Raw genomic sequence first — 127,560 nt, 5'->3', positions numbered from 1 at the left:
CTGGCAAAGGATAGAAATCAAGTGAAGGGGGGGGGGGGGAGGGGGGGGAAGAGATGGAGGGGAGAAGAAGAACAAAAGCAAAGGTCTGTGAAGGTGGGAGAGATTAAATGACAAAATTGTCATGGAACACAAGGCAAAGTGAATGCTAATAGTTGCAGGAAAAGACAGAGCATTTGTCCAGAGAGTGTTGACGACAGAATAATGAACAGCTCTGTCCAAAAGCACAAACATGAAAAACAAGTTTAAGACCAGCACGATTTAAAAAAAAAATCAAAATGCGGTTCATGGTTTGCAATTGTTGAACTCAGTGTTGAGTCCGGAAGGCTGTAGCGTGCCTAAAGAAAAGGGAACCTTCCCAACTAAAGCAGAATGTTATCAGTGTCTATGAGACACTCTGAACCTTGAAGTGCCTAATAGATGCAGAAGATAACAAGTGTGCTCCCTCTCCAGGGGCACCCAGGCACAGACAAGACCACGGAAGAGACACAAGAGTGACATCCCCAACCCCAATGTGGTCGCTGCACATCCTGGACCTACATATCGCTGTGATAACCAGGCCCAAGAGCAGGTTCAGAAGCAGATCCTCTGACTTGCCCAAACCCCTCCACACCGGGCGACCAAAGATTAGGAGAGTGAAGCTCTACTGTGACTAAAAGCTGAGCAGTAGCCCGTTCAGGGATTGTAACCTCTCACACTGAATATTTACTTGGCCCTTGGACTCCTCCAAGCTGTTAAACATCATACGGCGTGTGGGAGTGGGTGAAGCTGCTTCAAATCCCGTTGTTCAGCATACTCCATCTCCCGGGAACCATGACCTAGTTGGGAACAGAGATTCTGAAGCCCCGCCCACCCTGTGCCCTCACCAAGATGGCGGCCAGCGCCCCCGCTCCCGTCACCGCGATGTAAACACGGGGCCTGTGGCCTCTGATTCGGGGCCTCAGGCCGACCCCGGGTGTTTATGAAGCTTCCCAGCCCACCCACGGCTCCAATTCCTCCCCTGCGCCCACAATCTCCTCCCGAGCCGCCTGTTTCCGCCTCAGTCGGTCAGTGTTTCTGGTTTTTTATTCCTGGTCTCCCTTCAGTCGGGGAACTTAGTCCCTCCTTTTAATTTATTATTAGGTTCAAACAGGGCCTGTCACCGGGAGAAGCCCCGCAGCTGCCGCCCGGCTCGGTGCAAACGCGAGACCTGGAGTTTCTTATTGGGGGCTTGCGGCCTGCACCGGGGCGTTTCTGAAGCCTCCTCGCCCAGCCGCCAGCTCCATTCCTCCCCTGCGCGCCGCCGGCTCTCACCCGCTGCAAAAGCGTCTCCAGCACTCGCACTACTCTGCTCACACTAACACTGCGCATGCTCCAGATACAGGCTATCACCGCGCCTGCGCGCTGGGCTCCAATCCGCTGTTGGGAAGCTGAAACCCCGCCCACACTGCTCGGGGTGGGGGGGGGGTTGGTTGGGTGGGGGGGGGGTTGGTTGGGTGGGGGCCGGCCAGGTTAAGGCGCACGCGCCCTGCTGCACATTGCCCCCTTTAAAGATGGCGGCCGTTAGCGCAGACCAGTCACCGGCAGAAGCCCTGCAGCCGCCACGCCGCACACATGACCCCAAAATGGACCAATCGTTTTCTCCTCTGGGCAGTTGGGAACAGGGACCTGAAGCCCCGCCCACTCGGTGATCCTGCTCCAAGGTGGCGGCCGGTTACCTGGGCCTGTGACCGGGAGAAGCCTCGCTCGGTGCAAACCCGGGAGCTGCAGCTTATTCATCGGCGTTTAGGAAGCCTCCCCTCCCCTCCCTCCCTCCGCCGCTTACCGGCTGCAGCTGCGACTCACAGGAATATATTAATGACAATAATAATGATTTGTAACAGTTTAGTTTATAAATTAAATCCTGTTTCTCTCATTGTTTTTCCCAGCTCAGATTCACGGCCTCATTTGTTTTCTTCCTCTGAGACCCTGAACTCCCTCTGGACAGGGTCATGTTACCCAGAGCTGAGTGATTGTCCTGGGAAACAACAGGAGGAAGCTCCGAGGCCGGAGGACCGAGGCAGCAGCGGCTTCTGGAAGCAATCGCAGGGTTTGAGGGCTGCAACCTGAGGCTGCCCAGTCAGTGTGAACCCCTGGTAAACTAGTTCTCCTTTTACAGTGAAATCAATGTATCTTTTATCAACAAAACACTTGAACATCTGTCGGTATTTTGTTTTCCTGGAATTCCACTTCTGACTTTCAGACATTTCAGTGTCAGGTGGACCAGGTGCTGGAGAATCATAGAAAGTTTAAGGCACAGAAAGAGGCCACTTGGCCCATCGTGTTTACGTTGGCCAGAAAACGATCCACTTATTCTAATCCCACCTTCCAGCATTTGGTCCGTAGCCCTGCAGGTTATGGGCACTTGAGGTGCATATTCAGACTTCTTTTGAATGAGTTGATGGTTTCTGCCTCTGCTACCTTGTCAGGCAGTGAGTTCCAGACCCCCGCCACCACACCCCCCCCCCCCCCCCCCCCCAGCCCCCCGCCTCTGGGTGAAAACATTTTTCCTCATCTCCCCTCTAATTTTTCTACCAGTCACTTTAAATATTTGCCCCTTAGTCAGAGACCACTCTACTAAGGTAAATAGGCCCTTCATATCCACTCTATCTTGACCCCTCACAATTTTGTACATTCCAATCAAATCTCCCCTCAGCCTTCTCTGTTCCAAGGAGTACAACCACAGCCTATCCAATCATTCCTCATCGCTGCATTTTTCCAGTCCCGGTAACATCCTTGTAAATCTCTTCTGTACCTTCTCTAGTGCAGTTAGATCATTTCTGTAATCTTAGGGGTCTGGACAGAGTTGGTAGAGAAAAACTGTTCCCAGTTGCGAAAGAATTGAGAAGAAGAGGGTATAGATTTAAAGTATTTGGTAAGAGAATCAAAAGTGAAATGAAAAAATTTTTCATGCAGCAAGTGGTTAAAGTTTGGAATACGCTACCTGAGAACGTGGTGGAGTCAGGTTCAATTGAAGCATTCAAAAGGGAATTAGACAGTTATATGAAAAGGATGAATGTGTAGGGTTATGGGGAGAAGGCAGGAGACTGGAACTGAGGGAGTTGATCTTTCAAAGAGCCAGTGTGGACACAATTGGCTGAATGGCCTCCTTCTGCACTGTAATGATTCTATAATGAGGTGACCAGAACTGCACACAGTACTCCAGTTGTAGCCTAACTAATGATTTATACAGTTAAGCCTAACCTCCCTGCTCTTGTATTCTATACCTCAGCTAATAAAGAAAAGCATTCCATATGCCTTCCTAACCACCTTATCGACCTGTCCTGCTACTTCAGGAATCAGTGGACATTCACTCCAAGATCCCTCACTTCCTCTACACCTCTGTGTTATCCCATTAATCATGTATTCCTTTGCCTTGTTTGACCTCCCCAAATGCATCACCTGACACTTCCCTGGGTTGAATTCCATTTGCCACTTTTCTGCTCACCTGGCCAGTCCATCAATATCTTCGTGCAGTCTACAGCTATCCTCCTCGCTATCTACCACACGGCCACATCTTTGTGTCATCTGCAAACTCCTTGATCATGCACCCTACATTTACATCCAAATTGTTAATATATACCACAAAAAGCAGGGGACCCTGTATTGAGCCCTGTGGAATGCCACTGGAAACAGCCCTCCAATCGCAAAAACACCCATCAACAATTTTTTTGTTTCCTACCACTGAACCAAGTTTGTATCCAGCATACTACATTTTCCTGGATCCCATGGGATTTCATATTTTTTAACCAGTCTGTCATGTGGAACCTTGTTAAAAGTCTTGCTTAAGTCCATGTAGACCACATCAACTGCAGTACCCTCATCAATCCTCCTTTTTACTTCTTCAAAACATTCAATCAAATTACTTGGACAAGATCTTCCCTGAACAAATCCATGCTGACTATCCTTGATTAATCTGTGCCTTTCTAAGTAACAGTTTATCCTGTCTCGCGGAATTGATTCCAATAATCTGAGGTTAGACTGACTGGCCTGTAACTATTTGGTCTATCCCTCGCTCCCTTTTTAAATAGAGATACAACATTAGCAGTTCTCCAATCCTCTGGCACCACACCTGTATCCACTGAGGACTGGAAATTGATGGACAGATCTTCCGCTATTTCCTCTCTTGCTTCTTTTAACAGCCTGGGTATATTTCATCTGACCCTGGTGATTTATCAACTTTCAAGGATGCTAATCCCAGTAATACTTCCTCTCTCCCTAATTTTATCACATCCAATACTTCACACTCCTCTTCCTTAATTACAGTATCTGCATCGTCCCCCTCTTTTGTGAAGACAAACACAAAGTATTCATTAAGAACAATACCAACAACTTCCGCCCATACCTTTTTGGTCTTTTATGGACTCTACTCTCTCCTTAGTTATCCTCTTACTCTTAATGTATTGATAAAACATCTTTGGGTTCACCTTGATTTTGCTTGCCAATATTCTTTCATGTTTATTTTTTTATTTATTTATTTAGAGATACAGCACTGAAACAGGCCCTTCGGCCCAACGAGTCTGTGCCGACCAACAACCACCCAATTTATACTAACCCTACAGTAATCCCATATTCCCTACCACCTACCTACACTAGGGGCAATTTACAATGGCCAATTTACCTACCACCTGCAAGTCCTTTGGAGGTGGGAGGAAACCGGAGCACCAGGCGGAAACCCACGCAGACATAGGGAGAACTTGCAAACTCCGCACAGGCAGTACCCACAATCGAACCCGGGTCCCTGGAGCTGTGAGGCTGCAGTGCTAGCCACTGTGCCGCCCATGTCCTCTGTTTGCTTTCCTAATTTCCTTTTTGGTTTCACCCCTCCTTTCTATCCTCCTCTTGGCTTTCTGCAGTACTGAGTTCTGGTTTCCTTTTCTGCTTTATCTTGCCCTGTAAACTCCTTGACATCAGAAATGAAAACGGAAGGCAGAAAATTAATGGATGAGTCTGGAAGACAGAGGAAACAGAGGTTGGAAAATTTAAAATAAAAAGAGAGTTTGGCAGTGCTCATGGGGCTCTAGGTTTGGCCGTCTTGCCCTTTTTCTTTGTGGGAACATTTACTCTGAATCCCTTGAATCTCCCCTTTGAATGCTTCGCACTGTTCTGACACTGATTTACCTTCAAGTAGCTGTTTCCAGTCCACTTTCGCTAAATCACTCCTTGGTTTAGTAAAATTGGATTTGCCCCAATTGAGAACTCCAACTCCTGTTCTATCTCTGTCCTTTTCCACAACTATCTTAAAACTGACTGAAATTATGATCACTACCACCAAAATGCTCTCCCACTGCCACTCCTTCCACCTGCCCATCTTCATTTCCTAAAACTAAGTCTAAAACTACGCCCTCTCTTGTTGGACTTGCTACATTCTGGGCAAAGAATTTCTCCTGATTGTACCTCAAGAATTCTCTCCCTCAATTCCTTTCACACTAAAACTATCCCAGTTAATATTGGGGTGGTTAAAATCCCTTACTATTACTGCCCGATTGTCCTTGCACTTCTCAGATTTGCCTAAATATCTGCTCTTCTATCTCCCTCTGACTGTTTGGGTGTCTAGCAGTGTGATTGTCCCTTTTTTGTTCCTTAGCTCAATCCATATGACCTCATTCGATGAACCTTCCAGCATATCATCCCTCCTCACAGCAGTAATAGTTTCTTTGACTATCTGCTTTGTTTGCTATACTCCTTGCATTGAAATAGATACCCTTGAGCACTGCCACTCTTTAATTTTCTAACCTTTGTTTCCGCTATCTTCCAGACTCATCCATTAATTTTCTGCCTTCCATTTTCCTTTCTGATTTTGTCCCAGCTGAGTCTACCCTCAGGTCCCCATCCCCTTGCCAAACCAGTTTAAACCTTCGCCAACAGCACCAGCAAAACATCCCGCAAGGAACTCAGTCCCTGCTCTGTTCAGGTGCAACCCGTCCGGCCTGTACGACCCCCATCTTCCCCCAGAGCCAGTCCCAATGTCCCAGGGATCTAAAACCCTCCTTCCTGCACCATCTTTCCAGCCGTGCATTCATCTGTCTTATCCATCTATCTTTGTACTCACTTGTGTGTGGCACTGGGAGTAATCTGGAGATTACTACTTTTGTGGTGTTCAAAATGATGAGGGATTTTCACTGAGCAGAGAGGCAGACACTGTTTCCACTGGCAGGAGGGACAGTAACCAGAGGACAGAGATTTAAAATAATTGGCCAATAAAGCCAGCAGGAGGAGGTGAGGAGAAATGTTTTAGACAGCAAGTTGTTCTGATCTGGGATGCACTGCCTGAAAGGCTGGAGGACACAGACTCAATAATAACATTCAAAGGGGAATTGGAGAAAATGTCGAAGGGAAATTTTCCAAGGCTCTGGGGAAATTTTAAGGGAGTGGGATTAATTGGATAGTTCTTTCAGAGAGCCAACACAGACATGTTTGGACTTAAATGTGGGAGGCATGATTGGGAAATTTGCTGATGACACAAAAATTGGCCACCAAGTTGATAGTGAAGAGGATAGCTGTATACCTCAGAATGATATCAATGATTTGGTTGAGTGGGCAGAAAAGTGGCAAATGGAATTCAATCCAGAGAAGTGTGAGGTAATGCATTTGGGGAGGGCAAATAAAGCGAGGGAATACAAAATAAACGGGAGGATATTGAGAGGGGTAGAAGAAGTGAGAGACCTTGGAGTGCATGTCCACAGGTCCCTGAAGGAGGCAGGACAGGTAGATAGAGTGGTGAAGAAGGCATATGGAATGCTTTGCTTTATTGGCTGAGGTATAGAATACAAAAGCAGGGATGTAATGCTGGAACTGTATAAAATGCAGGTTAGGCCACAGCTGGAGTATTGCGTACAGTTCTGGTCACCACATTACAGGAAGGACGTAATTGCTTTGAAGAGAATACAGAGTAGATTTACAAGCATGATGCCAGGGCTTCAGAGTTGCAGCTATGAGGAAAGATTGGATCGGATAGGGTTGTTTTCCTCAGAACAGGGAAGGCTGAGGGGTGACTTATTTGAGGTGTACAAAATTGTGAGGGGCCTAGATTGAATAGCAGGAAGGACCTGTTTCCCCTAGCGGAGAGGTCAGTTAGCAGGGGGCACAGATTTAAGGTGATTGGTAGAAGGATTAGAGGGGACATGAGGAAAAACTTTTTCACCCAGAGGGTGGTGGGTGTCTGGAATTCACTGCCTAGATCGATGGTGGAGGCAGAAACCCTCAATTCATTTAAAAAGGGACCTAGACATGCACCTGAAGTGCTGTAACCTGCAAGGCTATGGACCAAGTGCTGGAAGGTGGGATTAGATTGGGTGGCTAGTTTTTTTGGCCAGCACAGACAAGATGGGCTGAATGGCCTCCTTCTGTGCTGTAACTTTTTCTATGCTTCTCTCCAAGCCTTTAATTCTTTTCCAAAGTCTGGTGCCCAGAACTGGACACAGTACTCTAGCTGAGATCTTCGTGGTGATTTAAAAAAAGATTTAGCAGAACTTCCTTGCCTCTGTACTCTAGGCTTCTATTTATAAAGCAAGAATCTGGTCTACTTTTAAAGCGGCTTTATTGATTTGTACTATCACCTTCAAAGATTTGTGTACATGCACCCCCGTGTCTCTCAGATCCTACGCTCGTTTTAAAATTGTACTATTTTGTTTATATTGCCTGTCCTCATTCTTCCTTCCAAAATGCATTTCTTTATACTTTTGTGTATCAAATTTTGTCTGCCATGTATCTGCCCATTGCACCAGCCTGTCAATATCTTCCAGAGATCTGGTACTATTCTTCTCGCTTACACTGTGCTTTCTGGCCAAGTTGAACCTGGGGGGTTTATTAACCCCCCTCCCTCCACACCTCTTACCTGGCAGCTCACAATGCCCGGGTGATTGACGGCACCTCCGGACCAATAAGAAGAGTGGGGCAGGGCTGGAGGACTGAGCTGGAAATTGGTCCTCCAACCAGTCAAATGTTTGAGGGGCAGGGTCTGTGGCACTGAGTGGGCGGGGCTGAGCCCCAGTTTCCCTCATTGGCTGAAACTCTTATCATTTTGAAGCCTGATTTCACTCAAACTCCAGGAGCAAACTGTCCCTGTTCTGTTGTGGCTTTAAACAGATGAAACCCTGTGGATGTGGAGCAAACATTTCAACATTTGTTAGTGAAGTGGATTCATTCAGGACAGACAGCAGGGATTATTTCAGGAGATAACACAGTGCAGTGATTGTTTCTCTTGGAGAACAGTGTGAATTAGTGGAAGGATTCACAGGCTGTTTAACACTCCTTCCATGACTGGAACCATTTGATTCCTGCTGATCTGTTGGTCAGTCTTTAACCAGGAGAGTTTGATGAGCTCCCACAGCTCACACAATGGGGGTGGACAGTCACACTCACCAGACATGGCTATGAACTCCCCGTAAATCCAACCCTCTGATTTCTGTGTTGTAACCATCTTTCCATCCATTCTGCTGCCTGGTCCTTCACTCCACACAGCCTGATCTTGGTCTCCTTGCAGATTGTACAAACTGTTATGGATAGCGAGCTGGTTACAAAACAGAAAACAGAGAGTAGGGGTTAAAAGTAGCTACTCAGACTGGTGGGAGGTGGGAAGTGGTGTTCCACAGGGATCGGTGCTGGGATCACTGTTATTCACCATTCACATAAAACGATTTAGACTCTGGAATCGGAAGTACAATTTCAAAATTTGTGGATGACACCAAATTGGGAGATGGAGTTACTCCTGAGGAAAACTGACAAACTGCATAAAACATTAAAATCTAGAATTAAAAGCTAGTCTAATGATGGCCATGAAACCATTGTCGATTGTTGTAAAAACCCATCTTTAGGTAAGGAAATCTGCTGTCCTTACCTGGTCTGGCCTACATGTGATTCCGGACCCACAGCAAAGTGGTTAACTCTTACATGCCCTCTGAAATGACATAGCCACTCACTTGTATCTAACCGTTACGAAGTCAATAAGAAAGAATGAAACTGGATGGATCATCCGGCATCAACCTAGGCACTGGAAACGACAACGGCAAACCCAGCCCTGTCGACCCTGCAAAGTCCTCCTTACTAACATCTGGGGGCTTGAGCCAAAGTTGGGAGAGCTGTCCCACAGACTAGTCAAGCCTGACATAGTCATACTTACGGAATCAGACCTGACAGACAATGTCCCAGACACTTCCATCACCATCCCCGGGTATGTCCTGTCCCACCGGCAGGACAGACCCAGCAAAGGTGGTGGCACAGTGGTATACAGTCAGGAGGGAGTTGCCCTGGGAGTCCTCAACATCGACTCTGGACCCCATGAAGTCTCATGGCATCAGGTCAATCATGGGCAAGGAAACCTCCTGCTGATTACCACCTACCGCCTTCCCTCAGCTGATGAGTCAGTACTCCTCCATGTTGAACACTACTTGGAGGAAGCACTGAGGGTGGCAAGGGCGCAGAAAGTACTCTGGGTGGGGGACTTCACTGTCCATCACGAAAAGTGGCTCAGTAGCACCACTACTGACCGAGCTGGCTGGGCCCTAAAGGATATAGTTGCGAGACTGGGTATGCAGCAGGTGGTGAGGGAACCAACAAGAGGGAAAAACATACTTGACCCCATCCTCACCAATCTGCCTGCCGCAGATGCGTCTGTCCATGACAGTATTGGTAGGAGTGACCACTGCACAATCCTTGTGGTGTCAAAGTCCCGTCTTCACATTGAGGATACCGTCCATCGTGTTTTGTGGCACTATCACCGTGCTAAATGGGATAGATTTTGAACAGATCTAGCAATGCAAAACTGGGCATCCATGAGGCACTGTGGGCCATCAGCAGCAGCAGAATTGTACTCAACCACAATCTGTAACCTCATGGCCCGGCATATTCCCCACTCTACCATTACCATCAAGCCAGGAGACCAACCCTGGTTCAATGAAGAGTGCAGGAGGGCATGCCAGGAGCAGCACCAGGCATTCCTCAAAGTAAGGTGTCAACCTGATGAAGCTACAACACAGGACAATCTGCGTGCCAAACTGTATAAGCAGCATGTGATAGACAGAGCTAAGCGATCCCATAACCAATGGATCAGATCTAAGCTCTGCAGTCCTGCCACATCCAGTCGTAAATGGTGATGACAATTAAACAACTAACTGGAGGAGGGGGCTCCACAAATATCCCCATCCTCAATGATGGTGGAGCCCAGCACATCAGTGCGAAAGTTAAGGCTGAAGAATTTTCAACAATCTTCAGCCAGAGGTGCCGAGTTGATGATCCATCTCTGCTACCTCCTGAAGTCCCCAGCATCACAGATGCCAGACTTCAGCCAATTCGATTCACTCCGCGTGATATCAAGAAACGACTGAAGGCACTGGATACTGCAAAAGCTATGGGCCCTGACAATATTCCGGCAATAGTACTGAAGACCTGTGCTCCAGAACATGCCGCGCCCCTAGCCAAGCTGTTCCAGTACAGCTACAACACTGGCATCTACCCTGCAATGTGGAAAATTGCCCAGGTATGTCCTGTACGCAAAAAGCAGGACAAGTCCAACCCGGCCAATTACCGCCCCATCAGCCTACTCTCAATCATCAGTAAAGTGATGGAAGGTGTCATCGACAGTGCCATCAAGTGGCACTTGCTTAGCAATAACCTGCTCAGTGACGCTCCGTTTGGGTTCCGCCATGGGCCACGCAGCTGCTGACCTCATTACAGCCTTGGTTCAAACATGGACAAAAGAGCTGAACTCAAGAGGTGAGGTGAGAGTGACTGCCCTTGACATCAAGACAGCATTTGACCGAGTATGGCATCAAGGAGCCCTCGCAAAACTGAGGTCAATGGGAATTGGGGGAAACTCTCCGCTGGTTGGAGTCGTCCCTAGTGCAAAGGAAGATGGTTGTGGTTGTTGAAGGTCAATCATCTGAGCTCCAGGACATCACTGCAGGAGTTCCTCAGGGTAGTGTCTGAGGCCCAACCATCTTCAGCTGCTTCATCAATGACCTTCCTTCAATCATAAGGTCAAAAGTGGGGATGTTCACTGCACAATATTCAGCACCATTCGCGACTCCTTGGATACTGAAGCTGTCCGTATGGAAATGCAGCAAGACCTGGACAATATCCAGGCTTGGGCTGATAAGTGGCAAGTAACAATCGCGCCACACAAGTGCCAGGCAATGACCATCTCCAACAAGAGAGAATCTAACCATCTCCCCTTGACATTCAATGGCATTACCATCGCTGAATTGTCCACTGTCAACATCCTAGGGGCTACCATTGACCAGAAACTGAACTGGAGTAGCCATATAAATACCGTGGCTACAAGAGCTGGTCAGAGACTAGGAATCCTGCGGTGAGTAACTCACCTCCTGACTCCCCAGAGCCTGTCCACCATCTACAAGGCACGAGTCAGGAGTGTGATGGAATACTCTCCACTTGCCTGGATGGGTGCAGCTCCAACAATACTCAAGAAGCTCGACATCATCCAGGACAAAGCAGCCCGCTTGATTAGCACCCAATCTACAAACATTCACTCCCTTCACCACCGATGCACAGTGGCAGCAGTGTGTACCATCTACAAGATGCACTGCAGCAGTGCACCAAGGCTCCTTAGACAGCACCTTCCAAACCTGTGACCTTTGTCAACTAGAAGGACAAAGGTGGCAAATGCATGGGAACACCACCACCTGCGAGTTCCCCTTCAAGTCACACACCATCCTGACTTGGAACTATATCGCCGTTCCTTCACTGTCGCTGGGTCCAAATCCTGGAACTTCCTTTGTAACAGCACTGGAGGTGTACCTACCCCACATGGACTGCAGCGGTTTGAGAAGGCAGCTCACCACCACCTTCTCGAGGGCAATTCTGGATGGGCAATAAATGCCGTCTCAGCCAGTGATGCCCACCTCTTATGAATGAATTAAAAGGTGCACATCCTGTGCCATGTGGAAGGACCAGGATACATCCTGTGTCCTGGATAACCATTTGTGCAGGACGTTTCGTCAATTGCAGCAGCTCAAACTCTGGGTTTTGGAGCATGAGCAGCAGCTGACGTCACTACGGCACATCAGTGAGTTTGAGACTATCGTGGATAGCACGTTTTTAGATGTGGTCACCCCACAGATTAAGTGTGTGCAGGGAGAGAGGGAATGGGTGGCCAACAGAAAGTCAAGAAGAAACAGTGCAGGAGACACCCGAGTACATCTCACTCTCCAACCAGTACTTAGTTCTGGAGCTTTCAATGGCAGATTAATTACCCAGGAATCCCCATGGGTTAGGAAGTCCCCTATCAATGACTACAGGAGCCCAGTGCATCGGTGCAGGATCAGACTGTGTTCTGAGCATCCACGGTGCAGGATCAGACTGTGTTCTGAGCATCCACAGTGCAGGTGGTGGAGACAGACAGAGGCGGAACAGGTGGCTCGGGAGGCGGGGGGACGTTGTGGGCGCAGGGGAGGAATTGAAGCCGTGGGTGGGTTGGGAAGCTTCATAAACACCTGGGGTCAGCCTGAGGCCCCGTGTTTACCCTGCGGTGATAGGCCCCGGGGTGCGGGGGCACTGGCCACCATCTTGGACAAGGCAGGGTACATGCATGCATGGCCATCTTGGTAAGGGCACAGGGAGTGGGTGGGGCTTCAGGGTCTCTGTTGCCAACCAATTCCTAGTGCCCAGGAGATGGAGCAACCTGGACAACAGGGTTTTAAGCAGCTTCACCCACTCCCAGGTTGCATGTGATGTTTGCAGCCTAGAGGAGTACATGGGCTATGTAGATAAAAGCAAAATACTGCAGATGCTGGAAATCTGAAATAAAAACAAGAAATGCTGGAAATACTCAGCAGGTCTGGCAGCATTTGCGGAGAGAGAAGCAGAGTTAACGTCTCGGGTCAGTGCCCCTTTTTATATGGGCTATGTCGATATTCAGTGTGAGGTTACAATCGCTGAAGGGGCTGCTCCTCAACTTAGAATCATAGAAATTTACAACACAGAAGGAGGCCATTCGGCCATCGTGTCCGTGCCGGTTGTTAAGGATCCATCCAGCCGAATCCCACTTTCCAGCTCTTGGTCCGTAGCCTTGTAGGTTTGGGCACTTCAAATGCATATCCAAGTACTTTTTTAATGTTATGAGGGTTTCTGCCTCTACCATTCTCCCAGGCAGTGAGTTTCAGATCCTCACCATCCTCTGGATGAAAACATTCCCCTCGAATCCCCGCTCAACCTCCTACTTCGTACCCTAAATCTACGCTCCCTGCTTATAAACCCCTCAACCAAGGGGAATAGGTCCTTCCTATCCACTCTATCTAGACCCCTAATAATTTTATACGCTTCAATCCGGTCTCCCCTCAGCCTCCTCTGTTCCGAAGAAAACAACCTTCACCCATCCAATCGTTCCTCATAACTAAAATTCTCCAGTCCAGGCACCATCCTCGTAAATCTCCTCTGTACCCTCTCAAATGCAATCACATCTTTCCTATAGTGCGGTGACCAGAACTGCATGCAGTGCTCCAGCTGTGGCCTAACCAGTGTTTTATACAGTTCCAGCATAACCTCCCAGCTCTTATATTCTCTGTCTTCGCTAATGAAGGCAAGTAGTCACCTTATCTACCTGCCCAGCCACCTTCAGGGATCTGTGGACATGCACACTAAGCTCCTTCTATTCCTCTATACTTCTCAGTATCCTACCATCTATTGTATATTCCCTTGCCTTGTTAGCTCTCCCCAAATGTATTACCTCATTTCTCCAGATTGAATTCCATTTGCCGCTATTCTGCCCACCTGACTAGTCCATTGATATCTTCCTGCAGTCTACCCCTTTCTTCTTTGTCAACTACACGGTCAATTTTTGTATCATCTGCAAACTTCTTAATCATATCTCCTACATTCAAGTCCAAATCATTGATTATATACCACAAAAAGCAAGGGACCAAGTATTGAGCCCTGTGGAACCCCACTGAAAACATCCTCCAGTCACACAAACGCCCATCAACCATTACCCTTTGCTTCCTGCCTCTGAGCCAATTTTGGCTCCAACTTACCACTTTGCCTTGGATCCCCTGGGCTTTTACATTTGTGACCAGTCTGCCATGTGGGACCTTATCAATAGCCTTGGTTACACTTTAGCCCCACATTCCTAATCTTTGGTAACTCAGTGTGGAGGGGGTGGGTAAGTTGGTGGATCTTCTCCTGAGCCTGCTCTTGGGCCTGGTTAACACAGCAATGTGTAGGTCCAGGGTGTGTAGGGACTGGGTTGGGGGGGGGGTGCGGGTCACTCTTGATGGCCGGCTTCTCTTCCGTGTTCTTGCCCATGCCCGGGTGGCCCTGGAGAGGGAGTACACTTGATACCTTGTGTTACTGTTGGGCATGTCAGGGCACAGTGTGTCTCACAGACGTTCTGATAAACATCCTGGTTTACTTGGGAAGGTTCCCTTTGCTTTTGTTGTGACTTTGTTGCTTATTTTGGCTTCTTTTAGTTTGAATGGGCCACATGTGTGGGGAACAAGGGAGGAAAGAATGTTCCATAGGGACTAGAATTGTCTGTTCTGAATTTCTATCCTGTACTGAAAGTGATGACTTTTGTAAACTCCTTTTACAGCATATTAGAAGGGGAGGATTTACAGACTCAGACCAAACATCACGTCAGGATCTGACAGTCACTCGATTCATCAGGACCTGAATATCATCGGCCTTTGAATGTGGAAGGAGAAATGTTTGTCTGTTCCGTCTGTGGGAAAAGATTTCAAACATCAGTGTGACTGGAAAAACACTGAGACACACACACACACCCGAGTGAGAGTGTTCCAGTGCACTGACTGTGGAAAGAGCTTTAACCAGTTACACAGCCTGAAAAACATCGCACCATTCACAGCGGGGAGAAACAATACACGTGTGTACGGACGAGGCTTCAACTGATCGTCCAACCTGGAGAGACACAAGGACACCCTCACCACGGAGAAGCCGCGTAAATGTGATGACTGTGGGAAGGGATTCAATTACCCATCCCTGCTGGAAATTCATCGACACATTCACACTGGGGAGAGGCCGTTCATCTGTTCCGAGTGTGGAAAGGGATTCAATTACCCTTCAGAATTGGATACTCATCGACACAGGCACACTGGGAAGAGACCATTCACCTGTATCGTGTGTGGGAAGGGATTCACTTGGTCATCACTCCTGCTGGCACACCAACGCACCCACAGCGGAGAGAGGCCGTTCACCTGCTCCGAGTGTGGGAAGGGATTCACTCAGTCGTCCCATCTCCTGAGACACCGACTTGTTCACTCTGATGAGAGATGTTTTGCATGTTCTGAATGTGAGAAGAGCTTCAAAAGCAAAAATGATCTGCTGACACACCAACACACTCACACTGGGGAGAGGTCATTCACCTGCTCTGTGTGTGGGAAGGGATTCCTTCAGTCATCCCACCTGTTGGTACACCAGCGAGTTCACACCGAGGAGAGGCCATCCACGTGCTCAGTGTGTGGGAAGGGATTCACTCAGTTATCCACCCTACTGATGCACCAGCGAGTTCACTCTGAGAAGAGACCTTTTAAGTGTTCTGACTGTGAAAAGAGCTTTAAAAGCAGAAATGATCTGATGAAACACGAACACACTCACTCTGGGGAGAGGCCATTCACCTGCTCCGAGTGTGGGAAGGGATTCACTCGATCGTGCAATCTACTAACTCACCAGCAGGTTCACACTGGGGAGAGGCCATTCACCTGCTCTGTGTGTGGGAAGGGATTCACTCAGTCTTGCAACCTGCTGAGACACCAGCAAGTTCATAAATGACCGCAGAAATGGATTCTGCTGTTATTGCTGCTGTTAATCACATCCAGGACTGAACTCTGTTCATCCTGACAGCTGGGGTTTATTTCAGTTGATGTGAAACTCCAGCCCAGTTATAGGGATTATTAATATTCCAGATATCTGTCAAATAAATCAGCTTTGCATCAAACAGTGTTCGAGTCCTTGCTTTCTCTAAAATAAGAGAAGCCTGATGTCCTGTTACTGTCTCTTCCATTTTTGGGTCTTTTCTCCATTGTTAATGAAGACTTGTATTTGTATAGCACCTTTCACAACTTCAGGATATCCCACAGTGTTTTACAGATAATGAAGTTCTTTTGATGTTTACTCAGTGCTGTTGGCAGCTGTGACTCAGTGGGTAACACTCTCACCTCTGAGTCCGAAGGTTGTAGGTTCAAGTTTTCTCCAGGACCTGAGCACAAAAATCAAGGCTGACACTCCAGTGCAGTACTGAGGGAGTGCTGCCTGGTCGGAGGTGCTGTCTTTCAGCTGAAACATTAAACCGACGCCCTGTCTTCCCCCTCGGGTGGTTGTAAAAGATCCTGTGGCACTATTTCAAAGAGCAGGGGAGTTATCCCCAGTGTCCTGGTCCATGTTTATCCCTTCATCAACATCGGTAAAACAGATGATCAGGTCGCTATGACATTGCTGTTTGTGGGATCTTGCTGTGTACAAATTGGCTGCTGCGTTTCCTACATTCCGATAGTGATGGCAGTTCAAAAGAACTTCATTGGCTGTAAAATGCTTTAGAACATACTGAGGTCACGAAAGGCGCTATATAAATTTAAGTCAGTCTTTTAATGTTGGAAAGACGGCAGGAGAATTGCACACAGCAAAGTCCCACAAACAGAAAGGAGGCTATAACCACATAATCTATTTTTAATGATGTTGGTTGAGGGATAAATATTGGTAGCACTGGGGAGAACATCCCTGCTCTTCAAAATAACTTTATGGGATCATTAGCATCCATCGGAGAGGACAGATGGGGTCTGGGTTGAGGGTGTCATGTGAAAGACAGGACCTCTGACAGTGCAGTATTCCCTCAGTGCTCAAGTCTCTGGATGTGGATTTAAACCCACAACCTACCGATACAGAGATGAGAATGGAAACGCTGAGCCACGACTAACACTTCATCATTACTGTAGATTATTTCAGTTCTCGGACCTTCGGATATTCTCATGGACAGGTCCCAGCTCACCATTTATTCAAGAGTGCCCCTCCTAGCCTCGGTATCCAGGGAACATATCAGTAACGCACCCGTGTAGGGGTAACGCACCTGGGGTAGGCGGTGGCATAGTGGTATTATCACTGGATTACTAACCCAAAGACCGAGGGTATTTCTCTGGGTACATGGGTTCGAATCCCACCACAGCAGAAGGTGGAATTTGAATTTAATTAATAAATCTGGAGTTAAAAGCTAGTCTAATGATGGCCATGAAACCACTGTCGATTGTTGTAAAAACCCATCTGGTTCACTAATGTCCTTTAGGGAAGGAAATCTGCTGTCCTTACCTGGTCTGGCCTACATGTGACTCCAGACCCACAGCAATGTGGTTAACTCTTACATATCTGCTGAATTGGCCTTGCAAGCCACTCAGTTGTACCTAACCGCTACGAAGTCAATAAAAAGGAATGAAATTGGATGGACCACCCAGCATTGACCTAGGCACCGGAAATGACAATGGCAAACCCAGCCCTGTCGACCCTGCAAAGTCTTCCTTACTAACATCTGGGAGCTTGTGCCAAAGTTGGGAGAGCTGTCCCACAGACTAGTCAAGCAACAGCCTGACATAGTCATACTCACGGAATCATACCTCACAGACAATGTCCCAGACACTGCCATCACCATCCCCGGGTATGTCCTGTCCCACGGGCAGGACAGACCCACCAGAGGTGGTGGCACAGTGGCATACAGTAGGGCGGGAGTTGCCCTGGGAGTCCTCAACATCGACTCCGGTCCCCATGAAGTCTCATGGCATCAGGTCAAACATGGGCAAGGTAACCTCCTACTGATTACCACCTACCGCCCTCCCTCAGCTGATGAGTCAGTACTCCTCCATGTTGAACACCACTTGGAGGAAGCACTGAGGGTGGCAAGGGCACAAAATATACTCTGGGTGGGGGACTTCAATGTCCATCACCAAGAGTGGCTTGGTCGCACCACTACTGACCGAGCTGCCTGAGTCCTAAAGGACATATCTGCTAGACTGGGTCTGCAGCAGGTGGTGAGGGAACCAACAAGAGCGAAAAACATATTTGACCTCGTCCTCACCAATCTGCCTGCCGCAGATGCGTCTGTCCATGATAGTATTGGTAGGAGTGACCACTGCACAATCCTTGTGGTGTCAAAGTCCCGCCTTCACATTGAGGGTACCGTCCGTCGTGTTGTGTGGCACTATCACCGTGCTAAATGGGATAGATTTTGAACAGATCTAGCAATGCAAAACTGGGCATCCGTGAGGTGCTGTGGGCCATCAGCAGCAGCAGAATTGTACTCAACCACAATCTGTAACCTCATGGCCCGGCAAATCCCCCACTCGACCATTACCATCAAGCCAGGAGACCAACCCTGGTTCAATGAAGAGTGCAGGAGGGCATGCCAGGAGCAGCACCAGACATACCTCAAAATGAGGTGTCAACCTGGTGAAGCTACAACACAGGACTATCTGCGTGCCAAACTGCGTAAGCAGCATGCGATAGACAGAGCTAAGCGATCCCATAACCAATGGATCAGATCTAAGCTCTGCAGTCCTGCCACATCCAGCTGTGAGTTGTGGTGGACAATTAAACAACTAACTGGAGGAGGTGGCTCCACAAATATCCCCATCCTCAATGATGGGGGAGCCCAGCACATCAGTACGAAAGATAAGGCTGAAGCATTTGCAACAAGCTTCAGCCAGAAGTGCCGAGTTGATGATCCATCTCAGCCTCCTCCTGAAGTCCCCAGCATCACAGATGCCAGACTTCAGCCAATTCAATTCACTCCGCATCATATCAAGAAACGACTGAAGGCACTGGATACTGCAAAAGCTATGGGCCCTGACAATATTCCGGCAATAGTACTGAAGACCTGTGCTCCAGAACTTGCCGCACCCCTTGCCAAGCTGTTCCAGTACAGCTACAACACTGGCATCTACCTGGCAATGTGGAAAATTGCCCAGGGATGTCCTGTACACAAAAAGCAGGAGAAGTCCAACCCACCCAATTACCGCCCCATCAGTTTACTCTCAATCATCAATAAAATGATGGAAGATGTCATCAACAGTGCCATCAAGCGGCACTTGCTTAGCAATAACCTGCTCAGTGATGCACAGTTTGGGTTCCGCCAGGGCCACTCAGCTCCTGACCTCATTACAGCCTTAGTTCAGACATGGACAAAAGAGCTGAACTCAAGAGGTGAGGTGAGAGTGACTGCCCTTGACATCAAGGCAGCATTTGCCCGAGTATGGCATCAAGGAGCCCTGGCAAAACTGAAGTCAATGGGAATCGGGGAAAACCCTCCACTGGCTGGAGTTATACCTAGCGCAAAGGAAGATGGTTGTGGTTGTTGGAGGTCAATCATCTGAGCTCCAGGACATCACTGCAGGAGTTCCTCAGGGTAGTGTCCTAGGCCCAACCATCTTCAGCTGCTTCATCAATGGCCTTCCTTCAATCATCAGGTCTGAAGTGGGGATGTTCGCTGATGATTGCACAATGTTCAGCATCATTCGTGACTCCTCAGACACTGAAGCAGTCCGTGTAGAAATGCAGCAAGACCTGGACAATATCCAGGCTTGGGCTGATAAGTGGCAAGTAACATTCGTGCCACACAAGTGCCAGGCAATGACCATCTCCAGCAAGAGAGAATCTAACCATCTCCCCTTGACATTCAATGGCATTACCATCGCTGAATCCCCCACAATCAACATCCTAGGGGCTACCATTGACCAGAAACTGAACTGGAGTAGCCACATAAATACCGTGGCTACAAGAGCTGGTCAGAGACTAGGAATCCTGAGGTGAGTAACTCACCTCCTGACTCCCTTAAAGCCTGTCCACCATCTACAAGGCACAAGTCAGGAGTGTGATGGAATACTCTCCACTTGCCTGGATGGGTGCAGCTCCAACAACACTCAAGAAGTTCGACACCATCCAGGACAAGGCAGCCCGCTTGATTGGCACCCCATCTACAAACATTCACTCCCTCCACCACCAAAGCACAGTGGCAGCAGTGTGTACCATCTACAAGATGCACTGCAGCAACGCACCAAGGCTCCTCAGACAGCACCTTCCAAGCCCGCGAACTCTACCAACTAGAAGGACAAGGGCAGCAAATACATGGGAACACCACCACCTGCAAGTTCCCCTCCAAGTCACACACCATCCTGACTTGGAACTATATCGCCGTTCCTTCACTGTCGCTGGGTCAAAATCCTGGAATTCCCTTCCTCACAGCACTGTGGGCGTACCTACCCCAAATGGACTGTAGCGGTTCAAGAAGGCCTTCTCCAACACCTTCTCAAGGGCAATTCGGAATGGGCAATAAATGCTGGCCTGGCCAGTGATGCCCACATCCCATGAATGAATAAAAAAAAATGTATCATGCTTGGGAGTATTTGATGGGACAGTGTAGAGGGAGCTTTACTCTGCATCTAACTTGTGCTGCATCTGACTGGAGTATGTTTCAAGCAGATACTTGATTCTCACAATGTCCCATTCCCCAGTACTGACTACCGATGAAAACAACATTGAAACCAGAGATAAGAAAAACCTATCAGTTTCTCTCCCAGATACATACAGAAGGACAGTGAGTGTCCCAGACATTTTTGGACTGTCTGCTCGATAATTCATTCCTGTTTGAGGCTTTTGCCTTGATCTGAATTTGATGTCCTCTTGTTACTGACTCACTGACTTACAAAAATAGTTTTTCCTCATTTACCTGATGAAATTGTGAAGCCGTCCCTCAGATCTCCAATGACCCTTTGTTCTAATGAAAAGAGCCCCAGTTTCTCTAATCTCTCCTGATAACTAAAGCCTCTCTTCCCTGGTATCATCTCAGTGAATCTCTTCTGCACCCTCTCCATGGCCTTGACATCCTTCCTGGTGTAAGATCCCAAAACTTGACCCAATATTTGAACTGCAGCCTAACCAATGATTTGTCCAGGTTTACATGACCTCTGACCTTTTGTACTCGACACCCCAAATTATAAAACCGAGGATCCCATATGCATTTTAACCACTTTATCAATTTGTCTGCCCACTTTTAAAGGTTTGTATCACAACCCCTTGTAGGTTTTAGAGATATTAACATAACCTGGCTAAAATATATTGAAATCAAATGTCTGATATAATGTGTATTATGGGATGGAGACGTTTAGTCTGAGTTAGAAACTCAAACGGGCACTTCACTGCAGACAGACAGATCACCATGACAACACTGACGCATTCTATTCCACAGAATCAGCTCATTGGAAACTCTAATCTGATCAGGGGAAAGGACAGGGTTTGTCTGTTATTAACTACAATATAAACTGAAACCAGACTAAGTAACAGAACAGATTAGATTATAATGTGTGATGTTTATGTCTATAATTGTGAAACTATAAGAAATAACAGGATTAACAGTAGTCAGGGTAGTTTAGGGATGAGAAAATTACTGAAGAAAAGTAACTGCTGGGAACCAGGGAATGTGTCCTTGTAAATCACAGATTAGAGAAGTTCCAGCTGTCTTTTCCTCACTTCCTGACAAAACCCAGCAGAGAAGACAAAGAAGAGTCAGGTACCAGAGCTGGATCACTACAGGGTATAAAAGTGAGGGGATCCTGATGTAAGGGAGCAGTCGGGACTGGAGATACCGGAGATCAAGCTCAGGGTGCCCGAGGTTCCATCCAGCGGGCTGACCTCGTGTAACTGAGTGGACACGTGGGACTTGCATGTTTACTGTGATGGATCAATATAAGGTGGAGTAGAAGACAGAGAATCAACTCAGCTTATATTTCTTAGTAAGTATTAAAGATGCTGACACGAGACTTCCAGACCCATTAATTATGTCCATCCCTAATTGCCTTTGAGATGGTGGTGCTGAGCTGCCTTGTTAATCCATTGCAGTAAACCCACAATGCTGTTCAGAAGGGATTTCCAGGATATTGACCCAGCGATGGTGATAGAATAGCAATGTGGGGCTCCAAGTCAGGATGGTGTGTGGTTTGGAGGGGAACTCGCAGGCGGTGGTGTTCCCATACACCTGCTGCCATTGTCATTCTCGCTGAAAGGTGGTGGGTTTGGAAGGTGCTGTCAAAGGAGCCTTGGCAAGTTGCGACAGTGCTTCTGTAGATGGCTCACACTGCTGCCACTATTTGCTGGTGGTAGAGGGAGTGAATGTTTAAGGTGGTGGATGAGGTGCTTTGTCCTGGATGGTGTTGGAGCTGCACTCATCCAGACGAGTGCTGAATAAACACTCCTTTACCAGTGAGTTCACAACTGACTACTCGGGTTGTAATCTGCTGTTATTGCTGCTAATAATCACATCCAGGACGAAACCATGTTCATTCTGATAGTTGGATTTTAATTGTTGTGCTGATAACAACACTATATCTGGGCTGGAGTGTAATATTCTGATATCTGTCAAATGAATTAATGAAAAATGCACTTTATCAGGTCTTTAATTTCCTCAGAAGAGACTGACTGATGTCCCGTTACCAACTGTTCCATTTTTGTGTACTTTCTCCTTTTGAACTCTAGATTATTTCAGTTCTTATACCTTCAGTTACTCTCGTGGACAAGTCCCAGCTCCCCATCCCTTTCAGAGAGCCTCTCCTAGTCTCGCTATCCAGACAAGGTATCAGTAACATGCCCGGGATCACTAAACATAAAACCTAGTCTGTTCATCACTTTCGGCAACTGGACTTGGTGTGTTTCCCACAGCGTCTCTCTCACCTTCCATGTATGAATAGAAGATCACGCCTGCAAACCTGGTTTTAAATGTCAATCCACTCAGGAAATGTATTTAACAGGAGCCTTTAGGTCGATGAGACTCTCTGAAGGTGCCAACATTATAAACCCACAGCTACACCTGTAGAAATTAGTTCCAAGCATTTCTTTCACATTTAAATTTAAATTGAGATTTATGTTGTGGCAAATTTGTACATTTCTGGATAAATCAGCCTTTCTGCTGCACTCAAGTCAGCCTTTTCCTAATACAGTAAGCAGACGGTGATATCAGACCAATGGAAGATCAGTGGGTCTTTAAGTCAGCAGCTGATTCACACCAGGATGAGTCCGATTTCCTTCCACTCTGGTTAATGTTGTTCTTATCCACTGTCAGCTTCACGGACCCTGATTGGAAATGACTGGGAACATCGGTCCAATTGTGTTCTGTATGAGGTCACAGTCCTGGGTTCATCTTGGAGTGGCAGCTACTCTGTGTCTGAGGTGGAGAATCAATGTCAGTGGAATAGAAAATGAGACCGAGCGAGATAGACAGAGGGACAGAAAGAGGGTGAGAGATAGAAAGAGAGAGAGAGACTAACAAGAGTGAGAGTTAGTGTGTGTGAGACAGAGAAAGAGGGTGAGCGATAGACACTGATTGACAGAGAGTGAGTGACTGACAGTGACAGACAGATAGAGTGAATGTTAAAGCTTGAAATTAATTTATTTTTATTGGGTAAGGTTATTCAGGGATATGGAACCAAACAGGGTAAATGTAGCTGAGATACAATCAGTCATGATGTAATTTAATGGCAGAACAGTCTCGAGGGGCTGAATGGCCTCCTCCCACTCATATGCTCCTCTATTTTACAGGATCACTGAGACTGATACCCTGAGGCTCCTCTCACAATCCCGGGACCTTCTATTCCTGACAGTTATGGAGCAAGGGTATTCAGGGTGGTCTAGACAGGACAACAACCTCCCCTTCATAGACACATGATCCTGATTGTGAAGTGATGGTGCGTCTGGGAGAACGATGGGTGGACACAGTGTGTGTCGGTATTTTAACGATAATGTTCACCTCAGGAGAAAAACCGCCCCGCTCCCCTCAATGCCTACGAGTGAAACGAGGCCCTTCAATTAGACATGAAATTTAATTTGGAGCAAATCAGATCTGGGATTGTCTTTCTCACACATGGATGTCGAGATGGCCCATGTTATCGGGGCTGGTGGAACTGGACAGGGCCTGACCCAGCAGTGACAGGACAGGACAGGCCCACTGGGAGGTGAGAGAAAGCTGAATTAAACTCAAATGTAACATTTTCATTATTTAATTAATTTTACAATGAGATTCAGTGGATATTTCCTGTCGGGTTACCTTTCAGCTGAAGGGAGGATAAAAGTTTTCACATCACCAATCACATCAATGTTCACTATATCGAACAGCCCTGGTAAACTTTCCTGCAAGTCCCTTTAACAGGACACTGAAGAACTTTACAAGGAACTTGTAAACAGAAATGTACATTTACAAGGAACTTATAGTATAATTTATGTGGGGTGGGGTCTGTGATTCCTAGTCTGTTTGAAAAGAGGATCAACCAAAAAACTTTGAGAACCACTGCTGTCGATTCGATGTGACTCTATGTACTCACTGTAATTCTGTGTAACTCTATGTTACTATATCTCTGACTCCAAATGTAGCTGGAAAAGATTCCACTATTATCAATACAATGGTGCACCATCTTCTTTTTCAAAGATCTCTCAGCTTCTCTAATGGCTGCTTTTGTCTCTCTCAATGGTGGGTGATATTTGTCACGATTGTCCCAGAAACTGAATCCGTCTTTTTCCAAACTGGGTTCAATGTAAGACAGTTCGGGGAGTCAGGCATCATTCACCCCTAGACCTACACTGGCAGGTAAAACCCCAGACAGTTCCTTAGTAAGGATTCCTCTGGTTCCTCACCATGTATCTGTCAGGATACTGAAACCCAGCTTTCTTACAGTCCACTGCTGCGGACCCCACTCCCTGAGCCTACAACCTTCAGCAGGCTCAGTCATGGAGTTCCACAGCAGGAATGATCCCAGAGTAACTGTCAGGATCACACTCCCGTGGATGTTTGGATTACAGGAGGGTATGTCAGGAGCAGCACCAGGCATACCTCAAAATGAGGTGTCAACCTGGTGAAGGTACAACCCAGGACTACTTGCATGTATTGGGGTACGACCACTCAGGACAAAGCCCCCAGTCAAAATATACGATACTGATTGCAGTGGGAGCAACGCACTGTCAATTCAGTCCCGCTGCTCCACAGGTCGCATCATACATATCTTAAAGCTTTCCCAATCGGAGAAAGCAGTGGCCAAATTGCAACAATCCAGTAGCCTTCAAATGAGGCGAACCAATCCAGGTATCTTTAGATATCATCAAATTCACAGTTTATTAACAAAAAACTAAAATCTTAAACACTACTAAGATAAACCAATATCTAAAGACCTTACAACTTATTTTCAAAGAATCTAACTCCTACATTCGCATACACATACCCAAACTAACGGTAGTTTGGTGTTTAATTAGCTGCCCAAAAAAACAGAAATAACAATGAAGCCATTGCAGATTACGCTTCCTGACCAACGGTCCTCGGATACAACACAGTCAAAGTCCACTTACAGTCTTCCAAGGTCCGATGATCGGAATTCGGCAGTTCAATTCAGCAATTCAGTTCAGTTCAATAATGTTATTTTTTTTAAAGGAATTAATCTGGCTTGAAGCTTTGCGAACTTTGACAGGGAATAATAAATCAACTTCTCTTCCTTCAGTTTAAATTGTCCCTCGGACAGCTTTCAACCCTTCACATGCTGGCACAGCTGAGGCTATCTGTTTGTGTCTCTACCAGCCAGTTTCAAAGTCAAACGGCAACATTGCATTTTGTCTCTTCTCGATTTGTATGGCTGTAGCTAAGCAACCAGAATGCACTTTCGCTCAGTCTCTGGAGCTTTCTGCCTTCAAGATGTACTGATCTTTCCAAGGAGGGGAAAAAAACAGGACCGTGACACCTCCGCCCCTGATGAAATGAATTGCCATTCCCAAAATGCGTTTAATTACAACGTAAAAAACACTAGCTTTTTTCCCCCCAGATACATATACAATTTTTCTAAAATATTACAGCAACAAGTTCCATCAAAATATTTTTGGCTTTAAATTTTGCAAAGGTTGTCCCAATTAGCCCATTTCAATCTTCCAAACTTAGTCTCCCAGTTGTTTCGTGTTTTCCTTCCAAGCGTCCCGATTGTCCATCACCTCAGCCAGGTGAACTGCACAGCGAGGAACACTGGCCACGACTGGGTTCATTATTCTCTGAGAAGCTTCTCGAGTACCCATTAACCTGCGTGACATCCACTTGATACTGGAAAACCCTGTGCGGTGTAACAGAAGCTGACTTTTCCTTGTCTTGGGCTGTCAAAGGAACTTGACAGTATCCCTCCAACATATTTGTCTCTTTAAGACACATGGTGTTGCCCACTCTGTCCATACGGTCTTCTAAATGAGAATTTGGGTAGGAGTCTGCCTTTGTTTCCGCAGTGACATTTCTATAGTCTATTCAAGTTTGAGCCGTCCCACCAGGTTTAGGTATCAAGACCACCTGCGAATTCCAGCTGTCCTGACGAGGTTCGATCAAATTGTTTTCTAGCATGTACTGGATCTCTGCTTTCACTTGGGCCTGTTTATCTGGACTCAAAGCAGCAAGGATGTTGTTTTAAAGGAACGATTCCCCCTATATCCACATCATGGCTAAGGTTGTACATCCCGGCTTAACCCTACAAACCCCTTTAAATGTTGTGAAAAGCCTGGTTAGGTCTTCACGTTGTTCTGCCTCGAAGTGCAAAAGGATGTGGTCTAACTTTCCTTGCCATTCTGTATTCGCTAATCTGATATTTGGAGGTTCAATCTGAGAATTTCCTCGGCCTGCTTCTGCCTCATCCTCACTATCCTTTTCCTTCTCAACAGTCCCGATTACCTGACATACCTGCACTGGCTTATCCTCCTCCCTGCAATGATATTGCTTTAACATATTGACGTGACACGATCAGTTGCTCTTCTGGCGATCAGGGGTGTCAATCAAGTAATCTACCTTACCCGCTATTTTGATCACTCGAGATGGACCACTGAACCGTGCTTTTAATGGTTCTCCCTGTAATGGTAACAACACTAATACTTCACCACCCCCACCCCTCCCCCCGCCCCCCTCCCCCCCACCCCGGTTGAAAATAGTGGGCTTTTACATTCTTGTCTGCCCATTTTTTCATATTGGCTTGGGATGCTTTAAGGTGTTCCTGAGCTGTATCGCAAGCTTTAGTGAGCTTTTCCCAGAACAGATACATAAACCAGTATCGAAAATTCATTCTTTTGTTCCAGAAATCACTCTCTTATAAGTTTTAGAGGACCTCTTCATATCCGTAAACCAATTCGAAAGGGCTGAATCCTGTAGACTCATTCACAGAATCATTGCAGTGCAAAAGGAGGCCATTCGTCTCAACGTATCCGCGCTGGCTCTCTGAAAGAGCAACTCCCTCAGTTCCATTCCCCTGCCTTCTCCCCATAACCCTGCACATGCTTCCTTTTCATATAACTGTCTATTTCCCTTCTGAATGCTTCAATTGAACCTGCCCCCACCACGTTCTCAGGCAGCAGATTCCAGACCTTAGCCACTCGCTGCGTGAAAAGGTTTTCCCTCATGTCACTTTTGCTTCTCTTACCAATCGATCCTTTCATGAGTGGGAACAGTTTCTCTCTATCTGCTCTGTCCAGACACCTCATGATTCTGAATACCTCTATCAAATCATTCAGTGAGTCTCCGGTGGCATATAAAAGAAAGTCTAGTCCTTTATCCCAGTCATGTGGATATACGTGACAGTATGTTCTAATCATTGTTTTGAGAGTCTGGTGAAATCTCTCTAAAGCTCCGTGTGACTGCGGGTGATATGCTGAAGATTTCAACTGTCTAATCCCCAAATTGCCTATGACTTCTTGAAATATCCTGGACATGAAATTAGAACCTTGATCTGATGAAGTTCAAGTGGTAATCCAAATCTCGTAAAGAATTGGGTTAGCTTTTCTACCCCTATTCTAACAGTAATTGTCCTCAAAGGAATGGCCTCTGGAAATCGAGTAGCCATATCCATGGTAGTAAGTATGTATTGATGCCCTGCTTTTATTTTTGGCAAGAGTCCTACACAGTCTACTAATACCCGGCTAAATGGTTCCTCAATCACGGGTATGGGAATTAGTGGTGCCGGTTTTATGGTAGTTTTCCCATCATTTGACAGGTATGTCATGTCCTACAAAATTGTCTCACATCCTTTGTAAGACCTGGCCAGTAATAATGTTGGCTTGTGTGTGATTTGCTCTCCCGAATTCCCCTATATCCTACAAAAGGAATGTCATGTGCTAACCTTAATAATCCTTGGCAATATTTAGGTGGTACCACTATCTGTTCAACAGCTGTCCAGTCTTCATCTGCAGGTCTACGAGACAGTCTCCATTTCCACCTCAAAACCCCATTTGCCATATAAAAGCCTTCTGGAACTCCTTTCGCCCCGGAACTCCTTCGCCTCAGCTTCTGTCAGAGTCGTCGGTGCTATTCGGTGCATCTCTGGATCAGCTTGCTGTGCTGCAATGATAGACAATCTGTTAAACATCTCATTTGGATTATCTAAATCCCCAAATAAGGTTTCAGATGCTTGGCTATCTATTTGTGGTGCCCCTTTTACCTCCAACAATGGATCCTGTTTAGCCATTGCTCAGGTAACTACACACACAGGAAATATTCTCGGAACTTGTTCTCTCTCTCTCTGCCCCACTATCTCTCTCTCTCTCTCTCTCTGCCCCACTATCTCTCACTCTCTCTCTCTCTGCCCCACTATCTCTCTCTCTCTGCCCCACTATCTCTCTCTCTCTCTCTCTGCCCCACTATCTCTCTCTCTCTGCCCCACTATCTCTCTCTCTCTCTCTCTCTGCCCCACTATCTCTCTCTGCCCCACTATCTCTCTCTCTCTCTCTCTCTGCCCCACTATCTCTCTCTCTCTCTCTCTCTGCCCCACTATCTCTCTCTCTCTCTCTGCCCCACTATCTTTCTCTCTCTCTCTCTCTCTGCCCCACTATCTCTCTCTCTCTCTGCCCCACTATCTCTCTCTCTCTCTCTCTGCCCCACTATCTCTCTCTCTCTCTCTGTCCCACTATCTCTCTTTCTCTCTCTCTGCCCCACTATCTCTCTCTCTCTCTCTGCCCCACTATCTCTCTCTCTCTGCCCCACTATCTCTCTCTCTCTGCCCCACTATCTCTCTCTCTGCCCCACTATCTCTCTTTCTCTCTCTCTGCCCCACTCTCTCTCTCTCTCTGCCCCACTATCTCTCTCTCTCTCTGCCCCACTATCTCTCTCTCTCTCTCTGCCCCACTATCTCTCTCTCTCTCTGCCTCACTATCTCTCTCTCTCTCTCTCTGCCCCACTATCTCTCTCTCTCTGCCCCACACTCTCTCTCTCTCTCTGCCCCACTATCTCTCTCTCTCTCTCTGCCCCACTATCTCTCTCTCTCTCTCTGCCCCACTATCTCTCTTTCTCTCTGCCCCACTATCTCTCTTTCTCTCTCTCTGCCCCACTATCTCTCTCTCTCTGCCCCACTATCTCTCTCTCGCTCTCTGCCCCACTATCTCTCTTTCTCTCTCTCTGCCCCACTATCTCTCTCTCTCTCTGCCCCACTATCTCTCTCTCTCTGCCCCACTATCTCTCTCTCTCTCTGCCCCACTATCTCTCTCTCTCTCTCTGCCCCACTATCTCTCTCTCTCTCTCTGCCTCACTATCTCTCTCTCTCTCTGCCCCACTATCTCTCTCTCTCTGCCCCACTCTCTCTCTCTCTCTCTCTCTCTCTGCCCAACTATCTCTCTCTCTCTCTCTCTCTCTCTCTCTATGCCTCACTATCTCTCTCTCTCTCTCTCTCTCTGCCCCACTATCTCTCTCTCTCTCTCTGCCCCACTATCTCTCTCTCTCTCTCTGCCCCACTATCTCTCTTTCTCTCTCTCTGCCCCTTGGTAGTGTGGAGGAACAGAGGGATCTTGGGGTCCATGTCCATAGATCGCTCAAAGTTGCCACCCAAGTTGATAGGGTTGTTAAGAAGGCGTATGGTGTGTTGGCTTTCATTAACAGGGGGATTGAGTTTAAGAGCCGCGAGGTTATGCTGCAGCTCTATAAGGCCCTGGTTCGACCACACTTGGAATATTGTGTTCAGTTCTGGTCGCCTCATTATAGGAAGGATGTGGAAGCTTTAGAGAGGGTGCAGAGGAGATTTACCAGGATGCTGCCTGGACTGGAGGGCATATCTTACGAAGAAAGGTTAAGGGTGCTAGGGCTTTTCTCATTGGAGCGAAGAAGGATGAGAGGTGACTTGATAGAGGGGTACAAGATGATGAGAGGCATAGATAGAGTGGATAGCCAGAGACTTTTTCCCAGGGCGGAAAGGGCTATCACCAGGGGGCATAATTTTAAGGTGATTGGAGGAAGGTTTCAGGGAGATGTCAGAGGTAGGTTCTTTACACAGAGAGTGGTGGGTTCGTGGAATGCACTGCCAGCGGTGGTAGTAGAAGCAGATACATTAGGGACATTTAAGCGACTCTTGGATAGGTACATGGATGATAGTAGAATGAAGGGTGTGTAGGTAGTTTGATCTTAGAGTAGGTTAAAGGTTCGGCACAACATCGTGGGCCGAAGGGCCTGTACTGTGCTGTACTGTTCTATGTTCTATGTTCTTAAATGTCCTGCTATTTCTCAATAATGGACTCTAGCATTTTCCGAATGACATTTTAAGCTAACTGGTCTATAGTTTCCTGCTTTCTGTCTCCCTTCTTTCTTGAATAGGGGTGTAACATTAGCGGTTTTCCAATCCGCTGGTACCCTACCAGAATCCAGTGAGTTTTGGTATATTATGACTAATGCCTCCATGATCTCTGCAGGCACTTCTTTTAAAACCCTTGGATGTCGGCCCTCAGGTCCTGGCGACTTGTCTGCCTTTAGTCCCATCAGTTTGTCCCGCACCTTTTCCCTCGTGATAGAGATTGTTACAAGTTCCTCCCTCCCATTTACACCCTGTTCATCTGTTATTGTCAGGATGTTTATTGTGTCCTCCACCATGAAGACCGATGCAAAATATTGGTTTAAATTATCTGCCATTTCCCTGTTCCCTGTTATTAATTCCCCAGTCTCATCCTCTAAGGGCCCCACACTTACTTTAGCTACTCTCTTCCTTTTTTATATACCTGTAGAAGCTCTTACTGTTTGTTTTTATATTTCTTGCCAATTTATTTTCATCATCAATTTTCAAGGTAGTAGATGAGTTGGTGTTCATTACCTTGTCCTCAGTACCTTGCTCTATGGCAGCGAGGCCTGGACAACGTATGCCAGCCAAGAGCGACGTCTCAATTCATTCCATCTTCGCTGCCTTCGGAGAATACTTGGCATCAGGTGGCAGGACTATATCTCCAACACAGAAGTCCTTGAAGCGGCCAACACCCCCAACTTATACACACTACTGAGTCAGCGGCGCTTGAGATGGCTTGGCCATGTGAGCCGCATGGAAGATGGCAGGATCCCCAAAGACACATTGTACAGCGAGCTCGCCACTGGTATCAGACCCACCAGCTGTCCATGTCTCCGCTATAAAGACGTCTGCAAACGCGACATGAAATCGTGTGACATTGATCACAAGTCGTGGGAGTCAGTTGCCAGCATTCGCCAGAGCTGGCGGGCAGCCATAAAGACAGGGCTAAATTGTGGTGAGTCGAAGAGACTTAGTAGTTGGCAGGAAAAAAGACAGAGGCGCAAGGGGAGAGCCAACTGTGCAACAGCCCCATCAAACAAATTTCCCTGCAGCACCTGTGGAAGAGCCTGTCACTCCAGAATTGGCCTTTATAGCCACTCCAGGCGCTGCTTCACAAACCACTGACCACCTCCAGGCGCGTATCCATTGTCTCTCGAGATAAGGAGGCCCAAAGAAAGAAGAAAGAAAGATGAGTTGGTGTTCATTTTACAAAACTTGCTAGACTCTGAAAATGTAGGCATGCTACAGCCTACCGGACTGAACATTGAGTTCAATAATGTCAGAGCATGACAGGTCCCCCCCCCCCCCCCCCACCCCCTTTGTTTTAGTTTTACTTTGTATTGTTTATTTTTATTTCTTTTTATTTCATTTCATTTTACTTTTCTTCATCATTACTCTTTTTTTTACCATGTGCCTGCCCACTGTTTATTTCATGTTTTTGCTTTTGGCTAGGGCTTTCATTATTCTGTCATTTAACACACTCTCTGCACTAATGTTTATCTTTCACCACACCATTAACACACTCTTTGTCTTTGCCTTTGCCCCATGACCTCCTTGTCAGTTATTCTCTGTGACCCTCTGTCCTATCAACACCTTCCCATTTGTTCTCTTTTGCCGCATCCCCATATATTTGCTTAAAACCTATTACATTTCTAGCCTTTGCCAGTTCTGATGAAAGGTTACTGACCTGAAACGTTAACTTTGCTTCTCCCTCCACAGATGCTGTCAGACCTGTTGAGTATTTCCAGCACCTTTTTGTTTTAGTTGTGAAAGGGAAATCGTGTTTAACTAATTTATTGGAGTTCTTTGAAGAGGTAACATGCGCTGCCGATAAAGGGGAGCCCATTGATGTACTGTACATGGATTTTCAGAGGCATTTGACAAGGTGCCACAAAAAACATTATTGCACAAAGTAGGAGCTCACGTTGTCCGGGGTAATATATTAGTATGGATACAAGATTGGCTGGCTGGCAGAGAACAGAGAGTACGCATAAATGGGTCCTTTTCTGATTGGCAGGATGTGATGAGTAGAATCCCACAGGGGTTTGTGCCGCGGCCTCAACACTTTACAATTTATATCAACGACTTAGATGAGGGGAGCAATGGCATGGGAGCTAAATTTTCAGATGACACAAAGATAAGTAGGAAGGTATGTTGTGAAGGGGACATAGGGAGGTTGGAAACCAATATAGATAGGTTGAGTGAATGGGCAAAAATCTGGTAAATAGAGTATAATTGGGAAAATGTGAAGTTGTTCACTTTGGCAGGAAGAATAAAAAAGCAGAGTATTACTTCAACAGAGAACGACTGCAGAATTCTGAGGTACAGAGGATCTTGGTGGTCTAGTGCATGACACACAAAAGGATATTATGTAGGTACAGCAAGTAATAAAGAAGGCTAATGGAATGCTATTCTTTATTGTGAGAGGAACTGAAAATAAAAGTAAGGATGTTATGCTTCAGTTATACAGGGCATAGGTGAGACCACATCTCGAATACTGTGGGCAGTTTTTGTCTCATTTAAGGAAGGATGTAAATGCGTTGGAGGCGGTTCAGAGCAGGTTTACTAGATTGATACCTGGAATGAGTGGCTTGTCTTATGAAAAAAGGTTGGACAGACTGGGCTTGTTTTCACTGGAGTTTAGAAGAGTGAGGGGAGTATTAATTGAAGTATTTAAGATCCTGAATGGTCTTGACAAAGTGGGTGTGGAACGGATATTTCCTCTTGTGGGTGAATCCAGAACTAGAGGGCACTGTTTTAAAATTAGGAGTCATCCTTTTAGGACAGAGATGAGGAGAATGTGTTTCTCTCAGAGGGTTGTGCGACTTTGGAACTTTCTGCCTCAGACGGTGGTGGGGGCGCGGTCATTGAATATTTTAAGGCAGAGGTAGATAGATTCTTGTTAGGCAAGGGAATCAAAGGTTATCGGGAGGTAAAAGCAAAATACTGCGGATGCTGGAAATCTGAAATAAAAACAAGAAACGCTGGAAATATTCAGCAGGTCTGGCAGCATCTGTGAAAAGAGGAGCAGAGTTAACGTTTCAGGTCAGTGACGCTTCATCAGAAGAAGGTTCCCTTTGCTTTATCATCAGAAGAAGGGTGACTGACCTGAAATGTTAACTCTGCTTCTCTCTCCACAGATGCTGCCAGACCTGCTGAGTATTTCCAGCATTTCTTGTTATTATCAGGAGGTAGATGGGAGTGTGGAATTTGAAACATAATCTGATCAGCCATGATCTTCTTGAATAACCTACTTCTCCTAATTCGTATATACATTTCTACCTTTGCCAGTTCTGATGAAAGGTCACCGACCTGAAATGTTAACTCTGCTTATGTCTCAATAGATGCTGCCAGACCTGCTGAGTATTACAGCACTTTCCACTTAAGAATTTTATATGTTTCAATAGATCACCTCAAATTCATCAAGCATGAGGGAATAAAGGCCTCTTCTACTTAATTTGTCCTCATAGGACAATCATGGAATCAGTCTGGAGAACCTTTGTTGTACTCTCTCTCGGGCAAGTATATCCAAAGTGATATTAATCAAATCCAGGCTCAACCTTTGCAGAGAATCCATGCATTTGGGTTTCTGTATCAGTTATGAAATAATTTGATCACAATCTGACCACAGAGTGTCCCTTTTCGTCACTAATTAGGGCTGTCAATAGCGGGTCTATTACCCAGCATCCGCCGCGGCAATGAATGTGCCCTATTGATTCGGCAGCAGCCCAGCGCGCAGACGCAGTGCGGGCCTGTATGTGGAGCATGCGCAGTGTCACTGTGCTCAGAGCGGTGCGAGTGCTGGAGACGCTTTTGCAGCGGGTGAGAGTCGGCGGGTGGGCTTCAGAAACACCCGGTGTAGGCCGCAAGCCCCCAATAAGAAGCTCCAGGTCCCGCGTTTGCACCGAGCGGGGCGACAGCTGCGGGGCTTCTCCCGGTGACAGGCCCTGTTTGAACCTAATAATAAATTAAAAGGAGGGACTAAGTTCCCCGACTGAAGGGAGACCAGGAATAAAAAACCAGAAACACTGACCGACTGAGACGGAAACAGGCGAGGCGGGAGGAGATTGGTAGCGCAGGGCAGGAATTGGAGCCGTGGGTGGGCTGGGAAGCTTCATAAACACCTGGGGTTCGGCCTGAGGCTCCGAGTCAGGCCACAGGCCCCGTGTTTACCCCGCGGTGACAGGCCCAGGGGAGCGGGGCCACTGGCCGCCATCTTGGACAGGGCGCCTGTGCGGCCATCTTGGTGAGGGCACAGTGAGTGGGCGGGGCTTCACCTCTGTTCACTATTGTGCCCTGGGCAACAGGGTTTTAAATTGCTTCACCCACTCGCAGGCTGCAAGTGATGTTTGCAGCATAGAGGAGTCCATGGGCCGTGTAGATATTCAGTGTGAGAGGTTACAGTCCCTGTATAGTTACCCGCACTTTTAATAACACTTTACCCCAAGCTCCTAATCTTTAGACGCTGGTATGGAGTGGGTGGGTAAAACGGAGGATCTTATTCTGGACCTAATCTTGGGCCTGGTTAAAACAGCAATGGGTGGGTCCAGGATATGCAGGGCCTATGTTCAGTGTGGGGGTATCACTGTGGCTGACGGCCTATCCTATGGTCTTGTCGGCACCTCAGGGTACAGAGTGTCTCACAGGCACTGGTAACAACATTCTGGTTTTGGGAAAGTTCCCTTTGCTTTCGCCACTTTACCTCAACCTGGGCTCAACACTGAGTTCAACAATTTCAGACCATGAACCCTAATTTGATTGTTTTATTTTACCATGTGCTGGTCATAAACTTGCGTTTCCATGTTTTTGCTTTTGGACAGAGATGTTCATTATTCTGTCATTAACACTCTCTTTGGACAAATGCTTTGTCTTTTACTGCAACGATTAGCACCTCCCTTGCCTTTTGTTCCATGACATATTTGTCATTTAACCTCTCCCACCCTCTGCCCTGTCACAGACTATTTCAACTTGCTCAACTTTTCTCACCCTTGTCAGTTCTGATGAAAGGTCATCGACCTGAAACATTAACTCTGTTTCTCTCTCCACAGGTACTGCCAGACCTGCTCAGTATCTCCAGCACTTTCTCTTTTTATGCCAGATTTCCAGCATCTGCAGTATTTTCCTTGTATTCTCTTTGCTTATTTTGGCTTCTTTTAGTTTGATTGGACCACACGTTTGGGGCAATAATGAGAGGAAAGAATGTTCCATAGAAACTCGAATTATCTGTTCTGAATTTCTATCCTGTACTTACGGTGAATAGTTTTGTAAATTCATTTCATAGGGTATTAGAAGGGGAGGGTTTGCAGATGCGAAGCTCAAACCAAACATCTGTCTCAATTTATCAGGATCTGAATCTCATCGGCCTTTGAATGTGGATGGAGAAATGTTTTTCTCTTCTGTCTGTGCAAAAAGATTTCAAACATCAGTATGACTGGAAAATCAATGATTGGCACACACACGAGTGAGAGTGTTCCAGTGCACTGACTGGAAAGAGCTTTAACCAGTTACACAGCCTCAAAAAACATCACGCCATTCACAGCGTGAAGAAACCAGACACGTGTTCTGTGTGTGGACGAGGCTTCCACTGATAGTCCAACCTGGAGAAACACAAGGACATCCGCACCATGGAGAAACCATGGAAATGAGGGGACTGTGGGAAGGGATTCAATTACCCCATCTGACCTGGACATTCATCGACGCACTCACACTGGGGAGAGGCCATTCACCTGCTCAGTGTGTGGGAAAGGATTTGCTCAAAAATCCACCCTGCAGACACACCAGCGAGCTCACACTGGAGAGAGGCCATTCACCTGTTCTGTGTGTGGGAAGGGATTCACTCAGTCATCCATCCTGCTGAAACACAAGAATATTCACAGTGCTATGAAATCTTTTAAATGTTCTGAATGTGAAAAGACCTTTAAAAGCAGACATGCAATGGTGAGACACCAATGTGCTCACACTGGGGAGAGGCCGTTCACCTGCTCTGAGTGTGGGAAGGGATTCACCTGTTCATCCACCTTGCTGAAACACCAGCGAGTTCACACTGATGAGAGACCTTTCAACTGCTCTGACTGCGGGACTGGGTTCAAGCAATCATCTGACCTCACTGTACACCAGCGTATTCACACTGGGGAGAGGCCGTTCACCTGCTCTGTGTGCAGGAAGGGATTCACCTGTTCATCCAACCTCACTATACACCAGCGTATTCACACTGGGGAGAGGCCGTTCACCTGCTCTGTGTGTAGGAAGGGATTCACCTGTTCATCCAACCTCACTATACACCAGCGCGTTCACACAGGGGAGAAACCGTTTTCCTGCTCCGTGTGAGGGAAGGGATTCATTTGTTCATCCAACCTGCTGAAACATCAGCGTGTACACACTGGCGGGAGACCTTTCAAAAGCTCTCACTGTGGGACTGGGTTCAGGCGATAATTTCAACTCACTGTACACCAGCGAGTTCACACTGGGGAGAGGCCGTTCACCTGCTCCCAGTGTAGGAGGAGATTTGCTCAGTCATCCACCCTGCTGAAACACCAGTGAGTTCACACTGGGGAGCGGCCATTCACCTGCCCAGTGTGTGGGAAGAGCTTTGCTCAGTCATCCACCCTGCAGAAACACCAGCGAGTTCACAAGTAACTGCAGGGGTTGGATTCTGCTGTTATTGCTGCTATTAATCCCATCCAGGACTGAACCATGTTCATTCTGACAGTTAAAGAAAGATCTGGATGTCTCCAGGACCTTCCACTACCTCAGGCCATGTCAAAGTGCTTTACAGCCAATGAAGTACGATTGAAGTGTAGTCACTGTTGTAATGTAGGAAACACAGCAGACAATTACACACAGTAAACTCTCTGGAGTGGGACTTGAACCCACAACCCTCTGACTCACAGGTGACAATGATAACAACTGAGTCACAGTCACAGTTCATTTCTATTGATGTGAACTGGTGTTAGGATCACTGGACCTTGTAACATGATTATATCTTATAGATAGTGATTTTATTTAAATTCAAGATGGAATCCAGGAGGTCAGCTGACCTCAGCTCCACTCTGTAAAAAGGTTACCATGGCAACAGAGGGAACAGATCAAAGACTGTTTTCTGAAGAACAGAGACTCCAGCACTAACACCTGAAGAACAATGGGTTTCACCCTCCCAGACTTTTGGATTGTAAAACAAGGAGTCAGTCATTGAGAACATGTAAATGAACCGGCAGGTGGTAACACCTGGGGGCAATGGAAAGGCCGAGTAGCTTTGTGAAACTAGACTTCTGGTCTTTGTATTTTGGAGAAGAACAACCAACTATTGAATTCCAGGACCAGATAAATTTAACAGACTTTCTGGAGAATAACAGGCTGTAAGGAATGAACCATCATGTTGCGGCCTCAAGCAGGCTGTAAGAAGAGAACCCATCGGGGTGAGGCCTCAAGGGAAGCTGTAAGAGAAGGCACCCAGCAGGGACAGCTGGAGAGAGAGAGAGAGAGGCAGAGAGTAAACGCCTGCTCTCTGAAGGTATACAGTGAAAGGCTGTGGAAATTTGAACCTGTTTTTTTTTGAGAGTTGAAGTTTGTGGAGGAGTAAAGGGCCCACAGGATCACGGGAAATCACATTATCCACCGATGTCCAGGTCAGAAGTGTTTGGAAAAGTGAGCAAAGGAAAATATTGTTTATTTGAAAAGTCTGGGAGATGCAGCCCATTGAACTGGGAGGAATTTGGGTCTTTTAACTGTAAAGGATTTTGTCATCGAAAAGGACCATATAACGTATCAGTGTGGTGTAAGATATTCAAGTATTGAATAAGTAAAGAAACTACTTTTGATTGTAATTTTGGGTATCAGCTATTTACAAAGTGCGATTTAGTTAATTGGGGATTTCTTTTAGTTGTAATAAAAGAGATAAAAGGTGAAATCTTGTGTAATTTGTTAAATTGGTCTGGGGGTTCATATCTCGTATTTTTCATGTTGACAATCTCTCTGAGGTCTGAACAATTTGAAATTGGGATTAAACTGGATACCTATTTTTCAGCTAGCACAGACACAATGGGCTGAATGACCTCCTCCTCTGCTGTAAATTTGCTATGTTCCTATTCTGACAGTTGGGGTTTGTTTCTGCCGATATTAATAACCTTTTAAAGTTTGCTGGAGTTTAATATTCTGGATAAATGTCAAATAAATCAGCTTTGTTTTAAACACACATGTAGATTTCTGTCTTTCCCACCTGAGTGTTTAGCATCACCAGGCTGGAGCTCAGAAAGGACAATCTGGGGGGAGGATCGTACGGCAGGAACAGAACTTCAGCCTGAACACAGTCCTTCAGGATCACACTGAGAGGGACAAACGGCACTTTGGTCTTTCTCGTCACTCTTCACTCTTCACTGACAACAAAGTCCCCATGTGGGTTAATCCTGAGGCCTGTAAGAAATGTGTCCCAGCCACACTCTTCCATGGTTCAGAGCTCCTGGGCTCTGAACAGAAGGCTCCTTTACAACTGTGTTTAGAGTCAGGAAGAACAACGGTGAATGCTGGAAACGTGCTGTCAAATCAGAGATTGGTGTAAACCTGTGATCTGTTCCTGACTGAAACTGAAACGGTAATTAGTTTCCAGTCCGAAAATGACTATGGTAATTATTTTAGAAAAGTTTAATTTGTTTGTGTGATAGTCCTGTGTTGACCATTTTAAGGCAGGCATTAACTCATTTAAAATTGACCCGTTGAAAATAAATTGGTTAAGTTCTGCCTGGTAGCTGCTGGTACAATTATACAACAGTCACTTAATTTCCAGATAAAGAAGGATCTGCAGTGTGTTTCCAGGAATTCCTTATTGATGTGTTAGCATTGCACAGCAGGATACATGATTCGGAACATCCACAGGGGTGCGATTCCCGATAGTTACTCTGGGATCACTCCTGCTGTGAAACTCTAACACTGACCCTGCTGAAGGTTGCAGACGCAGGGAGTTTTTTTTTCATGGGATGCAGGTGTCGTTGTCAAAGCCAGCATTTGTTGCCCACCCCCAATTGCCCTTGAGAAGGTGTTGGTAAGCCACTGCCTTGAACCGCTGCAGTCCATGTGATGTAGATGCACCCACAGTGCTGTTGGGATGGGAGTTGCAGGTTTTTGACCCAGTGACAGTGAAGGAAGGGCAATATAGTTCCAAGTCAGGATGACGTATAGCTTAGAGGGAAACTTGCAGCTGGTAGTATTCCCATGTGTCTGTTGTTTGTCATGATCCTGTCTTTCTTTTCTCTCCGGGAAATATGTGGTATATCTTTAAGACAGCAAAGGATCAGTACTGCTTTAAGAACAAGCAGGCCTCAGGAGTTACCGAGAAGGTGCATTCTCGTTGCCTTGGATACAGCCATTCGGTGACTGCGATTCAAAGGGTGCTTTCTCGTTGCCTTGGATACAGTCACTTGGACTGAGCATAGAGAGATACATTTGTTCCAGTTTAATTTTTAACTGGCTTACAGTGCAAACAGCCTGTTCTAACAGAGGACACAGACAGATAGCTGTGTGTTAGCACCTGAGGCATTTACCTGGAGACTGGAGCGGCGGCAGGTGGACTGGGAGGAGGCTAATCTGGAGCGGGACCTGAAAAGGAAAGAGCAGGGCTCGAGGCACTTACTTACCTGAAAACCGGAGTGGAGGCAGGCTCTATTTGTGTCTCCACACGCTGAGGTTCAAATGAGGAAACAAAAACTTAGTGACATCATGGGAAATCTGTAAGCTGATCGGTTGGGTAAGTAACAGCTGTTAGTGCACTTAAATAGCTTAAAAAAAGGGGACATTCTTTTGTGGAAAAAACTTCAAACCCTACCATATAAGTGATAAGGTGAGTGCAACTAAAGTGTGTTCTTTTAAATTAGTGTAATTTATTAAGGAATTTAGATTGTAGTGGGTAGTGTTTGGAGTAGAACAAGTCCCTTACTGTAATTAGTATTTTTTATAGGGAGTAACTAAGTAATTTAATTTAAAGTCATAGCAGGAGAGCTCAGCCCCGTGATATGCTCCTCCTGTGCTCTGTGGGAAATCAGGGACACTGGAAGTGTCCCTGACGACCATGTGTGCAGGAAGTGTATCCATCTGTAGCTACTGACTACCCGCATTACGGAGCTGGAGCTGCGGTGGATTCACTGGAGCATCCGCGATGCTGAGGACGTCGTGGATAGCATGTTTAGTGAGGTGGTCACACCGCAGGTAATGGCTGCACAGGCAGAAAGGAACTGGGTGACCACCAGGTGGAGTAGTAGGCGCAGGCAGGTAATACAGCAGTCCCCTGTGGCCAACCCCCTCTCAAACAGATATATCACTTTGGATACTGTTGGGGGGTGGGGGGGGGGGGGGGGGTGGGGATGACATCCCAGGGGAAAGCAGCAACATCCAAGTTCGTGGCAGCACGGATGGCTCTGCTGCACAGCAGGTGTGGGGGGGGGGGGGGGTGGGGGGGGGGTGGGAAAGACTGGGAGAGCCATAGTGATAGGAGATTCAATTGTAAGAGGAACAGACAGGCGTTTCTGTGGCCACAAATGAGACTCTAGGATGGTATGTTGCCTCCCTGGTGCTAGGGTTAAGGTTGTCGTGGAGAGGCTGCAGGACATTCTGAAGGGGGAGGGTGAACAGCCAGTGGTCATGGTACATGACCAAACGACATAGGTAGTAAAAGGGATGAGGTCCTGCAAGATGAATTTAAGGAGTTAGGAGCTAAATTAAAAAGCAGGACCTCAAAGGTAGTAATCTCAGAATTACTTCCTGTGCCATGTGTTCGTGAGTGTAGGAACAGGAGAATAGACCAGATGAATGCGTGGCTGGAGAAATGGTACAGGAGGGAGGGATTTAGATTCCTGGGACATCGGGACCGGTTCTGGGGAAGGTGGGACCTGTACAAGCGGGACGGGTTACAACCAGGCAGGACTGGAACTGATGTCCTTGCAGGGGCATTTGCTAGTGCTGTTGGGGAGGATTTAAACTAGAATGGCAGGGGGATGGGAACCTGAGTGGGGAGACTGAGGAGGAGGAAACAAGAATAGAAACAAAAAACAGGAAACAAAAAGGCAAAAGTGGAAGGCATAGAAATCAAGGGCAAGAAACAAATAGGGCCATAGTGTGAAATAATGCTAAGATGACTAAAAATGTTGAAAAGACAAGCCTAAAGGCATTGTGTCTCAATGCACGGAGTATTCGCAATAAGGTAGGTGAATTAACTGCGCAGATTTAGATTTTAGATTTAGAGATACAGCACTGAAACAGGCCCTTCGGCCCACCGAGTCTGTGCCGACCATTAACACCCATTTATACTAATCCTACACTAATCCCATATCCCTATCACATCCTCATCTGTCCCTATATTTCCCTACCACCTACCTATACTAGTGACAATTTATAATGGCCAATTTACCTATCAACCTGCAAGTCTTTTGGCTGTGGGAGGAAACCGGAGCACCCGGAGGAAAACCCACGCAGACACAGGGAGAACTTGCAAACTCCACACAGGCAGTACCCAGAATTGAACCTGGGTCACTGGAGCTGTGAGGCTGCGGTGCTAACCACTGCGCCACTGTGCCGCCCAGATAGATGCAATTGGATACAAAAGAGTTGCAATTACAGAGACATGGCTGCAGGGTGACCAAGGATGGGAACTGAACATCCAGGGGTATTCAATATTTAGGAAGGACAGGCAAAAAGGGAAAGGATGTGGAGCAGTGTTGTTAGTAAAAGAGGAAATCAATACAAGTGAGGAAGGATATTAGCTCAGAGAATCCTAATGTGGAATCTGTATAGATGGAACAAGAAACACCAAGAAAACATTGGTGGGGGTTGTATTTCGACCCCCAAACAGCAGTGATGATGTAGAGGATGGCATTAAACAGGAAATTAGAGACGCATGCAATCAAGGTGAAACTGGAATTATGGGTGACTTTAATCCATATATAGATTGGGCAAACCAAATTCGCAATAATACTGTAGAGGAGGAATTCCTGGAGTGCGTACGTGATGGTCTTTTGGACCAATACATTGAGGAACCAACTAGAGAACAGGCCATCCTAGACTGGGGATTGTATAATGAGAAAGGATTAGTTAATAATCTTGTTGTGCGAGGTCCCTTGGGGAAGAGCGACCATAACATGATAGAATTCTTCATTTAAGATGGAGAGTGAGAGAGTTGATTCCGAGACTAGGGTCCTGAATCTAAATAAAGGAAACTATGAAAGTATGAGGCACGAGTTGGCTACGATAAATTGGGGAACGTCACTTATAGGGTTGATAGTGGATGGACAATGGCTAGCATTCAAAGAGTGCATGGATGAATTACAACAAATGTTCATTCCTGTCTGGTGCAAAAATAAAACAGGAAGGGTGGCTCAACCGTGGCTTAGGAAAGAAATTAGGGATAGTATTAGATCCAAGGAGGAGAAATATAAAATGGCCAGAACAAGCAGCAAACCTGAAGATTGGGAGCAGTTTAGAATTCAGCAAAGGAGGACAAAGGAATTGATTAAGAAGGGAAAATAGATTGAGAGTAAGCTTGTAGAGAACATAAAAACTGACTGTAAAAGCTTCTATACATACGTGAAGAGAAAAAGATGAGTGAAGACAACCCCCTTAGAGTCAGAAACAGGGGAATTTATAATGGGGAACAAAGAAATGGAAGACCAATTAAATACATACTTTGGTTCTGTCTTCACAAAGGAGGACGCAAATTACCTCCCAGAAATGTTGGGGAACATAGGGTCTAGTGAGAAGGAGAAACTGTATGAAATCAGTATTAGTAGGAAAATGGTGTTGGGGCAATTGATGGGATTGAAGGCCAATAAATCCTCAGGGCCTGATAATCTACATCCCAGTGTACTTAAGGAAGTGGCTTTAGAAATAGTGGATGCATTGCTGGTCATTTTTCAAAATTCTATAGACTCTGGAACTGTTCCAATGGATTGGAGGGTAGCTAATGTAACCCCACTATTTAAAAAAGGAGGTAGAGAGAAAACAGGGAATTATAGACTAGTTAGTCTGGCATCAGTAGTGGGGAAAATGCTAGAGCCCATTATAAAAGATGTAATAACAGAGAACTTGGAAAACAATGACAGGATTGGACAAAGTAAACATGGATTTACGAAAGGGAAAATGCTTGACAAATCTACTGGATTTTTTTGAGGATGTAACCAGTAAAATAGATAAGTAAGAACCAGTGGATGTGGTGTATTTGGACTTTCAGAAGGCTTTCGATAAGGTCCCACATAAGAGATTAGCGTGCAAAATTAAAGCACATGGGATTGGGGGTAAGGTACTGACACGGATAGAGAACTGGTTGGTGGACAGGAAACACAGAGTAGGAATAAACGGGTCTTTTTCCGAGTGGCAGGCAGTGACTAGTGGGGTACTGCAGGGATCAGTGCTAGGACCCCAGCTTTTCACAATATATATTAATGATATAGATGAGGGAATTAAATGTAATATATCCAAGTTTGCAGATGACACAAAGCTGGATGGGAGTGTGAGCTGTGAAGAGTTTGCAGAGAAGCTCCAGTGTGATTGGATAGGTTGATTGAGTGGGCAAATACATGGCAAATGCAGTATAATGTGGGTAAATGTGAGGTTATCCACCTTGGTGGCAAAAACAGAAAGGCAGATTATTATCTGAATGGTGGTAAATTGGGAAAGGGGGAGGTGCAGCAAGACCTGGGTGTCCTTGTGCACCAGTCGCTGAAAGTAAGCAAGCAGGTGCAGCAGGCAGTTAAGAAGGAAAATGGTATGTTGGTCTTCATAGCGTGACGATTTGAGTACAGGAGCAAGGATGTCTTGCTGCAATTATACAAGGCCTTGGTGAGACCACATCTGGAGTATTGTGTGCAGTTTTGGTCTCCTTATCTGAGTAAGGATGTTCTTGCTATGGAGGGAGTGCAGCGAAGGTTCACCAGACTGATTCCTGCAATGGTAGGACTGATGTATGAAGAGAGATTGGGTCGATTAGACTTGTATTCGCACGGGTTTAGAAGAATGAGAGGGGATCTCATAGAAAGCTACAAAATTCTAACAGGACTGGACAGACTAGATGCAGGAGGGATGTTCCCGATGGTGGGGAGTCCAGGACAATGGGTCACAGTCTATAAGATAGGGGGTAAGCCATATAGGACTGAGATGAGGAGGGGTTTCTTCACCCGGAGAGTGGTGAACCTGTGGAAATCTCTACCATAGAAAGCAGTTGAGGCCAAATCATTAAATATATTCAAGAGTTAGATATAGTTCTTCGGGCTAAAGGGATCAAGAGATACAGGGAGAAAGCGGGAACAGGGTGCTGAGTTTGGATGATCAGCCATGATCGTCTTGAATGGTGGTGCAGGCTCAAAGGGCCGAATGGCCTACTCCTCCTATTTTTCTAAGTTTCTATGTATTGGTGCCCTCTCTCATTCCCGCATTTACTGGTGCCTTCCCTCAAATCCCTCATTTACGGGTATCCTCCCCAATTCCTTATTCACTGGTCCCCTCCTCCAATCCCCCATTTACTGCTGCTGTTCCCAAATTGTCCTTTTACTGGTATCCTCGATCAACCCCCACCCCCAAATTTCCTGGCAGCACAGTGGCGCAGTGGTTAGCACCGCAGCCTCACAGCTCCAGCGACCCGGGTTCAGTTCTGGGTACTGCCTGTGTGGAGTTTGCAAGTTCTCCCTGTGACCGCGTGAGTTTCCGTCGGGTGCTCCGGTTTCCTCCCACAGCCAAAGACTTGCAGGTTGATAGGTAAATTGGCCATTGTAAATTGCCCCGAGTGTAGGTAGGTGGTCGGAGAAAGGTAGGGATGTGGTAGAGAATATGGGATTAATGTAGGATTAGTATAAATGGGTGGCACAGACTCGGTGGGCCAAAGGGCCTGTTTCAGTGCTGTATCTCTAAATAAATAAATAAATTCCCTACTTCCTCGTGCCCTTCATCAATTCCCCCGTTTACTGCTTCCCTCTCCCAATCCCCAATTTGCTGATGCCTTGCCGCAATTCCCCCATTTACCAGTTCCCTTTCCCAAATCCACATTTACTGGTGCCACTCACATGCCCCATTTACTGGTTCCCACCACTAGTTCCCCATTTACTAGTGACCTCCCTCAATCCCCGATTTACTGGTGCCTTCCCGCAGTTCCCCTATTTATTGGCCCCTTCCTCCAATCCCCCATTTAAAGGTGCCCTCCCTCAATCGCCTACTTCCTGGTGCCTTCCCTCCTTTCCTGGTGCCCTTTCACAATATCCGTATTTCCTTGTGCCTCACCCAATTCCCTACTTTCTGGTGCCCTCCCCCAATTCCCCCATTTACTGATTCCATTTCCCAACTCCCCATTTACTGGATCCCTAACCCACTTCCCCATTTACTGGTGCCTTTTTTTTTTCCAATACCCCATTTACTGCTGCCCTCCCCCAAAATGCCCTTTTCCTGGTGCCCTCTCCAAGTGCTCAATTCCTGGGCTTTTTAAATAGGGACATACAGTACAAAAGCTATGATAAACCGATATGAAACACAGGTTCGGCCTCAACTGGAGTATAATGTCCAATTCTGGGCACCATGCTTTAGAAAGGATGTGAAGGCTTTAGAGAGGGTGTAGAAAAGATTTACGGGGAGTGGTTTCCGTTACGTGAATAGATTGGAGAAGCTGGGCTGCTCTCTTTACAGATGAGAAGATTAAGAGGAGATTTGATAGAATCGTGAGAGGTTTGGACAGAGTAGATAGGGAGAAACTGCTCCCATTAGTAGAAGGTTCAAGGGCCAGAAGACACCGATCTAAGGTGATTGGCAAAGAACCCGAGACAACATGAGGAAAAACTTTTTTATGCAGTGCATGGTTAGGATCTGGAATACACTGCCGGAGAGTGTGGTGGAGACAGATTTGATTGTGGCTTTCCAAAGGGAAGTGAATAATTATCTGAAGAGAAAAAACATGACAGAACTCTGGGGAAACGGCAGGGTTTTGGGATGAGCTGAGTTACTGTTACAGATAGCTGGCATGGAAATGACAAGCTGAATGGCCTCCTTTTATGCTGTAACCATTCTATCATTCTATGAATTAATCTGTAACAGAGCAATTCACCTGCTCTGCTATGCAAATGAATGTGAATTACCAGCTGTTTGAACCACTGTGAGCTTGGGATGTGCACAGTAAAATTGTCAATCTTGTCAGTTGACCTTGTGCAGAAGGGATGGTGTGAATAGGACCTGGTCTGCAAGGTACAGTCTGTCTGAGTGTGATGCTGGATCATTCATAGTTCAGTGAGATCCGTTCACTTACTGAGTGAGTGAGACTGTATCGATGTAACTCAGATAGACACAGCTTGTGTCGTAGTTCAGTGAGATCTGATCACTCACTGAGTGAGTGAGTCTGTATCAATGTAACTCAGATAGACACAGTTTGTTGGGACAGACCTGGTCAGAAGGAAGCTCTGAACAAGCTGCTGGACTTTCTGTTGTCCACAATTGGGAAAAGGTGACTCTTTCTGTACATTCAAAACTACTAATAAAGTCATTAAAGATGAGTTATTGTGAGCTGAAGTATTTGATAGAAGTAGAGTCAATGCCTAGGATTTTATGGCCTCCCTGCTACCCCAAGGTGGGATTGGAGACTAGCTGGGGCACGGATTTTTGCAGTGGGTGGCGGGGAGGTGGGGGAGGGCAGAGGGCCCGTCGCCTGTCACCCAGGGATCTTCACGGGACGGGATAGGCCCACGATGGCCTTTCTGCCCAGAGGCAGATTGAGACCCTTAAGTGCCATATTAAGGGCAAATTAAGGGCCTCTTCCTGCTTCCACTGGGACCTTACTTGCGACAGAGGGTGGGGAGGCTTCTGCTGCATGGGGAAGACACCTTATAAAATGAGGCGCCCTCCCTGCAGGCTTTGGGGGGGGGGGGGGGTGCCTCCTTCATGGGCAATTTGTGGTCCACAGAGGGCCCCCATCAGGAACCAATTCATCGCCCGCCCCCCACCCCCCCAATCCCCCTGGACCACAGGACCACCCCAACAAACGTCCCTTAATGGAGCCTTCCGGACTGGCCCTAGTGACCCCACCTCACCTACCTTCTCCAGGGTTCCAGTGCTGGGCCTGGGTCTGAGATCTCTCCAGTACTGGCAGAGGCCACCGCTGCAGATTGCGCTGCTGACCGATTATGGAAGAATAAATATTTCCTTGGTCTGTCCGTGGGAAAAGATTTTAAACATCAATGTGACTGCAGAGCTTGGATTCTGCTGTTATTAAACGCATTCAAAACAACTTGCCTTCAATATAGCGTCCTTAATACAGTCAACCCTCCCAAGGTGAGTTATCGAACAAAATTTGACACCAAGCCACATAAGGATAAATAAGGGAAGATCACCAAAAGCTTGGTCTCAATGGTAAATTCGGAGGAGTATCTTAAAAGAGGACAGAGAAGTAAAGAGGTGGAGAGGTTTAGGGAGGGAATTCCAGAACTTCGGGACCAGGCAACTGAAAGCATGGCTGCCAATGATGGAGCAAACAAAATATGGAATGTGCAAGAGGCAAGATCTGGAAGAGGGCAGATATCCCAGAGGGTTGTAGGGCTGGAGGAGACATAGGGAGTGGTGTGCACATTCAGGAGTTGAAAACAAGGATGAGAATTTTATAATCGAGGCCTTGCTTCACCAGGAGCCAATGTAGGTCAGTGAGCACGGGGTGGGTGATAGGTGAACAGGATTTGATGTAAATTAGGACACGGGCAGCAGAGCTTTGGATGACCTCGAGTCAACAGAGAGTAGAATACGGGAGAGGAGCCAGGAGCACATTGGAGTAATCAAATCTCGAAGTAACAAAGGTATGGGTGAGAGTTTCAACAGCAGACGAACTGAGGCAGGGACAGAGATGGGAAATGTTACAAGGGTGAAAATAGGCGGGGTGATGGGGTGGATATGCAGTCAGAAACTCACCTTGGGGACAAATATGACACCAAGATTGGGAAAAGTCTGGTTTAGTCTCAGACAGTTGCCAGAGTGAGGGATGGAGTTGGTAGCTGGGGAACAAATAAAAATAGCTTCAGTCTACCCAATATTTGATCGGATGAAATTTCTGCTCATCCAGTACGGGAAGTCAAAGAAGCAGTCTGACAATGTACCAAAAGTGCAGGGGTCAAGCAAGATGGTGGTGAGGTAGAGATGGGTGTCGTCCGTACACATGTGAAAACTGACGCTGTGATTTCAGACAATGTTGGTGAGGGGCAGCAGGTAGATGACAAATAGGATAGGAGGGAGCCAAGCATAGATCCTGGGAGGATACCAGAGGTAACTCTGCAGGAATGGGAAGAGAAGCCATTGTAGGTGATACTCTGGCTATGATTAGATAGATAAGAATGGAACCAGGAGGGTGCAATCCCACCCAACTGGACAACAGTGGAGAGGTGTTGGAGAAGGATGGTGTGGTCAGCCATGTCAGAGACTGCAGACAGGTCGATGAGGAGGGATAGTTTACCTTTGTCACAGTCACATAGGATGTCATTTGTGACTTCTATAAGAGCTGTTTTGATAGTGACAGGGGTGGAAACCTGATTGGAAGGATTCAAACACAGATTTGGGAGGCGACAAAACGTTCAAGGATTTTTGAGAGAAATGGGAGGTTGGGGATGGGGCGGTAGTTTGTCAGGATGGTGGGGTCAGGCACAAAAACAAGAAATGCGTTGTTTTTCTTGAGGAGGGGGTGATGACGGCAGATTTAAAGGAGAGCGGGACAATACCTGAAGAGGCACAACCATATCAGCTAAGATGGGGAAGATGGCTGGTCAGCAGCTTAGCGGGAATAGGGTCAAGGGAACAGGAGGTGGGTCCCATGGACAAGATGAGCTCGGAGAGGGCATGAAGGAGATAGGAACTAGGGAAAGATGTCGGTTCAGGACTTGGGCAGGGGGTAACTTTGGAGGCAGTTTTACCTGGTGAGCAAGTGGAAGGGAGGGAAGGAGCAGAGGCAGCTGATCGGATGAGCTCAATCTTAATGACAAAGACCAGGAGATCCTTGCACTTGTTGGAAGCAAGGATGGTGTAGACAGGGGAGGGGGAGAGCACTTCAAAAGGAACTAAATTCTGCATTTTTTTTATTCGTTAGGAGTGGTGGGCATCGCGGGCAAGGTCAGAATTTATTGCCCATCCCTAATTGCCCTTGAGAAGGTGGTGGCAAGCTGCCTTCTTGAATCGCTGCGGTCCTTGGGATATAGGTTCACAAACAGTGTTAGAGATATTAAAAAGACTCAACACATTCTGTGTTTAACACAACGCGGATTTATTTGACTGTTACCCAGAATATTAACCCCTATAACTGGGCTGGAGTTTATCAGCAAAGACAGACCCCAATGAACATAGTGCAGTCCTGGAGGTGATTAATGGCAAAATCCAAAATTACTTGTGAACTCGCTGGTGTCTCAGCAGGTGGGATGACTGAGTGAATCCCTTCCCACACACTGAGCAGGTAAATGGCCTCTCCCCAGTGTGAATTCCCTGATGTGTCAGAAGGTGGGATGAACAAGCAAATCTCTTTCCACACACAGTGCAGATGAACGGCCTCTCCCCGGTGTGAACTCGCTGATGTGTCAGGAGGTTGGATGACTGAGCGAATCCCTTCCCACACACGGTGCAGATGAAGGGCCTCTCCCCGGTGTGAACTCGCTGGTGTTTCAGTAGGTGGGATGAACGAGCAAATCCCTTCCCACACTCGGAGCAGGTGAATGGCCTCTCCCCAGTGTGAATTCGCTGGTGTGTCAACAGGGTGGATGACTGAGTGAATTTCGTCCCACACACAGAGCAGGTGAACGGCCTCTCCCCAGTGTGAATGCGCTGGTGCACAGAGAGTTCAGATGATCGTCTGAACCCAGTCCCGCAGTGAGAGCATCTGAACGGTCTCTCGTCAGTGTGAACACGTTGATGGGACATCAGTTCGTCGGAACCTTTATAGCATTTCCCACAGTCCGGACATTTAAAAGGTCTCTCCCCAGTGTGAACTCGCTGGTGTGTCAGCAGGGTGGATGGCTGAGTGAAACCCTTACCACATACAGAGCAAATGAACGGTCTCTCCCCAGTGTGACAGCGCCAATGCGTTTCCAGCTGGGATGGGTAACTGAATTCCTTCCCACAGTCCCCACATTTGCACTGTTTCTTCCCAGTATGACTGCACTTGTGATTCGACAGGCCAGATGATTGGCTGAAGCCTCGCCCACACACAGAACATGTGTACAGTTTCTCCCCACTGTGATCGGTACTTTTTCCTTCCATGTTCAAAATCCCATGATATTCAGATTACAATAAATTAGGAAACTCCATCAAATCCTGCTGTGATGTTTGTTTGCATTTCCCGGCTGCAAATCCCGCAGATCTAATACCCTGTAATATAGATTTAAAACAGAAAAGAGAGTGTGAGGGAACCCACTAAAACACAAAGGCAGGTTGTGAAATGGAGCTGAATGGCCCTCTGTGGGTTATGAGAGAGAGGGGGAGAGGTGGAGAGGTGGAGAAAAGCATGCGGCAAAGGAGGGATTTTATGTTTCTTCTACTGGACGAGAATTTTGACAAAACTTCCCAAACCCTCAACTTCCAATACCTAGAAGGACCAGGGGAAGCGGGTGTATGTGAACACCATCACCTCCAAGTCACACACCATCCTGATGTGTCTGACATCCAGTACCGGATGAACAGAAATTTCCCCCATTTAAATATTGGGAAGACTGAAGCTATTGTCTTCAGTCCCCACTACAAACTCCACTGCCTCGCCACTGACTCCATCCCTCTCCCTGGCAAGTCCCTGAAGCTAAACCAGACTGTTCATAACTTTGGTCTCATATTTAACCCCAAGATAAGCTTCCAACTGTAAATCTGCGCCATCACCAAGACTCCTTATTTCCACCTGCCTGACTTCGCCACTGGCTCAGTTCATCTGCTTCTGAAACTCTCATTCACGCCTTTGTTACTTCGAACCTTGATTATTCTAACAAATTCCTGGCTGTCTTTCTACATTCTACCCTCCGTAAACTTGAGATCATCCAAATCCCAGCTGGCTGTGTCCTTACTCGCACCAAGTCCTCTTCACCCATCACCACTATGCTCACTGACACAGGCTCCCAGTTAAGCAGCAGCTCAATCTGAAAATATTTATCTTTGTTTTCAAATCCCTCCATTTCCTCGCCCCTCTCTATCATCTCCACCAGTCCTACAACCCTTTGAGATATCTGGGCTCATCTAATAAAGCCGATGAGCCGAGGGCACAGATAGACACATGGCAACACGATATCATTGCTATAACGAAAACTTGGCTTAAGAGGGACAAGAATGGCACCTCCACATCCCTGGATATAGAGTTTTCAGACGGGATAGAGAGGGGGATAAAAAAAGGAGTGGGGGGGGGGTGTAGCATTATTGGTTAAGGAATCAATAACAGCTGAGAGAAGGGATGATATGCTAAATGAATCAGCAAATGAGGCCATATGGGTTAAGCTCAGAAATAAAAAAGGAGCAGCCACACTACTAGGAGCGTATTATAGACTGCCAAATAGTGGGAGGCAGAACAAATATGCAGGCAAATTTCTGAGTGCAAAAACTACAGGGTAAGAATAGTTGGGGATTTCAACTACCCTAATATCAACTGGGATACAAACTGTGTGAAGCGCACAGAGGGCACAAAATTCTTGAACTGCATTCAAGGGAACATTTTTTTAAACCAGCTTGTAACAAGCCCAACGAGAGGGGGCGCAATTGTAGATTTAGTCTGCGGCAATGAAGCTGGGCAAATGGATGAAGTAGCAGTGGGTGACCATTTTGGAGATAGTTACCATAATACAGTTAATTTTAGCATAATCACAGAAAAGCACAAAGATAAAACAGGAGTAAAAGTTCTAAATTGGGGGAAAGGCAAATTTTATGAAACTGAGAGGTGATCTGGCGAAAGTGGACTGGACACAGCTACTTGAAGGAAAATCAGCGGGAGGCACTCAAAAACAAGATTCTACAGGCACAGTGTAGGCATGTCCCCACAAAGATAAAGGGTGGAACAGCCAAATCTAGTGTCCCCTGGTTATCTAGAAACATACAGGGTAAGATAAGGCAGGAAAAATTTCATACTTTAGAAAGCCTAGAAGACTACAGAAAGTGCAGGGGTGAAGTAAAAAATGAAATTACGAAAGCAAAGAGAGGAGATGAAAAATTATTGGCAGGTCAAATCAAGGAAAACCCTAAGATGTTTTATTAGTACATTAAGAGTGAGAGGATAACTAAGGAAAGGGTAGGACCGATCAGAGATGCACAGGGGAAATTGTGCGTGGATGCAGAAGATGTGGGCAGGGTTCTTCATGAGTTTTCTTCCTCTGTCTTCAGAGAGAGGGATGATTCAGACATTGTAGTTTAAGAGGAGGAGTGTGTAATATCAGATACGATAAGCATAAGCAGGGGTCTGACATCCCTGAAAGTGGATAAACCGCTTAGGCCTGATGGATTGTATCCCAGGTTGTTAAAGAAAGCCAGGGAGGAAATAGCAGATGCTCTGAGAATCATCTTCAAATCCTCACTAGATACAGGCGAGGTACTAGAGGATTGGAGGTCTGCGAGTTAAAAAGGGTGCAAGAAATGGCCAAATAATTACAGGCCAGTCAGCCTGACCTCGGTGGTGAGTAAATTATTAGAATCAATTCTAACAGGATAAGCTGCCACTTAGAAAGGCACAGATTAATTAGGGATAGTCAGCATGGATTTTTTAAAGGAAGGTAGTGTCGTACTAACTTGATTGAATTTTTTTGAGGAAGTAACAAGGAGGATTGATAAGGGTAGTGTGGTGGATGTGGTCTACATGGATTATAGTAAGGCATTTGACAAGGTCCCACATGGCAGACTGGTCAGAAAAATGAAAGCCAATGGGGAAAGTAGTAAGTTGGATCCAAAATTGACTCAGTGACGGGGAACAAAGGGTAGTGGTTGACGGATGTTTTTGTGAATGGAAAGCGGTTTCCAGTGGAGTTCCACAGGGCTCAGTGTTGGGTCACTTGCTGTTTGTGGTATATATTAATGATTTGGACTTAAATATGGGAGGATGATTGAGAAATTTGCAGATGACACAAAAAATGGACACATAGTTGATAGTGAAGATGATAGCTGTAGACTCCAGAATGATATCCATGGTTTGGTGGAATGGGCAAAAAAGTGACAATTGGAATTCAATCCAGAGAAAAGTGTGAGGTAATGAGGGGAGGGAAAACAAAGCAAGGGAATACACAATAAAATGGAGGATATTGAGAGGGGTAGGAAAAGTGAAAGATCTTGGAGTGCATATCCACTGGTCCCTGAAGGTGGCAGGACAGGTAGATCAACTAGTGAAAAAGGCATTTGGAATGCTTTCCTTTATTGACTGAGGTATAGAATACAAAAGCAGGGATGTAATACTGGAACTGTATAAAATGCTGATTAGGCCACAACTGGAGTATTGTGTACAGTTCCGGTCACCACATTACAGGAAAGACATAATTGCGCTGGAAAGAGTACAGAGGAGACTTACAAGAATGTTTCCAGGGCTTGAAAGTTGCAGCTATGAGGAAAGATTGGATCGGTTAGGGCTGTTTTCCTTCGAACACAGGAAGCTGAGGGGTGACTTAATTGAGGTGTACAAAATTATGAGGCCTAGATAGAGTAGACAGGAAGGACCTGTTTCCCCTAGCAGAGAGGTCAATTACCAGAGGGCACAGAATTAAGGTGATGGGTAGAAGGATTAGAGGGGACGAGGAAAATCTTTTTCACCCAGAGGGTGGTGGGTGTCTGGAATTCATTGCCCAGATCAGTGGTGAAGGCAGAAACCCTCAATTATTTTCTAAGGTACCTGGACATGCACCTGAAGTGCTGTAACCTGCAAGGCTACAGACCAGGTGCTGGAAGCTGGGATTAGATTGGGCAGCTAGTTTTTTCAGCCAGCACTGACACGATGGGCTGAATGGCCTCCTTCTGTGCCATAACTTTTCTATGACTTTATGAATACTAGCTTCTTGAGCATCCCTGATTATAATCGCTCCACTACTGGTGGCCGTGCCATCAGCTGCCAAGGCCCGAAGCTCTGGAATACCCTTCCTAAACCTCTCTACCTCACTTTGCTCATTTCAGACACTCCTTAAAACTTGCCTCTTACCAAGCTTTTAGTCATCTGCCCCAATATCTCATGTGGCTCAGTGTCAAATGTTGCTTTATAACACTCCTGTGAAATGCCTTGGAAATGTTATTAGAATAAAGAAGCTATATAAATACAAGTTGTTGTTAACTTGGACATATATCACCGTTACTACATCATCACTGGGTGAAAATCCTGTAACAGCTTCCCTAACTGCAGGAGTGCAAGAAGGCAGCCCACCATCACCTTCTCAATGGACAATTGGGGATTGGCAATATCTGCTGGTCTGGCTGGTGACGCCCATATCCCAAGAATAAAGTAAAAAAATCTGTACATGAAAAATGGATTAAAAGCCTCGAGAGAAATAATTCTTTCACACTGAACGGTTGGTGTCCATGAGCAACCTCATCTCCCCTGGAATCAATTTCCTCGACAGTCTCACATTGGAAATCATTGGGCCTGACTTAGCTCAAACGTACCCAAGATTAACCCAGCAGCGTCGTCTCCATCTCCACTCCAGCTCAAACTGATGCAACAATGAAGACCTACACAGGTCAGAGAGACTTCCACATCCAACACTCGCTCCGATCCAAACCAGCTCTTAATTGCTCTGTCTGTGTTTCTTGACTCAGTTCCATCAGCAACGCCTGTAATAAATCAAAAGCCAAAATACTGTGGATGCTGGAAATCTGAAATAAAAGATGTTGGAAATGCTCAGCAGGTCAGGCAGCATGTGTGCAGAGAGAGAAACAGAGTTAACGTTTCAGGTGCATCGAGCCGCTGGAGCCTGGAACTCAGAGTGGGAGTAGGCGGAAGAATGAGGAGAGGCAACACAGTCCAACACTCACAGCAACCTCCAATCCACCGACATTACCGGGATAGGGAGACAGAGTTTAGAAACACTCAGCAACACGACTCCAGTAAAAGATCCCAGGAGGAAAAGGGGGAGCAGTGTGTGTACCTGCCCTGATATCCCCCTCCCCAGGCCTGTCAGTCAAACCCCCCACTCCTCCCAGTCCACAGCTCAGCCTATCAGCTTGCAGCTTCCTGCACCTTGAGCCAGCCCTGCCCAGGTGTGGCCCAGTCCAAGGGGTGTCTTTGTGGAACCAGGGAGGGGGGACCTCCTGCCCTGTGCTGTGTCCCAAATGGTTCCTCCCTCCCCTCCCCCAGGCCCCTTTATAACTGAGCTCAGTTTCCTTTAAAGTTTTCTCCTTTGATGTTACACTTTATTAATCTTTAATTCCTCCAAAAGAGCTGGAAATCTGGTGGCCGTTAACCCCGGGCCTGTCACCGGGAGAAGCCCCGCAGCTGCCGCCCCGCTCGGTGCAAACGCGGGTCCGGGAGGCTTCTTCTTGGGGATGTTGAGGCCTACACCGGGTGTTTCTGAAGCCCACCCGCCGGCTCCGTCACTCTCGCCGCCACTTACTGACTCCAGGTGCGACTCAGCCGCCATCACTCAAAGTGCGAACTCGGTTCTCGCGAGTGGCGGGGGGGGGGGCCTCCAGCCAGCGACCTCTGACCTGTCCGCTCACAATGTCCGTGTGATTGACGGCAGCTCCGGACCAATAGCAAGAAGATGCGGGATCGGAGAACGGGGCGGCCCGCCCCCTCACCTGCTCCGATTGGTTGGAGGACCCACACAGCCCTGTCGTTCCTCTGGGCCCGACCCGTCTTCCTATTGGTTTGGGTCTTCCGTCAATCAGACGGGAGGGCGGGCTGTGCATCTGAGAGAAAGGCAAAATACTGCAGATGCTGCAAATCTGAAACAAAAACAAGTGCTGGAAATATTCAGCAGGTCTATCAGCTGTGGAATATTTAATGCTTTGTCTTTCACCACAATGAGTTAAATGAGTTAACACCTGTCTTAAAGTGGTCGACTCAGGACTGTCCCATAAACAAATTAAGGTTTTGTAGAATAATTACCAGTCATTTTCAGACTGGAAATTTAAACCTGCCGTTTCACTTTCAGTCAGGAACAGATCACAGTTTTACACCAATCTCTGATTTGACAGCACGTTTCCAGCATTCATTGTTGTTCTTCCTGACTCTAAACACAGTTGTAAAGGAGCCTTCTGTTCCGTGCCCAGGAGCTCTGAACCATGGAAGAGAGCGGCTGGGACACATTTCTTACAGGCCTCAGGATTAACCCACACGGGGACTTTGCTGTCAGTGAAGAGAGACGAGAAAGACAAAAGTGCCGTTTGTCCCTCTCTGTGTGATCCTGAAGGACTGTGTTCAGGCTGAAGTTCTGTTCCTGCCGTGCGATCCTCTCCCCAGATTGTCCTTTCTGAGCTCCAGCCAGGTGATGCTAAACACTCAGGTGGGAAAGACAAAAATCTACAGCAGTGTGTTTAAAACAAAGCTGATTTATTTGACATTTAACCAGAATATTAAACTCCAGCCCAGTTATAGGGATTATTCTCATCAGCAGAAACAAACCCCAAATGTTCAAATAGAAACGTAGAAAAGTTCTGTCACAGAAGGAGGCCATTCAGCCCATCATGTCTGCACTGACCGTTAAGAGTTATCCAGCCTAATCCCACTTTCCAACTCTTGGTCTGTAGCCTCGTAGGTTACGGTTCCTTAATTGCATATCCAAGTACTTTTTAAATGTGATGAGGGTTGCTGCCTCGATCACCCTTTCAGACAGTGAGTTCCAGATTCCAAACCCCCAACCCTCTGATTGAAAAGATTTCTCGACTGTCTTCCAATCCTTCTCCAATTACTCTGATCTACTCCCCCTGGTTATTGACCTCTCTGATAATGGAATCCGCTACTGCCGACCCATTTTATCTCAGCTCCTCATAAGTTTATACACCTCAGCCTCCTCTGTTCCAAACAACTCCAGCCTAACCAATCTTTCCTCACAGCAAAAATTCTCCAATCCTGCCAACATCCTTGTAAATCTCCTCTGTACCCTCTCTAATGCAATCACATTCTTCCTGTAATGTAGTGACCAGAACTGCACACAGTACTCCAGCTGTGGCCTAACCAGTGTCTTATACAGTTCCAGTCTATCCTCCCAGTTCTTATAATCCTATGCCTCGGCCAATAAAAACAATCATCACAAATGCCTTCTGAACCACCTTATCTATTTGTCTAGTCACCTTCAGGAATTTGTGGACATGAACTCCAAGGTCCCTCTGTTTCTCTGCACTTCTCAGTATCCTGCCATTTATTGTGGATTCCTTTGCCTTTTTCACCCTCCCCAAATGCATTACCCCACACTTCTCCGGATTGAATTCCATTTATCATTTCACAGAATCAGTACAGCACAGAAGGAGGCCATTCGGCCCATCATGTCTGCATTGGCTCTCCAAAAGAGAAATTAACTCAGTTCCATTCCCCCGCCTTCTCCCCGTAACCCTGCACATTCTTCCTTTTCATATAACTGTGTAATTCCCTTTTGCATGCTTTAATTGAACCTGCCTCCACCCCACTCTGAGGCAGCGCATTCCAGACCTTAACCACTCGCTGCGTGACAAAGTTTTTCCTCATGTCACTTCTGCTTCTCTGACCAAATACTTTAAATCTGTGCCCTCTCATTCTCAATCCTTTTTCTCTATCTACTCTGTCCAGACTGCTCAGGATTTTGAATATCTCGATCAAATCACCTCTCAACCTTCTCTTCTCCAAGGAAAACAATCCCAACTTCCCCAATCTATCTTCATAACTGAAGTTCCTCATCCTTGGAACTATTCTCGTGAATCTTTTCTGTACTCTCTCCAATGCCCTCACGTCTTTCCTAAAATGCAACGCCCAGAACTCAATGCAATACACCAGTTGAGGCTGAACTAGTGTCTTATACACGTTCAACATAACCTCCTTGCTCTTGTACTCTATTCTCCTATTAATAAAGCCCAGGATACTGTATGCTTTATTAGCTGCTCTCTCAACCAGTCCTGCCACCTTCAATGACATATGCACATATACACCCAGATCCCTCTGCTCCTGCACCCCCTTTAGAATTGCAATCTTTATTTTATATTGTCTCTCCATGTTCTTCCTACCAAAATGAATCACTTCACATTTCTCTGCATTGAACTTCATCTGCCACCTGTCTGCACATTCCACCAACTTGTATGTGTCCTTTTGAAGTTCTACACTATCCTCCTCACAGTTCACAATGCTTTCAGGTTTTGTAGCTGCAGACTTTGAAATTGTGCCCTGCACACCAAGGTCTAGGCATTAATATATATCAGGAAAAGCAAGGGTCCCAACATTTACCTTGAAAACTCCACTACAGACCTTCCTCCAGCCTGAAAAGCATCCTGTCACTTGTTTCCTGTCACTCAGCCAATTCTGTATCCATGTTGCGACTGTCCCTTTTATTCCATGAGCTATAACTTTGCTCACAAGTCTGTTGTGGGGCACTGTATCAAATGCATTTTGAAAGTCCATGTACACCACATCAACAGCATTGCCCTCATCGACCCTCTCTGTTACCTCCGCAAAAATCTCCAGTAAGTTAGTTAAACATGATTTTCCCTTAAGAAACCCATACTGTCTTTCTTTAATTAACCCGGCTGCCTACCTGACCAGTCCAGTGATATTATCCTGCAGGCTACAGCTTTCTTCCTCTCTGTCAACCTCACGGCCACTTGTTATCTGCAAACTTCTTAATCGCACTCCCTATATTTAAGTCTAAATCATTGATACATACCACAAAAAGCAAGGGACCTGGTACTGAGCCCTGTGGGACCCCACTGGAAACAGGCTTCCAGTCATGATTCAGTTCTGGATGTGATTAACAGCAGCAACAGCAGAATCCAACCCCTGCAGTGATATGTGAACTCGCTGGTGTCTCAGCAGGGTGGACGAAGTAGTGAATCCCTTCTCACACTCGGAGCAGGTGAACGGCCTCTCCCCAGTGTGAACCCGCTGGTGTCTCAGCAGGTTGGATAACTGAGTGAATCCCTTTCCATGCTCGGAGCAGGTGAATGGCCTCTCCCCAGTGTGACTACGTTGATGAGTTTCCAGCTTGGATGAGCAATTGAATCCCTTCCCACAGTCACCATATTTCCATGGCTTCTCCGTGATGTAGGTGTCCTGGTGGCTTTTCAGGTTGGATGATCAGTTGAAGCCTTGTCCACACACAGAACACTTCAATGATTTCCCCCCATTGTGAACGATGCGCGTGTGCAGGAGGCTTCAGAAACACCAGGCGTAGGCCTCAACACCCGCAGTAAGAAGTTGCTGGTCCCTCATTTGTACTCAGCAGGGCGGCAGCTGCGGGGCTTTTCCTGGTGACCGGCCTAGGTTAACAGCCGCCAGATTTGCAGCTCTTTTGGAGGAACTAAGAATTAATAATTTTTTTTCATTCATTAATGGGAATTGGGCATCGCTGGCTCAGCCAGCATTTATTGCCCGCCCCTAATTGCCCTTGGGAAGGTGGTGGTGAGCTGCCTTCTTGAACCGCTGCAGTCCATGTGGGGTAGGTGCACCCACAGTGCTGTTAGGAAGGGAGTTCCAGGATTTTGACCCAGCGACAGTGAAGGAACGGTGATATAGTTCCAAGTCAGGATGGTGTGTGACTTGGAGGGGAACTTGCAGGTGGTGGTATTCCCATGCATTTGCTGCCCTTGTCCTTCTAGTTGGTAGAGGTCACAGGTTTGGAAGGTGCTGTCTAAGGAGCCTTGGTGCATTGCTGCAGTGCGTCTTGTAGATGGTACACACTGCTGCCACTGTGCGTCGGTGGTGGAGGGAGTGAATGTTTGTAGATGGGGTGCCAATCAAGTGAGCTGCTTTGTCCTGAATGGTGTCGAGTTTCTTGAGTGTTGTTGGAGCTGCAGCCATCCAGGCAAGTGGAGAGTATTCCATCACACTCCTGACTCAGAGTCATAGAGTTATACAGCACAGAAACTGGCCCTTCGGCCCATCGTGTCTGTGCCGGCCATCAAGCACCTATCTATTCTAATCCCATTTTCCAACACTTGGCCCATAGCCTTGTATGCTATGGTGTTTCAAGTCCTCGTCGAAATACTTCTTAAATGTTGTGAGGGGTTCTGCCTCTGCCACCCGTTCAGGCAGTGACTTGTGCCTTGTAGATGGTTGACAGGCTTTGGGGAGCCAGGAGATGAGTTACTCGCTGCAGGATTCCCAGCCTCTGACTTGCTCTTATAGCCATGGTATTTATATGGCTACTCCAGTTCAGTTTATGGTCAACCCCCGAGGATGTTGATAGTGGGGGGATTCAGCGATGATAATGCCATTGAATGTCAAGAGATGATGGTTAGATTCTCTCTTGTTTGAGATGGTCATTGTCTGGCACTTGTGTGGCGCGATTGTTACTTGCCACTTATCAGCCCAAGCCTGGATATTGTCCAGGTCTTGCAGCATTTCCACACGGACTGCTTCAGTATCTGAGGAGTCATGAATGGTGCTGAACATTGTGCAATCATCAGCGAACATCCTCACTTTTGACCTTATGATTGAAGGAAGGTCATTAATGAAGCAGCTGAAGATGGTTGGGCCTCGGACACTACCCTGAGGAACTCCTGCAGTGATGTCCTGGAGCTCAGATGATTGACCTCCAACAACCACAAACATCTTCCTTTGCGCTAGGTATGACTCCAACAAGCGGAGGATTTTCCCCCTGATTCCCATTGACCTCAGTTTTGCTAGGACTCCTTGATGCCATACTCGGTCAAGTGCTGCCTTGATGTCAAGGGCAGTCACTCTCCCCTCACCTCCTGAGTTCAGCTGTTTTGTCCATGTTTGAACCAAGGCTGTAATGAGGTCAGGAGCTGCGTGGCCCTGGCGGAACCCAAACTGAGCGTCACTGAGCAGATTATTGCAATGCAAGTGCCGCTTGATGGCACTGTTGATGACACCTTCCATCACTTTACTGATGATTGAGAGTAGGCTGATGTGGCGGTTATTGGCTGGGTTGGATTTGTCCTGCTTTTTGTGTACAGGACATACCTGGACAATTTTCCACATTGCCAGGTAGATGCCAGTGTTGTAGCTGTACTGGAACAGCTTGGCTAGGGGCGTGGCAAGTTCTGGAGCAAAGGTCTTCAGTACTATGAACGGAATATTGTCAGGGCCCATATCCTTGCAGTATCCAGTGCCTTCAGTCGTTTCTTGATATCACATGGAGTGAATCGAATTGGCTGAAGTCTGGCATCTGTGATGCTGGGGAATTCAGGAGGCGGCCGAGATGGATCATCAACTCGGCACTTCTGGCTGAAGATTGTTGCAAATGCTTTAGTCTTATCTGTTGCACAGATGTGTGAGGCTCCCCCATCATTGAGGATGGGGATGTTTGTGGAGCCACCTCCTCCAGTTAGTTGTTTAATTGCCACCACCATTCACGACTAGATGTGGCAGGACCGCAGAGCTTAGATCTGCATCCGTTGGTTTTAGGATTGCTTAGCCCTGTCTAAGGCATGGTGCTTATGCTGTTTGGCACGCAGATAGTCCTGTGTTGTAGCTTCACCAGGTTGACACCTCATTTTGAGGTATGCCTGGTGCTGCTCCTATTTTGTGCAAGAGGTGGGGCTCCCGGCACCAGGCTGAAAAGGTGGGGGATCCCTGCCTCTGCATTTTTTGGGCCCCCCAAAACGATCCTCTGGTATTTTGGGATCAAAGTTTTAAGAGGCGGAATTCCTGTCCCAGTAAAGGCTTTTTTGGGACGTAGATCACGCCTCCAACAGCTTTCGGCCCATCAGAGGGCCAGCAGCTCAGCAGTATCAGTAGCGCCTCCAGGAGTGGTGGCCACTGTTGGTGCTGCAGAGGCCTCGGACCCAGGCCTAGCGGTGAAACCCTGGAACACAGGTCGGTAAGGTAGGGTCTCGGGGTCCAGTCCAGAAGGGCCTAGCCAGGGAGGGTGGGGTGTGGTTGTTCAGTCCAGGGGGAGAGGTGCCCCGGGAGGTACAGTTGTTCCTGGGGTGGGGCACCTCCACGGGCCACAAATTGACCATGAAAGAGGGATCCCCTCCCAAGCTCACAGGGAGGGCACCTCGTCTTATAAGGTGTCCTCCCCGTGTGGCAGTGGCTCCCTTGTTGCTGGTTAGATCCTAGCGGTGGTGGTAAGAGGCCCAATTGGCCATTAATAGGCCACTTAAGGGCTTCAATTTTCTTCTGGGTGAGAAGGTCATCATTGGTCTATTCCCCCCCCCCCCCCACCCCACCCCCGTGGTAGGGTTTAAGGAGTGTCTCCTCAGGAAAATGTGCAACAGGGCGCATGCATGGCCATCCTGGGCCAGGAAGCAGCAGAAGAGAACGTTGTGAATTTCTATCCTGAACTGACAGTGATTTGATTTGAACGTAAATCTAGGGGGCTTGATCAAGAAGTTTGTGAAAGACACAAAAATGCCGTGTGGTTGATAGCAAGGAGGATAGCTGCAGACTGCAGGAAGATATCAATGGACTGGTCAGGTGGGCAGAAAAGTGGCAAATGGAATTCAACTCAGAGAAGAGCGAGGTGATGCAATTGGGGAGGTCAAACAAGGCAAAGGAATACACGATTAATGGGAGAATACTGAGATTGTAGAGGAAATGAGGGACCTTGGAGTTAATGTTCACAGATCCCTGAAGGTGCAAGGACAGGTTGATAAGGTGATTAAGAAAGCATATGGAATCCTTTCCTTTATTAGCCGAGATATAAAATTTAAGAGCAGGGAGGTTATGCTGGAACTGTATAACTCATTAGTTAGGCCACAACATGAGTACTGTGTGCAGTTCTGGTCACCTCATTACAGAAAGGATGTAATTGCACTGGAGAGAGTACAGAGGAGATTTATGAGGATGTTGCCAGGTCTGGAAAAATGCAGCTATGAGGAAATATTGGATAAGCTGGGGTTTTGCTCCTTGGAACAGAGGAGAGATTTGACTGAGATGTATAAAATTGTGAAGGGCCTGGATAGAGTAGATGGGAAGGGCCTACAGGGAGGTCAGTGATGAGGGGGAATAGATTTAAAGTAATTGGTAGAAAGATTAGAGGGGAGATGAGGAAACGTTTTTCCCCCGGGGGTGGGGGTCTGGAACTCAGTGCCTGAAAGGGTGATCGAGGCAGAAACCATCAGCTCATTTAAAATGTATCTGGAAATGCACCTCAAGTGCTGTAACCAGCAGGGCTACGGACCAGGAGCTGGAAAGTGGGATTACACTGAGTGGCTCATTTTCCAGCCAGTGCCAAGTGACCTCTTTCTGTGCCGTATAATTTCTATGATTCTATTTTTACAGCTTTGCAAAGTTTTGCAGTGGAATTGTATTCAACTAAACAAACACCTGAATAACAATGTATGTAGCTTCCTCAGTATAATAGCAGTGTGGAATTTCTGTAGTGTAGTGGTGATCACATTTGCCTAATATGTGAAAAATCCCTGGCTTGAAACTGCACAGAAACATTTTCAAAATGACCAGAACTAATTATGAGGAAATATGGAATCATTACATTGGCCGTATTATGACTGACGCAGGAGAAATGCACTGTTAATTCAGTCCCACTTCTCCATAGGTCACAGCATATCAATAGATTTTCTCACCAATTACATACTCTATTTGTCCCCGAGAATAAAGCAGACCAACCAGGTTTCTTTAATCAATGACAAAATTAACTATTTATGAATAAACCAAATCTTAATCAATAATGAGATAAATTGATATACAAAAAGCTCCTTATTCCCTAGCCCTCATGCACACATGCATACATTCAAAAAGAAACCAGTTAACTGGGAAAAAAGGGATTTTGGGTTACAGCTGTTTCTTAGGTATAGAAGGAATAATAAAATAAATCAATTTGACATGTTCTGGTCGGACGGCTTTCTGTTTGGTGAGGTGTCCCAGAGTCAAATAGTTGGATACCACTCAAAGTCTCTCCAGGTGAGGTGGATGAACAGTCTTTGATGGGTAGGCGTTAAAGGCAATTTGACTGCAGCAGACTTCACATAGGTCTTTCAGTAGGGGTGTAGCAACAGATCTGCCTGGGTCTTAAAGCAGCAGTCTAGCAGTAGAAGATTTTCTTCAGATTTCAAGATTTCTTAAAACACAGGAGGCTACGGGAATCACATTTGATGCAGGGAATATTCAGAGACAGCAGTCAATAGGAATATGCTACCTCTAACGTGAAAGGGTTTCTTCTTAAGAGATGCAGGCTTCCTTCACAGACAGAGGTAACACTTTTTCTTGGTCTTTCCCTCTCTGGTCTCCAGGCAGGTCAAAGCCAGATATCAAAATGACTGCTCTTTGTCCAACTCACTGGATTATTAAAGGATGCAAAGTGAAAGCAAAACCTTTCCTGAGCCGATCACATGACCAAACATAGAGTCTCACTGTCATTCAAAATGTTGCTCTGAGGAGGTCAAAACCCCGGGCTGGTTTCCTAGAAACTGGCTCCTTTTTCAGTTTTTGTTAAAAAAACACATAGAATTCTAAGATTTTAGTACAAAAATAAAACCCTTGTAACAACCGTTAAAATGTTAACACAACACAATCTCTCAAAGCCTTGTTACATTTGCACATTGTGTGCACAATCAAATTCTGCACAATACCTATTACTCGCTCCTGTTTCCAGCCCGGATGGTGCAGCCAGCTCCTCAAAACCTGGATATTCCAGTTGATTTGCGTCAGGTTTTAACAGAATCCTGCAGCACTAGCTCGGTAACTAACAGCAGATCTAAGCCTCATTTCAGAAGGACGAAAAAAAAACTATCAAGTATTCACTTTTCCCCAGCTCCACAGTGAGTGAGACAGGAACAAACAGCAATATTTTGCCCCGCACTGTTCAATTACACACTGTCTGCAGTAAGTGGTGACTGCAGCCTCAATCCGCGGGTTACTGGCCATCCCTGGGAGGCAAAATACTACAACGCAGGCCAAAGCTCCCCATATACCGAGCACAGTCTTAGGAAAATGCAGGCAGATTATATCCTGGTCACGAAACCTCCGAGAAGCTCTTACAGAATAGCCGAGTGAGTGAAACCTTCTTTGAGCTTCAATGGAGAGATTCCAGTGGAAACAGCTTGTGGGGAATTGCTCCTCATGAATATTTCTTCTCATGTGAAAGGGCTAAAATCCTTTTAACTTTAACAACGGCTGCAGCAGATTCTTGGTGTCCTAAGCACCTCTATAACCCAGCTCTCAAAATATAGCTTGCAATATGAGAAGTGGTAAAAGTTGATGACATGCAGATCAGAAAAAGTTATCTAAATTTTGACTTTCACTCCCAGACTTATTGGCATTTTGTTCATCAATAATAGAAATTTCTGAGTTTATTGATGCAAATTAACATAATTATTCACTGTCTCACAAAGTTGCTAAGAGTATTTTGGCTCCTTAAAGATGTCCCGGGTGATACTGTAATTGAAGCTAAGGAAATGGCAGATATACAAAATAGTCACTTTTTATCTTTCTTCATCGTAGAGTAACAGGAAAAACTAACAAGAAGACGATGAAAATGAGATGCAGTGAAGGTCTCGTCAATGTCCAACTACTCCTTTCATATTAGGTACAGGAAGAAGAGACATGAATGGGATTTAGGTGCCAGTATGCTGCACAACTAGAAGAGAGGCACAAATACCATGAACACCTACTTTCCAAATCAATTCATCGTAAAGTTCTTTCATTTATTTAAAAGCTGACTGTTGTATATCTGAAAATGAGCACCATGCGGTTTGTTACACACTGACTTGTTTTCCTTTGGTTGCCTGTCAGGTTTGCAGTTCAATTTGTGTTGGATATTGATGAGAATCTCATTTCAAGATGAGGGTATAAATATTAAGTATTGAATGCTGGACCAAATGCGGTGAAAGATGGATTGCAACGTTTGGAAGGAGGTGAAGCTAAGAACTGGAAGATGGGAATGACGTTATTAATGATTGAGCAGAATGCATTGCACCCTTGGGCTTTCACTGGTCGATTTCCTTCTACGCCTTGAAATTAAGGTGAGACACCAGGTGGAAACCAACAGTTGTCTCACTGTAGTAAGGGATGTGCCTCATAATCCACCCATTCAAACCCTGCAAACATTCTGGTGAATCTGTACTGCCTTGTTTCCAAGGCCAATATGTATCAGATATAAATTGTCGTACCCAGAACTATACACAGCATTCCAGAAGCAGTCTAACCAGGACTTTGTATAGCTGTAGCAAAACTGCGCTTCCTTTATATAACTGCTTCTGCAACAAATTGTGCAGCTAGGGTATTTACATTGTATGTAGCAACTCAGCAAATTAATGACTATTTGATCAGAATGAACAGTTTAAAAACTCGAATGTGAATAAATTCCATCAATAAATATTGACAAAAAGAATCCAAAATTTTCCAAGAATTCCGAGTACAACTCTTGCTTTCATTGGTTCAGGGCATCTTTGTCAATGATCGCAATCCGTGCAACTCCGGCATCTCTTTCAATATTATTTTTAGGATGCGCGTTTGCTGAAACGCAACCACCACCAGGCGCACTACTGGCACATGCGCAAATACAGCCTCATCGACTGCAACATCTCTGTGACCTCACAGGTAACTGCCAGTATTAAAGATGGCGCGGCTGAACTTGACACTAAAAAGCGAAATGAGCTCAAATCCCCTCAACGGCCACGATCGTCGCCTCAATCCGTTCCTCTCTCAATCACCGCTGCTCTTCACCGCTCTCTCCTGCGCCCGACTGGTCGCGACTCGCCACCTTGCCGCTCGCTCCGCCACCCCCGATTGGGAGGTCCAATGACGGGGTTTTTACCCAATATTCTCCGCGGTTGGGAATATTCCGTATTCACACCACAGGAGAGCAGTGCGCCGACGCAGTGTGCAAGTGGTTGGGGCATGCGCCCTGTCGAACAGTGGTTGGGGCATGCGCAGTTCGGAACATTCGCAATGCGAGTGATGGCGGTAGAAGTGTCTTTTTTTGTAGTCGGTAAGTGACGGTGGGAGCGATGGAGCCGGCGGGTGGGTTTCAGAAACACCCGGTGTAGGCCTCAACACCCCCAATGAGAAACTCCCCGGACCCGCGTTTGCACCGAGCGGGGCGGCAGCTGCGGGGCTTCTCCCGATGACAGGCCCCGGGGTTAACGGGCGCCAGATTTCCAGCTGGTTTGGAGGAATTAAAGATTAATAAAACTGTAACATCAAAGGAGAAAACTTTAAAGGAAACTGAGCTCAGTTATAAAGGGGCCTGGGGGAGGGGAGGGAGGGAGGAACCATTTGGGACACAGCACAGGGCAGGAGGTCCCCCCTCCCCCACTCCCTGGTTCCACAAAGACTCCCCTTGGACTGGGCCACACCTGGGCAGGGCTGGCTCAAGGTGCAGGAAGCTGATAGGCTGAGCTGTGGACTGGGAGGAGTTGGGGGGTTTGACTGACAGGCCTGGGGAGGGGGATATCAGGGCAGGTACACACACTGCTCCCCCTTTTCCTCCTGGGATGTTTTACTGGAGTCGTGTTGCTGAGTGTTTCTAAACTCTGTCTCCCTATCCCGGTAATGTAGGTGGATTGGAGGTTGCAGTAAGTTTTGGACTGTATTGCTTGTTATTCCTCCTCCTCCCATGCCGAGTTCCAGTGGCCCGATGCGCCTGAAACGTTTACTCTATTTCCCCCCTCCACAGATGCTGCCTGACATGCTGTGTATTTCCAGTATTTTCTCCTTTTATTTCAGATTTCCAGCATTTGCAATATTTTGTTTTTATTTTAATGCAAGTGTTGCTCACAGAACTGAGTTGAGAAACATAGATGGACCGATTAAGAGCTGGTTTGTTTCGAGGTGTTGGATGTGGAAGTTGTTCCCTGACCTCCTGTGCAGGTCTTTTTTGTTCCATCAGTTTGAGCTGGAGTGGAGTTGGAGGAGAAGTTGCTGGGTTTAATCCTGAGTACCTTAGAGCCCAGCTGGTTGCAGCAATTTCCAATGTGAGACTGTCAAGGGAGCTAGATTCCAGGCGAGATGAGGTTGCTAAACAGGCAGCAACCACTCAATGTGAAAGAGTATAGTTTTAGTAACAAGTATCTCTGCAGAGGTTTTAATCTGTTTTACATATACAGATTTCTTTACTTCATTCCTGGGATATGGGTGTCACTAGCCAGACCAGCAGATACTGCCAATCCCCAGTTGTCCATTGAGAAGGTGATGGTGGGCCACCTTCTTGAACCGCTGCAGTCTGTGTGGTGAAGGTGCTCCCACAATGGTGTTAGGGAAGGTGTGACAGGATTTTCACCCAGTGATGATGAAGGAACGGTGATATATGTCCAAGTTATCAACGTATTTATGTAGCACCTTTAATGTAATAAAATGTTCCAAGGCAATTCACAGGAGTGTTTATAAAGCAACATTTGACACTGAGCCACATAAGGAGATATTAGGGCAGATGACCAAAGAGGTGGGTTTTAAGAAGTGTCTGAATCACAGAAGGTGAGGCGGAGAGGATTAGAGAGGGATTTCCAAAGGTTATGGCCTTGGCAGCTGAAGTCACGGCCACCTGTGATGGAGGAATGAAAAGCGGGGATGCTCAAGATGTCAGAATTAGATGATCCCTGATCTCTCGGAGGGTTGTAGGGCTGAAGGAGATTATAGAGATAGTGAGGGGCGAGGGAATGGAGGGATTTGAAAGCAAGGATGAGGATTTTAAAATTGAGTTGCTGCTTAACTGGGAGCCTGTGTAGGCCAGTGAGCACAGTGGTGATGTGTGAACAGGACTGGGTTCAAGTAAGGACACAGGCAGCAGAGTTTTGGATGATCTCAAGTTTACAGAGGGTAGAATGTGGGAGGTCGGCCAGGAGTGTGTTAGAATAGTCAAGTTGAGAGGTAACAAATACATGGATGTAAGTTTCAGAGGCGGATGAGCTGAGGCACTGGTGATGTTACTGAGGTGGAAATAGGCGGTCTGAGTGATGGCACCGATATGCAGTTGGAAGCTCATCTCAGGGTCAAATATGACTAAGGTTATGAGCAGTCTGGTTTAGCCTCAGACAGTTTCCAGGGAGAGGGATAGAGTTGGTGGCTCGGGAGTGGAGTTTGTAGCAGGAACTGAAGACGATGGCTTCAGACTTGCCGATATTTAATTGGAGGAAATTTCTGTTCATCCAGTACTGGATGTCAGACAAGTCAGGATGCTGTGTGACTTGGAGGGCAACTTGGAGGTGATGGTGTTCACATACACCTGCTACCCCTGTCCTTATTAATTAAGGAAGTTGAGGATTTGGGAGGTTTAGTCAAAGTTCTGGTTGAGTTGTCGATATATAAAATACCTCTGCTCTCCCTGCCCATCTCCCTGTCTGTCTGTCTTTCTCTCTTTCCTCCCATCGAGAGCAAAGTCTTGTGTAGGTCCAGTCTGGGTGTCAGATTCCCTTCCCTGAAGGACATTAATGAACCAGTTGGGTTGTACATCAATCCAGCAGCTTTCATGGTCACTTTTTCTCGTACTGCCCCCAAAAATTGCCAGATTCATTCAGCTCCATTTCACACCCTGCCTTTGTGTTTTTGTGAGTTCTGTCACAATTTTTTTTTTCTGTTTTAAATCAATTTCACAGAGTTTTAGAAGGGGAGGAATTGCAGCCGTGAAATGCAAAGCAAACGTCAGGTTGGGATCTGAAGGAGTTGCCTAACTTATTGGAACCCAAATATCAGTGGATTTTGAACATGGAAGGAAAAAGCACCGATCACAGTGGGGAGAAACTGTACACGTGTCCTGTGTGTGGACAAGATTTCAGCCGATCATCTGGCCTGTCGAAACACAAGTGCAGTCACACTGGGGAGAAACCGTGTAAATATGGGGACTGTGGAAAGGGATTGAATTATCCAGTTGAGCTGGAAACTGATCCATGCAGTTGCACCCTGGACAGTACATTCACCTGCTCAGAGCATGGGAATGGATTCACTGAGTCATCTGATCTGCTGAGACAGCAGCATGTTCATGCTGATGAGAGACCTTTTAGGTGCATTCATTGTGGGACTGGGTTCTGGCAATCATCTGATCTTACTGGACACCAGCATATTCACGCCGGGGAGAGGCTGTTCATCTCCATTTGTGGGAAGGGATTCACTACTTCATCTGATCTGCTGAAACACCAGCAAGTTCACACTGGGGAGAGACCTTTCAAATATCGAGACTGTGGGAATTGCTGTAAAAGTTCAACTGAACTGATGTCCCTTCAACGTGTTCACACTGATGCAAGACCATTCAGGTGTTCTCATTGCGGGACTGGGTTCAAGCGATCATCTGATCTCACTATACACCAGCGGGTTCACTCTGGGGAGAGGCCGTTCACCTGCTCCGAGTGTGGGAAGGGATTCACTCAGTCGTCCCACCTGCTGAGACATCAGCGCGTTCATGCTGGGGAGAGGCCGTTCACCTGCTCAGAGTGTGGGAAGGGCTTCACGACGTCATTTGACCTGCTGAGACACCAACGCATTCACACCGGGGAGAGGCCGTTCACCTGCTCAGAGTGTGGAAAGGGATTCACTACTTCATCTGACCTGCTGACACACCAGCGAGTTCACACCGGGGAGAGGCCGTTCACCTGCTCAGAGTGTGGGAAGGGATTCACTCAGTCATCCAACCTGCTGATGCACCAGCGAGTTCACAGAGGGGAGAGGCCATTCACCTGCTCAGAGTGTGGGAAGGGATTCATTACTTCATCCCAGCTTCTGACACACCAGCAAGTTCACACTGGGGAGAGGCCATTCACCTGCTCAGAGTGCGGGAAGGGATTCAGTACTCCATCCACTCTTCTGACACACCAACGAGTTCACACTGGGGAGAGGCCATTCACCTCTTCAGAGTGTGGGACAGGATTCAATCAGTCATCCAACCTGCTGATACACCATCGAGTTCAGAGGCGGGAGAGGCCGTTTACCTGCTCGGAATGTGGGAAGGGATTCACTACTTCATCCGCCCTGCTGACACACCAGCGAATTCACACAGGGGAGAGGCGATTCACCTGCTCAGAGTGTGGTAGGGGATTCACTACTTCATCCCAACTTCTGACACACCAGCGAGTTCACACTGGGGAGAGGCCGTTCACCTGCTCAGAGTGTGGGAAGGGATTCACTCAGTCATCCAACCTGCTGAAACACCAGCGACTTCACACGGGAGAGAGGCCATTCACCTGCTCAGAGTGTGGGAAGAGATTCACTCGGTCATCGCACCTGCTGAGACACCAGCGGGTTCACACCGGGGAGAGGCCATTCACCTGCTCAGAGTGTGGGAAGGGATTCACTCAGTTATCCACTCTGCTGACACACCAGCGAGTTCACACTGGGGAGAGGCCGTTCACCTGCTCAGAGTGCGGAAAGGGATTCACTGCACCATCCCAACTTCTGACACACCAGCGAGTTCACACTGGGGAGAGGCCGTTCACCTGCTCGGAGTGTGGGAAAGGATTCACTCGGTCATCCCACCTGCTGAGGCACCAGCGAGTTCACACTGGGGACAGGCATTCACCTGCTCAGAGTGTGGTAGGGGATTCACTCAGTCATCCCACCTGCTGAAACACTAGCGAGCTCAGAAGTAACTCAGCGATGAGAAATTTCCACCAAATGCAGATTTCCGACTTTAGGGTTTTGGAAATCCACCACTGGCTTCTCCCCTTCCAACCTTGACGAAATGACGGACTTTGAGAAATAAATTGCAACTGTCAGGTCACTGACTTCTGTTTTTTTTTAAGCTGGCCAACCGCAAAACTGCCCGGAGGTCTTTTTACCTGTTTTTATGTCATCTTTATATAGTTTTCCACCTCGGTGGAAATGAACTTCAACCAGGAAAGCAAGTGGGTGGAACTGCATACTCCTTCACAACTTCAGTGTGTCAGTCTTCTGTAAATGGTCAAAAAGGAGGTGTGTGTAAACACAGACCAATTCCCAATGTTTGTTTTTGCCTTCATGGGATATCTTAGCAGAGACTAGTTGAGAACTGACACAGCTCATTTGACATGGTTTAAAATTAATGGTGCAGGATCAGTAGCTGGCAAGTCGCTGGTCTGCAGCAAAAACATTGGTCTGTCAATAGGAATTTGAAACTTGCTTCCATTTACACAGCAGTGTGTGTCTGAAGTAATTTCTGAAAACTTGCACAAACTGATTACTGCATTTGAATATCCTGCAGTGAGCATGAACTGTATAAACTGAATATATCCTGTACTTTGCAGCAACTGAAGTGATCTGGAATTTCCACTTATCTGTTTGCTCAGGTGTATGGCTGAATTCCATTCATTGTTCATCTCCACTTTCACTGTCTACTGCCCCAGTCACACTGTAAACCTTGAGTCAGTGTGAAGCTGTCTTTTACACCATAGTGATGCAAGACAAGGAGTATAACTCTGGCCATCTTTCTTCAATGTGTGGTTTGACATTGCTTAAGATTATCTGGAAAAGGCTGTCCTGCACCACAAGTGCTGTACATCAGCTACAGTGCAACTATCCGGTGAGCTCTCTACAGTCATTATAAATGGTCACTGGGTTTCTGAGGCTGGTGGCACAATACTCTGTCCATGTATGAATATGTATATACAGAGTGCTGCCTTTCTCCAAGCCAACACAATAGTTATGATTTTCAACTCACCTTGCTGTGAAATGCAGCTGCCACTGCACCAATTGATGCAGTAGAACAGGAGCCAGAAGTGTTCATCACTGTTGGGATATACAGCTGTCCATTGGACCTGCTGCATTGTCACAGGGCCATGACCAAACTTTTGAGCCTGATTCGAGGATGATGCAACAGAACCTCAAACTTGTTATTGTCGAGGTCGTCATCGGCTGTCCCTCGATTGGAGGATGACGTCTACTCAAGGTCGCGAGTTTCTGCCATGGGTCTTCAGGTCACTGAACAGGCCGATTCTCGACCTGCAGATCTTTGGTCACATGGGGCAGGACGTCCCACCAGGTAGTGGGACCCGGAGTGCAGGATTTGCTTCCTGGAGGTACAACATTAGTCTCATTACTTTTCCACTGTCACTAGCAAGATCTGGTACAATTTTTACATTGCATAATAGTTGGACCCTTTGAAGAGTAAAATCACATTTTTTATTAGTTTTCATTAAGATTGTAATGAGATCTACACTGAAAACAAGATTATTTTAGTTTAGAATCTTTATAATGTGACTATTTTAAATTATAAAATCTACCATGAGTCATGATCATGAGTCATGATATTTAAAAACAAGCATTCTATCCATAGAGGCACCTCATTTGCTAAAGTTAATAAAGTTATTTTCCTCTTTTGTGCTTGAAGACAAGTAATTGTCTAAAAGGAAATTAGGTCGGGAGTAACAGCTCCTCACAGAATGTATGTGATATTCCTGTCCATTTAAGTTAATGGACAGCAAATTGGACAGGCTGCATAACTGGTATACAATCCTCCCTACCTGGTTTTGCTTTCTGCTTCGTTCAGGTGATCATGTCAGAGCACAAAATAAGAAAAATGACCCCACTTATGTTCAAGTTTCTGGATTGTCAATGTCTCTGAAATGTTTACTTTTTATTAATTTATATACCTACTGATTTGTGCACATCGCTTACCAAGGTACCAGAATATGCCATCTGGTATGTTTATATATATTGCTTTCCATTAAAGTTGACACATCTTCACAGAACACCTTTTACATGAACAAGCTATAAATAGGCAGAAGCAGGACATTGAGAACATGAACCTTCATAAAACCAATTATCAGCTGTCAGGTAAGTCTCCTGAAATTGTATTCTGAGTACAGAGCAATTTTATTCATTACAGATGCAAAATTGTATGAAATTACCATTACTCAACCAGTTTGCTTCAATAACAGTGCTATAATTACAGGATTCATTGTCAAAAAAAAACAGAATTTTTGGTCTTTGGCCACTAATTTTCAGACCTTTTGGTCTTTGGCCACTCTCACCCCTGCATTTGTTACTTGTTTTTGTGAAATACTCTCCCTATTAGTGCTGAACTACTGGATAACTCTGATTACATTTCTCTGTGTTTATACATGTCTATAAAGTGTCTGTGTGCCCAGATTTAACTGAGTTGTGATTTGTAACCAATAAATGATGTTTCGGACATGACTTGTACTCTGGTATCTTGGTGATTTGTCAAGAAAGATTTAATTCACTCACTCAGCAGCTTGAGAGGAACCAGACTGAGGTTTAATGAACATAAGAAATAGGAGCTGGAGGAGGCCATTTGGCCCTTCGAGCCTGTTCTGCCATTCACCAAGATCATGGCTGATCTTCTACCTCAACTCCACCTTCCCGCACTATCCCCATATCCCTTAATTCACTCAGTACCCAAAAATCTATCAATCTCTGTCTTAAATATACTCAACGACTGAGCATCCACAGCTCCCTGGGGTAGACAATTCCAAAGATTCACAACCCTTTCAGTGAAGAAATTTCTCCTCATTTCAGTCCTAAATGTCCGACCCCTTATCCTGAGACTGTGACCCAGTGTTCTAGATTCCCCAGACAGGGGAAACATTTTCTCAGCATCTACCCTGACAAGTCCCTTAAGAATTTATTATGTTTTAGTCAGATCACCTCTCATTCTTTTAAACTCCAGGGAATGTCGGCCGAGTCTACTCAATTTCTCCTCATAGGAGGAGATGGATGATAGTGGGGGCGCTGTAGCAGGGTGGTTATGTTACTGAACTAGTAATCCAGAGGCCTGGACTAATAATGCAGAGACATGAATTCAAATCTCACCACGGCAGTTCGGGGATTTAAACTCAATTAATTAAATAAATCTGGGATTTAAAAAAAAGCGAGTCTCAGTAATGGTGATCATGAAACTACCGGATTGTCCTAAAAACCCACCTGGTTCACTAATTTCCTTTAGGGAAGGAAATCTGCCATCCTTACCCGATCTGGCCCATATGTGACTCCAGACCCACAGAAATGTGGTTGACTCTTTCTTCACTGCCCTATGAAATGGCCAAGCAAGCCACTCAGTTATATTCAAGGAGGTGGCTCACCACCACCTTCTCAAGGGCATTTAGGAATGGGCAATAAATACTGGCCTTTCCAGCAATGCCCACATTCTGTGAATAAATAGAACAATCTCCTCATCCCAGGAACCGGACTAGTGAACCTTCATTGCATTCCCTCAAGAGCAAGTTGTCCTTCCTTAGGTAAGGAGACCAAAACTGCACACAGTACTCCGGGTGTGGCCTCACCAATGTCCTGTATAATTATAGTAAGACTTCTTTACTCTCATACCCCAATCCCTTTGTAACAAAAGCTAACATACTGTTTGTCTTCCTAATTGCTTGTTGTACCTGCCTGTTAATATTCTGTGATTCACGTACAAGGACACCAGATCCCTCTGAATGTGAACATTTCTCAGTCTCTCACCATTCATAAAAAATACTGTGATTTTTTTATTTTTCCTATCGAAGTGGATGACTTCACACTTCACCACATTGTATTCCATTTGCCATGTTCTTGCCAACTCACCCAATCTGTCTATATCCCTCAGCAGTCAGTTTGTGTCCTCCTCACTGCTTACTTTCCCACCTCACTCTGTATCATCAGTAAACCTGGATAAATTACACTCCGTCCCCTGTTACAGACAGGTAGGAAATGGGGTGACTGGCTTCCACTTTTCACCTCCCAACTGATCAGATAGTGTTTTTGTTAAAGTAGTGTTTCAGCCCCTGAGTGTTTTGAGGGTCAAGAAAACAGACCAATGACAGGGTTTCTCGTAAGTTTAAAGAAAGAAAGAGAACTATTTTTTCCACAGTAAATGAATTGTTTGCAACCTTCACCCACTCATGTATTCACACACACAAGGATAGATAGATAGGAAGGAAAAGATAAGGTGCAGTTAAAGCCCCAAGTGATGTAAAAGTTTTGTGCTTAGCAAAAACCTGTTGAATCTTCTCAGGTGGAAAGTCTTTTCAAAGGTGCAGGCCTGGATGTTTGCAGTCTTGAACTTGCTGAAGTGTTGCAGACTTCTGGTTTACTTCCACTGGTGGGGAATTCAAAGTCACCTTGCAATTTCTCTCTGCCTCAGTTGTTTAAAGATGGTTTGAAACTGTTTTTGCAAACAGGGCACCTTTGCTCAGCTGATCAGCTTCACAGCTTCTCTGGCTGGAAGTATGGCCTTCAATCTCTCTCTATCTCCCTCTCTCTAAGGAAATCGTCTGATCAGCTTGGTTTCAGTCATGTGACCAAAGAATACTCTCCCCTGCAGGGTTTATACAATGTCTTTGAACGTGCACTATTGTTAAAAATGGGGTTTGAAGATGGCTCATCATGATACCATGGTGTTAGGTCACAGTAGGTTAATTGGCCATTATAAATTGCCCCTAGTATAGGTAGGTGGTAGGGAAAAATAGGGACAGGTGGGGATGTGGTAGGAATATGTAATTAGTGTAGGATTAGTATAAATAGGTGGTTGGTCGGCACAGACTCGGTGGGCCGAAGGGCCTGTTTCAGTGCTGTATCTCTAAACTAAACCTATTATTTTGGCTTTTGAATCCACAGTCTCCCTCTCGGCTAGGGTCTTTGATAACACAATTGTTGAAGATAGGAGCTGCTTTGCTTTGAATTGCCTGTTTCCCATTTTAATGTCTTCCCAGGGTCTCCTGACCCCTACTCAATCTTGTCTGCAGCAATATGTCCATATTTTGGAGTTTAACTCACCAGTTCATTTTTTATAGATCATAACTGCTCCAGTTCACTTCATCCTTCATTTTTCATCCTTGCTCCTTCTGTGAATGTAACAGTTGAATCTGCCTGTATTCAGTTCTACACTCACTGGTTCCTCGCTCTCTCCTTCCCTGAAGGTGCTGACTCTTTCAGTGTGTACGTGCTCTTTCCCCCCATCTCCAACATTCTGGCCCTCCCTGTCCCATTGTAACATCTCCCAGATCTGGTGATGGGCTCTCACTGACTTCTCTTCATTTCTCCTTTTTATGCAGATGTTCCCTGATTGTCAACATTTCATATAATCATAGCAGAGAAGGAGGCCATTCAGTCCATCATGTCTGTGCTGGCTCTCTGATAGAAATATCCAATTAGTCTCACTCCCCTACACTTTCCCCATAGCCTTGGAAAATTTCCCCTCTGAAGTTTTTATCTAATTCTCTTTTGAAAGTTATTATTGAGTCTGCTTCCTCCACCCTTTCAGGCAGTGCATTCCAGATCAGAACAACTCGCTGTCTAAAAACATTTCTCCACACCTCCTCCCACTGGCTTTATAGGTCAATTATTTTAAATCTCTGTCCTCCGGTTACTGACCTTCCTGCCGGTGGAAACAGTGTCTGCCTCTCTGCTGGATGAAAATCTCAACATTTTGGAGACATCCATTAAATCTCCCCTTAACTTTCTCTGCTCTCAGGAGTACAATCCCAGTTTAGAGTCATAGAGTTATACAGCACAGAAACAGGCCCTTCGGCCCATCGTGTCTGTGCTGGCCATCAAGCACCTATCTATTTCAATCCCATTTTCCACACTTGGCCCATAGCCTTGCATGTTATACCGTTTCAAGTGCACATCTGAAAAAGATTTCCTCAAATCCCCTCTAAATCGCCTGCCCCTTACCTTAAGTCTATGCCCCCTGGTTATTGACCCTTCCACTAGGGGAAAAAGGTTCTTCCTATCTATGCCCCTCATAATTTTGTATACCTCAATCAGTTCCCCCCTCAGCCTTCTCTGCTCTAAGGAAAAGAACCCTAGGCTCTTCATAGCTGAAATGCTCCAGCCCTCACATCTTTCCTATAGTGTGGCGACCAGAACTATACACAGTACTTCAGCTATGGCCTAACTAGCATTTTATACAGCTCCACCATAACCTCCCTGCTCTTATATTCTATGCCTCGACTAATAAAGGCAAGTATCCCATATGCCTTCCTAACCACCTTATCTACCTGTGCTGCTGCCTTCATTGATCTATGGACAAGTACACCAAGGTCCCTCTGACCCTCTGTACTTCCTAGGATCCTACCATCCATTGTATATTCCCTTGCCTTGTTAGTCCTCCCAAAATGCATCATGCCCACATTGGTTCTCTGGAAGAGCAATTTCCTCAGTTCCATTCCTCCACCTTCCCATATCCCTGCACATTCTTCCGTTTCATATCACTGTCTAATTCCCTTATGAATGCTTCAATTGAACCTGCCTCCACCACGTTCTCGGGCAGCACATTCCAGACCTTAACCACTCACTGCATGAAAGTTTTCCCTCATGTCACTTTTGCTTCTCTTACCAAATATTTTAAATCTGTGCCCCCTCGTTCTCGATCCTTTCACCAGTGGGAACAGTTTCTCTCCATCTACTTTATCCAGACTCCTCATGATTTTGCTCTATCAAATCAAATTTTAGCACAGTCTCTTCTCTCGGCTCTTTGTTGAGATTCGGGTCAGAGGGAAGCGGTGGAAGCCGCGGCTGGGGGGTTGATCTTGTTGTTTGTTGTGATCTCCCTGTTTAGATTGTCTCCTGGCTCCGCACTCGGTGTGTCTACAGCCTGCGAGCCCCGGGCTTTATTAACCCGCCACCCTCTCACCTGCTGGAACCGTGCTCTCTGCCTCAGACCCTGCCAGCCATGTGTGCTCAGATTACACTGAAACAAAAACTAAAAGTGCTGGAAATACTCAGGTCTGGCAGCATCTGTGGAGAGAGAAGCAAAGTTCAGGTCTGTGACCTTTCATCAGAACTGGCTAAGGTTAGAAATGAATTGGTATTTAAGCAAGTGAAGGGGAGGAGGACGGGGGAGAGATTGGGCCGGAGAGATTAAATAACAAAGCTGTCCTGGGACAAAGGCAAAGCGTGTGTTAATGCTTGTGGTGAAAGACAAAGCATTAAATGTTCCACAGCTCCACAGATGCTGATAGACCTGCTGAATATTTCCAGCACTTGTTTTTGTTTCAGATTTTCAGCATCTGCAGTATTTTGCCTTTCTCTCAGATATACAGCCCGCCCTCCCGTCTGATTGACGGAAGATTCAAACCAATAAGAAGATGGGGCGGGTCCGGAGGAGCGACAGGGCTGTGTGTGTCCTCCACCCAATCGGAGCAGGTGAGGGGCGGGCCGACCCATTCTCCGGTCCCGTATCCTCTTGCTATTGGTCCGGAGCTGCCGTCAATCAAACGGACATGGTGAGCTGACAGGTCAGAGGTCGCTGGCTGGACCCCCTCCCAAGAACCGAGTGCGCAGGCGCAAGGGAGAACAGTATTTGGGGCGTCGCACTTTGAGTGATGGCGGCTGAGTCGCACCTGGAGTCAGTAAGTGGCGGCGAGAGTGACGGAGCCGGCGGGTGGGCTTCAGAAACACTCGGTGTAGGCCTCAACATCCCCAATAAGAAGCCTCCCGGACCCGCGTTTGCACCGAGCGGGGCGGCAGCTGCGGGGCTTCTCCTGGTGACAGGCCCGGGGTTAACGGCCGCCAGATTTCCAGCTCTTTTGGAGGAATTAAAGATTAATAAAGTGTAACATCAAAGGAGAAAACTTTAAAGGAAACTGAGCTCAGTTATAAAGGGGCCTGGGGGAGGGGAGGGGAGGGAGGAACCATTTGGGACACAGCACAGGGCAGGAGGTCCCCCCTCCCTGGTTCCACAAAGACTCCCCTTGGACTGGGCCACACCTGGGCAGGGCTGGCTCAAGGTGCAGGAAGCTGCAAGCTGATAGGCTGAGCTGTGGACTGGGAGGAGTGGGGGGGTTTGACTGACAGGCCTGGGGAGGGGGATATCAGGGCAGGTACACACACTGCTCCCACTTTTCCTCCTGGGCTGTTTGACTGGAGTCGTGTTGCTGAGTGTTTCTAAACTCTGTCTCCCTATCCCGGTAATGTCGGTGGATTGGAGGTTGCTGTGAGTGTTGGACTGTGTTGCCTCTCCTCATTATTCCGCCTACTCCCACTCTGAGTTCCAGGCTCCAGCGGCTCGATGCACCTGAAACGTTAACTCTGTTTCTCGCTCCACAGATGCTGCCTGACCTGCTGAGCATTTCCAACATTTTCTCCTTTTACTTCAGATTTCCAGCATCCACAGTATTTTGCTTTTGATTTATTACAGGCGTTGCTGATGGAACTGAGTCAAGAAACACAGACAGAGCAATTAAGAGCTGGTTTGTATCGGAGTGAGTGTTGGATGTGGAAGTCTCTCTGACCTGTGTAGGTCTTCATTGTTGCATCAGTTTGAGCTGGAGTGGAGATGGAGACGACGCTGCTGGGTTAATCTTGGGTACGTTTGAGCTAAGTCAGGCCCAATGATTTCCAATGTGAGACTGTCAAGGGGGGTTGATTCTAGGGGAGATGAGGTTGCTCATGGACACCAACCGTTCAGTGTGAAAGAATTATTTCTCTCGAGGCTTTTAATCCACTTTTCATGTACAGATTTTTTTACTTTATTCTTGGGATATGGGCGTCACCAGCCAGACCAGCAGATATTGCCAATCCCCAATTGTCCATTGAGAAGGTGATGGTGGGCCGCCTTCTTGCACTCCTGCAGTTAGGGAAGCTGTTGCAGGATTTTCACCCAGTGATGATGTAGTAACGGTGATATATGTCCAAGTTAACAACAACTTTTATTCCAATAAAATTTCCAAGGCATTTCACAGGAGTGTTATAAAACAACATTTGACACTGAGCCACATGAGATATTGGGACAGATGACTAAAAGCTTGGTAAGAGGCAAGTTTTAAGGAGTGTCTGAAATTAGCAAAATGAGGTAGAGAGGTTTAGGAAGGGTATTCCAGAGCTTCAGGCCTTGGCAGCTGATGGCACGGCCACCAGTAGTGGAGCGATTATAATCAGGGATGCTCAAGAAGCTAGTATTCATAAAATCATAGAAAAGTTATGGCACAGAAGGAGGCCATTCAGCCCATCGTGTCAGTGCTGTTGAAAAAAACTAGCTACCCAATCTAATCCCAGCTTCCAGCACTTGGTCTGTAGCCTTGCAGGTTACAGCACTTCAGGTGCATGTCCAGGTACCTTTGAAAATAATTGAGGGTTTCTGCCTTCACCACTGATCTGGGCAATGAATTCCAGACCCCACCACCCTCTGGGTGAAAAAGATTTTCCTCATGTCCCCTCTAATCCTTCTACCCATCACCTTAATTCTGTGCCCCCTGGTAATTCCCTCTGCTAGGGGAAACAGGTCCTTCCTGTCTACTCTATCTAGGCCTCTCATAATTTTGTACACCTCAATTGAGTCACCCATCAGCCTCCTCTGTTCGAAGGAAAACAACCCTAGCCGATCCAATCTTTCCTCATAGCTGCAACTTTCAAGCCCTGGAAACATTCTTGTAAGTCTCCTCTGTACTCTTTCCAGCGCAATTATGTCTTTCCTGTAATGTGGTGACCGGAAGTGTACATAATACTCCAGTTGTGGCCTAACCAGCATTTTATACAGTTCCAGTATTACATCCCTGCTTTTATATTCTATACCTCAGTCAATAAAGGAAAGCATTCCAAATGCCTTTTTCACTACTTGATCTACCTGTCCTGCCACCTTCAGGGACCAGTGGACATGCACTCCAAGATCTTTCACTTTTTCTACCCCTCTCAATATCCTCCATTTTATTGTGTATTCCCTTGCTTTGTTTTCCCTCCCCTCATTACCTCACACTTTTCTCTGGATTGAATTCCATTTGTCACTTTTCTGCCCATTCCACCAAACCATGGATATCATTCTGGAGTCGACAGCTATCTTCACTATCAACTATGTGTCCATTTTTTGTGTCATCTGCAAATTTCTCAATCATCCTCCCATATTTAAGTCCAAATCATTAATATATACCACAAACAGCAAGTGACCCAACACTGAGCCCTGTGGAACTCCACTGGAAACCGCTTTCCATTCACAAAAACATCCGTCAACCACTACCCTTTGTTCCCCGTCACTGAGTCAATTTTGGATCCAACTTACTACTTTCCCCATTGGCTTTCATTTTTCTGACCAGTCTGCCATGTGGGACCTTGTCAAATGCCTTACTATAATCCATGTCGACCACATCCACCACACTACCCTTATCAATCCTCCTTGTTACTTCCTGAAAAAAATTCAATCAAGTTAGTACGACACTACCTTCCCTTAACAAATCCATGCTGACTATCCCTAATTAATCTGTGCCTTTCTAAGTGGCAGTTTATCCTGTTAGAATTGAATCTAATAATTTACTCACCATCGAGGTCAGGCTGACTGGCCTGTAATTATTTGGCCATTTCTTGCACCCTTTTTAACTCGCAGACCTCCAATCCTCTAGTACCTCGCCTGTATCTAGTGAGGATTTGAAGATGATTCTCAGAGCATCTGCTATTTCCTCCCTGGCTTTCTTTAACAACCTGGGATACAATCCATCAGGCCTAAGCGGTTTATCCACTTTCAGGGATGTCAGACCCCCTCTCATGCTTATCGTATCTAAATATTCACACTCCTCCTCTTTAAATACAATGTCTGAATCATCCCTCTCCTTTGTGAAGACAGAGACAAAAAAATTCATGAAGAACCCTGCCCACATCTTCTGCATCCACGCACAATTTCCCCTGTGCATCTCTGATCGGTCCTACCCTTTCCTTAGTTATCCTCTTGCTCTTAATGTACTGATACAACATCTTAGGGTTTTCCTTGATATGACCTGCCAATAATTTTTCATCTCTCTTTGCTTTCGTAATTTCCTTTTTTACTTCACCCCTGCACTTTCTATAGTCTTCTAGGCTTTCTAAAGTATGAAGTTTTTCCTGCCTTATCTTACCCTGTATGTTTCTAGATAACCAGGGGACACTAGATTTGGCTGTTCCACCCTTTATCTTTGTGGGGACATGCCTACACTGTGCCTGTAGAATCTTGTTTTTGAGTGCCTCCCGCTGATTTTCCTTCAAGTAGCTGTATCCAGTCCACTTTCGCCAGATCACCTCTCAGTTTCATAAAATTTGCCTTTCCCCCAATTTAGAACTTTTACTCCTGTTTTATCTTTGTCCTTTTCTGTGATTATGCTAAAATTAACTGTATTATGGTAACTATCTCCAAAATGGTCGCCCACTGCTACTTCATCCATTTGCCCAGCTTCATTGCCGCAGACTAAATCTACAATTGCGCCCCCTCTCGTTGGGCTTGTTACAAGCTGGTTAAAAAAAATGTTCCCTTGAATGCAGTTCAAGAATTTTGTGCCCTCTGTGCGCTTCACACAGTTTGTATCCCAGTTGATATTAGGGTAGTTGAAATCCCCAACTATTCTTGCCCTGTAGTTTTTGCACTCAGAAATTTGCCTGCATATTTGTTCTCCCTCCCACTATTTGGCAGTCTATAATACACTCCTAGTAGTGTGGCTGCCCCTTTTTTATTTCTGAGCTTAACCCATATGGCCTCATTTGCTGATTCATTTAGCATATCATCCCTTCTCTCAGCTGTTATTGATTCCTTAACCAATAATGCTACAACCCCCCCCCCCCCTCCTTTTTTATCCCCCTCTCTATCCCATCTGAAAACTCTATATCCAGGGATGTGGAGGTGCCATTCTTGTCCCTCTTAAGCCAAGTTTTCGTTATAGCAATGATATCGTGTCGCCATGTGTCTATCTGTGCCTTCAGCTCATCGGCTTTATTAGATGAGCCCAGATATCTCAAAGGGTTGTAGGACTGGAGGAGATTATAGAGATAGAGCGGGGCGAGGAAATGGAGGGATTTGAAAACAAAGATAAGTATTTTCAGATTGAGCTGCTGCTTAACTGGGAGCCTGTGTCAGTGAGCATAGTGGTGATGGGTGGAGAGGACTTGGTGCGAGTAAGGACACAGCCAGCTGGGATTTGGATGATCTCAAGTTTACGGAGGGTAGAATGTAGAAAGACAGCCAGGAATTTGTTAGAATAATCAAGGTTCGAAGTAACAAAGGCGTGAATGAGAGTTTCAGAAGCAGATGAACTGAGCCAGTGGCGAAGTCAGGCAGGTGGAAATAAGGAGTCTTGGTGATGGCGCAGATTTACAGTTGGAAGCTTATCTTGGGGTTAAATATGAGACCAAAGTTATGAACAGTCTGGTTTAGCTTCAGGGACTTGCCAGGGAGAGGGATGGAGTCAGTGGCGAGGCAGTGGAGTTTGTAGTGGGGACTGAAGACAATAGCTTCAGTCTTCCCAATATTTAAATGGGGGAAATTTCTGTTCATCCGGTACTGGATGTCAGACACATCAGGATGGTGTGTGACTTGGAGGTGATGGTGTTCACATACACCCGCTTCCCCTGGTCCTTCTAGGTATTGGAAGTTGAGGGGTTGGGAAGTTTTGTCAAAATTCTCGTCCAGTAGAAGAAACATAAAATCCCTCCTTTGCCGCATGCTTTTCTCCCCCTCTCCACCTCTCTCTCATAACCCACAGAGGGCCATTCAGCTCCATTTCACAACCTGCCTTTGTGTTTTAGTGGGTTCCCTCACACTCTCTTTTCTGTTTTAAATCTATATTACAGGGTATTAGATCTAGGGGATTTGCAGCCGGGAAATGCAAACAAACATCACAGCAGGATTTGATGGAGTTTCCTAATTTATTGTAATCTGAATATCATGGGATTTTGAACATGGAAGGAAAAAGTACCGATCACAGTGGGGAGAAACTGTACACATGTTCTGTGTGTGGGCGAGGCTTCAGCCAATCATCTGGCCTGTCGAATCACAAGTGCAGTCGCATTGGGAAGAAACAGTGCAAATGTGGGGACTGTGGGAAGGAATTCAGTTACCCATCCCAGCTGGAAACGCATTGGCGCTGTCACACTGGGGAGAGACCATTCATTTGCTGCGTATGTGGTAAGGGTTTCACTCAGCCATCCACCCTGCTGACACACCAGCGAGTTCACACTGGGGAGAGACCTTTTAAATGTCCGGACTGTGGGAAATGCTATAAAGGTTCCGACGAACTGATGTCCCATCAACGTGTTCACACTGACGAGAGACCGTTCAGGTGCTCTCACTGCGGGACTGGGTTCAGACGATCATCTGAACTCTCTGTGCACCAGCGCATTCACACTGGGGAGAGGCCGTTCACCTGCTCTGTGTGTGGGACGAAATTCACTCAGTCATCCACCCTGTTGACACACCAGCGAATTCACACTGGGGAGAGGCCATTCACCTGCTCCGAGTGTGGGAAGGGATTTGCTCGTTCATCCCACCTACTGAAGCACCAGCGAGTTCACACCGGGGAGAGGCCCTTCATCTGCACCGTGTGTGGGAAGGGATTCGCTCAGTCATCCAACCTCCTGACACATCAGCGAGTTCACACTGGGGAGAGGCCGTTCATCTGCACTGTGTGTGGGAAGGGATTCGCTCAGTTATCCCACCTTCTGGCACATCAGGGAGTTCACACTGGGGAGAGGCCGTTTACCTGCTCACTGTGTGGGAAGGGATTCACCCAGTCATCCCACCTGCTGAGACACCAGCGAGTTCACACCGGGGAGAGGCCGTTCATCTGCACCGTGTGTGGGAAGGGATTCGCTCAGTTATCCCACCTTCTGACACATCAGGGAGTTCACACTGGGGAGAGGCCGTTTACCTGCTCAGTGTGTGGGGAGGGATTCACTCAGTCATGCCACCTGCTGAGACACCAGCGTGTTCACACCCGGGAGAGGCCGTTCACCTGCACCGTGTGTGGGAAGGGATTCACTCAGTCATCCCACCTGCTGAGACACCAGCGAGTTCACAAGTAATTTTGGATTTTGTCATTAATCACCTCCAAGACTGAACCATGTTCATTGGGGTCTGTCTTTGCTGATGTTGATAAACTCCAACCCAGTTATAGGGGTTAATATTCTGGGTAACAGTCAAATAAATCAGCTTAAACACACAGTGTGTTGAGTCTTTTTAATATCTCTAACACTGTTTGTGCACCTATATCCCAAGGACCGCAGCGATTCAAGAAGGCAGCTTGCCACCACCTTCTCAAGGGCAATTAGGGATGGGCAATAAATTCTGACCTTGCCCGCGATGCCCACCACTCCTAACGAATAAAAAAAATGCAGAATTTAGTTCCTTTTGAAGTGCTCTCCCCCTCCCCTGTCTACACCATCCTTGCTTCCAACAAGTGCAAGGATCTCCTGGTCTTTGTCATTAAGATTGAGCTCATCCGATCAGCTGCCTCTGCTCCTTCCCTCCCTTCCACTTGCTCACCAGGTAAAACTGCCTCTAAAGTTACCCCCTGCCCAAGTCCTGAACCGACATCTTTCCCTAGTTCCTATCTCCTTCATGCCCTCTCCGAGCTCATCTTGTCCATGGGAGCCACCTCCTGTTCCCTTGACCCTATTCCCGCTAAGCTGCTGACCAGCCATCTTCCCCATCTTAGCTGATATGGTTGTGCCTCTTCAGGTATTGTCCCGCTCTCCTTTAAATCTGCCGTCATCACCCCCTCAAGAAAAGCAACGCCTGACCCCACCATCCTGACAAACTACCGCCCCATCCCCAACCTCCCATTTCTCTCAAAAATCCTTGAACGTTTTGTTGCCTCCCAAATCTGTGTTTGAATCCTTCCAATCAGGTTTCCACCCCTGTCACTATCAAAAACAGCTCTTATAGAAGTCACAAATGACATCCTATGTGACTGTGACAAAGATAAACTATCCCTCCTCATCGACCTGTTTGCAGTCTCTGATATGGCTGACCACACCATCCTTCTCCAACACCTCTCCACTGTTGTCCAGTTGGGTGGGAATGCACCCTCCTGGTTCCATTCTTATCTATCTAATCATAGCCAGAGTATCACCTACAATGGCTTCTCTTCCCATTCCTGCAGAGTTACCTCTGGTATCCTCCCAGGATCTATGCTTGGCTTCCTCCTATTTTTCATCTACCTGCTGCCCCTCACCAACATTGTCTGAAATCACAGCGTCAGTTTTCACATGTGTACTGACGACACCCATCTCTACCTCACCACCATCTTGCTTGACCCCTGCACTTTTGGTACATTGTCAGACTGCTTCTTTGACTTCCCGTACTGGATGAGCAGAAATTTCATCCGATCAAATATTGGGTAGACTGAAGCTATTTTTATTTGTTCCCCAGCTACCAACTCCATCCCTCACCCTGGCAACTGTCTGAGACTAAACCAGACTTTTCCCAATCTTGGTGTCATATTTGTCCCCAAGGTGAGTTTCTGACTGCATATCCACCCCATCACTAAGACCGCCTATTTTCACCCCTGTAACATTTCCCATCTCTGTCCCTGCCTCAGTTCGTCTGCTGTTGAAACTCTCACCCATACCTTTGTTACCTCGAGATTTGATTACTCCAATGTGCTCCTGGCTCCTCTCCCGTATTCTACTCTCTGTTGACTCGAGGTCATCCAAAGCTCTGCTGCCCGTGTCCTAATTTGCATCAAATCCTGTTCACCTATCACCCACCCCGTGCTCACTGACCTACATTGGCTCCTGGTGAAGCAAGGCCTCGATTATAAAATTCTCATCCTTGTTTTCAACTCCTGAATGTGCACACCACTCCCTATGTCTCCTCCAGCCCTACAACCCTCTGGGATATCTGCCCTCTTCCAGATCTTGCCTCTTGCACATTCCATATTTTGTTTGCTCCATCATTGGCAGCCATGCTTTCAGTTGCCTGGTCCCGAAGTTCTGGAATTCCCTCCCTAAACCTCTCCCCCTCTTTACTTCTCTCTCCTCTTTTAAGATACTCCTCCGAATTTACCATTGAGACCAAGCTTTTGGTGATCTTCCCTTATTTATCCTTATGTGGCTTGGTGTCAAATTTTGTTCGATAACTCACCTTGGGAGGGTTGACTGTATTAAAGACGCTATATTGAAGGCAAGTTGTTTTGAATGCGTTTAATAACAGCAGAATCCAAGCTCTGCAGTCACATTGATGTTTAAAATCTTTTCCCACAGACAGAAGAAGCAAATATTTATTCTTCCATAATCATAGGTCAGCAGCGCAATCTGCAGCGGTGGCCTCTGCCAGTACTGGAGAGGTCTCAGACCCAGGCCCAGCACTGGAACCCTGGAGAAGGTAGGTGAGGTGGGGTCACTGGGGCCAGTCCGGAAGGCCCCATTAAGGGATGGTTGTTGGGGTGGTCCTGTGGTCCAGGGGGATAGGGATCCGTTTGGGGGGGGCGATGAATTGGTTCCTGATGGGGGCCCTCTGTGGACCACAAATTGCCCATGAAGGAGGCCCCCCCCCCCCCCCCCCCCCCACCAAAGCCTGCAGGGAGGGCGCCTCATTTTACAAGGTGTCCCCCATGCAGCAGAAGCCTCCCCGTCCTCCGCCGCAGGTAAGGTCCCAGTGGAAGCAGGAAGAGGCCCTTAATAGGCCACTTAGGGCCTCCAACTGCCTCTGGGCAGAAAGGCTATCGAGGGCCTATTCAGTCCCGTGAAGATCCCTGGGCGACGGGCCCTCTGACCTTCCCCGCCACCTACCGCAATTCTCCGTGCCCCTGCCTGCCTACAATCCCACCTCTGGGTCGGAGGGAGGCCATAAAATCCCAGGCATTGACTCTAATTCTATCAAATAATTCCGCTCACAACAATAAATCATCTTTAATGACTTTATTAGTAGTTTTGAATGCACAGAAAGAGTCACCTTTTCCCAATTGTGGACAACAGAAAGTCCAGTGGCTTGTTCAGAGCTTCCTTCTGACCAGGTCTGTCCCAACAAACTGTGTCTATCTGAGTTACATTGATACGGACTCACCCACTCAGTAAGTGATCAGATCTCACTGAACTACGACACAAAGTGTATCTATCTGAGTTAAATTTATACTGACTGGGAGCCCTGCACAGTGTGCAATTTTGGTCTCCATATTTAAGGAAGTATTTATTTGCATTGGAGGTGGTTCAGTGAGGGTTCACTAGATTGGTCCCTGGGATGAGAGGGTTGCTCTCTGATGACAGGCTGAGTAAATCATGTGTGTATTCTCTGAAGTTCAGAAGAATGAGAGGTGATCTCACTGAAACATATAAGATTATGAAGGGGCTTGTCAAAGATAGTGAGAGGTTGCTTCCCATGGCTGGGGAATCTAGGACATGGGGACACAGTTGCAGGATAAGGGACCAATCATTTAGCACTGAGATGAGAAGAGACTTCTTCACTCAAAGGATTGTGAATCTATGGAATTCTCTACCCCAGAGGGTAGTAGATGTGTCATCATTGAATATACTTAAGGCTGGAGTATACAGATTTTTGGTCTTTCAGGGAATCAAGGGATATGGGGAGTGGGCAGGAAGGTGGAACTGAAGCCTAAGATCAGCCATAATCAGATTGAATGGTGGAGCAGGCTCAAGGGGCCAAATGGTCCAGTCTTGCTTCTATTTCTTGTGTTGTTATGAACCTCACTGTATACCTTCCTCCAATCCAAAAATCGACCATTCATGTCTACTCTCTGTTTCCTGTCACTCAGCCAACTTTTTTTCCATGCTGCGACAGTCCCTTTTATTCCATGGGGGGTATTTGGAGAGGGCGCCAACAAATGGTTAGATTGGGGAGCACACCAGTAAATTGGGGGTTTAGGGGAGGGCAACAGTAAGTGTTTTTTTTGGGAGGAGGGCAGTGAGATTGGGTAGGGCACCTGTGAATGGGAAGGGTGCCAGAAAATGGTGGGATGGGGAGGGCAGCAGTAAATGGAGGAATTGATGGAGAGGGATTTAGGGACGGGACCAGTAAATGGGGGAATGAGGGAGGGCACCAATACATGGGGGAGAGCGCCAGTAAATTGGGGATTGTTGATATCATAGTGCATCCTACTGTACAGAACTAAGACGTTATCACCATGTGGAAAGGCGGAACAGGCTAAGGGTGACCTGGTAGATGTTTTGAAAATTATGAAGGTGTTCAATAGATCTAGAGAAGATGTTTCCATTTGTGGGTAATTCCAAAACTATAGACCATCAATATAAGACAGCCACTAATAAATCAACAGGAAATTCAGGAGGAACTCTTTTTCCTGGAGAATGGTGAGAATGTAGAACTTGCTACCACATGGAGTGAGGGAGGTGAATAGTATCGGTGTATTTTAGGAGATGTTGGCCAACATCCCCAGCATATACACCCTGCTAAGCCAGCGGCGCTTGAGATGGCTTGGCCATGTGAGCCGTATGGAAGATGGCAGGATCCCCAAGGACGCATTGTACAGCGAGCTCGTCACTGGTATCAGACCCACCGGCCGTCCATGTCTCCGCTTTAAAGACGTCTGCAAACGCGACATGAAGTCCCTGTGACATTGACCACAAGTCGTGGGAGTCAGTTGCCGGCGATCGCCAGAGCTGGCGGACAGCCATAAAGGCGGGGCTAAAGAGTGGCGAGTCAAAGAGACTTAGCAGTTGGCAGGAAAAAAGACAGAAGCGCAAGCAGAGAGCCAACTGTGTAACAGCCCCAACAACCAATTTTATCTGCAGCGCCTGTGGAAGAGTCTGTCACTCTAGAATTGGCCTTTATAGCCACTCCAGGCGCTGCTCCACAAACCACTGACCAACTGTAGGCGCTTACCCATTGTCTCTTGAGACAAGGAGGCCAAAGAAGAAGATTTTAGGATAGATAAGTACATGAGGGAGAAATTAAATGAAGGAAATGCTGATAGAGAGAGACGAAGGAAGATGGGAGGTGTCTCATGTGGAGCATAAATACCAGCATAGACCGGTTGGGCTGAATGGCCTGTTTCTGTTCTGTAAGTTCAGTGTAAAAAAAGAGCAGGTTCAGGAGAGAATCCTTTGACTTACCCACTCTCACTCCAGAAAATCCCTCCATCCATCACACAGGGAATGGCTTTAGACATCTCATTATTATATTATTGATAATTTAATTGACTGTTAGTTTTATCTTGATTGGACCATCCACCATCTCTTTTCTGGACTTCAGCCCTTCTTGTTCTTCCAGGATTTCATCTCTCTGTCCTGTATTTCATTTACCTTCTCATTGCTAACCTCACAGCCTCGTCATGTTCACATATTCTCCATGTCTAAGCAGTTCCCAGCGGCTGTGCCCCGATTCCAACCCATTCACAGATCCCTCTCTTCCCTCCATCCTTTTCACTGGCTGTAACTATCCCGGGGGTGATCGCACTGCTTTCCCAATCTACCCTAATCTTGGCTACTGGGCAGTCATTGACCATCCAGGTCCCTCCCTGCGTTCCAACTTATGAAATCCCTGGATAATTCCCTTATCATCCTAACATAGAGATCCACATAAACTGGATGAATGACCCTGGGGCGGGTGTCTGGTACTCAGGGAAAATATCACAGGGACTATTTCAAATCTTACATCATTAGATAAAGGCTCTGTGAGTATGGGTGATGACTAAAGCCGATCATGGGAACTATTTCTTGTCGAGGGCAATCTTTGGTTAGGTTTATTTTTCATTTCTCTCTTTTCCTGTTTGTTGGCCATTCGGAAGTTGATATGTCCCTGGTTTCCTAAACCCACTCAGGCCAATAGTGAGCCAGTTCACTATTTGCATTGATCCCAATCGGCATGTTGCGGTGTGAACTGGGGTTCGGACAGGTTCTTTCTGTGAAGCTTCCTTTAACGGTTTGGCCGCCTCTGTCCGGGCTGGTGTCCGTTCCTACTCAGCATTCTGTCTCAACCAAGGAAATCCTCGATTAAATCCCAGCAGCACACCACCAATCCCAAAAATGATCATACTGCCTTAACATGTTGGTGGGAGCAGTTCTTATTTCCAATTCACCAATGTCCCTTCCCCTCTTGCTAATGTTTATACTGGAAAGATTACCTTATCCTGTGCTATCTGTGTCTTCTTTGGATTAACCTTCAACCCTTAGTTAATAGTAGTAACAATTCTCTCAGCAATCTCACAGGGCTTTCCATGTCCCGAATCAGCAGCAATAAATCATCCACATCCTGTATTAACGGGTTCAACTGAATTATAGTTGTAGCCGTTTGTTGATGGAAAATGGAGGGGGATTTGTGAAATCCCTTTGATAAAAAATTCCAGGAGGATCACTGGTCCTGGAGTGGGAAGGTAAATTTATACTGGTGTTCGGGATTCAAGGGAACTGACCAAAATCCGTTAGATGTGTCCGATCGGGTCGATACAGAGAAGCTATTTCCTCTGGTGAGGGAATGAAGAATAAGGAGACATCACCTTAACTTAGAACTGGGCCATTCAGGAGTTAAAATAGGCAGTAATTCCTCACACAAAGGGGAGTAGAAATGTGCAACTCCTCTCAGTTTTTCATCGAGTCATAGATTTCATTGACGGCAAAGAAGGAGGCGACTCGCCTCATCGAGTCCATGCTGGCTCTCCGCAGAGTGATCCAGTCAGTCCCACTCCCCCACTCGATCCCCGTAGCCCTGCAAGTTTATTCCTACAAATGCCCATCCAATTTCCTTTTGAAATCATTGATTGTTTCCGCTTTCACCATCCTCATGGTTGGCGAGTTCCAGGTCATTACCCCCCTCCCCGCTGCATGAAAAAAGTTCTTCCTCATATCCCCTGCATCACTTGCCCAAAACCCTTCATTCTGCGTCCCCTAGTCCTTGTAACATCAGTTAATGGGGAACAAATTTCCTTGTCTAACTTATCTAAGCCTGTCATAATCTTGTACACCTCTATCAATCTCCTTTGCTCCAGGGAGAACAGCCACAACTTTTCCAACCTAAACTTGCAACTAAAATTCCCTCATCCCTGGAACCATCTGGTAAATCTCCTCTGCACCTTCTCAAGGACCCTCACATCCTTCCTGAAGTGTGGCGACCAGAACTGGACGCAATACTTCAGCTGGGGCCTGACCAGAGCTTTATCAGCATAACTTCCCAGCTTTTGTACTCAATGTCTCTGTTTATGAAACCCAGGATCCCATATGCTTTACTAACCACTCTCTCAATATGTCCTGCCACCTTCAAAGATCGATGCACATGCACCCCCAGGTCCCTCTGTTCCTGCACACTCTTTAGAACTGCGCCATTACGTCTATATTACCTCACCCTATCTCTTCTGCCAAGATACATCAACTCACACTTATCTGAATTAAATTCCATCTGCCACCTGTCTGCCCATTCTGCTAGCCTGTCGCAGGCAGTTCATATCATCTTCACTGTTTACCACACCTCCAAGTTTGGTATCATTAACAAATTTTGAAATTCTACTCTGTATTCCAAGATTCAAGTCATTTATACATAGCAAAAAAGCAGTGGTCCTCGCACTGACCCTTGGGGAGCACCACTGTCTACCATCCTCCAGTCTGAAAAACAAGCATTGACCATGACTCGCCATTTTCTGTCCTTAAGCCAATATTTTTTATCCAATTGGACACTGACCCTCCTATTCCATGAGCCTCAATTTTCTTAACCAGCCTTTTATGTGGTACTTTGTCAAACACTTTCTTAAAATCCATATAGACAACATTTACCACATTCCCTTCATCAACCTTCTCAGATAATTCATCAAAAAATTCAATTGCTTAGTCAAACATGATCTGCCTTTTACAAATGCACGCTGGCGATCTTAATTAAGTTGAACCTCTCCAAGTGCCTGTTGATTTTTTTTCCTTGATTATTGTTTCTAAAACCTTACCCTCCATTGACGTTACACTAACTGGCCTGTAATTGTTAGGACTGTCCTTACACCCTTTCTTGAATAAGGGTGTCCCATTTTCCACCCTCCAATCCCCTGGCACCTCCCCCATATCCAGGGAGGAAGATTATGGAAAGCCCTTCTGCTATCTCCACCCCGACTTCCTTTAGCAACCTGGGATGCAAGCCATCTGGACCAGGTGACTTTCCCCTAAGCATAGGCAGCCTTCCAGTACCTCCTCCGTCTCAATTTTTACCCTATCCATTGCCTACCCTCTCCACTTCTACCGTTATTTTGTCATATCCTCTTCCTTAGTAAACGCCAATACGAAGTGCTCATTAAGTATACTAGCCTAGCGCTGTGCCTCTAGGCATATATTATCCTCTTTGTCCCCAATAGGCCTCACTCCACCTTTTTCTACCCGCATACTATTTACATGCCCGGTAGAAGATTTTTGGGTTCCCTTTTATGTTGACTGCTATTCTAATCTCATATTCTCTCTTTGCCTGTCTTATTTTCCTCTTCATCACACCTCTCAACTTATTGTCTTTAGCCTGGTTCTCACTTGAAGAAACCTGACGTGTTTTTTTTTGTTTCATCGTAATCTCTATCTCCCTCGTCATCCCAGGAGCCCTGTTTTTGGTTCCCTTCCATTTCGCCCTTGTTGGAATGTACCTAGCCTGTACCTGAAGCAGCTCCTCCATAAAGATAACCCATTGTTCTGTTACAATTTTTCTTGCCTTTCTTTGCTTCCATTTTATCCTGGCTGGATCCCTCCTCATCGCATTGAAATTAGCCCACTTCCAAGCTAGCTGTTCTACCTTATGTCATTCCTTGCGTTTCTGCATTACTAGTCTAAACCTTATAATACTCTCACACAAGCATTCCCCCATAGACACTTGGCCCACCTCATTTTCCGGCAGATTCTTTCCTGAAAAGTATGTCCTGTTGTCGAAATTGGTCCGTCGGTATTTCGAGTCTCGGTTCTGTGAACAATGCCTACAATAAAAGAAAAATAAAATACTGCAGATGCTGGAAATCTGAACTAAAAAGAGAAAATGCTGGGAATCCACCAGTACACTTCATACCATCCACATTCGGTGAGTACCTCAGGGTGCAGAGAGTCTCATAGACACTGGTAACAACATTCTGGTTTAGTTGGGAAGGTTCCCTTTGCTTTTGTTGTGACTTTGCTGCTTATTTTGGCTTCTTTTAATCTGATTGGACCACATGTTTTGGGGGGGGAAAAAGAAAGGAAATAGTGTTCCGTAGAAACTAGAATTGTCTGTTCTGAATTTCTATCCTGAACTGACAGTGATGGCTTTTGTAAACTCCTTTTACAGAGTCAAAAGCAAAATACTGCACGTGCTGGAAATCTTGAATAAAAACAGGTAAGGCAGGAAATATTCAGCACATCTGGCAGCATCTGTGTTTCTCTCTCCACAGATGCTGCCACACCTGCCGAGCATTTCCAGCAATTTCTATTTTTATTCCTTTTGAAGGATATTAGAAGGGGAGGATTTACAGACGGGAAACTCGAGTCAAACGTCAAGGCAAGATCTGACAGCGTCACTGAACTCATCAGGATCTGAATATCATCGGCCTTTGAATGTGGAAGGAGAAATGTTTGTCTGCTCTGTTTGTGGGAAAAGATTTCAAACATCAGTGTGACTGGAAAAGCAGCGAGACACCCCCGCCTCCCTCCGAGTGAGAGTGTTCCGCTGATTGTGGAAAGAGCTTTAACCATTTACACAGCCCGAAAAAACATCGCACCATTCACAGCGGAGAGAAACCGTACACGTGTGGATGAGGTTTCAACCTGGGGAGACACAAGGACACCCGCACCATGGAGAAACCGTGGAAATGTGGGACTTGTGGGAAGGGGATTTGATTCTCCATCCCAGCTGGAGACTCACCGACTCAATCGCGCCGGGGAGAGGCCGTTCACACTCCGTCATTCAATCTGCAGTAACCCCAGAAGGTTCACACTGATCAGAGACCATTTAAATGGTCTGTCTGTGAGAAGAGCTTTAAAAGCAGCAACGATCTGCTGACAAACCGACGCACTCACACTGGACAGAGGCTGTTCACCTGCTCCATGTGTGGGCAAGGGATTCTCAAAGTGGTCCTGCCTGCTGACCCACCAACTTGTTCACTCTGAATGTAAACCTTTTAAATGTTCTGACTGTGAGAAGAGGTTGAAAAGCAGAAGACACCTGATGCAACACCAAACCACTCACACTGGGGAGAAGGCCGTTCACCTGCTGCTCGTGTGGGAAGGGGTTCACTCAGTCATCCAACCTGCTGACACTCCAGCCAGTTCGCATGTGACCGCAGGGGTTGGATTCTGCTGTTATCGTTGTTGCTAATCACATCCAGGACTGAATCATGTTCATTCTGACAGTTGGGGTTTGTCTTTGATGACATTAATAACCATCTAACTGGGCTGGGGTTTAATATGCTGGATAAAGGTCACGTATTTGAGTTCTGCAGGTTAAGAGGAGACAAATTGAAATCTGATTATCGACATGCGTTTCTGGTCCTTTTCTCCTCTGTTAAAGCTAGACTTGTATTCTTATGGCATCTTTCGTAATATCAGGACGTCCCAGTGAAGTTCTGTTGAAGCGTAGTTGCTGTTGCAATGCAGGAAATACAGTAGTTAATTTGCACACAGCAAGATCCCACAGGCAGCAGCATGATAATTCCAAGATAATCTGTTTTAGTAAGGGGGAAGCCACTTAGGACGGAGATGAGAAGAAATTTCTTTACTCAGAGGGTTGTGAAGCTTCGGAATTCCCTACCCCAGAGGGCTGTGGGAGCTCAGTCATTGAGTATGTTTAAAGCAGAGATTGACAGATTTCTAAATACAAATGACATAAGGGGATATGGGGATAGTGTGGGGAAAAGGCATTGAAGTGGATGATTAGCCATGGTCATACTGAATAGGGGGGCAGGATCGATGGACTGAATGGACTACTCCTGCTCCAATGTTCCTATGTTCCGAATCGCTTGCTGGGTTAAATTATGAAAACAGACTGCAGAAGCTTGGTTTGTACTTCATTGAGTTTAGAAGTTTCAGGGTGACCTAATGGAGGTCTTTAAAGTGATAAAGGTGCTTGGGGAATCTGCTGGGGAATCCAGAACAAAGGAGGCACAATTTAAACATGAGAGCTTGGAGTGAAATCAGGAACAACTTGTTCACACAAAAGGTGGTGAAAACCTAGACCGATCTCCCCAAAAGGTTGCAGATACTGGGGACCAATTGAAATTCTCAAGTCATGAATCGACAGGTTCTTGTTAGGTAAAGCTGTCAAAGGAAATGGGTCAAATGCAAGGAATGGAGGACAGGTGCCGATCAGGCATGATCTAATAGGATGGAACAACAGGCTCGAGGGGCTGAATGGCCATTCCTGTTCTTATGTTCTATTTGCACATCTTCCAGCAATGATTACCTCAGGGAGGGGACAGTTTGTGATGTCCCTGTTGGGTGTAGTGTGTTCACCGTCTGACCCTGAGCTGTCCCAGGGAGGGGACAGTTTGTGATGTCCCTGTGGGGTGCAGTGTGTTCAGTGTCTGACCCTGAGCTGTCCCAGGGAGGGGACAGTTTGTGATGTCCCTGTGGGGTGCAGTGTGTTCACCGTCTGACCCTGAGCTGTCCCAGGGAGGGGACAGTTTGTGATGTCCCTGTTGGATGCAGTGTGTTCAGTGTCTGACCCTGATCTGTCCCAGGGAGGGGACAGTTTGTGATGTCCCTGTTGGATGCAGTGTGTTCAGTGTCTGTCCCTGAGCTGTCCCAGGGAGGGGACAGTTTGTGCTGTCTCTGTTGGATGCAGTGTGTTCACCGTCTGACCCTGAGCTGTCCCAGGGAGGGGACAGTTTGTGATGTCCCTGTTGGATGCAGTGTGTTCACCGTCTGACCCTGAGCTGTCCCAGGGAGGGGACAGTTTGTGATGTCCCTGTTGGATGCAGTGTGTTCACCGTCTGACCCTGAGCTGTCCCAGGGAGGGGACAGTTTGTGATGTCCCTGTTGGATGCAGTGTGTTCACCGTCTGACCCTGAGCCGTCCCAGGGAGGGGACAGTTTGTGCTGTCTCTGTTGGATGCAGTGTGTTCACCGTCTGACCCTGAGCTGTCCCAGGGAGGGGACAGTTTGTGATGTCCCTGTTGGATGCAGTGTGTTCAGTGTCTGACCCTGATCTGTCCCAGGGAGGGGACAGTTTGTGATGTCCCTGTTGGATGCAGTGTGTTCAGTGTCTGACCCTGATCTGTCCCAGGGAGGGGACAGTTTGTGATGTCCCTGTTGGATGCAGTGTGTTCAGTGTCTGATTGTGAGCTGCCCTCACTCATTCTGCTCTAGGGGGTAGTCACACTCTGAGAAGGAGATCAAAAAAAGAACGGCCCTGTCTGATACAGGCCGTACTACATGACTCACTACACCTGAGCCAGTTATTCCCTACTGTAATCCAAATGCAATTTCAGCGACAAAAATTACATTTATTTTTCAATTGCTTTACACAAATTCATCACATTTAGTCTAGTTTACAGTATTGGAAGTATGCTGTTTAAAAAGTAACCCTTCACCCAATATAAGAACGTAAGAAATGGGAGCAGGAGTTGGCCATTCAGCCCCTTGAGCCTGTTCCGCCATTCACTCTGACTCTCTGACCCTATGACCATGGCTGATCTGCTTGTGTCCTTAAAATCTGTCTAACTCAGCCTTCAATATATTCAATGACCCAGCCTCCACTGCTCACTGGGGAAGAGAATCTAAAGATTAACGACCATCTGAGAGAAGAAATTCCTCCTCATCTCTGTCTTAAATGGGAGACTCCTTATTTTGAAACTGTGTCCTCTAGTTCTAGATTCCCCACGAAGGGAAACATCCTCTCAGGATCTACCCCATCAAGCCCCACTCAGAATCTTATATGTTGCAATAAGATCACCTCTCATTCTTCTAAACTCCAATGAATACAGGCCCAACCTGCTCAACCGTTCCTCATAAGACAACCCCTTCATCCCAGGAATCAGCCTAGTGAACCTTCTCTGAACTGCTTCCAATGCATTTATGTCCTTCCTTAAGTTAGGAGACCAAAACTGTTTGCAGTTCTCTAGGTATGGTCTCACCAACGCCCTGTTTAGTTGTAGCAAGAATTCCCTACTTTTATACTCTGTTCCCCCTTGCAATATATACCAACATCTACTTGCCCTCCTAATTACTTACTGTACCTGCATGCCACCTTTCTGTGATTTCTGTGCAAGGACACCCAGATCCCTTTGTCTGCAGCATTCTGCAGTCTCTCTCCATTTAAATAACAATCTGCTTTTCTATTCTTCCTAACAAAGTGGACATTTTCCACATTATATTTCATCTGCCAAACTTTTGCCCGCTCACTTAACCTATCTAAATCCACTTGCAGACTCTTCATGTCCTCCTCACAACTTGCTTTCCTACCTATCTTTGGATTGTCAGTAAATATGGCTATAATCCACTCGGTCCCTTCATCCCTGTCATTAATAGAGATGGTAAATAGTTGAGGCCCCAGCACTGGTCCCTGTGGCACTCCACTATTTACAGTTTGCCAACCTGAAAATGGCCCATTTATGCTAACTCTCTCGTTCCTGTTAGTGAGCTAATCCTCTATCTATGCTAATATATTACCCCCAACACCATGAGCTCCTATTTTGTGCAGTAATCTTTTATGTGGCACCCTATCGAATGCCTTTTGGAAATCCAAATAAACCACAACTACTGGTTCCCTCCCTTGTGTCTCTTGATTTTCTACTATTCTTGGGATGCTTTTTGTGTCTTCTACTGTGAAGACAGACACAAAATACTTATTTTTACTTTGAGATACAGCACTGAAACAGGCCCTTCGGCCCACCGAGTCTGTGCTGACCAACAACCACCCATTTATACTAATCCTACATTAATCCCATATTCCCTACCACATCCCCTCCATCTCCTACCACCTACCTACACTCGGGGCAATTTACCAATCGCCGGAGCACCCAGCAGAAACCCACATGGTCACAGGGAGAACTTACAAACTCCGCACAGGTAGTACCTAGAACTGAACCCGGGTCACTGGAGTTGTAAGGCTGTGGTGATAACCACTGCACCAGCCAAAAGCTTTTGCCATTTGCTCATTTCCCATCATTAATTCCCCAGTCTCATCCTCGAAGGGACCAATGCTCACTTTAGCTCCTCTTTTCTTTTGAATATACTTGTAGATGCTTTTACTGTCTGTTTTTATATTTCTTGCTAGTTTTCTCTCATATTCCAATTTCTCCCTCTATTTTTGTGTCATCTTTTGCTGGATATTTGTTTTATTTTGACATGTATCCAGGCTATCCAACTCCAGCCCAGTTATAGGGATTATTAACATCATCAGAAACAAACTCCAGCTGTTACAATGAACATGGTTCAGTCCTGGTTGTGATGAACAGTAGCAATAACAGCAGAATCCAACCCCTGCAGTCACTTGTGAACTCGCCAGTGTGTTAGCAGGTGGATGACTAGGGGAATCATGCAAATGGCACGTTAGCCTTTATTGTAAGGGGATTGGGGTGCAGGAATAAGGAGGTATTGCTACAATTGTACAGGGTTTTGATGAGACCACATCTGGAATACTGTGTGCAGTTTCGGCCTCCACATTTAAGAAAGGATATACTTGCACTGGAGGCGGTGCAGCGAAGGTTCACTAGATTGGTATCTGGGATGAGAGAGTTGTCCTATGATGACAGGCTAAGTAAATTGAGTCTGTATTCTCTGGCGTTCCACCAGATGAGTAATCTGAGTGAACCCCTTCCCACGTACGGAGCAGGTGAATGGCCTCTCCCCAGTGTGAGCACAGTGATGAGTTTCCAGCTTGAGCTGATATTTGGTTTGCGTTTCCCATCTGCAAATTCTCCCCTTCTAATATTCTAGAAAAGGAATTCACAAAGGTCATTACTGTAAGTACAGGTAGAAATTCAGAACACAGTTCTAGTTTCTACGGAACATGGGAACGGGAGGAGGCTATTTATCCCCTCAAGCCTGTTCTGCCATTTAATGAGTGGCTGATCTGTGACCCAACTCCATATGCTCGGCTTTGCCCCATATCCTTAATACCTTCAGTTAACAGAAATCTAGCAACCTCAGATTTAAAATTAACAATTAATCTAGCATCAATTGCCATTTGAGGAAGAGAGTTCCAAACTTCCAACACCCTTTCCACATAGAAGTGTTTCCTAATTTCACGCCTGAAAGATCTGACTCTAACTTTTAGAGTATGACCCCCTAAATAGCGGGAATAGTTTCTCTCTACCTACCCTATCCGATCCGCTTAATATTGTGAAAACTTTGCGTCAAATCACCCCTTAACCTTCTAAATTCCAGGGAATACAACCGTAGTTTGTGCTTTCGCCTTGTAATTTAACCCTTGGAGTCCAGGTATCATTCTGGTAAATCTACACTGCTTTCCCTCCAAGGCCAATCTATCCTTCCTGAGGTGTGGTGCCCAGAACAGTTCGCCAGGTGTGGTCTAACCAGGGCTTTGTACAGCTGAAGCATGAGTTCAACCCCCTTGTATTCCAGTCCTTGAGATATAAAGGCCAGCATTCCATTAGCCTTTTTGATTATTTTCTGTACCTGTCCACGACATTTTAATGATCTGTATACCTGGACAGGACTGTTTCTAGCTTTTTCCCATTTAGAAAGTATTCTGTTTATCCTTTTCTAGGTTCAAAGCAGATAACCTCACGTTTGCCGACATTGAAATCCATTTGACTGTTGACTTAATCTATATATACACTTCTATCCACACTGCTTACAATGCTGCCAAACTTTCTGTCATTGGCAAACTTGAATCTGTGGTTTTCTGTTCCATCATCTAAGTCGTTAATGATTATTGTGAATAGTTGAGGCTCGAACACAGATCCTTGTGTGGACACCACTAGTAGAGAGGATGTTTCCTCTTGTGGGGCAATCTGGAACGAGAGGTCATAGTTTTAGGATAAGGGGTAGCAGATTTAAAACAGAGACTGTGGAATTCACTACCCCAGAGTGCAGTGGATGCCGCGACATTGACTAAATTTAAGGAGGAGATGGACAGATTTTTAATTAGTAATGGGTTGAAGGGTTATGGAGAACGGGCAGGAAAGTGGAGTTGAGGCCGAGATGAGATCAGCCATGATCATATTGAATGGCAGAGCAGGCTCGAGGGGCTGAATTGCCTGCTCCTGCTCTTATGTTCCTTATATCAGTCAGATCCTGCCATTTAGAGTATCTGTCCATTATCCCCACTCTCTGTCTCCTGACGCTCAGCCAATTTCCTAACCAGGTAACTAATTTGCCTTCAATTCCATGGGCCACCAAGAGGCCTCTCCACCCCCAGCAATATCGGGCCGGGCCCTCCCGGCATCAGGGTGCACGGCGGCCCTCTCCCAGAGGCATCTTCAGCGCCTCCCCCTCCCCCACCAACATCAAGAGGGCCCAATATTGCCGGCGGCGGCGAGGCCTCGTGGCAGCCCCCGCCATCACCACCTCCCCATCCCCCCCAGCCCCTCGGCGACGGGACCCCCATTTGCATATTTAAGTAACTTAAAATTAATGTATTAATTATACATCACTGCCCGAGTTCCTGCTCCGACCTGCCACGCCTGGGGGGAGAACTAAATCCAGCCCACTCTCCCTGTGCTGAAATCCAAACCCATCGCACCATCTCCATCATTTTGTTTATCCACTCCCAGTTTTCTCCCTCCCTCTAATTGGGTTCAGTTGCACATCCCCTGTGAATAGAGTGAGAATCACACTGCACATAGAGTCATAGAGAGATACAGCACTGAAACAGGCCCTTCGGCCCGCCAAGTCTGTGCTGGCCAACAACCACCCACTTATACTAATCCTACATTAATTCCATATTCCCTACCACATTCCCACCATTCTCCTACCACTTACCTACACTAGGGGAAATTTACAATGGCCAATTTACCTATCAACCTGCATGTCTTTGGCTGTGGGAGGAAACCGGAGCACCCGGCGGAAACCCACGAGGTCACAGGGAGAACTTGCAGACTCCGCACAGGCAGTACCCAGAACCGAACCCAGGTGGCTGGAGCTGTGAGGCTGCAGTGCTAACCACTGTGCCACTGTGCTGCCCTTGCTCAGAGTAAAATCCAGGGGTGTGCATGCGGACTTGGCTTCAGCAGCCATCGATAGCACGTTCTGCCACGCCAGGAAGCTGGGCTAATAGGATGATAGGAGCAGCAGTAGGCCATTCAACCCATCGAGCCTGACCCACCATTCAATACGATCGCAACTGATCATCCACTTCAATGCCTTTTTCCCACACTATCCTCATATCCACATTGAACAACTTCTCCTCTAACTCCACTCGCTTCTTCCAAATAAAAGATGCTGTTATGGGAACCCAGATAGTCCTTGCTATGCCTGCCTTTTTGTGGGATATGTGGAACATTCTTTGTTCCAGTCCTACTCGGGCCTCCTCCCTGATGACTGCATTGGTGCTATTTTCTGCTCTCGCCCTGAACTAGAAAGTGCCATCCAATTTGTTTCCAATTTCGCCCATTCTCTCACCTTCACGTGGTCCATCTCTGACTCTTCCCTTCCCTTCCTCGACTTCTCTGTCTCCATTTCTGGGGATAGGCTATCAACTAAAATTCACTATAAGCCCAGTGATCTCCACAGGTAACTTGACTACACACCCTGCTTCCTATTCTCTTCTTCCAGTTTCTCCATCTCTGCATTATGATCAGTAGGGCAACATTAGTAGATTATTTAGCGTTAGGATACGTCAACAGTCTGAGAGGGAATATGGAAACACTGAGTTGTGGGGAACCAGGGCATGATGGGATACGTGGCCACGGTCCTGGGAAAGTAGTACAACCCAGAGCCTAATTGCCTTCACATCTGTGTAAACATGCAGTCCTTGTTTCATTAATCAAAGAGATAAGGGTGCGACTACGGATGGAACAGGAGGCCATAAACTGTGAGAGATGCTAGCTTCAAGACTGGGGAGGAGATGACATGAGTATGTTAGTGGGACAATACAATCCAGTTTAATGATCAAGCTGCAGACCTGGAACGTGTCGGGGTAGTGTGAGCAATGAGCAATGGTTATTGTTTTCTATAAATTTGTGCTAGAGACTCTGTTTCACTGAGAAGCCTCTGGATAAACACCTTGCACCCTGCTCGAATAAACCTTTAATTACTTTAATCGCATCGACTCAAGAGTGGTTATTTTCTCGCAACAGTCTCCATTGTGCTTGTTCAGACAATGCCACATCCCATACTAGCACTTCCAATGTCTTTTTTCCTCAACCGAGGATTTCCCCACACAGTGGTTGACAGGGCCCTTGACCATGTGCTTTCCATTTCCCGCCTATTGGCTCTCACTGCATCCACCCCCCTCCCGCCCCGCCATCTCAGAACCGGGATGGTCCTCACCCATCCTCGGCAATTCCCACCACACCCAGCATGATGCCACCACCAAACACATGTTCCCCTCCCCTTTCAGCAGTCCTTCTGCAGCACACTGGTGCCCTGATCAATCAACCCCAATATGACCTCCCTGCCCACAGCACCGTCCCATGCCAGCACAGGAGGTGCAACACCTGCCCACGTTTCCTCCTCCCTTCTCACCGTCCTAAGGCCCCAAACACTTTTTCCAGGTGAAACAACTATCCACTTGTGCTTATTTTCACCAATTTAGCTTGCCGTATGCACGGTTCACAATGCAGTCTTCTCTACACTGGGGAGACTGAACACAGACTGGGGTGACCGCTTTGCGGAACACCTCCGTTCACTCCGCAAGCATGACCCACCCACCCACCCCCCCAAGCTTCCAGTCACCTGTCACTTTAATTCTCTGCACCGCTCCCACTCTGACCTTCCTGGCCTCAGCCTTCTACACGGCACCAATGAAGCTCAACTTAATCGTGAGCAACAGCACCACATTTTTCAGTTAGGCACTTTACAGATGTAAGCCTTTTTGTTTTTTTAAGAAACACTCTCTCAGGCTTATAATTCCTTTTACCCTGTGAATTACTAGAGAACAAATTGATGACTCACTCACAAAGTTTTTAATGCCTAATTGGCTTGAGTTTATTTGTAGCCATGATTGCAAATTTCAAAGGTGCACAGATTTAAAATGACAAGAAAATTAAAATGGTTCCAGATTTAACAGGTTGAGAAAGAAGAGAAAAAGAAAACACCAATAAAAAAAACTGTTTTGTTACTCCACTCCCAGCAAAGACTGGCTCATTGATATCTAGCATTAGAATGCGCAAATATGTTATTGTACTCCCAGCAATAAAATGCTTCAGCAGTATTTAGTTCAAATATATTATGAACTATTAGTCATACAATCACCCTAAGCCACCAGGTCCTGTTGACTGCAGATTCCTCTCCCGATGATCAGCCAGGCTCTATCCTTGAGATCTCCTTTGACAATTCGCCAGGGTCTCCTTCCCGCAACAGAAGATCTCCAATGTGTTCAACCTCTTCGACCCCTTTTCAGCGGATGAACCATCCTTTTTTTTAATCTTTGGTTTCCTTGTCTCGAGAGACAATGGGTAAGCGCCTGGAGGTGGTCGGTGGTTTGTGAAGCAGCGCCTGGAGTGGCTATAACGGCCAATTCTAGAGTGACAGACTCTTCCACAGGCGCTGCAGATAAAATTGGTTGTCGGGGCTGTTACACAGTTGACTCTCTCCTCGCACTTCTGTCTTTTTTCCTGAAAACTGCTAAGTCTCTTCGACTCGCCATGCTTTAGCCCCACCTTTATGGTTGCCCGCCAGCTCTGGCGATCGCTGGCAACTGACTCCCACGACTTGTGATCAATGTCACAGAACTTCATGTCGCGTTTGCAGACGTCTTTAAAGCGGAGACAAAGACGGCTGGTGGGTCTGATACCAGTGACGAGCTCGCAGTACAATGTGTCCTTGGGGATCCTGCCATCTTCCATGTGGCTCACATGGCCAAGCCATCTCAGGCGGCGCTGGCTTAGTAGGGTGTATATGCTGGGGATGTTGGCCGCCTCCAGGACTTCACTGTTGGAGATACGGTCCTGCCACCTGATGCCAAGGATTCTCCGGAAGCAGCGAAGATGGAATGAATTGAGACGTCGCTCTTGGCTGACGTACGTTGTCCAGGTACTGCGGACCCAGGCTTGATACACTTGGACTTTTGTGTTCCGTGTCAGTGCGCCATTTTCCCACACTCTCTTGGCCAGTCTGGACATAGCAGAGGAAGCCTTTCCCATGCGCTTGTTGATTTCTGCATCTAGAGACAGGTTACTGGTGATAGTTGAGCCTAGATAGGTGAACTCTTGAACCACTTCCAGAGTGTGGTCGCCGATATTTATGGATGGGGCATTTCTGACGTCCTGTCCCATGATGTTTGTTTTCTGGAGGCTGATGGTTCGGACAAATTCAGTGCAGGCAGCTGCAATCCTGTCGATGAGTCTCTGCAGACACTCTTCAGTGTGAGAAGTTAATGCAGCATCGTCAGCAAAGAGGAGTTCCCTGATGAGGACTTTACGTACTTTGGTCTTCGCTCTAAGACGGGCATGGTTGAACAACCTGCCACCTGATCTTGTGTGGAGGAAAATTCCTTCTTCAGAAGACTTGAACGCATGTGAGAGCAGCAGGGAGAAGTAGATCCCAAACAGTGTAAGTGCGAGAACACAGCCCTGTTTCACGCCACTCAGGACAGGAAAGGGGTCTGATGAGGCACCGCTATGCTGAATTGTGCCTTTCATATTGTCATGGAATGAGGTGATGATACTTAGTAGCTTTGGTGGACATCCGATCTTTGCTCGCAGCCTGAAGAGACCATGTCTGCTGACGAGGTCAAAGGCTTTGGTGAGATCAATGAAAGCAACGTAGAGGGGCATCTGTTGTTCACAGCATTTCTCCTGTCGCTGGCGAAGGGAGAACAGCATGTCAATGGTGGATCTCTCTGCTCGAAAGTCACACTGTGCCACAGGGTAGACACGCTCAGCCAGCTTCTGGAGCCTGTTTAAAGCAACTCGAGTGAAGACTTGCCCCACTATGCTGAGCAGGGAGATTCCACGGTAGTTGTTGCAGTCACCGCGGTCACCCTTGTTCTTATAGAGGGTGATAATATTGGCATTGTGCATGTCCTGTGGTACTGCTCCCTCATCCCAGCACAGGCAAAGCAGTTCGTACAGTGCTGAAAGTATAGCAGGCTTGGCACTCTTGATTATTTCAGGGGTAATGCCGTCCTTCCCAGGGGCTTTTCCGCTGGCTAGAGAATCAATGGCATCACTGAGTTCCAATTTTGTTGGCTGTACGTCCAGCTCATCCATGACTGGCAGAGACTGGGCTGCATTGAGGGCAGTCTCAGTGACAACATTTTCCCTGGAGTACAGTTATAGGTAGTGTTCCACCCAGCGGTCCATTTGCTTGCGTTGGTCAGTGATTGTGTCCCCTGATTTAGATTTGAGGGGGGCAATTTTCTTGATGGTTGGCCTGTGTAACTATATTGACAGGCCATACTGTCTTATAAAGCTTCTCTTAAAATCACAATATCCAATTATATTCTGTGCCCTTCTTTTAAACCACAGAGTTTAAACCCGCCCAGTAAGCTGTCCCTTTTCCTTTCGCTTCCTCCAGTAATTTTCCATCATGTGAAGCCCCTTGCAGTCAACCTTCCAGAAAAAGATGGTTGTACTTTGCTGGAACACCATGCTCCATCTTATCTAAGTTGTACAGATTCTTCAGAAATTCAGAATCCAATGCCTCTCCTGCCTCCACTATCTCTGCTGTTTTGCCTGATAGCATTTGTTTTGAGTTTCCAGGTTCAGCAAGTTTATTTTAAAACCAGACCAAGGAGGCGAAAGAAGAAGAAGAATATTGGCACGAGAGATTCTGTTTTCAGTCCAATTCAGTTCGTCGCAGGGCACGACGGGTGATGTGGTCAAGTTTTTTTTTGCCATCAATTTGTTTAAAAAGGTTTTCTTTCGTTCTGTATAGCCTTCTGGATTCAAAACTGAGTTGAACAATTTCAGATCATAGCCTCTGCCCTCAGTTTATTTTTGGATGGCAGCTCTTGATGATTATTCTGTTTTTTTCCTCCATTTACTCCTCCTCTAGATCCGTCTTTTGCTTCTTTTCTGGTCCCACTCCAATCTCCTTTTGCCTTGCACCATCATGCCTTTTGTCATTTAATTTGTCCTGCCTTCCACCCCATCCTTTTGTTCTTTCCTCCCCTGGCTCTTTTATCTGTTGACGATTGGATAGAGTGGTTTCCCTTAAATCTACAGGGCCACGTTTGGGAATACAGAAGCAGAAATGTTTTTTTTTGGGCGTCGTCAGCTAGGCCAGCATTTATTTCCCATCCCTAATTGCCCTATAACTGAGTGGCTTGCTCGGCCATTTCAGAGGGCAGTTAAGAGTCAACCACATCGCTGTGTCACATGTAGGCCAGACCAGGTAAGGACGGCAGATTTCCTTCCCGAAAGGACATTAGTGAACCAGAATGGGTTTTTACAACAATCGACAACGGTTTCATGGTCACCATTAGACTAGCCTTTTTTAAACTCCAGATTTATTAATTGAATTCAAATTTCACCATCTGCCGTGGTGGGATTCGAACCCATGTCCCCAGAGCATTAGCCTGGGCTCTGGATTACTAGTCCAGCAACATTACCACTTCCACCAGCTGTCTGCGGGAAAAGATTTCAGCTATCAATGTGACTGGAAAAGCACCGAGATACACAATGCCTGGTGGGACTACGCCTGGAGTAGAAGGTTCAGTTCTGGGCTCCACACCTTAGGAAGGATATCCTGGACTTGGAGGGAGTGCAGCGCAGATTTACCTGAATGATACCTGGACTCAGAATCATAGAATGGTTACAGCGCAGGAGGCCACCATTCGGTCCACTGTGTCCGCACTGGTTCTCTGAAAGAGCACCTCCCTCAGTTCCATTTCCCTGCCTTCTCCCCAGAACCCTGCTCATTCTTCCTTTTCATACAACTGTCTAATTCCCTCTTGAATGCTTCAATTGAACCTGCTTCCACCGCGTTCTCAGTCAGTGCATTCCAGACCTTAACCACTCGCTGTGTGAAAAAGTTTTCCCCCATGGCACCTCAAGGGTTAAATTACTAGGAGAGATTACATAAACTAGGGTTGTTGTATTCCCTGGAATTTAGAAGATTAAGGGGTAATCAGATCAAAGTTTTCAAACATTAATTGGAACTGAGAGGGTACTTAGAGAGAAACTATTTCTGCTGAATGGGGGAGTCTAGAACTAGGGGGCGTAGTCTAAAGATTAGAGCCAGACTTTTCAGGAGTGAAGGCAGGAAGCACTCCTACAATGGAGAGGGTGGTAAGAACATAAGAAATAGGGGCAGGAATAGACCAAATAGCCCATCGAGCCTGCCCCACCATTCAATACGCCCATGACTGATCTTGGGCTTCAACCCTAGAGTTATACAGCACAGAAACAGGCCCTTTGGCCCATCGTGTCTGTGCTGGCCATCAAGCACCTATCTATTCTAATCCTATTTTCCAGCACTTGGCCCATAGCCTTGTATGCTGTGGCGTTTCAAATGCTCATCTAAATACTTCTTAAATGTTGTGAGGGTTCCTGCCTCTACCACCTCTTCAGGCAGTGCGTTCCAGATTCCAACCACCCTCTGGGTGAAAGCATTTTTCCTCAAATCCCTTCTAAACCTCCTACCCCTTACCTTAAATCTACTTTCCTGCTCGCTCCTTGATTTCCTGAGAGACCAATCCCAGATGTAAATATATACAATGACAGAGCATCCACAACCCTCTGATGTGGAAAATTCCAAAGATTCACAACCACAGAGAGATACAGCACTGAAACAGGCCCTTCGGCCCACTGAGTCTGTGCCGACCCATCAACCACCCGTTTATACTCATCCTACATTAATCCCATATCACGTCCCCACCTTCCTTCAATTCTCCTACTAACACTAGGGGCAATTTACAATGGCCAATTTACCTATCAACCTGCAAGTCTTTGGCTGTGGGAGGAAACCGGAGCACCCGGCGGAAACCCAAGCAGTCACAGGGAGAACTTGCAAACTCCACACAGGCAGTACCCAGAACCGAACCCGGGTCGCTGGAGCTGTGAGGCTGCGGTGCTAACCACTGCGCCGCCCTCAAATGATCGGCCCCTTACCCTGATACTGTGCCCCCTAGAAGTTTGGAACTCACTTCCACAAACAGCAGTTGATACAAGATCAATGTTAATTTTAAATCTGACATTGATAGATCTTTGTTAACCAAAGGTATTGAGGGATATGTTTAGTTTAGTTTAGAGATACAGCACTGAAACAGGCCCTTCGGCCCACCGAGTCTGTGCCGACCATCAACCACCCATTTATACTAATCCTACACTAATCCCTCATTCCTACCACATCCCCACCTGTCCCTATATTTCCCTACCACCTACCCATACTAGGGGCAATTTATAATGGCCAATTTACCTACTACCCTGCAAGTCTTTTGGCTGTGGGAGGAAACCGGAGCACCCGGAGAAAACCCACGCAGACACAGGGAGAACTTGCAAACTCCACACAGGCAGTACCCAGAATTGAACCCGGGTCGCTGGAGCTGTGAGGCTGCGGTGCTAACCACTGTGCCGCCCCTATGGGGCAAAGGCGGGTTTATAGAGTTAGGTCACAGATCAGCCATGATCTCATTTGCCTGGTGGAACAGGCTCGAGGGGCTAAATGGCCAACTCCTAGAATCATAGAAACTTATAACACAGGAGGAAGTCATTCAACCCTTTGTGCTTGTGCTGGCTCTCTGAAAGAGCAGTTGTGTTTAGTCCCACACACCCACTTGTTGTTTGTAAGCCTGTAAGTTCCTCATTCTCAAAAACCTGTCAACTCCCTTTTAAAATGACTGACTGAATCAGGTTCCACCACCTTTTCAGGTGGAGCGTTCCAGATCCCGACAACTCTCTGTTGGTGCAGAAACTGCTGAACTCAGTGTTGAGTCCGGAAGGTTGTAAAGTGCCTAATTGAAAGATGAGCTGCTGTTCCTTGAGCTCCCACTGAGCTTCATTGGAACAGTGCAGGAGGCCGAGGACAGAGAGGTCAGAGTGGGAGTGGGACGGAGAATTAAAATGCTAAGCGACCGGAAACTCAGGGTCACGCTTGCAGACTGAACGGAGGTGTTCCACAAAGTGATCACACAATCTGTGTTTGGTTTCCCCAGTGTAGGAGAGCACACTGTGAGCAGTGAATATAATATACTAAATTGAAAAAAGTACATGCTTTCACCCGACAGGAACCTTTGAGAATAGCCGGAAGAAAGATACGTACTTTGAAGAGTAAAAAGTTACAAAGCAAAGGAAACCACTTTATTCTTAGAATGGTTACAGTACTGAAGGTGGCCATTCGGCCCATTGTGTCTATGCTGGCTTTCTGCACCTAGTCCCACCCGCCTTTTCCCCACAGTCCTGAAATCTTTTTCCCTTCAGTTAATTATCCAGTTCTCTTTTGAAAGCCTCGATCGGACCTGCTTCCACCACACCCTCAGGCAGTGCGTTCCAGATTCCCAACCACTCGCTGCGGAAAGAAATTTTTCCTGAAGTCGCCGTTGCTTCTTTTGCCAATCATCTTAAATCTTGCGAAAGTTTCGAGGTTATTAACATCAGCAGAAACAAACCCCAACTGTCAGAATGAAGATGGTTCAGTTCTGGGTGTGATGAACAGCAGCAATAAGAGCAGAACTCAACCCGCTCCAATCACTTGTGAACTCGCTGGTGTCTCAGCAGGTTGGATGAGAGATTAAATTCCTTCCCACACGCGGAGCAGGTGAACGGCCTCTCCCCAGTGTGAACCCGCTGGTGGGCCAGCAGGTGGGACGAGGCAGTGAATCCCTTCCCACATATGACGCAGGTGAACGGCCTCTCCCCAGTGTGAACCCGCTGGTGTCTCAGCAGGTGGGACGAGGAAGTGAATCCCTTCCCACACGCGGAGCAGGTGAACGGCCTCTCCCCATTGTGAGTGCGCTGGTGTTTCAGCATGTCCCTTTTGCTTTTAAAGCACTTCCCACAGTCCGAACATTTAAAGGGTCTCTCATCAGTGTGAACAAGTTGATGTGAGATGAGGGTGCTCAGCCGAATGAATCGCTTCCCGCACACGGAGCAGGTGAAGGGCCTCTCCCCAGTGTGAACACGCTGGTGTTCAGAGAGGTGGGAAGAATTAGTGAATCCCTTCCCACACACGGAGCAGGTGAACGGCCTCTCCCCAGTGTGTGTGGGTTGGTGTCTCAGCAGATTACTTGTGCTTTTAAAGCTCTTGCCACAGTCCGAACATTTAAATGGTCTCTTATCAGTGTGAACAAGTTGATGTGAAGTGAGAGTGCTTAACTGAGGGAATCCCTTCCCACACACTGAGCAGGTGAACGGCTTCTCCCCACTGTGAACCTGCTGGTGTCTCAGCAGGTGGGATGAATTAGTGTAGTTCTTCCCACACACAGAACAGGTAAATGGCCTCTCTCTAGTGTGAGCGTGTTGGTGTTTCAGCAAGTCGCTTGTCCTTTTAAATCTCTTCTCACAGTTAGAACATTTAAACAGCCTCCTATTGGTGTGAACTCGCTGGTGCGACAGAAGGTGCGAGAAAGCATTAAATCCCTTCCCACATTCAGTGCAGGTGAACGGCCTCTCCCCAGTGTGAACTCGCTGGTGTGTATAGAGGCTGGATGACTGAGTGAATCCCTTCCCACACACGGAGCAGGTGAACGGCCTCTCCCCGGTGTGAATGCGCCAATGAGCCTCCAGCTCAGATGGGTAATTGAATGCCTTCCCACAGTCCCCACATTTCCACGGCTTTTCCCCAGCGTGACCGCGCTTGTGTTTTGAAAGGTCAGACAATCGGCTGAAGCCTCGTCCGCACACAGAACACGTGTACAGTTTCTCCCCACTGTGAACGGGGCGCTTTGCTTCCATGTTTGAAGGCCAATGATATTCAGGTACTGACGAATTGAGTGACTCTGTCAGATCTTGACGCGATGTTTGATCTGAGTTTTCTGTTCGCCCTGATAACACCCTGTAAAAGGAGTTTACAAAAGCCATCACTATCAGTCCAGGCTAGAAATTCCGAAGGGAGAAACATTTCTTATAGTTTGAGTTTTGCAGTATGTAAATCCTACCCTTCCACACCTCTGTAAAAGGAGTTTACAAAAGCCATCACTGTCAGTCCAAGATAGAAATTCACAACATTCCCTCCTCCTGCTTCCTGGCCCAGGATGGCCGCGCATGCGCCCTGCTGCACACTGCCCCTTAGAAAGATGGTGGCCGTTAACCCCGGGCTTGTCACCGCAGCTGCCGCCCCGCTCGGTGCAAACGCAGGATCGGGAGCTGCTCCCTGGGGGGTGTTGAGGCCGACAACGGGTGTTTCTGAAACCTCCCCGCCCGTCACCGGCACCATTCCTCTCCCGCACTTGGTTTCTCACCCACTGCAGATCCGATACGACCGCCTCTGTCCAACTCCAGCGCCCACACCGCACATGCTCCAGTCACAGCCCAGCATCGCGCCGACGAGGGGGACTCCTGTAGTGAGGATAGGGCACATTCTGTCCCGTGGGGGATGCTGGGTAAACAGCTCCGCCATTGAAAGGCCATAATCGGTGAATAGAAAAATGATTTATGTCATCCAATTGAGATTGGAGCCAGATGGCCAAGACATAAAATTAATAATAAATTGATTCAGAAACTCAAGTGCACAGGCCCTCTGCCATCATTATGTCCTGGATGTGATTAACAGCAGCAATAACAGCAGAACCAACCCCCTGCAGTCAAATGTGAACTCACTGGTGTATCAGCAGATACAGAATGAATCACCTCCCAGACAAAGAACATTTAAGCAGCCTCTCGCCAGTCAGAATGCTCCAATCGTGCATAAAATCCTTTTCAACTTTTCAAGCTGGTGTGTTAATAGATGGAAAAACTGACTTCACTGGTGCAAAGGGATTTACTCATAGAGTCATAACGGCACAGAAGGAAGCCATTCGGCCCATCAAGTCCATGCCGGCTCTCTGGAGAGCAATCCAATCTGTCCCATTACAGCGCAGTATCCCCGGAGCCCTGCAAGATTATTTTCCGCAACTGCCCATCCAATTTCCCTTTGAAAAAATTGATCACCTCCACTTCCACCACCCTCATAGGCAGCGAGTTCCTGGTCACTACTACTCACTGCGTAAAATAGTTCTTCCTCACATCCCCTCCCTGTATTTCTTATTTACTTTGTCCACCTTATCTAAACCTGTCGTAATTTTTTTTAGATTTTAGATTTAGATTTAGAGATACAGCACTGAAACAGGCCCTTCGGCCCACCGAGTCTGTGCCGACCATCAACCACCCATTTATACTAATCCTACACTAATCCCATATTCCTACCACATCTCCACCTGTCCCTATATTTCCCTACCGCCTACCTATACTAGGGGCAATTTATAATGGCCAATTTACCTATCAACCTGCAAGTCTTTGGCATGTGGGAGGAAACCGGAGCACCCGGAGGAAACCCACGCAGACACAAGGAGAACTTGCAAACTCCACACAGGCAGTACCCAGAATTGAACCCGGGTCGCTGGAGCTGTGGTGCTAACCACTGCGCCACTGTGCCGCCCATAATCTTATACACCTCTACCAGATCTCTCCTCATCCTCCTTTGCTCCAAAGAGAACAATGCCAGTTTCTCCAACCTAACCTTGTAGCTAAATTCCCTCATCCCTGGAACCATTCTGGTGAATCTCCTCTGCACCCTCTCAAGGACCCTCACATCCTTCCTAAAGTGTGGCGACCAGAACTAGACACAATACTCCAGTCGTGGCCTACCCAGAGATTTATAAAGGTTCAGCATAACTTCTCAGCTTTTCTACTCAATACCTCTATTTATGAAGCCGAGGTTCCCATATACATTGCTAATTACTCTCTCAATATGTCCTGCCACCTTCAAAGATCTATGCACATGCACCCCCAGGTCCCTTCATCCCTGTACACTCTTTAGAACTGCACCATTAAGTTTACATTGTCTCTCCCTATCCCTTCTGCCAAAATGCATCACCTCACATTTCTCTGTATTAAATTCCATCTGCCACCTGTCTGCCCAGTCTGCTAGCCTATCGATCTCCTGCTGCAGTCAATTGGTATCATCCTCACTGTTTGCCACACCTCCAAGTTTGGTGTCATTGGCAAATTTTGAAATTCTACTCTCAATTCCAATGTCCAAGTTTTTTTTACATATTAAGAAAAAGCAGTGGTCCTCGCACTGTCTACCATCCTCCAGTCTGAAAAACAACCACTTACTACAACTCGCTGTACTCTGTCCTTAAGCCAATTTTTTTTGTCCAAGATAACACTGAAGCCTCAGTTTTGTAAACCAGCCTTTTCTATGCTATTTTTTGTCAAAAAGCCTTCTTAAAATCCATATCCACTGCATTCCTTTCATCAACCTCCTCGGTTAGTTCATCAAAAGATTCAGTTACATTAGTCAAATACGATCAGCCTTTTACAAATCTGTGCTGGCTCTCCTTAATTAGCTCAAACCTCGCCAAGTGCCTGTTGATTTTTTTCCCCGATTATTGTTTCGAAAACCTTACTCACCACTGATATGAAACCTACTGGCCTGTAGTTACTAAGAATGTCCTTACACCTTCTTGAATAAGGGTGTCACATTTGCCACTCTCCAATCCTCTGGCACCTCCTCTGTATCCAGGGAAGATTATGGCAAGCCCTTCTGCTATCTCCACCCCTACTTCCTTTAGCAACTTTGGACGCAAGCCATCCAGACCAGGTGACTTACCTACCCAAAGTCACAGGTACATCCTGCCTTAAAACTTCACCCCATCCATTACCTTCAACATCTCCACTTCTACCAATATTTTGTTAGCATCCTCTTAGTAAATACCAATACAAAGTGGTGGCGCAGTGGTTAGCACCACAGCCTCACAGCTCCAGCGACACGGGTTCAGTTCTGGGTACTGCCTGTGTGGAGTTTGCAAGTTCTCCCTGTGGCTGTGTGAGTTTCTGCCAGGTGCTCCAGTTTCCTCCCACAGCCAAAGACTTGCAGGTTGATAGGTAAATTGGCCATTGTAAATTGCCCCTAGTGTAGGTAGGTGGTAGGGAATGGTGGGGATGTGGTAGGAATATGGGATTAACGTAGGATTAGTATAAAATGGGTGGTTGATGGTCGGCACAGACCCGGTAGGCCGAAGGGCCTGTTTCAGTGCTGTATCTCTCGATGACAAAGCACACATTAAAGTATTCTAGCCTTGCCCTGTGCCTGTAAGCATTTATCACCTTCTTCGTCTCTAACAGGGCCCCACCCTGCCTCTTACTACCCACATACTATTTAATGTTTAAAAATTCTTTCATGGGATGTGGACGTCGCTGGCTAGGGCAGCATTTATTGCCCATTCCAAATTGCCCTTGACAACTGAGTGGCTCGCTCAGCCATTTCAGAGGGCAGTTAAGAGTCAACCAAATTTCCCTGGGTCTGGAGTCACATGTAGGCCAGATTGGGTAAGGACAGTAGATTTCCTTCCCTTAAGGACATTAGTGAACCAAATAGGTTTTTACACCGATCAATGATAGTTTCATGGTACCATTACTGAGACTTTCAAATTTTTATTAATTGAACTTATTAATTAATTGAATTTAAATTCCACCCACTGCTGTGGTGGGATTTGAACCCATGTCTCCAGGGTATTGGTCTAGGCCTCTGGATTACTAGTTCAGTGACATTACCACTACGCCACTGTCTGCCGCTGGCGTGACTCTGCTGCTGTGTCAGTAAATATTTGGAAGTGTAAGGAGAGACAGCACAAGCTAAATGGTACAATTTTCAAGGGGGTGCAAGAAAACAAATGACAGGCCTGGAGTTATTTGTGCACAAATCTTTGAAGGTGACAGGACAGATCATCAAAGCAGTCAATAAAGAATATGGGATCCTGGGCTTTATAACTAGAGACATAGCGTACAAAGGCCAGGAAGTTCCATTAAACCTATATCAAACTGCCTCTGCTGCTTCCCTCCCTAAACCTCGCCGCCTCACTTCTTTTTCTGCCTCAAAGACACTCCTTAAAACCTACCTCTTTGATCAAGCTTTTGGTCATCTGCCCTAACATCTCCTTAGGTAGCTCAGTGTAAAGTTTCACATTATAACACTCCTGTGAAAAGCCTTGGGGTGCTTCATTATGTTAAAGGCACTAGCTAACAACAAATTGTTGTTGTTGACTTGGACTTATATAAACTTTATCGTCACTGGGTGAAAATCCTGTAACTCCTTCCCCAACACCATTGTGGGAGCACCTTTACCACACAGACTGCAGCGGTTCAAGAAGGCAGCCCACCATCACCTTCTCAATGGGCAACTGGGGATTGGCAATATATGCTGGTCTGGCTAGTGATGCCCGTATCCCAGGAATACATTTTTAAAATCTGCAGACGTAAAATGGATTAAAAGCCTCTACTTGTTCCTGAAACAATATTCTTGTACATTGTTGGGACAGTGTCTGTTTAGCAACCTAATCTCCCCTCAAATATCCCGTCCCACCGGAGGCTGTTGGATGCTACTGGGCTCAAACGTACACGGGGTTAAACCCAACGGCTTCTCCTGCATCTCCACTCCGGGTCTGATGCAACAAAGGCTTTCAAAAGAGGGTGTTCCAGTCCTAAATAAAAACAGAAATGCTGGAAATACTCGGCAGGTCAGGCTGCATCTGTGGAGAGAGGAGCAGAGTTAACCTTTCAGGTCTGTGACCTTTCATCAGAACTGGCATAGGTTAGAAAGGAATTAGGTTTTAAGCAAGTGAAGTGAAGTAAGTTATTTTAGTGTTCCAGTCCTACTCAGGCCCCCTCCCTCACCTCTTTCTCTGGTACTTTGATGACTGTATCGGTGCCGTTTCCCGCTCTCACCCTGAACTGGAAAACTTCATCAACTTTACTTCCAATTGCCACCCTTCTCTCACCTTCACAAGGTCCACCTCCGACAATTCTCTTCCCTTCCTCGACTTCTCTGTCTCCATTTCTGGGGACAGGCTATCAACAAATATTCATTATGAGCCCACAGACTCCCACAGCTACCTCCACTTCTTTACACCCTGCCTCCTGTAAGGACTCCATTCCATTCTCCCAGTTTCTCCGTCTCCGACGCATCTGCTCTGATGATGCAACCTTCCATCACAGCACTTCGGATACATCTTTCGTTTTTCTCAACCGAGGATTCTCCCCCACTGTGGTTGACAGGGCCTTCAACCGTGTCCAAACCATTTCCCACACTTCTGCCCTCATGCCTTCCTCTCCCTCCCAGAACCATGACAGGGTTCCCTTTGTCCTCACCTTCCACCCCACCAGCCTCCACATCCAGAGGATCATCCTCCGCCATTTCCGGCATCTCCAAACACATCTCCCCTTCCCCTCCCCTATCTGCATTCCGAGAGGATCATTCCCTCCGCGACACCCTGGTCCACTCCTCAAATCACCTCCCAACGCCCTGTACCCTTCCCATGGCACCTTTCCATGCAAGAGAAAGAAAGGCAACACCTGACCTTTTACCAACTCTCTCCTCGCCGTCCAAGGCCCCAAACACTCCTTCCAGGTGAAGCAGCGATTTACTTGTACTTCTTTCAATTTAGTATACTGAATTTGTGCTCACAATACGGTCTGTTCTACATTGGGGAGACCAAACGCAGATTTGGCAACCGTTTTGCGGAACACCTCCGCTCAGTCCGTAAGCGTGACCCCGAGCTTCCAGTTGCCTGTCATTTTAATTCTCCACTTAGCTCGCACTCTGACCTCTCTGTCCTTGGCCTCCTGCAATGTTCCAGCGAAGCTCAATGCAAGCCCGAGGAACAGCACCTCATCTTTCAACTAGGCATTTTTCAGTGTTGAGTCCAGAAGGCTGTATTCAACAATTTCCCACCATTATCTCTGCCAGCATTTTGTTTCCTTCCAGCATCCGCAGTATTTTGCTTTTTATTTTGTTTCCTTTTCTTCTCTTTATTTCGGTCTTAAATCTTGTTTTCGCTCTTGGACGGCAGCTGTTCATTATTCTGCCATTCACACCTCCTCTGGACACATCTTTTGTCTCTTTACTTGTTCCGTTACCACTCCCTTTAGCTCTGCCCCCAGCAACTCTTTTGTCATTTAATGTCTCCCATCTTCCGCCCTATCACAGACCTTCCCTTTTGTACTTTTACCACCCTCCCCCATTTGACCTACTTAAAACATTTCTAAATTTTCCCAGTTCTGATGAAGGATCGTCAACCTGAAACATTCACTCTGTTTCTCTCTCCACAGTGGCTGCCAGGTCTGCTGAACGTTTCCAACATTTTCTGCTTGTATTTCAGATTTCCAGCATCTGCAGTATTTTGCTTCTGCTTTCAAAAGGGAATTTGGATAAGTACTTGAAGGGAAAAAAAAATTGCTGGGCTACGGGGAGCGGGAGGAAGTGCGGGGGAGTGGAACGAGCTGAGTTGCTCTCGCAGAGAGCCAGCATGGGCATGAAGGGCTGAATGGCCGCTTTCTGCGCTATCTCCATTCTATGACTATGAAAAAGGACTCACACTGGAGGCCAGGGACCCACTTCCGTGACCAACGCCCATCCTGCTACAAACTGGCTTTTAATTGGTCTATCGGTGTTTTGCAATACTCCAATTGAGGCTGAACCAGTATTCTCTACAGGTTTAACATAACCTTCTTGCTTTTGTGCTCTGTGCCCCTACTAATGAAGCATAGGATGCTGCATGCTCTATTCATCACACTCTCAACCTGCCCTGCCACCTTGAATGATTTGTACACCCATACACTCAGGTATATAGGTGTATACACTGCTCCTGCACCCCCTTTATAGAGTTGCACCTTAATTTATATTGCCTCTCCGCGCTCCTCCTACCAAAATGAATCACTTCACGCTTCTCCGCATTAAACGTCATCTGCCATTTGTCTGCCCATTACACCAACTTGTCTATGTCCTTTTGAAGTTCAACACTATCCTCCTCACGGTTCACAATGTTTCTTCGTTTCATATCATCCCCAAATTTTAAAAATTTGCCCTGTACAAGGTCTAAGTCATTAATATATACCAGGAAGAGCAAGGAGGTGGTGGCCTGGGGTCGTGGTATTGTCATTGGACTGGTAATCCAGACGCCTAGGCTAATGCCCTGGGGACATGGGTTCAAATCCCACCAAGACAGATGGTGAAATTTGAATCCAATTAATAAAAATCTGGAATTAAAAGTCTAATGGCGACCATGAAACCAGTGTCGACTGTTGTGGGGAAAAAACACAGAAAATCTGCCGTCCTTACCTGGTCTGGCCTACATGTGACTCTGAAATGGCCTAGCTCGCCATTCAGTTCAAGGGCAATTAGGGATGGGCAATAAATGCTGGCCTAGCCAGCGACACCACATCCCATGAATGAATAAAAACAAACACTGACCCCTGGGGATCTCCACTACAAACCTCCCTTCTTCCAGCTGTCCCATTTATTCCATGAGCTATAACTTTGCTCACAAGTCTGTTGTGTGCCACTGAATCAAAGCCATTAAGACCCATAGCAAAGGAGCACACCAGCACCCTCCCCAGTGCCAAAGGAACCTCTCGCAGATAACACAGCACAAGCACTAAAAATTCCAGACTGGGGATGAATGCTGAAAAATCCTCACCTCCGGAGCAAATGCACTGTTTTCAAACTGTGAGATCTGCTGCTGGAAAGATCCCAGCAGCCCTGGAACCAGATGTATCAAACAGCAGCGAACGTGGTGACGTCACCGCACCTTCGCCGGTGCGCGGTGAGGTCACAGCGCCTGCGCACTGTAGCGACACGGGAATCGGGCGTTCCCATGACGTCACCGAAGGGGGGGGGGGAAAGCTGCGCGTGCGCAAAGGTTGCCTTCCGCTCGGCCATCAGGAGATGCCCTGATGATCTGATTCTCACTCTGCAACCAGGGGCTGCAGAACTGAAGCCAGCCAGAGCAAAGGGAAGGAGAAAACTGGCAGTGGAGGAAAGAGATGGTGCGATGGCTTTGGATTTCAGCACAGGGAGGAGGGAGAGTGTGTGGGACTGGAATTTACAGCTTTGGGGGAACAAGAGAGGAAAAAATGTTACATAGGAGCTAGAATTGTCTGTTCTGAATTTCTGTCCTGTATACTGATGACTTTGATAAACTCCTTTTACAGGAGATTAGGAGAGAATTTTCAGATGTGAAACTCAAACCAAACATCACATCAAGATCTGACAGAGTCACTCAATTCATCAGGATCTGAATATCTTCGGCCTCTAGATGTGGAAGGAGAAAGGTTTGTCTCTTCTGTCTGTGGGAAAATATTTCAAACATTGGCGTGACTGGAAAAGCACCGAGACACACACACACCCGAGTGAGAGTGTTCCGGTGCACGGACTGCGGAAAGAGCTTTAGCCAGTTACACAGCCTGAAAAAAAAATCGCACCATTCACAGCGGGGAGAAACCGTACACGTGCTGTGTGTGTGGGCGAGGCTACAACTGATCATCCAACCTGGAGAGACACTAGGACACCTGTATCATGGAGAAACTGTGTAAATGTGGGGACTGCGGGAAGGGGTTTAATTATCCGTCCCAGCTGGAGATTCATCAACGTAGTCACACTGGGGAGAGGCCATTCAGTTGCTCACAATGCGGGAAGACTTTCAAAGAGTCGTCCAACCTGCTGAAACACCAGCAAATTCACAGCGGGGAGAGGCCGTTCATCTGCACTGTGTGTGGGAAAGGATTCACTCAGTCCTCCCACCTGCTGACTCACCAGCGAGTTCACACTGGGGAGAGGCCATTCAGTTGCTCTCGCTGTGCAAAGACGTTTACCCGTTCATCCAACCTGCTGAAACACCAGCGAGTTCACACTGGGGAGCGGCCGTTCACCTGCTATATTTGTGGGAAGGGATTCACTCAGTCTTCTAACCTGCTGACACACCAGCGAGTTCACACTGGCGAGAAGCCGTTCACGTGCTCTGTGTGTGGGAAGGGATTCGCTCAGGCCTTCCACCTGCTGACACACCAGCGAGTTCACACCGCTGAGAGACCTTTCAAGTGCTCTGGCTGTGTGAAGACCTTTGCCCGTCTATCCAACCTGAAGACACACCAGCGGGTTCACACCGGGGAGAGGCCGTTCATGTGCTCCGTGTGTGGGAAGGGATTCACTCAGTCATCCAACCTGCTGAAACACCAGCGAGTTCACAAGTAACTGCAGGGGTTGGATTCTGCTGTTATTGCTGCTGTTAATCACATTGAAGACTAAACCATTTCATTGTGACAGTTGTGGTTAGTTCTGCTGATAATAATCCTTATTACTGGCTAGAGTTTCATATTCTGAATAAATGTCAAATCAACCTGCTTTATTTATCCAGTTAGAAAATGTATTTAACAAAAGAAAAAAACAATCATGGCCCAATAATCCAGCTCTGTAATTACAGGAGAATGTCTGTAATCTAAATCCTCGAGTGGACAAAATAAAGATCTCCATTCCAACAGTTCTGTTACTCTTTTTTTCAATATCTTTCAAAACTGCTTCTTGGAAATTTCTAACTGATTTTTTTTTCCCTCTGTTGGGGTTTCAGGCTGACCAGTTCCTTCTCTAGGAGAATCTCCAAGGAGGCTCTTTGATTTAAACACATCTTTTCTCTCTTTTATATCCTGGATTATAGATACCAGGAATTTGAATACCTGACCACTCGACTTCAGTCACATGCAGACTTGAACCCATCACCCAGCTTGGTGTCAGTTTGAATTATTCCTCCTCTCCAGCCTGTAACTGATGAAACTTGCAACATTGAGGCTGAAATTATTCATCCTTTCCTCGAGGACCCTGACCCCAGCCTATTCTGGTGGAGCCCGTCCCAATGGTACCATTCCTTCCTGTCCCAGCAGTGGCGCCAGTGTCGCACGAATTGGAACCCCCACTTTCCCACACTACTCCTTCAGCCACGTGTTCACCTTCCTGATTAATTTATACTTTATGCCAATTTGCAGATGGCTCAGGTAATAATAGAGAGGAAAAACCTTAAGGTCCTGTCCTTTAATTTATCCACTAGTTTGTTTTTATGCTTCCATGGGATGTGGGCGTCGCTGGCAAGGCCAGCATTTATTGCCCATCCCTAATTGCCTTTGAACTGAGTGGCTTGCTGGGCCATTTCAGAGGGTATTTAAGAGTCAACCACATTGCTGTGGGTCTGGAGTCACATGTAGACCAGGCCAGGTAAGGACGGCAGATTTCCTTCCCTCAAGATGGGTTTTTACGACAATCGATGATAGTTTCATGGTACCATGACTGAATCTAGCTTTCAATTCCAGATTTTTAATCCATTGAATTCAAATTCCACCAGCTGCCGTGGTGGGATTTGAACCTGTGTCCCCAGGGCATTAGAGCTGGGCCTCTGGACATTACGACTGCGCCACCGTCTCCCCTTAAGTTCCTAGGTCCTGTGCCTTTTGCACTCATGTGCTGGGCTCTGCCATCATTGAGGATGGAGATGTTCATGGAGCCTCCTCCTTTTGTTTTAATTGTCCACCACCATTCACGTCTGGATGTGGCTGGACTGTAGAGTTTTCATCTGATCAGTTGGTTGTGGGATCGCTTACCTCTAACCAATGCTGCTTCCACTATTTAGCACACATGTAGTCCTGTGTTGTAGCTTCACCAGGTTGGCACCTCATTTTTAGGTATGCCGGAGGCTGCTCCTGGCATGCTGTCCTGCTCTCCTCATTGAACCAGGGCTGGTCCCTTGGCTTGATAGTAGTGGTAGCAGTGAGGGATATGCTGGGCCATGAGGTTACAGATTTTGGGTGGAATTAAATTCTGCTGCTGCTAATTGGCCCAGAGAGGGCCTCCTGGATGCACAATTTTTGAGCTGTTAGATATGATCTGAGTCTATCCCATTTCGCATGGTGGTTGAGCCACACAAGGTGGAGCATGTCCTTAATGTGAACAAGGGACTTTGTCTCCACAAGGACTCTGCAGTGGAGACTCCTACCAATATTGTCATGCACAGATGCATCTGCGATAGGTAGGCTGATGAGGACGAAGTCAAGTAGGTTTTTCCCTCTTGTTGGTTCCCTCACCACCGGCCACAAGCCCAGTCTGACAACTATGCCCTTCAAGACTCGGCCAGCTCAGTCAGTGGTGATGATACCGAGCTACTCTTGCTGATGGACACTGAAGTCCCCCCACCCAGAGTACATTCTGTGCCCTTGTTACCCTCAGTACTCCCTCCAAGTGGTGTCCAACATGGAGGAGTACTGGTTCATCAGCTGAGGGAGGGCAGTAGGTGATAAACAGCAGGAGGTTTCCTTGCCCGTGTTTGACCTGACGCCATGAGACTTCATAGGGTCCGGAGTCAATTTTGAGTACTTCCTGTGCTAGTCCCTGCCGACTGTTACTTGAAGGGAAAATATTTTACAGTGCTATGTAGAAACAGTACGTGGGTGGGATTAATTGGACAGCTCTACCCAAGAGCTGGAAAAGGCATGATGGGCCAAATAGCCTCCCTCCGTACTGTATCATTATGATTCCATGAAGTGCCAGTAACCTGTCTCTAGATGCAGAAATCAACAAGCGCATGGGAAAGGCTTCTACTGCTATGTCCAGACTGGTCAAGAGAGTGTGGGAAAATGGCGCACTGACACAGAACGCAAAAGTCTGAGTGTATCAAGCCTGTGTCCTCAGTACCTTGCTCTATGGCAGCGAGGCCTGGACAACGTATGTTAGCCAAGAGCGACGTCTCAATTCATTCCATCTTCGCTGCCTCCGGAGAATACTTGGCATCAGGTGGTAGGACCGTATCTCCAACAAAGAAGTCCTTGAGGCGGCCAACACCCCCAGCTTATACACCCTACTGAGCCAGCGGCGCTTGAGATGGCTTGGCCATGTGAGCCGCATGGAAGATGGCAGGATCCCCAAGGACACATCGTACAGCGAGCTCACCACTGGTATCAGACCCACCGACCATCCATGTCTCCGCTTTAAAGACGTCTGCAAACGCGACATGAGGTCTTGTGACATCGATCACAAGTCGTGGGAGTCAGTTGCCAGCGTTCGCCAGAGCTGGCGGGCAGTCATAAAGGCGGGGCTAAAGTGTGGCGAGTCGAAGAGACATAGCAGTTGGCAGGAAAAAAGATAGAAGCGCAAGGGGAGAGCCAACTGTGCAATAGGCCCGACAAACAAATTTTACCTGCAGCACCTGTGGAAGAGCCTGTCACTCTAGAATTGGCCTTTATAGCCACTCCAGGCGCTGCTCCACACACCACTGACCACCTCCAGGCGCTTACCCATTGTCTCTTGAGATAAGAGGCCAAAGAAGAAAAAGAAGTGTCAGTTTAATGCAACATCAGAAGCATCAAAAAGTTTGTGTAGATATTTTACTCAAGAGTACCAAGCCAATATGTCTAGGTTATGTTCACACTGGAAAAAAGATGAAGAACATATGAATTAGGAGCAGGAGTCGGCCACTCGGCCCCTTGAACCTGCTCCGCCATTCAACAAGATTGTATCGTAAAATCAACTCCACATTCCCGCCTGTCCCCGATAACCTTCCACCCCCCCCACCCCCACATCTTGCTTATCAAGAATCTATCCAAATCTGCCTTAAAAATATTCAAAGACTCTGCTTCCTCCACCTTTTGTGGAAGAGAATTCCAAAGACTCACGACACTGAGAAAAAAAATTTCTCCTCATCTCTGTCTGAAATGGGCGACCCCTTATTTTTAAACAGTGACCCCTAGTTCTAGATTCTCCCACAAGCGGAAACATCCTTTCCACATCCGCCCTGTCATGACCCTTCAGAATCTTATATGTTAAAATCAAGTTGCCTCTTACTCTTCTAAACTGCAGCAGATACAAGCCTAGCCTGTCCAACCTTTCCCCATAAGGCAACCTGCCCATTCCAGGACTAGTAAACCTTCTCTGAACTTCTTCCAACGCATTTACATCCTTCCATAAATAAGGAGACCAATACTGTACACAGTACTCCAGGTGTGGTCTCACCAATGCCCTGTAAAACTGAAGCATAACCTCCCCACTTTTGTATTCAATTCCCCTCGCAATAAATGATTTGTGTTTTTCAGATTCCAAAGAGACTGGATAATGTACAGCCTGGCAAGTTATTCAGGACAGTCGAACCAGAGGACACAGCGTGCATTTGAAGGGGATAAGTTCAAAACCAAATAGTTTGTTGAGTAAGTGTCTAATTGATGGGACAGGCTCCCAGAGAAGATGGTGGGAGCAGTTGAGTATTGATCTATTCAGATAGTGTTATACTGATTTCATTCATAAGAATAACTTTCCAGGATACAGTACGTGATTAATTTGAAACATGATACTGTAAGTGGGAGTAACAGGTGAATATTGGACCTGGGATTTTCCTCACCTCATTGCTGGGTCTGTTGTAGACTAACTGATAGAGATTTTGGAGAGAGAAGGTTAACTCTGCTTCTCTCTCCACAGATGCTGCCAGACCTGCTGAGTATTTCCAGCACTTGCTGTTTTTATTTCAGATTTCCAGTATTTGCGGTATTTTGCTTTTATTACATATAATTGATAAGAGATTGATTGCTATGTCAAGTCTACACCTCCACTGCTGTTCTATCATGACACTACCAGGACGGTAGAAGGTGAACTAGAATCACTGAATTGTTACAGTGCAGAAGGAGGCCATTCGGCCCATTGTGTCTGCATCGTGAAAACGTTTTTCCTCATGTCATTTTGCTTCTCTTACCAAATACATTAAATCTGTGCCCTCTCGTTCTCGATCCTTTCACCAGTGGGAACAATTTCTCTCTATCTACTCTGTCCAGACCCCTTATGATTTTGAATACCTCTATCAAGTTGCCTCTCAGCCTTCTCTTCTCCAAGGAAAACAGTCCTAACTTCTCCAATCTATCTTCATAATTGAAGTTCTTCATCCCTGGAACCATTCTCGTGAATCTCTTCTGTATTCTCCCCCAATGCCCTCACGTCTTTCCGAAAGTGAGGTGCCCAGAACTGGACGCAATACTCCAGCTGAGGTCAAACTCGGGTCTTCTACGAAAGCTGATGTAATCTAGGGTTGGAAAGGAGAAAAGGCCCAAAAAAAGGACATCAATCAATCTCTTCTTATCAGGGAGAAAACAAATACTCAACAGAGTGTTTGAAACAAAGCTGAATGATTCAACATCTATCCAGAACATTAAACTCCAGCCCAGGTATATGGTTATTAACATCAGCAGAAACAAAGCCCAACTGTCAGGGTTCAGTCCTGGATCTGATTAACGGCAGCAATAACAGCAGAATCCAACTCCTGCAGTCACCTGTGAACTCGCTGGTGTCGCAGTGGGTTCAGTGATGAAAAGATCGCTACAAAACAGAAATCAGAGGCTAGGAGTTAAGGGAAGTTTTTTGTACTAACAAGAAGTGAAAAATGGTGTCTGCAAGGATCCTTTTTTAAAATTCCTTAATGGGATGTGAGCGTCACTGGCAAGACCAGCATTTGTTGCCCATCCCTAATTGCCCTCAAGTTGGTGGTGAGCTGCAATCCATATTGTGCAAGTATACCCACAGTGCTGTTAGGAAGTTC

General features: G+C 46.6%; 3 protein-coding genes across 3 annotated transcripts; 2 read left to right on the top strand and 1 right to left on the bottom strand.

Annotated features, from left to right (window-relative positions):
• The first annotated feature begins 35,394 nt into the window (after positions 1-35,394).
• Positions 35,395-38,616, top strand: LOC137349160 (gastrula zinc finger protein xLCGF3.1-like). The gene has a single exon (XM_068014580.1). It carries the CDS (start codon positions 36,423-36,425, stop codon positions 36,867-36,869), a length of 447 nt encoding a protein of 148 aa, XP_067870681.1. The 5' UTR covers positions 35,395-36,422; the 3' UTR covers positions 36,870-38,616.
• An 11,145-nt stretch (positions 38,617-49,761) lies between these two features.
• On the bottom strand, positions 49,762-120,731 carry LOC137349168 (zinc finger protein 850-like). Its single transcript, XM_068014586.1, has 4 exons — positions 120,646-120,731; positions 111,731-113,024; positions 59,428-59,514; positions 49,762-50,603 (listed from the first exon to the last, which is right to left on the bottom strand). The coding sequence occupies exons 2-4, from the start codon at positions 112,922-112,924 to the stop codon at positions 49,902-49,904; spliced, it is 1,983 nt and encodes a 660-aa protein (XP_067870687.1). The 5' UTR covers positions 112,925-113,024; positions 120,646-120,731; the 3' UTR covers positions 49,762-49,901.
• LOC137349163 (zinc finger protein 585A-like) lies at positions 67,424-122,484 on the top strand. Its single transcript, XM_068014584.1, has 4 exons — positions 67,424-67,489; positions 70,092-71,996; positions 85,404-86,150; positions 121,691-122,484. The coding sequence occupies exons 2-4, from the start codon at positions 70,201-70,203 to the stop codon at positions 122,196-122,198; spliced, it is 3,051 nt and encodes a 1,016-aa protein (XP_067870685.1). The 5' UTR covers positions 67,424-67,489; positions 70,092-70,200; the 3' UTR covers positions 122,199-122,484.
• Positions 122,485-127,560: the final 5,076 nt, after the last annotated feature.

This window comes from Heterodontus francisci, chromosome 34 (genome assembly GCF_036365525.1).
Source record: "Heterodontus francisci isolate sHetFra1 chromosome 34, sHetFra1.hap1, whole genome shotgun sequence".
In the NCBI taxonomy this organism is placed as follows: domain Eukaryota; kingdom Metazoa; phylum Chordata; class Chondrichthyes; order Heterodontiformes; family Heterodontidae; genus Heterodontus; species Heterodontus francisci.
The sequence above is the reverse complement of the archived record's forward strand: the minus strand, read 5'-3'. Positions and strand labels throughout refer to the sequence as shown.

Bases quoted from the DNA above. Each gene is read 5' to 3' on its own strand.
- LOC137349160 (XM_068014580.1), top strand. From the start codon at position 36,423: ATGAAATCTTTTAAATGTTCTGAATGTGAAAAGACCTTTAAAAGCAGA.
- LOC137349163 (XM_068014584.1), top strand. From the start codon at position 70,201: ATGGAAGGAAAAAGCACCGATCACAGTGGGGAGAAACTGTACACGTGT. The intron at 71,997-85,403 runs GCATTCACCTGC...CACTGACGAGAG, and splicing joins CGAGTTCACACTGGGGACAG to ACCGTTCAGGTGCTCTCACT. The intron at 86,151-121,690 runs GTAATTTTGGAT...GCAAATTCACAG, and splicing joins AGACACCAGCGAGTTCACAA to CGGGGAGAGGCCGTTCATCT.
- LOC137349168 (XM_068014586.1), bottom strand. From the start codon at position 112,924: ATGGAAGCAAAGCGCCCCGTTCACAGTGGGGAGAAACTGTACACGTGT. The intron at 59,515-111,730 runs GTTCACAAGTGA...CTGAGACACCAG, and splicing joins ACCTGCTGAGACACCAGCGA to CGGGTTCACACTGGGGAGAG. The intron at 50,604-59,427 runs GTTCACATATCA...TACCCATCCCAG, and splicing joins CCCTGCTGAGACACCAGCGA to CTGGAAACGCATTGGCGCTG.